Genomic DNA, 114,521 nt, shown 5'->3' with positions numbered 1-114,521 from the left:
ATCAAACGAGCGGGGGAGCGGCTGATTTAGGCACTGCTGGGATAAATAAGTCTCTCCCCCAGAGGGGGCGCGTCCTTGGAGAGCCCCCAGCCCTTTATATTGCGGCGGGAAAGGAAATCGGAATAGAATAGCGAGCAAGGGAGGGGGAGCAGAGAGGACAAAGAGGTAGAGCTGCAGGGCGGGGAAGGGAGCGATGAGCGGGGAGAGAAAGGGGGCAGAGACCCCCAACAACAACTCAGTTCTTGGGCGCTATCTATAGAGGCCTCGATCCGGCTGCCGATCGGGGACCCTCCATTCTCAGGGTTCGCATTGCAAGCCACACCCCCCAAAAGAAATCAGCCTTCCTGCCTTTTACTATGTGTAATGCAGCGGGGTGGGGGTACAGGGGGGAGCCTTTCTGCAGAGGGAGCACCGGCAGAGTTTGCATTGCAAGATCTCCTTTGCTGCGCCCTTCCCGGCCTTTGAGGGAATAGAAATGGGAGGGCCACCAAGGGCTGGGACTTGAACCTAGGCCTCAATTCCGCGACCCTCTGCATGTTCTGGGTTCCCCCTGGCAGGAATCCCTGGGGCGCTCCTGGCTCCGCCCGGGAACTCAGGCAAGGCTTGGTGGGTCTCCTTTGTCTAGAGCAGGCATCCCCAAACTTCGGCCCTCCAGATGTTTTGGACTACAATTCCCATCTTCCCCGACCACTGGTTCTGTTAGCTAAGGATCATGGGAGTTGTAGGCCAAAACATCTGGAGGGCTGCAGTTTGGGGATGCCTGGTCTAGAGATGGGGTGCCCAAGCTTTTTTCGAAGAGGGTCAGATTTAATGACATGAACATGCATGAGGGCCAACCAAAGTTGTTGACCTTTTTTACGATTTTATCCCTGGTCTAGAGAGAGGGAGTCCATGGAAGGGTTATTGGAGACGAGAGAGGCCTGGATAGAGACCTCACCCTGTCTCCCTCCTCTCCCCCCTACCTGCCACAAGTCCACTGATTGGGAGAGATTTGGCGGGAGGGCAGAGGAAGTTGGGGGGCTGAGGGAGGAAGTGTGAAGCATCCCTGGGGGAGGAATCGAAGCCATCTTGGAGAAAGAGAGACTTGGGGTCTGCCTGCGTTGATTTCTCCTTCCTGCCCAGGAATCTGACATGACTTCAAGTCGGCCCTGATCCACCCACCCTCTCTTCCCTTGAAGCTCAGGCCTTGCCTTGCCATAAGTCCCAGATCAGCTGCTGCATGGGGTGCTGGGGGTGTTATAGCAAGTCTAACCATTGGGGGAAAGAGGAAAGGGAGGGTGCCCACTCTATTATTTCCGACCTTTGAGGCTTTTGTCTTGGCAATAACAGTCTCACCCACATGCCTGTGTTTCTGTGAAGAAACATCAAAAGGGTTCCTACCCAGAGATAACTGTTCCCCACTTCTCTCCATTCCACCAGGTTTCCCTTATTCCCACTATATCAGTTGTCACGTCTGTGGGATTTAAGCTATTGGGAAGATTGCTATGGAAATGAGTGGGGTTCCCCCAAGCCTGTGTAATCATTATTGCAATTGTTATTTTTTATTTATTTATTGAATTATTAGTCACTTTCCCTTGCCCAGGACAGCCCAAAGGGACTTACAACAGTTGTTGTTGTTGTTGTTGTTGTTGTTATGTTCCATGGTGACACTCCACTCTTCTTTGTCCTGTTTCCTATACTTCGGGGGGCACAGAGAAGGCTGTTCTCAGGGCCTGCTCCACTGTTAAGCAGGAGGCAGCAGATGCAGTGAAGGGCAAGGAGGGGACTGAGCTGAGTGTCATTTGGCTTGTCCTGATTTAACCCTCTATCCTCTCATCCAGTGGAAGGTGTGGTTCCATTACCAGTGTCCAAGACACAATACAGCAGCCTCGGGAAGTCAATGGTGCAGGGTGATTTGGGAATGTGTGCAGTTGGACTATATCAGGAAGATGTTGGAGATCATGGAGGAAGGAGGAAATGAAATACAGCTATTCAGCATTTTCAGAAGAGGGGGAAGAAGGGGAGGGTGTGTCCCACTAGATAAGACTCCCATCATCCCTGGCCATGGGCCACCCTTGCTTTGGCAGGTGGTGCTTTGTGTCCAACCACATCTGGAGGGTCAGAGATGCCTCACCTCAGCATAGAAGGTTCCTCTAGGGCAGCATTTCTCAACCTTGGATTCCCAGATGTTATTGCACTGCAACTTCCATAAACACTGACCACTGGCCCTGATGGCTAGGAATGATGGGAATTGTAATCCCACAACATATATGTGGTCGTCAACAGGTTTACCACACCTATCAGCCAATCACCCATTCCCACCACCCTTTTGAGTAATACCCTTGGCACCCTCCCACTATATATAAGGGTCTGGTGACTTAGATGGTCTCTTAAGGAGCTACTGGAAGGAATTTTTCTATTTTATTTTTTATCTAGACCCTAACACTATAAATCCAATGTGCCCACACTCAGCAGGGGTGGAGGATTATTGTGCGGAGGATGAAGAACTTCATGGTGAATTTAGGACCCTGATGAAAAATGGGCAGGTTCATGGACATAGAGCAGCTCCCTTTCATGTGAGAAACTACTTTTTATTAAAAGTAAACCCCACAGTTCAACCGTATTGTAAGATAATGCTGCTTCATTAACGTTGATTGAGGTTTAGGAAAGGCTGATGATGCATTGCAATTATTTGACATTATTTCATTTGCCTTTCCTAAAAAATTGTAACATATGGAGGACAGGAGATAATACAGTCATATCTCGGTTTAAGTACACTTCGGTTTGAATACTTTCAGTTTAAGTACTCAGCGGACCTGTCTGGAACGGATTAATCCACATTCCATTACTTTCCATGGGAAAGTTCGCTTCAGGTTAAGTGCGCTTCAGGTTAAGTGCACTTCAGGTTAAGTACAGACTTCTGGAACCAATTGTGTACTTAAACCGAGGTACCACTGTATACAATATGTTAAAATAAGAGAAGGTGCTAATTGATGTGTGTAATATTCCTTTGTTCTCTTCCTAGAAAACAAATAGGATTCCCCACCCGCCTGTCAAAAGAAGACAATGGAGAAGGCAGTCAAAATTCTGGCGGGCCAAATCCAATGGGAATAACGAAGAAACCATTTAAATACATGGAGTGTGGGAAGAGGAGAGGATAAACAATTTGAAAGTATGGAGTGTGGAAAGAACTTCAGTCAGAGTGGAGACCTTAGAAAACATCAACGAACTCACACAGGAGAGAAACCATTTAAATGTATTAAATGTGGAAAGCGCTTCAGTCACAGTGGAAACCTTAGAAGTCATCAACGGACTCACACGGGGGAGAAACCATTTAAATGCATGGAGTGTGGAAACAGCTTCAGTCACAGTGGAAACCTTAGAACACATCAACGGACTCACACAGGGGAGAAACCATTTAAATGCATGGATTGTGGAAAGAGCTTCAGTAAGAGTGGACTCCTTAGAAGTCATCAACGGACTCACACGGGGGAGAAACCATTTAAATGCATGGAGTGTGGAAACAGCTTCAGTCACAGTGGAGGCCTTAGAACACATCAACGGACTCACACAGGGGATAAACCATTTAAATGCATGGAGTGTGGAACGCACTTCAGTCACAGTGGAAGCCTTAGAAGACATCAACGGACTCACACGGGGGAGAAACCATTTAAATGCATGGATTGTGGAAAGAGCTTCACTGACAATGGAAGCCTTAGAATTCATCAACGGACTCACACGGGGGAGAAACCATTTAAATGCATGGAGTGTGGAACGTGCTTCAGTCAGAGTGGACTCCTTAGAAGTCATCAACGGACTCACACGGGGGAGAAACCATTTAAATGCATGGAGTGTGGAACGTGCTTCAGTCAGAGTAGACTCCTTAGAAGTCATCAACGGACTCACACGGGGGAGAAACCATTTAAATGCATGGATTGTGGAAAAAGCTTCAGTCACAGTGGAAGCCTTAGAAGACATCAACGGACTCACACAGGGGATAAACTATTTAAATGCATGGAGTGTGGAATGTGCTTCAGTCACAGTGGACTCCTTAGAAGTCATAAACGGACTCACACGGGGGAGAAACCATTTAAATGCATGGATTGTGGAAAGAGCTTCAGTCACAGTGGAGGCCTTAGAAGTCATCAACGGACTCACACAGGAGAGAAACCATTTAAATGCATGGAGTGTGGAACGTGCTTCAGTCAGAGTGGACTCCTTAGAAGTCATCAACAGACTCACACGGGGGAGAAACCATTTAAATGCATGGAATGTGGAAAGAGCTTCAGTCGCAGTGGAACCCTTAGAACACATCAACAGACTCACACAGGAGAGAAACTATTTACATGCATGGAATGTGGAACATGCTTCAGTCAGAGTGGAAGCCTTAGAATTCATCAACGGACACACACAGGAGAGAAACCATTTAAATGCTTGGAGTGTGGAAACAGCTTCAGTCACAGTGGAGGCCTTAGAATTCATCAACGGACTCACACAGGAGAGAAACCATTTAAATGCATGGAGTGTAGAAAGAGCTTCAGTCGGAATGGACAGCTTAGAATTCATCAACGGACTCACACAGGAGAGAAACCATTTAAATGTATGGAATGTGGAAAGAGCTTCAGTCACAGTGGAGGTCTTAGAATTCATCAACGGACACACACAGGAGAGAAACCATTTAAATGTATGGAATGTGGAAAGAGCTTCAGTCACAGTGGAGGCCTTAGAATTCATCAAAGGACTCACACAGGAGAGAAACCATTTAAATGCATGGAATGTGGAAAGAGCTTCAGTCACAGTGGAGGCCTTAGAATTCATCAACGGATTCACACAGGAGAGAAACCATTTAAATGCATGGAATGTGGAATGTGCTTCAGTTGGAGTGGACTTCTTACAAAACACCAACAAACTCATACAGGGGAGGAAACCATATAAGTACTATGGAAGTAGTTAGTATGGAATGCTTTTCAAAACATCTACCGAATTCCATGGGGTGGAACCATTTAGAGTGCAGAACATTTTTCTCTCTGATTTTACTCTTTCCTTCAAATCAGTAACAGGAAATCAATCTTAAATGCATGCAGCATCTATGAACTTTTGTAGTTTATATGTAACGTTGTTTAGACATGTATTTAAAGTAATGAAGGTAACATTTCACAATAGTAAGCATAATATAATATTTAATGTATTTTTAGATAGGGAGGGGGAGTGTGTAAGTCTGGAGTGTTGCTGCTGAATGAGGAGTGAGCTGGTTTTGGTGTTTGGTGGAGGGAGTTGGAAATGTTTGTATCCAGGAATGGAGAGTTGCACAAAGTGGAGCTGAGATTGGTGGTGTTGCTTTGGAAGCAGAGTTTGTTAGATTAATATGATAGGAACAGCAGCATAACTCTCCCACTGTTATAATTGCAATAATGGAGTCATGACTCAGAAAGACTGAAAGCACCTACCGGTACTATATGCCCAAGTTAATCTTGAAACCCTCACCTTTTCCTTTGATTTATAGATATACTAGCTGGCCCTGCCACACCTTGCAGTGGCTAATCGCTGTGACCGCCCCCACCCTGTCCCGATCCATGACCTATTCTGTCCCCCCCCCGCTCATCCCTGTGAATCACCCAACACTGTCCTGACGTACATCCAGTCCCCTCCTCCCCCCAACACCCACGCAGGCGAGTCAGTATCTCCATTTGGCCTAATCTGTAAAGGCTTTGGCCTAGGAGGAGGAAGAGGAAGAGGAGTGGGTGGGATTATGGCAATATTTGCCATCTGTTCCTTTGATGTCAACTTGAGGTGCAATATTTAGCCTTTTTTGACAGAGAAAATCACGTTTTTAGGTGTGTTAGGGGTGGGATTTTATGAATCTAAGGTTCTGCAAACACACTCGTATTGGCAAGGAACAGTGTGTCCAAATTTGTGTGAAATTGGGCAACCGGTTTCGAAGAACATTGGACTATAACAAACATGGACCTTCTACATTTATATATATACTAGCTGACCCGGCCACGCGTTGCTGTGTTTCTTTCCTGTGATCCCCACCCCACCCTGTCCCGATCCATGACGTATCCTGCCCCTCCTCCCTCCACTCCGGCTCATCCCTGTATTTCGGTAGGATACCCTTCCTTCTGTTGTCCCTGGGGAGTGTTGGCCCCTCCCCCATGTATCTCCATTCCTTGGCCCCCACCCTTCGATAAGGAACTGTTAGGTTCTGGGTTCTATTTCCCAGCATGCACTTTTGTCTGAGCCCTCTGTTGCCCCCTCCCCCCTGTATCTCCATACATTGGCCCCTGCGCACGCATCGTGAACATTTCTATATATTTAGATTAAGGAGCGGGGGTGATGATGCACCCTGGGACCCAGAGAACTACTTAAAGAATCCCAACCCGGGACAGGCCCAGACAGAAGGAGGGGGGTCATATGGGCCACTTGGCGTGGGCCTCCAAATCTAAAGGGGGCCTTGGTCAGCATATTCACAATCAGTAAAATGAAAAAACTAACAAAAGGGTTAAAAACAGGGCCACATTATCTATCTGGCCCGGGCCCTGTAAGGGCCTGGCAACAGAAGGCGCGTTCTGAAGTACCCGAGTTGTTCAGTTCCATAAAAAACCCAGTAAGTGGGAAGGGGAAGGGGAAGGTAGGGGATTGTAAATGGGGTGGGGGGTGGCCACTGCAAATATCTGAGGACTTAAAATGGGGAGAGAAAGTGCATGGTTGTTGTTGTTGTGTGTTTTTTTAAAGTTGCAGAGGCTTACAATCAGTTGTTTCTCCTAAAATAAGACATACCCATAAAATAAGCCATAGCAGGATTTTTAAGCATTTGCGCAATATAAGCCATACCCCAAAAATAAGACATAGTGATAGGCGCAGTTCTGGAGGGCCCCAAGGAAGAGGTAAGGCTGGGCGCGTAATAAAAAATAAGACATCCCCTGAAAATGAGCCAATTATTTTCAGCCGGGGTTTGTGGGTGTGGCGCATTGTTGTGGCTAATCCCTGTGACTGCCCCCACGTGTCCCGATCCATGATCTATTCTGTTCCCCCCCCCTCCATGACCGGCGTATCTCATGATGTTTTGAAGGATAGTATTTACTTTTGTCTTGTGGATTTTGGGGGGGGGGGGTAGTGGTGCTAAATTGTAAAGTAAAAACCCCTTGCCATGCCCCCAAGTGCATTGCTGTGGGTTATCTACCCCCCCCACCCTACGTCAGCCCATGACCTATTTGGGCTCCTTCTCCCCCCACCTCCCACCCAGGGCTCCATTCGGGATAGTATTTAAAGGGCTGTAGAGCTGAGGCCTAGTCTGTAAAATGGAGCCTTGGCCTCCTGTTTTACAGGATCTCGTGGCAGAGGCGGGGTTTATGGGTGTGGTGCGTTGTGGCTAATCCTTGTGACTGCCCCCACGTGTCCCGATCCATGATCTATTCAGTTTGTCGCCGTCCCCCTCCATGCCCGGTGTATCTCATGACGTTTTGAAGGATGGTATTTATTTGTGTCTTGTGGATTTTTGGGGGGGGGGATAGTGTTGCTAAATGGTAAAGTAAAAACCCCTTGCCGGCCAGGGGCCTACATAAATCAAAGGCCGTGCTGCGGTCTGTGCCACTCCCCCCCCCCAGGCAGGCCCCGACCTCCACTTGGCAATGTTGGTTTTTTGGTGGTTTTTTTTGGGAGGGGTAGTGGTGCTAAATGGTAAAGTAAAAACCCCTTGCCGTGCCCCCAGGTGCGTTGCTGTGCCCCCCCGGGCTGTCAGGGGCCTACATAAAACAGAGGCCGTGCTGCGGCCTGTGATAATGGCCGCCTTGGTGGTTTCAGTTGCTTGGTTGATGATGATGTCATTTGGTTTGTGGGTTTGGCTTAGATTTCACAGGAAGGGAGGGGGTGTACTGTGGGAGGAATTCCACTTGAGGGCGCTGTTTGACTTGGTGGAAATCCAGCTCTGTACCTGCCCAGGTGTGTGATTTGAGGGATTTTTGTCCCCAACAACACGCGGGGAGTGGCCTGGATCATTGTGTCAAAATTTCAAGACGATCGGTCAAGCGGTTACGGAGAAAAGTGGAACCTGGATTTTCACGATATTTACATTTATATATATATAATTGTGTATACAGTAGATATATTTGATGGCAGGAGAAGTAAAAGGGGTGTTTAGTGGCATAACCAGGAAAGGCTCTGTTCCTAGGTGCACGTCTTGCATGAGGAGGGAAGGGGCACAGGGAAGAAGGGGCCGTATCAGAGCATCTCAAAGCAATGTGCTGGTGGGGGCATGGTGACCCAAGTGTGTGTAGAATGCTATCCCCAAAAAGGCACAGGGGAGAAACAATATGGATGAGTATAATGTGGAAGGAGGTTCAGGCAGGTCCCAAACCGAGAGCGCTGAGGGTCAACTTCCTCCAAATCCACCAGCTGCCCCAAGACAGGAGCCACCTCTGGGCTCTGAGGGTGGAAAGCCTCCCCTCCACCTTTGCAAAAGGACATGATCCAAGGGAGTCCTTCTGACAGCAGACCACAATGCGCCATCATGTACTGGCTGGATGCAGAAGAGGGGGGAGACCACTCTTCACACTCCTAAATTTTCCACGATTCCTGCTTCATTGGATTCCATGGGTTCTAGTTTTATGAGGGGGTGGAGCTTTTCTTTATCCTCTTTCTCCCTGCTCTCTGATCAGTCGCTCCTTCCTCGTCTTCTCTCCAAACTAAAAGGTCCCAAATGCTGAACTGTGCACAGTACTCCAAATGTGTTCACGCCATAGATATGCACGACTCCCTTAGGATAGTAGCAGGTGTGTGTTTTGCTAAATGCAGAATGGTTCTTTTATTAGATTCAGAAGCAATACAAGTGCAAGTGGAGTGAGAAGTTGTACAGATTTTGTTCTGAACAGCAAGAAATATATGCATTACCATCTCAAGCTACCTGGACTGCTGCTGTTTATTTCTGTTTGGGGTGAGACAAATGTTTAGTTGGGGTGGGGAGTAGTTTAATTTTAGCATAATTGTTTCTTGTTTTATTTCTATTTTATTATTTTGTTAAGTTATTGTATAGTTTGTATTTTGCTTTTTAAGGGGAAAGGATCAGGGCTGCCTGGGAGGGGGCCTCAGTCAACAGGATGACTGGGGCAGGTTCCACAGGGAGGGATGTACTGGGACACCCGATCTCAGTGATCACGGGCCGGAGGACCTGGTGTTCACCTCTAGTGACATAGGTGATCTGACACTAAGTAAAAGTGAAACAAAATAAGTGCCATGGTCAGATCACTTCCTGGTGCAACTGGACTTCTCCGCGACCCTTCCCCTCTGCAGGGAGGTGGGACCAATTTGGATGGTCCCCCCGCACCACTTAATGGATCCAGATGGTTTCCAGAGAATGGTAGGGGATGCTTTATCCCATGTTGATGGCCTTTCAGCTGATTCCCTGGTGACCCGGTGGAATGTGGAGTTAACCAGGGCTATTGACTGTCTGGCTCCAAAGCGCCCTCTCCAATTGCATGGAGCCTGGAGAGCCCCCTGGTTCTCCCCGGAGCTGAGGGTGCTGAAACAATCGCTGAGACAGCTAGAGCGCCGGTGGCAGAAAACTCACTCTGAATCAGACCGGACACGGGCTAGAGCTCAGTGTCCAGGCTAAATGATGGGAGGGGGATAGGTGGCATCTAACACCCGAAAAGCTAGCAAAAATATATAAAAATGATGCCAATAAATGTTGGAAATGCAAAGAAATAAAAGGGGATTATTTCCACTGTTGGTGGGGTTGCAAAAAAGTAAATAGATTTTGGACAGAAGTTTATGAGAATGTAAAAAAAAATATTGAAATGGACATTTGAGAAAAACCCCGAGATTCTATTATTAAGCCTGATCCCGGAGGACATGCCTTCAGATAGAAAGAACATCCTGCTCTATGCCTGTGCCGCGGCCAGATTATTAATAGCACAAAACTGGAAAGGAGAGAAGCTACCGACTATACAGGATTGGCATATTAAATTAGTGGAATTTATGAATTTAGCTAAATTAACGGCGATAATCAGGAAAGTCCCCAGACAGAAATGGACAAAAGAATGGAAGTACGTAGAGGATTACCTTCGAGCTGAAGGTATTAGTGCTAGATGGGTAATTTGCTTTGATTAAATTCACACAAGGTCACTGGAATTGTAAGAATAGGTGAATAAAATGAGATAAATGTAAAATGATAAGTTCATAAGGGAAAGCATAGTAACGTTCAGTATAATAGGGAATCGATATGTAAATGTTGGGAAGTTTATTGTGATTTTATTTCTTGTATTTTCTTTCTCTTCTTTTCTTTTCCTTTCTCCCCCCCCTTTCCCCCCTCTCTTTTTACTTTTTCTAATAAGTTTTGGGTTTTTTCTTGTATAATTTTGACTTACGTTTGCATTTGTGTTATATCGATTTTCTTTTCATTTGTGTTGATTTATGTTATGTTATGTTATGTTGAATTATGCTGATTTTATTGTTAATATGTTTAATAAAGTATTTTAATCTTAAAAAAAAGATTGGCAACTCTGGGAAACGGAGGGGGGTGCGCCGTGGCCCTGGTTACAGCATTAACACAAAATTAAAAACCATTTAAAACAGCTTACAACCATAAAAATATGTGCCTGGTGCCAAGTGTCCTTGAGGTCTGGTGCCTGTTAAAGATACATATTTTTATCCAGACTCTCAGAGGAGGTGAGGTCATGCTGTTAGCTTCTATTTATGTGACTCACACAAGTGAGCGTTGCATGTTATGAATTGTTTTATTGTATTTATTTTATTGTATGTGTTTGGTAGTCTGCAGTGCCGTCCCTGGGCTCTGCATGGTGAGGGATGGTTTTATACCTTAAGTTAAAATAAATAAATGTGTTCTGTCCAAAAAAAAAAAAAATGATGGGAGGGGATATTTGTGTGATTGACAAGGGCATGTCCGGAACACAGATTTCTGCCCAACACCACTCCTCTTCTGTGACATACCTGTAATGTTTTGATGACATTGTGAGAAATGTGTGTTGTGGGAACTTTTAAAAACTCATGTAATTTTTGTCCTGGACGTTTTTCTTTTTTGCTCTCTTTGGAGATTGAGACGTTTATTGAAACAAATAAATGATCAGGCCTTCTGGCCGCTGATTTGCTTACTCATTGCTTGGCTATAGCCTTGCCCAGGGGTCAGCAACCTTTTTCAGCCGTAGGCCAGTACACCGTCCCTCAGACCATGCGGACTATATTTTTTTGGGGGGAAATGAACGGATTCCTATGCCCCACAAATAACCCAGAGATGTGTTTTAAATAAAAGGGCACATTCTACTCATGTAAAAAAACACTGATTCCCGGACTGTCCGTGGGCCAGATTGAGAAGGCGATTGGGCCGCATCCAGCCCACGGGCCTTAGGTTGCCTACCCCTGGTCTTGCCTTCTCTGATCAATCCAGCATCCGCAGGGCTAGACTCCAGCGAAGTTGGAAAGCGCTTTAGATACCATACCCCATTTTCTCTCCATAACACAGAAGTCACAGAGTTGCCCCAATCCATAAAACAGTGCTGGAGAGGCTGCGTCTAAGACTATGTCTTTCTTCTTTGGTGGGGAGAAGATAGTTGTCCCCAGGTGACTGCTCAGTGTCCCAGTAGAGTTGCTTTGGGGGAAGCACTCTTCTCTGGCTCCTCTCAGGCAGCAAATGTATTTGGCTCCCCCCACCCACAAGGCTGGCTCCATCTCTGCGCTGCAAAAAGGGAGGAGTCTCCCCCCCCATCAGCCCTTCTCCCACTCTTCTGATCCACAGAAGTAATGGGGCAGGGGGAGGAATCAGTGGCAAAAAGGGATTTTTCCTCTGCTCCCCACCCCACCCCCCGAAACATAATGTTCCTTCCCTCCAAACCAGCTCTATAATTCATTTTCTTTCCTGAAAAGGTTTCAGGTTCCCTCCCGGCAGTGGCACGGAAAAGACCCCCATCCCTGAAAAGACTCTTCTCCGGGGCATGAAGGTCGCACAGCTTGACCCTCCCCGCCCCTCTGGAGTAACCCCCCTCCTGCCCCCATTTCAAGCCTCTGCTATGGGGTGCAGACCCCCGCAGAACTCGCACCAGGACCCCGCAATGCAAGTCGTGCAAATCTCCTCTTCCAGCAACTCCCCCAGTCAATTGGCGGGGTGGAGGTGTCCCCGACGGAGCCCCAAAGAGCAAGAGGCAAAAGGCAGCTCCTTCACGTCCGCTTCGCACAGGCAGGGGGGCTGCTCTAAGCAGTGGCATAGCAAGGTCAGGTGGTAAGGAAAAGTAAAGGTAAAGGGGCCCCTGACCATCAGGTCCAGTCGTGTCCGACTCTGGGGCTGCAGCGCACATCTCGCTCTATAGGCCGAGAGAGCCGGCGTTTGTCCGCAGACAGCTTCCGGGTCATGTGGCCAGCATGACAGAGCTGCTTCTGGCGAACCAGAGCAGCGCACGGAAACACCGTTTACCTTCCCGCCGGAGTGGTCCCTATTTATCTACTTGCATCGACGTGCTTTCGAACTGCTAGGTGGGCAGGAGCTGGGACCGAGCAACCAGAGCTAACCCCGTTGCAGGGATTCGAACTGCCGACCTTCTGATCAGCAAGCCCTAGGCTCTGAAGTTTAACCCGCGGTGCCACCTGGGTCCCTTAAGGTCAGGTGGTACCCAGTGCCAATTTTTTTTTATCCACCCCCAAACACCAAACACACATTGAAATTATTAAAAGAAGGAAAAATAAGATTCTTACAGTTATAAGTGTTATTTTCCAGTTTATGATCTGTCAGCATAAGCACTTAAAATCTTTTTTTCGTAACTTTTTTCTCTGCAAATCTTGAAATCTCATCAGTTGGTGGAGCTAGAATAAAACCCAGCCCCCCCTCCAGCTGGAACCAGTGAATGTGTGTGCTGCCTTCTTCCATTTCAGGGGGATATGTGGGCTAGATGACCCTTGGGGTCCCTCCAGCCCTACAATTATAGGATTCTCTGTCGCCCCAGGCAGAAAAATGACTCTGGTCAAACAAAATGTGTGGGCCCCGATCCACATGGCTTCACAAGAAGGCGAGACACATTCATGGAGGGGATGGTTACCCATGGCTGCTCCTATGCTCAGATCCTTCTTGCAGGTTTCCCAAAAGGGGCATCTGGTTGGTCACTGTGAGAACAGGATGCTGGACTACCTAAGGATCTGTAGAAAACGGCCATAGAATTGTAGAATTGGAAGCTAAACCCAAGGGTCATCTAGTCTAACCCCCTGCAATGCAGGAATCTCAACTCAAACATCTAAGACAGATGGCCCTCCAAACTCTGCTTAAAAGCCTCCAAGGAAGGAGAGTCCACCCCCTCCTGAGGGAGACCGTTCCACTGTTTAATTGCTCTTAAATGCCAGAAAGTTCTTCCTGACATTAGTTGGAGTTGCCTTTATTGTAACTTGAATCCCATGGTTTGGGTCGATCCAAAGAGGCTTCCCCTCCTCTGCCACCTCATGCGTTCAACTGGAGGTGTCTGGTGTTGGAGCTGGGACCCTCCTTGCAAGACACAGGCTGCCCCAGAAGCCCTGCCATGCTAGCACTCACTAGGTGCTCCATCAGCAGAAACCTTGAGTTGAGGTTACTGCCTTGCATAAAGTTTATTTTATCCCCGCAGCAGCCTTGGTTCAACCTTAACAAAGGTCCTTCCTGCATCCAGCCCAAGTTCAAACACCAGCCCCTATTTTAAAAAGGCACCCGTAATGACGACACTGGACTACCCTTTAGGGTTGTTGTAAGTTACTGTTCCAAGCCCCACAAATCCAGTCTACTTTGCAGGGCTGTTTTACTGCAGACACCACGCCATGGCCCTGCCTCCCCCACGTCTTGAAATGGGTGTAAAAATGACCAGATCCCCTCCCCCGTGTTATAGGAAAATCCTTGAGCTCATTTTGATGACCAAACAAAGACACCAGCCAGGAATAGCGGAGCAAAACAGCAGCCACTAGGCCTGGTCTTTATTCAAAAGACTCTTGCAACAGGACTTCCACCTACCACATGGGAGAAGCTGGAAGAAGCCCAGAACAAAGGATGGCTCCCACTTTAATCAGTTTTACAAATTCAGGTAGGTGTTGGTCTGACGCTGTCGAAATATATATTAAAAAAATAAAAATAAATATTCAGTAGCACCTTAGAGACCCACTAAGTTTGTTCTTGGTATAAGCTTTTGTGTGCATGCACACTTCTGCAGATACACTGAAACAAAAGACCAACAAAAGACTTTTTTCAAAGAGACCCACAACACCCCTAAAATTACACTCCTACATACATCCCCGTCGGGAGGGTCTGGGTGCTGAGCATCAGGGCTTGCCCCCAACTTCCCTTGACCTCCACCACACATCAATTAAGTGTACAAAAGAGATATTTAGATCATGTCGTTAATCACCCCTTTTGTACTGATCTAGTTTTGCTATTGCTACCTGTCTGGCACTCAGGTGTCAGGATGCCAGAGATGCTCCCTCAGGCAGAGGGGCTGCTGAAAACCTGGGCTCACGCTTTAGGGGTCATGGCTGCCCTCGCTCATGTCCCAAGCTCCCCCCTTGGTAGCCACTTCCTTCCTGAACAGAACAACGTTATGTGGGGCTTTGAGTGAATGAAGGGGGGGCACACTGCGTGCTGGAGGGGCAGCCCCCCTCACCAATCATTTTAAAATTCCTGTAACAACAGCAGAGGATTAAAAGAGAGGAAGGGGGAATTGTAGGCTGTGCCACCTCCCTGCCCCGGAGAACTTTTTGGGAGGGGGAGTCTCCTTCCCTGTCGTTTCCGGGAATCGAACCTGGGACATTGTCAGGAACGAAACAATATATTCTGAGCTTGTTTGGAAGGAGGAGAATTTATGTGTCTGGGAGGGAGGCTCCACTTCCTAGAGCAGTGTTTCTCAACCTTTTTTGGGCCAAGGCACACTTGTTCCATGAAAAAAATCACGCGGCACACCACCATTAAAAGACGGGGCAAATCCTGGGGGTTGGGAATGGGTGGGGGACTGAGGAATAGGGAGGGTGGGGAGACAGGGGGGAAAGGAAGTAGGTCGACCCACTGGCACACACACACACACCCCAAAAAATGAGACTGAGAGAGGTCATTCCCACAACATTTACCTGCTTTGCCAGCCCTGGATGAGTTTGGTGTACTTGCTGAGAGAGCCCTCGAGCACCGCCTCCGTCGTCCTGCCTGCCGCCAGCCCCCCGCTCCCTCCTGGGCTGGCAGCGGCTGAGCTGGGGCTGCTGCTGCTGCCGCCACCGCCGCCTCCCTCCGGCCTCCCCGCTGGTGTAGCCGCCGCCGCTGCTCCTTGGCGGCCAGAGAGCCCTCCCCGGCTGGCGGAGGACGACGGCGAGGAGCCCGCCGAGGTAGGGCGGCTGCTGCGGCGGCGGTGGCTGCTGTTACTGCCGCCGCTGGACGGGGCTGCTGCTGCTCCGGAGTCCCTGCCGCCCTGCGCCGCTGGTGCCGCTGCCTTCTCCATGGAGCGCGCGGGGAGAGCGCGAGGAGGCGGCCTCGGCCGCCGATGGCGGGCTGGGAAATACCTGACTCATACGCAAGGAGGGAGAGAGGAAGGACCGGAGAGAGAGACCCGAGGGGCAGCCTCCGCCGCCACCGCCTCCTCCTCCTCCTCCCGGGATTGCGGAAAGCAGCGGCGTCGGTGGCGCTTTGTGTCCAGCGGCGGAGAGATCCGCCCCGTCCCTCGATGTTCCCGCTTCCAAGCCCGGCCCCTCAGCCCAGGCGCGCGGCCATGAAGTGCTGCCTCGCTCAGGGAGCGAGCGCGAGGAGATGATGGAGAAACACCCTTCGCGCCCCCGCGCCCTCCAGACTGACCCGGCCGGCTTCCTTTCCGGCGGGTCAGCGCTGCCTATTGGCGCCGCAAATCGCCCTTCTCGTCGCCTCACGTCGCGGCACACCAGCCAGCGTCTCGCGGCACAGTAGTGTGCCGCGGAACAGCGGTTGAGAAACGCTGTCCTAGAGAGGCAGGGAGACCGCTTTAAAGCCGCGGAACAGCTGATCGACGGGTCACATGTCAGCGCTCTGCTTTTCGACACGTTCCAACTTGTCAGTATCCTTCTTGAACTGTGGTGCCCAGAACTGGACACTGTACTCCAGGTGAGGTCTATCCAGAGCAGAATACTGTGGTACTATTACTTCCCTTGCTATACTCCTCTTGATGCAGCCCAGAATTGCATTGGCTTTTTTAGCTGCTGCATCACACTGCTGACTCATGTCAAGTTTGTGGTCTACCAAGACTCCTAGATCCTTTTCACATGTACTGCTCTCAAGCCAGGTGTCTCCCATCCTGTATTTGTGCCTTTCATTTTTTTTGCCCAAGTGTAGTACTTTACATTTCTCCTTGTTAAAATTCATCTTGTTTGCTTTGGCCCAGTTGTCTAATCTGTTAAGGTCATTTTGAAGTGTGATCCTGTCCTCTGAGGTATTAGCCACCCCTCCCAATTTGGTGTCATCTGCAAACTTGCTCAGGATGCCCTCAAGCCCACCATCCAAGTCATTGATAAAGATGTTGAATAAGACTGGGCCCAAGACAGAACCCTGTGGCACCCCACTAATCACTACTCTCCAGGATGAAGAGGAGCCATTGATGAGCACCCTTTGGGTTCGGTCAGTCAGCCAGTTACAAATCCACGGAATGGTAGCATTGTTGAGCCCGCATTTTACCAGCTTCTTTACAAGAATATCATGGGGCACCTTGTCAAAGGCCTTGCTGAAATCAAGATAGGCTATATCCACAGCATTCCCTTCATCTACCAGGCTTGTAATTCTATCAAAAAATGAGATCAGATTAGTCTGACATGACCTATTCTTCAGAAACCCATGCTGACTTTTAGTGATCACAGTGTTCCTTTCTAGGTGCTCACAGACCTTTGCTTAATGATCTGCTCTAGAATCTTTCCTGGTATTGATGTCAGGCTGACTGGGCGGTAATTGTTTGGGTCCTCTCTTTCCCCCTTTTTGAAAATAGGGACAACATTTGCCCTCCTCCAGTCTGCTGGGACTTGAAATCCCCCATTACTACTATCTCACTTCCTTTTGAATGCTTGGTCATCTGTTCCAGGAAGGCTACATCTGTGTCCTCAGCTTGGTTTGGGGATCTATAGTAAACTCCCACAATGAGATCACTGTTATTTCTCTCTCCCTTCATTTTGACCCAGATACTCTCAATATGGCTTTGAAGTTTTAAATCCTGGATCTCTTCACAGGTATACACATCCCTGACGTATAATGCCACTCCTCCTCCTTTCCTGTTTGGTCTATTTCTCTGAAATAGATTGTATCCCTCTATTTCTACATTCCAATCATGAGACTCATCCCACCAGGTTTTAGTGATGCCTATTATGTCGTATTTAGTTTGCTGTACCAAGAGCTCAAGTTCATCTTGTTTATTTCCCATGCTCTGTGCATTAGTGTACAGACATTGAAGACTATTGATCATTCCCCCATGTCTCTTATTTAAGGATTTTTTCCTCCCACCACTACGTCTGTGTGCTGTTTGCTCCATTTGGTCCTTGACATTTGGGTGATCATCTTCAGCACTTTGTAGACTACCTTCAGGACCACTGTCTCCCTCCCCCACATAAGCCAGTTTAAAACCCTCCTGATGAGGTTTTTGAAACTGTCGAACAGCTCTTACTGTCAGGAAGTTCTTCCTAATGTTTAGGTGGAATCTTCTTTCTTGTAGTTTGAATCCATTGCTCCGTGTCCGCTTCTCTGGAGCAGCAGAAAACAACCTTTCACTCCTCTATATGACATCCTTTTATATATTTGAACATGGCTATCATATCACCCCTTAACCTTCTCTTCTCCAGGCTAAACATACCCAGCTCCCTAAGCCGTTCCTCATAAGGCATCGTTTCCAGACCTTTGACCATTTTGGTTGCCCTCCTCTGGACACGTTCCAGCTTGTCAGTATCCTTCTTGAACTGTGGTGCCCAGAACTGGACACAGTACTCCAGGTGAGGTCTGACCAGAGCAGAATACAGTGGTACTATTACTTCCCTAGATCTAAGTGCTATACTCCTATTGATGTCACTCTGGATCCAGACACAGCCTATCCCTGGCTCATCCTGTCCAAGGATCGGAGAAGCGTGAGAAAGGGAGACAAAAAGCAAGTCCTGCCCAACAATCCTGAGAGATTCCACTACCGGTACTGGCCTTGTGTGTTGGGACGTGAGGGATTCACAGCAGGAAGACATTTATGGGAAGTCAATGTGGGAAGTGGGGAATGCTGGGATGTGGGGGTTGCCAGGAAGTCTGTGAGGTGAGGAGAAAGGGCCGCTTCTGCATAAGGCCAGAGGAGGGGATCTGGGCTGTGGAGAAGTCTGCAGGCAAGTACTGGGCCTTGACCTTCCCTGACTCTGATCTGTCCCTGAATGAGGCTCCTAGGAGGATCCGGGTGACTCTGGACTATGAAGAGGGACGTGTGTCTTTTTCTGATGCTGACTCAGGAGCTGAACTCTACACGTTCTCAGGAGCCTCGTTCTCTGGAGAGACCCTCCTCCCTTACTTTGATCTGAATGATATTAAAACCCACCCCAGCATCTCATGAGGAGACTAAATCTGCCTCTCAGGCCCAGCAGGAGTTTCTCTCCAGACCAGAGTGACTGATATAAAAAACATTTACCCGCCAAGAGCACATTGGGCAGTTTTTCAAGGGGACCTTTGAGAGGATTCATTCCAGTCAAAATCAGCAGAAACAACAAAACAAAAATGGGTCGCTGTTGCTTTGTACTGTATTTTTCTTTCTTTCCCCAGAATTCCCTCTGCAGCTTACTTCTTATTAAAGAGACACACTTTTAACAGTTGCAATAAATAATCTTTTCCTCACCTTCAATCTTGTTTTCCTTTTGAGATGTCTGATTTGGCAGAGCACGAGACTCTTAATCCCAGGGTTGTGGGTTTGAGCCCCACGTGCGGCAAAGGTTTTTTGTACTGCAGGGGATCGGACTAGAAGACCCTCGGGATCCCTCACTACTCTGCAATTCCACAAAACCTTTCTCTCCCCACAATACCTCATGCAGCTTTTAAAATGCATGCATCATTGGATTAATAGAGGACTAGAAAATGAACTCCCTCCACCCACATCAGTCAGAATAGCTCCTTGCTCTGGAGACCTTAGATGGGAAGAAAATGAAAAAGAATCTGAACAGGGCGTCAGCTTCAAATGCCCTCTGCAAATACAGCCTCGCCATCTCCACACGTTGTCAGAAATAAATCTTATTGCATTGTGTGGAGCTTCTGCCCAGTTCAATGTGTTTCAAGTGGATGCATTAATGTTCCTTATTTACAGGCTGGATTCTGTCTATCGGGGGCATCAAATGGGGTGTCCTCTGGATAATGCTAATTCCTATGTTAGGTCAAAAGCAATTAATAAGGAGTCCAACAAGTTTATATATTCACAGTCACACTCAGAACAAGACCTCATTTAGAGCCCCAGAGAGGAACATGCAGCTGAATGATACAGACAATGTTACAACCACAAAACCAAGATGGCATCATAAGAGTTGAACAGAAAATGGTATCTTCTTATTTTAAATGTGGCACTTTTCAAAAATATTAGCTGGACGTATTCCCTAAATGAATTATCTGATGTCTGATGAATGCCTTCTTCTGAATGAAGCTTTTCCCACACTCGGGGCATTCATAAGGCTTCTCCTCCTCTCCTTTCCGGCGGGTCAGCGCTGCCTATTGGCGCCGCAAATCGCCCTTCTCGTCGCCTCACGTCGCGGCACACCAGCCAGCGTCTCGCGGCACAGTAGTGTGCCGCGGAACAGCGGTTGAGAAACGCTGTCCTAGAGAGGCAGGGAGACCGCTTTAAAGCCGCGGAACAGCTGATCGACGGGTCACATGTCAGCGCTCTGCTTTTCGACACGTTCCAACTTGTCAGTATCCTTCTTGAACTGTGGTGCCCAGAACTGGACACTGTACTCCAGGTGAGGTCTATCCAGAGCAGAATACTGTGGTACTATTACTTCCCTTGCTATACTCCTCTTGATGCAGCCCAGAATTGCATTGGCTTTTTTAGCTGCTGCATCACACTGCTGACTCATGTCAAGTTTGTGGTCTACCAAGACTCCTAGATCCTTTTCACATGTACTGCTCTCAAGCCAGGTGTCTCCCATCCTGTATTTGTGCCTTTCATTTTTTTTGCCCAAGTGTAGTACTTTACATTTCTCCTTGTTAAAATTCATCTTGTTTGCTTTGGCCCAGTTGTCTAATCTGTTAAGGTCATTTTGAAGTGTGATCCTGTCCTCTGAGGTATTAGCCACCCCTCCCAATTTGGTGTCATCTGCAAACTTGCTCAGGATGCCCTCAAGCCCACCATCCAAGTCATTGATAAAGATGTTGAATAAGACTGGGCCCAAGACAGAACCCTGTGGCACCCCACTAATCACTACTCTCCAGGATGAAGAGGAGCCATTGATGAGCACCCTTTGGGTTCGGTCAGTCAGCCAGTTACAAATCCACGGAATGGTAGCATTGTTGAGCCCGCATTTTACCAGCTTCTTTACAAGAATATCATGGGGCACCTTGTCAAAGGCCTTGCTGAAATCAAGATAGGCTATATCCACAGCATTCCCTTCATCTACCAGGCTTGTAATTCTATCAAAAAATGTAGACTACCTTCAGGACCACTGTCTCCCTCCCCCACATAAGCCAGTTTAAAACCCTCCTGATGAGGTTTTTGAAACTGTCGAACAGCTCTTACTGTCAGGAAGTTCTTCCTAATGTTTAGGTGGAATCTTCTTTCTTGTAGTTTGAATCCATTGCTCCGTGTCCGCTTCTCTGGAGCAGCAGAAAACAACCTTTCACTCCTCTATATGACATCCTTTTATATATTTGAACATGGCTATCATATCACCCCTTAACCTTCTCTTCTCCAGGCTAAACATACCCAGCTCCCTAAGCCGTTCCTCATAAGGCATCGTTTCCAGACCTTTGACCATTTTGGTTGCCCTCCTCTGGACACGTTCCAGCTTGTCAGTATCCTTCTTGAACTGTGGTGCCCAGAACTGGACACAGTACTCCAGGTGAGGTCTGACCAGAGCAGAATACAGTGGTACTATTACTTCCCTAGATCTAAGTGCTATACTCCTATTGATGTCACTCTGGATCCAGACACAGCCTATCCCTGGCTCATCCTGTCCAAGGATCGGAGAAGCGTGAGAAAGGGAGACAAAAAGCAAGTCCTGCCCAACAATCCTGAGAGATTCCACTACCGGTACTGGCCTTGTGTGTTGGGACGTGAGGGATTCACAGCAGGAAGACATTTATGGGAAGTCAATGTGGGAAGTGGGGAATGCTGGGATGTGGGGGTTGCCAGGAAGTCTGTGAGGTGAGGAGAAAGGGCCGCTTCTGCATAAGGCCAGAGGAGGGGATCTGGGCTGTGGAGAAGTCTGCAGGCAAGTACTGGGCCTTGACCTTCCCTGACTCTGATCTGTCCCTGAATGAGGCTCCTAGGAGGATCCGGGTGACTCTGGACTATGAAGAGGGACGTGTGTCTTTTTCTGATGCTGACTCAGGAGCTGAACTCTACACGTTCTCAGGAGCCTCGTTCTCTGGAGAGACCCTCCTCCCTTACTTTGATCTGAATGATATTAAAACCCACCCCAGCATCTCATGAGGAGACTAAATCTGCCTCTCAGGCCCAGCAGGAGTTTCTCTCCAGACCAGAGTGACTGATATAAAAAACATTTACCCGCCAAGAGCACATTGGGCAGTTTTTCAAGGGGACCTTTGAGAGGATTCATTCCAGTCAAAATCAGCAGAAACAACAAAACAAAAATGGGTCGCTGTTGCTTTGTACTGTATTTTTCTTTCTTTCCCCAGAATTCCCTCTGCAGCTTACTTCTTATTAAAGAGACACACTTTTAACAGTTGCAATAAATAATCTTTTCCTCACCTTCAATCTTGTTTTCCTTTTGAGATGTCTGATTTGGCAGAGCACGAGACTCTTAATCCCAGGGTTGTGGGTTTGAGCCCCACGTGCGGCAAAGGTTTTTTGTACTGCAGGGGATCGGACTAGAAGACCCTCGGGATCCCTCACTACTCTGCAATTCCACAAAACCTTTCTCTCCCCACAATACCTCATGCAGCTTTTAAAATGCATGCATCATTGGATTAATAGAGGACTAGAAAATGAACTCCCTCCACCCACATCAGTCAGAATAGCTCCTTGCTCTGGAGACCTTAGATGGGAAGAAAATGAAAAAGAATCTGAACAGGGCGTCAGCTTCAAATGCCCTCTGCAAATACAGCCTCGCCATCTCCACACGTTGTCAGAAATAAATCTTATTGCATTGTGTGGAGCTTCTGCCCAGTTCAATGTGTTTCAAGTGGATGCATTAATGTTCCTTATTTACAGGCTGGATTCTGTCTATCGGGGGCATCAAATGGGGTGTCCTCTGGATAATGCTAATTCCTATGTTAGGTCAAAAGCAATTAATAAGGAGTCCAACAAGTTTATATATTCACAGTCACACTCAGAACAAGACCTCATTTAGAGCCCCAGAGAGGAACATGCAGCTGAATGATACAGACAATGTTACAACCACAAAACCAAGATGGCATCATAAGAGTTGAACAGAAAATGGTATCTTCTTATTTTAAATGTGGCACTTTTCAAAAATATTAGCTGGACGTATTCCCTAAATGAATTATCTGATGTCTGATGAATGCCTTCTTCTGAATGAAGCTTTTCCCACACTCGGGGCATTCATAAGGCTTCTCCTCCACGTGGGTCCTTTGGTGTTTGATCAGCGTATCTCGCCGAGAAAAGTTCTTCCCGCACTCAGGGCATTTGTGAGGCTTCTCTCCTGTGTGGATCTTCTGATGGTCCGTCAACCGACAAGGATGATGGAAACTTTTCCCACACTCGGGGCATTCATAAGGCTTCTCTCCCGTGTCAGTTCTCTGATGCTTGATCAGTGTATCCCGCCGGGAGAAGTTTTTTCCACACTCGGGACATTCGTGCGGTTTCTCCCCTGTGTGCATCTTCTGATGTTCAATTAAGTTGCATGGGTGGTTGAAGTTTCTCCCACAATCTGGGCACTCGTACGGCTTCTCCCCTGTGTGGGTCCTCCGGTGATTGAGTAACGTATCTCTCCGGGAAAAGCTTTTCCCGCAGTCCGGGCATTCGTGAGGCTTCTCTCCCGTGTGGATCTTCTGGTGCCTCTTCAAATGGAGTTGCCACCGGAAGCCTTTCCCGCACTGGGAGCATTGATATGGCCTCTCTCCGGTGTGGATTCGCAGGTGACTCACCAAGTTGGTCCTCTGGCTGAAGCTTTTCCCACAGTGGGAGCACTTGTGCGGTTTCTCTTCGGTGTGGATCCTTCGATGCCGCATCAGCGTTGCTCTGTAACTGAACCTCTTCCCGCACTCGGGACACTCGTATGGTTTCTCTTCCATGAGGCCGCTCTGATGGCTCACCCAGATCTCTCGCTGGGGAAAGGGCTTCTCGCCCTCAGACCATTCATATGCTTCCTCTTGCAAGTGCCTCCTCTGGTGTTCAGCCAGGGCAGATCCTCGCTGGAAGCTCTCCCCACGCACGGGGCATTCATAAGGACCTTCTTCTGCATTTAGCGTACCGAGACCCAAACTGTCCTGGTTGTTCCTCCCATGATTGGAGAAGGGCTTTTCCACTCCAAACTGTGTTGTGTTTTCACTAAAGGGAACTTCTGGGAGATTGCTGAATTCATTTGTTTCATGGTCTCCTTTGGACTCACCCTTTTGCTCTGCAATCTCAGCTAAAAAAGGAACGTTCCCCTGGGACATTCCCTCTGGCACAGCTTCCCCTTGGTGGGAATTCTCCATCTTGATCTCTCTCCTTTTACCTGCAAGTGGTGGTGAAACCAAAAACATTTTTTTGAAAAAATATTGAAACTAGATGCCCAGTGGAAACCCATAAGCAGGATCCGAGCAGAAGAACCCTCTCCCCTTCTAGAGTCTCCAGTATTCTGTTAAAGCCCCCCAGGTTTTCAGCCATTGGAGGGGGCCACACTTTATTGGGAATATAGGAAAGAGTTTGCAGAGTTTGTAGTAATGTTAATTAATAATAATGGTCAAGATAGTACCAAGCAATCATATCTTGGGAAGGAGATCCATAACTTGGGTGCCACCACACAAAAGCCTCTGTCTCCAGTGGCAAAGCACATGCATTGCATGCAAAAGGTCTCATCCCATATGAAAGTGGCCTTCTGCCAGGCCATACCATTAGTCCATCGAGGTCACTATTGCCTCCACTTATTGGCAGTGGCTCTGCAGGGTCTTCAGGCAAGGGCATTGCTAGCCATACCTGGAGATGCACTGGCCAGGGATGATGGGAGTTGTAGTCTTAAATGGACAGAGGGCACCAGGTGGGCAAGGCTGGAAGGGGCTGTTTCAATCTGAAGTTCTTTTGCCAGCAGGATAAACATGGATTAAGTTAAAATTAACATGCAGAATTTTAGGCGTTTTCTTCATGGAATCAAGTCAATGAGACTAAATCAGAACTCCTGTGGATTTAGAGCAGCAGATCTTTTTTTCCAATTCAAAAATATCACTGAAGCCTATGAATGAAAACGGTACCACAACGTACTAGGAGTTTGTGTGTGTAAAAAGCTACTTTACAACTTCTGCCAACTATGATCAGAACCAAACAAATGTCCCAGATGTTGGATCCATAGTCCCTGCTACCCTTTAACAAAAAATTAAGGGAGATCTGCCATTATCTGAATTACCTTAGCACCCGCCCCTTTCACAAAACAGGACTTCAAATCCTTCATGGCTTCTTCATTGCTGAGCGACATGTGACTGATCATTAAAGCTCTCCCTTTATCCAGACACCACAGCGACAGTCTCTGCTCTTGAAATCAGACATGGTTTTAACATGCCCCAAACTTTTCTTCTTTTTTTGCAGAGAGAGGCAATACTAAGGATGACTGTCCTCCGAGCCCTAAACCCCTCCTAGCCTAAGGACTCCCAATTAATCTTGCCTCTTCACAACCCCCTGATGGTTCGGCCAAGTGAGCAAACATGGGTGTCTGTTCCACAATTTTTTTTGGGGGGGGTGTGAACTTCTGCATTATCAGGAAACTTAAGTGATCCACACTGAACAATTACAGTTATCAGGAGATTCTGATTATCACTGTCTACACCTGCCACATATTCCTGAAGGGAGTCTCTCTAACTTTGGGTTATAAGTATGGAAAATGAGCTCTGCTGCAGCAGGCCAAAGGCCCACAGAGTCCAACTTCCTGTTATCCTGGGGGCCAACAAGACCCTCCCCACTTATGATTCTTAGCAATGGACATTCAGAGACATTTGCCCTCCCCCCCCACCATCCGAGAGCAAAGGTGCAAAACAGGGTCATCCTCCATTAACTTGTCCTAAGGCCAGCCAAATTTGTGGCCACAACTACCTTCTGTGGCAGCAGATCCCACTGTTTAACGATGCAGCGTGTGAAGAAGTCCTTTCTCATGTCAGTCCTGAATCTTTAAATGTATTTTTTAGCCTGGTGGTGGGAGGGGGATCAGTCAGGGCAGGCATCGGCTGTGGCCCTTGCCATAGCACAGTGTGGCCCCCGGCAGCTGCCGAAGAATGTCAGGTGCCAGCAGCACCCAGCAAATTCCACCAGCTTCCTTTACCTGGTTCTGGTTCTGGTTCCTGCGAGAACATATTTTCCCCTTTTTCTGACTGGAAGGAAAGATCCAGTTTGGGAATCAGAAGCCCCTCTGGGGGTGGGAGGGGAGAGAGAGAGAGAGAGAGAGAGAGAGAGAGAGAGAGAGAGAGAGAGAGAGAATGATTATTATTTGCAGAATCTGGATCCAAATAATATTCCTGGAATTTAGTCTTTCTGGTCAATGGACACATTCCTTTTTGATATTTTCATCCCCCTTCTTAAAAAAAAACCCACAAGGAAGAGATAAATATGAAAAGAACAACAGAAAATTAAAGTTATATACTGCTGTGCTATAACTCGTATTTATTTCTTAGTTAATTGATATGCAGAATGGAACTTACGACGTAGGGATATTTATTCTGGTTTGTGCTTTTCAATGGGTATAGACTTATGGGCCTGGCCAAAATTAATCAGCTTTTAAATCCCATTAATTTCAAATGGAAGAAACCTAAGCTGCACTCCCAAACTATGTTTATTGGGGGGTAAAACACCGAACAGACAGGACTTGCCTCTGAGTAAACATGCTTGAATCGTATCCAATGGGCCCTGGTAGAGTTGAGAATGAAAAGAAAGTTCTGCAGTCTCCCCAGTGGGGTTGACCCCTTGGAAACATGCTTAAATTGCAACCTGAACTGTTTGTGGGGTTTGCTGCAATGCTCACCGCACTTACCTGGGAGTAGGCCCCCCCCCCCGGGACTTACTTCTGAGTAGACCTAGTTAGGGCTGAAGCCCTAGGCCAGCTGTGGGTAACTTTTGACCCTCAGATGTTGCTGAACTACAAGTCCCATCATCCTTGGCCATCGGCCACACTTGCTGGGGCTGATGGGAGATGTGGCTCAGCCCTCCACCTAAGCACTATTCCTTACCCAGAGAGCCCACAATGCCGCAATTCTCCTCTTTGACTTGCCAGAACATCGTCCTCTGGCCTGGCTGTGTCAGGAATGCCTCCTCCTTCTCCTTGGTGCTCGCTGGGCCCTGAAACGGCCAAACATCCCCCACTCAAGTTCTGCTGTCCCAGAAAACACCATTGAAAGATGGACGCCCAATATTCCCCACACTCTCCCACTCCCAATTTCATAATGCCAAGCCATGTAAAATCACAGTCTCCTGTCCCACCCCTAAGCAGCTGCTGAGAGACAGTGTAGTGTAGTGGTTAGAGTGTGGGATGAAGGCCTGGGAGGCCTGGGTTCAAATCCCCACACGGCATAAAGGTGGGATATAAAGTACAGTGGAGCCTCGGTTTATGAACACCTCGGTTTACAAATTTTCGGTTTGCGAATGCCGCGGACCCATCTGGAACGGATTAATTCACTTTCCATTACTTTCAATGGGAAAGTTTGCTTCAGTTTATGAACGCTTCAGTTTATGAACAGACATATTGAGAGTATCTGGGTCAAAATTAAGGGAGAGAAAAATAACAGTGATCTCATTGTGGGAGTTTACTATAGATCCCCAAGCCAAGCTGAGGACACAGATGAAGCCTTCCTGAAACAGATGACCAAGCATTCAAAAGGAAGTGAGATAGTAGTAATGGGGGATTTCAACTATCCTGATATTTGTTGGATGTCAAACTCAGCCAAGAGCATAAGGCCGAACAGATTCCTCACTGGCCTTGCAGATAACTTCATTGTCCAGAAAGTGGGAGAAGCAACAAGAGGATCAGCCATTTTAGATCTGGTCCTAACCAATAGTGATGACGTGGTTAGTGGGGTAGAAGTGGCAGGATCATTAGGTGGGAGTGACCATGCACTTCTGGAGTTTATTATACAGCGGAAAGGAGCAACCAAGAATACTAAGACTCAAATCCTAGACTTTAAGAAAACCGACTTCAGAAAACTTAGGGAAACGCTGGGTGAAATCCCATGGACAGTAATACTAAAAGGGAAGGGAGTTCATGATGGTTGGGAGTTTGTTATAAGGGAGATATTAAAAGCACAACTTCAGGCAATACCAATGAGACGGAAACATGGAAGGTGCCTAAAGAAGCCAGGATGGCTATATAAAGAACTTTTAACTGAGTTAAGATTTAAAAGGGATATGTACCAAAAATGGAAAAAGGGGGAAATCACCAGAGAGGAATTCAAACAAATAGCCAGCACGTGTAGTGACAAAGTCAGAAAAGCTAAAGCACAGAATGAACTCAGGCTTGCTAGAGAGGTTAAAAGCAACAAAAAGGGCTTTTATGGATATGTCCGTAGCAAAAGGAAGAACAAGGAAACAGTGGGGTCACTTACAAGAGAAGGTGGTGAAATGCAAACAGGGGACAGAGAAAGGGCAGAACTCCTCAATGCCTTCTTTGTCTCAGTCTTCTCCAAAAAAGAAAACAATGCCCGACCTGAAGAATATGGAGCAAATGATTCAGCAGGGGAAACACAGCCCAGAATAAGTAAGGAGGTAATACAAGAATACTTGGCTAATTTTGATGTATTCAAGTCTCCAGGGCCAGATGAACTACATCCAATAGTATTAAAAGAACTGGCAGAGGTGATTTCAGAACCACTGGCAATAATCTTTGAGAATTCCTGGAGAACAGGCGAAGTCCCAGCAGACTGGAGGAGGGCAAATGTTGTTCCTATTTTCAAAAAGGGGAAAAGAGAGGACCCAAACAATTACCGCCCAGTCAGCCTGACATCAATACCAGGAAAGATTCTACAGCAGATCATTAAGTAAACGGTCTGTGAGCACCTAGAAAGGAACATTGTGATCACTAAAAGTCAGCATGGGTTTCTGAAAAGCAAGTCATGTCAGACTAATCTGATCTCATTTTTTGACAGAATTACAAGCCTGGTAGATGAAGGGTGGATGTAGCCTATCTTGATTTCAGCAAGGCCTTTGACAAGGTGCCCCATGATATTCTTGTAAAGAAGTTGGTAAAATGTGGGCTAGACAATGCTACCATTCAGTGGATTTGTAACTGGCTGACTGACCGACCCTAAAGGGTGCTCATCAATGGCTCCTCTTCATCCTGGAGAGTAGTGACTAGTGGGGTGCCACAGGGTTCTGTCTTGGGCCCAGTCTTATTCAACATCTTTATCAATGACTTGGATAGTGGGCTTGAGGGCATCCTGAGCAAGTTTGCAGATGACACCAAATTGGGAGGGGTGGCTAATACCCCAGAGGACAGAATCACACTTCAGAATGACCTTAACATATTAGACAACTGGGCCAAAGCAAACAAGATGAATTTTAACAAGGAGTAATGTAAAGTACTACACTTGGGCAAAAAAAAAAAAATGAAAGGCACAAATACAGGATGGGAGACACCTGGCTTGAGAGCAGTACATGTGAAAAGGATCTAGGAGTCCTAGTAGACCACAAACTTGACATGAGTCAACAGTGTGATGCAGCTGCTTAAAAAGCCAATGCAATTATGGGCTGCATCAATAGGAGTATAGCGTCTAGATCAAGGGAAGTAATAGTACCACTGTATTCTGCTCTGGTCAGACCTCACCTGGAGTACTGTGTCCAGTTCTGGGCACCACAGTTCAAGAAGGATACTGACAAGTTGGAACGTGTCCAGAGGAGGGCAACCAAAATGGTCAAAGGCCTGGAAACAATGCTTTATGAGGAACGGCTTAGGTAGCTGGGTATGTTTAGCCTGGAGTAGAGAAGGTTAAGGGGTGATATGATAGCCATGTTAAAATATATAAAAGGATGTCATATAGAAGAGGGTGAAATGTTGTTTTCTGCTGCTCCAGAGAAGCGGACACGGAGCAATGGATTCAAGCTACAAGAAAGAAGATTCCACCTAAACATTAGGAAGAACTTCCTGACAGTAAGAGCTGTTCGACAGTGGAATTTGCTGCCAAGAAGTGTGGTGGAGTCTCCTTCTTTGGAGGTCTTTAAGCAGAGGCTTGACAGCCATATGTCAAGAATGCTTTGATGGTATTTCCTGCTTGGCAGGGGGTTGGACTGGATGGCCCTTGTGGTCTCTTCCAACTCCGTCTGGAACGGATTAATCCACTTTCCATTATTTTCAATGGGAAAGTTCGCTTCAATTTATGAACACTTCAGTTTATGAACAGACTTCCGGAACCAATTGTGTTCATAAACCAAGGTACCACTGTACTCAATTGTGGCCCCAATTTTATGGAACTCCCTTCCAGGTTGCGGTCAGACAGGCCCCTCTCCCTGTTGAACTTACTGAAGACATTATCATCATCATCATCATCCTCCTCCTCCTCCTCCTCCTAGCAGGCTTATTTTATATTTTCCACTCTTTTTCATTTATGGAATACTTGTGCACTGTTTAGAGACAATGGCAATCAAGCTGTATAGAAATGGTTGAGACAAATTAAACAGGCCTGGGAAGTTGCTCAGTGATGCAGAAAATGCACTCTGCATGTGCTCAGATGCGCTCTGATCCTTAGCTCGGCGTTACATTCGCCCTGTTCAAGGGAACACCTCGGGCCTGCTGCTAAGCAAGGTGTCCACTTACCTCAGTCAGCCCAGCTTCGGCCATTTCCAGTCCCTCAGGAGGAAGCAAGGAACAGGGGTGAATTGGGGGCATCGTTCCATTGGCTGTGAGGGACAGAAGAGAGGAAGGCGATTGGCTCAGGGACAGGGCAAACACATTGCATGAAGATCCCACTCTCCATCCCTGTGACCTTCAGTTAAAAAGCAGCTAGGTAGGTAGCAGATGATGGCAAAAGTCCTCGGCCGCAAGACCCCCTGAGAGTTGCCACCAGTCAAGACTGGGTGTTAGCCATGTCCTTTGTGGAATTATTTCCTGGGTTCTGGGGTGCTTCAAGCAGGAGCAGGTACACATATTGGGTGGCATTCAATGAAACGTATGCCAACTCGAGGTTTAGGACTAGCACAATGTGACTTTGCCCCCTTCCCGCACAACCAGATCTGCTAGGGAAGGTCAGGGGGAAACCCCAGAACAGATTTGGGGAGAAGAGAGGGGGAGAACATTCCGCCACACAAGGGAGACTCTTCAGAGTCTCAGGAAAACAGGTTGCCCATCCCATTCAAGTACCAAGTTGACAGAAACAACGGACAGAGGGAGGTGTTCTGGGTGTCTGATCTGCAGTTAAGACATTCCCTCACCCTGGAGCATCCACCAAAATCTTGAACCTGCTTAAGGGTTCTCTGGAAGACCTCCTCCCTATGCTTGCTGGAGTTTTACCCGGTAAACATTAAAAAAATAAAGCCTTACCCAGAAAAACCATGTCCCCGTCGCATTTCAGTGCTGTGGTGTCCATGTAACTTTGTCTCTGGGAGTTGGCTGGCGAAGCCTCATCTGTCTCAAGGGGCCTGGTGGCTGTCCCCTGCGATGGCACCTGAAACACAGGGAGGAATTCAAAGCTGCCCTAAGCCAAAGTCCCTCAGCCGCATCCAAGTTCCCCTACCTAGCGGAATGGCTTGTGCAAAAGACGGTGCAGAAAGTCGACATGCTTGTGGGGGCAAACGGCCAAAAGCACTGATCAACCTGCTTGGCAGGTCCCAAATACCCCAAGACCAGGTGACTTGAGAGAGGGCTTATGCCTTATACACCCTGAGGTTCCTGCAGTCTGTGGGAGCGTCTCTTCTCCACATCCCCAAGATCTCAGAAGCCCTTTTGCACAGTGACTCTGAGCAAGGCCTTGAGAGTAGCTGCCCCTCTTCTCTGGAATATCGTTCCTGTCAATATGTGAAAGGCGCCCACTCTCTGCACTTTCTGGAGACATTTTTACTCCAACAGGCTGGATAAATACAGTGGTACCTCTACTTACGAATTTAATGCGTTCCGAAAGCACATTTGTAAGTAGAAAAAAATTGTAAGTCGAATCCCATAGGAATGCATTGGAAGAAAAAAATCGTAAGTCGAAGCAACCCTATCTAAAAATTCGTAAGTAGAAAAAATCCTATCTAAACCGCATCCAAGATGACGGACGGAGCTCCGTTCGTAAGTAGAAACATTCGTAAGTAGAGTTATTCGTAAGTAGAGGTACCACTGTAGCTTTTTACCACAAGGTACCATTTGGTATGGCTTTTAATGTATTTTCTGTTCTTGTGATTTAAAACTGTTTTCAATTGCATGTGAATTGCCAAGAAACGGTGGTTTAGTGAGGCAATTAATGAATCAATGTTAATAATGATGATGGTTCCCTTGGCAGATTCCTGCAGCCCACATATTTCCAGTGGCTCTCAAACTTTTGGGGGGCCATCGCCCCTTTTGGTTCTATAAATGCAACCCCTGCACACCCTACCCTACCCTACCCTACCCTACCCTACCCTACCCTACCCTACCCTATAAAAAGCATTATTCAGAACAGTGGTTTGCACAGCCCACTATGGAAGGTAACAGCATGATAAAATTGAAAACATTCAGATTAATTGCACATTTATTCAGCATCCAATTGAAACTATTTTAGTTTAATGAGTGCAACAAAACTGATGAACTTGTTCCAGTGATGCCAGCTTTTCCAAGTCTGGGAGTCATTTCCATTACCAGTTCCCCCTTGCCTCTTAGCGCCCGCCCCCATGCAATGCCCACTTTGGGAAGCACTGCTTTAAACACTGGCATGAACACCTCAAATTAAGCCCAGAAACAACCTGGCAGCCAATGCAGCTGTTTTAGGAGTTCTATGAGTACCAGGGGACGCGGGTGGCACTGTGGGTTAAACCACAGAGCCTAGGGACTGCTGATCAGAAGGTCGGCGGTTCGAAGGGGTGAGCTCCCATTGCTCGGTCCCAGCGGCTGCCAACCTAGCAGTTCGAAAGCACGTCAAAGTGCAAGTAGACAAATAGGTACTGCTCCAGCAGGAAGGTAAATGGCATTTCCGTGCACTGCTCTGGTCTGCCAGAAGTGGCGTAGTCATGCTGGCCACATGACCTGGAAGCTATATGCCGGCTCCCTCAGCCAATAAAGTGAGATGAGTGTCGCAACCCCAGAGTCGTCTGCGCCTGGACCCAGTGGCGTAGCGTGGGGGGTGCTGGGGGGGCCATTCGCACCGGGCGCAAGTTTGGGGTGGGCGCGCTCGCACTCGCAGCTCTCTGCCTCTGCCTGGCACACACACCCCCCACACTCACACTCACACAAAACACGACGCGTCCTGATCTCGGATTGTCTCGGAGGGACATTTCGGCATTTTGGAGACGGTGGAGGCAAACGAAGCGAGAGCCACCCCCACCCCCGATCTCTCTCTCTCTCTCTCTCTCACACACACACACACACAGGCGCGCGCGCGCTGGCGGCGGGGTGGAAGCTCTGTCTGCCTGGTCGTTGCTCCTCTCCTCTCCTGCGCTTCCCCCGCCTCGGTGCACACAAACAGGCACACGTGCGCCCCGCCAACCCCCGGGCAGTGAGGGGGGGGACACTCGGTGCTCCTCAGGAGGTCGGGCCACCCGGCCTCGCCTTGCGCCCTCGAGCGTCCCAGCGGCCCCCAGTGCCTCTCCGCGGCGTGAGGGCTTCGTCTGTCTCGACTGCTGCCGGATTCCCCTTCGGCAAAGGAACCGTTCGCTCTCCTCTGGCTGTGGCGCCCCCTCCCGGGAGACTCGCTCAGCAAAGGAAGGTGAAGGCGCCTGGCTAGAGGCGCTCCGTGGCGGCAGTGGCGAGCCCCCTTCCTTGGTCCGGCGCAGGGGGCAAATTAAGGCAAGTTAGGAGGCGCAAATTACTTGCCTTGCCCCAGGTGCTGACAACCCACGCTACGCCGCTGCCTGGACCTAATGGTCAGGGGTCCCTTTGCCTTTACCTTTATGAGTACCAGTGGCAACCCTACCCAGAGATCTGGCTGCTAGTCGTCTCCAAGAGCAGCCCCACGCACAAGCACATGGCAACAAACCAATCTGGAAGTCCCTGGGGAAATTGGATTAAGTGCTCTGACCTGCCACTTCCACGTCTCAGCTTTCCGACGGCTGGTCAGGAAATCCTCTGCCAGGGCCACGGCTTGGGCGCAGCTCTCTGGCCCCTCTTCCCTGACCCAGCTTTGCAGCTCAGGAGGAAGGATGGCCAGGTACTGCTCCAGGATCAGCAGGTCCACGATCTGCTCCTTGGTGCGTCTCTTCGGCTTCAGCCACCGGTGGCACAGCTCCCGCAGCTGCCTATAAACCCTCTGCGGGTCTCCGGCCTTCTGGTAGCAGAACTGCCTGAAGTCCCGGCGCTGCGCCTCCATCCTCACAGCATCCTCCCGCAAGACAGCGGCCTTCACTTTCCCATAATCCTCCCTGTCAGCGGCTTCCAGTCTACCCAAAGCCTGTTCAGCAGAGCTGCTCAGCGCAGGCCGGAGCCGGCCCACCCATTCTCCTCTGGGCCATTGGCAGGCTTCGGCGATTTGCTCAAAAGAGGAGAGGAAAGCTCGGACGTTGTCCCGTTGTGTGTCTTCCAGAGGAACTGGGTTCCCCCACGCCCTCAAGAACTCCTCAGGACGGTGCAACCCCTTCCACGCTTCTTCTCCTGACCACTCCGGATTCCCCTTCATGCCTTCGGGTGGGTCCCCTCCTGCTTCCGGTCTCCCTTCTAGTTCTGGACTTGCAGAGTTTGGTTGCTCCATTTTCTGCTCCAGACCAAGCAGAGGTGACCACCCAAGTGGGGGTGATCCCTGGTCTAAGCCGATTGACTTGACCCTCTGGTTTTGTAGACAGGATGGGCCGGGCTTGGGGATCACAGGCAGCTGTGTCCTGATCACAGCCCTGGGTGGTGCCCTGGTTTGCACGATAGGGAAACTCTTCCTACAAGAAAAAAGAAAAGTGACACATACACAACTGCACCTTCCTACACGGCAATCTTATTTATTTATATTATATGGCGAGGATTGCTTGGATTCGAGATGAGTTAAGGAAGTTCAAAGAACGACGTTTGTGTCCCCCTCATACCTCCAGCATTAGTGTTATCCAAGCTAATAATGACAACCTGCATCTTATACCCCTTTTAAATGTTTTTGAGGGAGGGGTGGGGAGAGGGGAGGCATTGGTTTGGGGGGGGGAGTTCTAGTTTTTATTGGTTATTTTGTGCTGTTATATTGTATTTTTATGTTGTGAGATCTGCAGCTGAAGGGCGCTATGCAGGTGAAACTCGGAAAATTAGAATATCGTCGAAAAGTGCATTTATTTCAGTAACGCAACTTAAAAGGTGAAACCAATATATGAGATAGATGCATGACATGCAAAGCAAGATATGTCAAGCCTTTATTTGTTGTGCAGTAATTGTAATTATTTGTCGTTAGGTGGGTCAATTATAAATGGAATGTAATTAATGACATGTAATAAGTTATGTTTATCTTTGTATTATTGTAACTATTTCTTTTATTACTGTGGAATTTCCAAAAGAAAGCATTTTTAAAAATTAAAAGAAAAATAAAAAAGAACAAGTTGCATTACTGAAATAAATGCACTTTTCAACGATATTCTAATTTTCTGAGTTTCACCTGTATATTTTTTAAAAAATAATAATAGCAACAGTAGTAAAAAATAAAGATAACAGCAGCAACAGCTTGGTTTCCTAGGCAGAGGCGGACGTTGGCCCTTCAAATTTCAACAGCACTCTTTGGGAGGCCAAAATTCAGCACACCCCCTGCGCCTCTGCGATCCTATGACTCTATATGAGGCAGATTTCCACGTTCCCATAAAACGTGTGGCTTGCTGAAATCTGCCTGGAAGCAACACTTCTCCGATCTTTCAGGATATTGTTCCTGTAAGGTCCCAGATTATCTGCCCTCCTTCCAAGGAAGGGGACCCCCATGCAGTCAGAGACCTGGACACCCCCCCCCCTCACTGATTTTTTTCTTGGGGGGGGTGTCGTGGTGGGATGCAGCTTTTTGCCGCTCACCCTCCTCTGATGTCTCCATTTCCTGGATCTCCATCTTTCTTTTGCACAAAGACCTTTTTTGGGGAGGGAATATATATATATATATAGATAAAAAAATTCCTTCAGTAGCACCTTAAAGACCAACTAAGTTTTTATTTTGGTATGAGCTTTCGTGTGCATGCACACTTCTTCAGATACTTCTTCATATCTGAAGAAGTGTGCATGCACACGAAAGCTCATACCAAAATAAAAACTTAGTTGGTCTTTAAGGTGCTACTGAAGGAATTTTTTTATTTTACTTCGATCCAGACCAACACGGCTACCTACCTGTAACCCGTATATATAGATAGATAGATATATTAAAAAAGACTTACCTCTCCCGCAGCCATTCAAAAGCAAAAATCCCTGCAAGGGAAGAAGAGGAAGTGGGGTTTCTTTTGGGAGGGGACGGGGGTCCCCACTGACACCCCCACCCGCTTTTCACGTTTCTGCATTGCTCCCTGGAAGATCCCGAGTTTAACCCTTTCGAGTGTTTCAGGAAAAACAAACCCCCCGGAAACAGCGGCCGCGCGAGGGGAGCAACGAAAGGTCCTATCAGACCCTGCATTTCTCCCTCTACTCTGCCACTCACTTCCCACAATTTTTCCGGACACGAAGAGAAAAAAAAAGGATGGAGGCATAGCTGTCAAGTTCTCCCCTTTTTTTAAGGGAAATTCCCTTATGCTGAATAGGCTTCCTCGCGAGAAAAGGGAGAACTTGACAGCTATGGGAAATATCCTCCTCCCCATCCCCCGGCTTCATTTATTTGTGTCAGTCTGCTGCAAAGAGCACAGGAGCAGAGGCAGGGGTGGAAGTTGGCAAACCATTTACAGGTAGGTAGCCGTGTTGGTCTGACATAGTCGAAACAAAATTTAAAAAATCCTTCCAATAGCACCTTAGAGACCAACTATGTTTGTCATTGGTATGAGATTTTGTGTGCATGCACACTTCTTCAGATACACTGAAACAGAAGTCACCAGACCCTTATATATAGTGGGAGGGTGGGGTGGGATTATTCTCAGGAGGGTGGTGGGAATGGGTGTTTTTTCTGATAGGTGTGGAAACTCGTTGATGACTGTTAACGGCTGCAATTTGTCTTACAGGAAAAAGCAAGGGGTGAGATGGCTAAAGATAGCTTTATCATGTACTGTACTGTATAATGAGATAGGAATCCAATGTCTTTGTTCAGGCCAGGTCTCTCCATGGTTCCAAGTTTGGTAATGAGTTGCAGTTCAGCAACTTCTCTTTCCAGTCTATTTCTGAAATTCTTTTGTAATAAGACAGCTACTTTGAGATCTTGTATAGAGATGAGCGGGGTATTAATAATAATAATAATAATAATAATAATAATAATAATTATTATATAATGTCCTGGGAGATTGAAGTGTTCTCCTACTGGTTTCTCTGTCTTGTGATTCCTGATGTCAGATTTATGTCCATTTATCCTTTGGCGTAGGGTTTGGCCTGTTTGTCCAATATAGAGAGCTGAAGGGCACTGTTGGCATTTGATGGCATACACAATGTTAGAAGACGAGCAATTAGATAGTCCTGAGATGGTATGTTTGATGTTGTTGGGGCCAGTAATGGTGTTGTCCGAGTGCATGTGGCAGCAAAGTTGGCATCTGGGTTTATTGCAGGCTCTGGTGTTGGAAGCCGCCCAGAGTGGCTGGGGAAGCCCAGCCAGATAGGCGGGGTATAAATAATAAATTGTTGTTGTTGTTGTTCACAGCATAAAGAAGCGATAAATAATAGTAGTAACTTCTGCCTGTCACATGGCTGCAAAAGGCAGAGGAGCCCCCCTCCAAAGAAAAACTTGGCAACTCTTTATTTGCTTTGCTCTTAATTCTTGTGCTCAACATGTTGTTGTTTAGTCGTTTAGTCGTGTCCGACTCTTCGTGACCCCATGGACCATAGCACGCCAGGCACTCCTGTCTTGCACTGCCTCCCGCAGTTTGGTCAAACTCATGTTCGTAGCTTCGAGAACACTGTCCAACCATCTTGTCCTCTGTCGTCCCCTTCTCCTTGTGCCCTCCATCTTTCCCAGCATCAAGGTCTTTTCCAAGGATTCTTCTCTTCTCATGAGGTGGCCAAAGTATTGGAGCCTCAGCTTCACGATCTACACCAGGAGAAAGTATTCCTTTTCTTCTAGGCCTTTGGCTGATTGACATCCAATGCCCTTAAATGGGTAATGGGATTGGGATTATTGGTTTGCTTTTGTTCTTACGTTTATTATGTATTTTGCGAGGGGTTTTTTTGTATTGTAATTTCATGTTGTGAACCCCCTGAGTTCCATGGATGAAGGGCGGTATACAAATTCGATGATGATGATGAGCCCTTCGTGGCCACAGGAGGACCCTGGCTAGTCCTAGCGGAGCGGAAGCAGAAGCCACGGATTCCTCTCCTTATTGCTCCGCTTCGCAAAAGCGGGCAGCCGCGCCGGGTTTTGTCCCCGGGCACTGCCCGTGTGAACGGTGAGCTCAGCCCGCGCCTCCGTCCGTCCTAGATCCCTGGACCCCGAGGGGCGCGGGAGACAGGCAGCGGGGAAAGAAGTCTCCTTTCCTTAAGCGACGCGAACCCGAGTGTACACGGCGCCCCTTTAACCCGGTTTCAAACCGGTTTCCTGAAAAGAAATCAAACTCCAGAAGCGGGGCAAGGAGAAGGGCAAGAAGTAAAGAAACTATAAATGAAAACAAAAGCCCCCTGCTTTGAAGGTTTATCCCCCACTGACTGACTCGTTATTCCCTGCAAGACTGGTCTCTGCTCCAGGCGCTTCTGCTCCGAACCTCTTGCAAAGCTCGCCGCGTCCATCGCCTCGCAAGGAACCCTGGGAGTTGTAGTCCCGGAGGCCGCGCGGTGAATGGCCGCTCCGGGTCTACCGCCCTACAACTCCCAGGGTTCCGCGGGAGGGGAAGCGAGTGGGTTGCTAACCGGTTTAAGTTAGCAATGCAGACGTTCCTCCCAAAGACTCGGGAATTAGAGAGGCTGGGCTCCGCTGGAGCTGTTCCGACAGATTTGCAGTATTAGTAGTATATTTATATTATTGATTTTCCTCCCGCTTTCCTTCACAAGAAAGGATCTTTTAACCTGCGGGCGGGGGAAGAAGAGAGGGGTGCACTTTGCACATGCTCAGAGGCATTCTCTTAAACGATTTCCGCCTTCCCCCGCCCCAAGTCCTAGGTGGGTGTGGGCGGGCTGGTGGGTGGGCGATCCTTGCAGGAAAGGGTAGCGGGGCGCGCTTTGCACATGCTCAGAAGGAGCCTGGCCTTCCCTGTTGCATCACCCTCCGCCTGCCGGACGGACTTCTCGGCGCCTTCAGACGAGCTTGGCTGCGCTTCGCCATCCGTTTCCGTAGGTTGGGGTACGGGGGCGGGCAAGGGAAGACTTTTTGCACATGCTCTAAAGCATTTTTTAATAATAATAATAAGAATAATAACAACAATAATAACAACTCGCCTCATATTTGGATGTTCTCTTCTCCTTGCGCCTCCGCCCGCAGCCACCTTTTCTTTTCCCTGTTTTTTTTTTGGGGGGGGGAGTTGAAGTTAGGTTGTGCCTGCTTCCCGGGGAGAGGTGGGTGGTGCTACGATCTGCACTCTGCACGTGCTCAGGGGCTCGGCGCAGCAGCACGTGGGGCCTACCGCTGACCGCTCTCGATCGAAGCGATTGCTCCTCCTGATTTTTTTCATGATGCGGAAGGAGATCGGGAAGCAAATGTTCTACGATGGAGCCTTGGTAGCGCTGCAAACTTGAACTCACGACTTTTCTACGCCCCCAGAGAGAGAAGGAACCGGGTTGCTTGCTTGCTTTTTCTCTCCCACCGCACCCGCTTTCCCTTTCAATCATTTTTTTTTAAAAAAATTAAAACTCCCTTTTCTTTTCCTCCCATCCCCTCCCCTCTCCCCCTCCCCCACTAGGAGCACAACATTTCCTCGATCACCCTAGCTTTACCATGGACGCTGGAGTTGAAAAGGGTGCAGAAGAGAAAATTCAGGTAGGAATTATCAGGGAGGAAAGAGGAGCAGGCAAAGGTCCACATTCAACAAAGATAATTTCCTTAAAAAAAAAAGCTGTATTAACTGGTCTGGATTAGAGTGTTGCTTTTGAATGGAGGAGTTTGCAGGTTCAAACCACAGCTGCGTGGGCGTAGCCAAGGGGGAGGCAGGGGAGCGCCTGCCCCCCCCCAAAAAATCAATTTTTTAAAAAATCAATACAAATCTGAGGTTCTGCCCCCACTTTTTCTGGGGAAGGAAGGAAAATTAGTGGCAGAGAATCTGCTTTTTATGCAGAAGGCCCCAGGTCCAAACACCAGTGGCAATTCCAGGTAGAATCATAGAGTTGGAAGGCATCCCGAGGGTCATCTAGCCCAACCCCCTGCAATGCAGGACTCTTTTGCCCAGCGTGGAACTCGAACTTACAACCCTGAGATAAGAGTCTCCTGCTGTACCGGCTGAGCTATCCCAGCTGGTAGGACTGGGGAAGGGGTGGTGGTCTCCTGCCTGGCACTCTGGAAGGCTGCTGCCAGTCTGTGTTGACATTACTGAGCTAGATGGACCAAGGGTCTGATTCAACAAAGGGAGCTGATATGGCAGCTCCCTTTGTTCCTAATTATCTGAGGACAGGCTGTAGCTCAATGGGAGAATGCTTGCTTTGTCCTGGGTTCAATCCCTGAAATCTCTAGGTTTTTTAAAAAATAAAATAAAAAGAGCATCTGATTGGCTGCCGTGAGAAAAGGGTGCTGAACTTTATCCAATAGCTGAGCCTTTCATATGTTCTAAAACAGTGGTTCTTCGAACTTTTTTCTCCAGGCCACACTTTCAGAATAAAAATGTGCTCAGACCACACCAGTTTTTTATTTGATAAGAAATACTTTGGAAAGCAAAAAGAAACAACACCTTGCAGCGCTTGATTTATAACGTAGAACAAAACTACTTTATAATATAATCGTGCGACACTTAGAAAGCGTAAAACAATGCATTCACATAGGAACATGAATTATAAACAAGCCTCGTACCTTAAGTATGTATACAAACTCAATGAGAGTCGTGAGCTTGCAGCATCACTCAATGTTCTTGCTCGCATTTTGAAAAAAAATCTGGGCATACTCTGCAAATAAAAAATAATAGTCATTTTGATGCTATACTACGCTGAAATGTTTAAATGTTTCTTGGTGGTTCACAAACTGCGGTTGGTGCAGAACCTCCCAGCCAGGTTGCAAGGTGGTCTGGGCACACAATGATCCTGGCCCACCCACACTGGCTACCAGTTAGTTTCAAAGTGCTGGTTTTGACCCATAAAGCCTTATGTGGATCAGGATCCCAATACCTCGACCAGGACATTTGCAGGGAAACCAAAATGATTGTTTACAAAGCTACAGTATTGTACTACCAACCTTATTGTACACTTGTGAAACATGGACCACTTATAAACGCCATCTCCAACATTCCATCAACGGCATTTCCAATTTTTTTTTTGCACATCACTTGAGAAGACAGGCGAACTAATACCAGTGTACTGGAAGAAGCCAAGATCACCAGTGTTGAAGCAATGATTCTTCAACATCAACTTCGTTGGACTGGTCATGTTGTGCGGATGCCTGATGATCGTCTTCCAAAGCAACTACTCTATTCTGAACTTAAAAATGGAAAGCGTAATGCTGGTGGTCAACAAAAGAGGTTTAAAGACTCTCTCAAGACGAGTCTTTAAAAATGTAGTATATACACTGACAACTGGGAAACACTGGCTACGAGCGCTCCAGTTGGAGAACAGCCTTTACCAAAGGTGTCATGGGCTTTGAAGAAGCTTGAACTCAGGACACAAGGGAGAAAAGTGCTAAGAGGAAGGCACGCTTAGCAAATCCTCACCATGATCAGCTCCCACCCGGAAACCTTTGATCCCACTGTGGAAGAAGAAGAAGAAGAGGAGGAGTTTGGATTTGATATCCTGCTTTATCACTATCCTAAGGAGTCTCAAAGCAGCTAACATTCTTCTTTCCCTTCCTCCCCCACAACAAACACTCTGTGAGGTGAGTGAAGCTGAGAGACTTCAGAGAAGTGTGACTAGTCGAAGGTCACCCAGCAGCTGCAAGTGGAGGAGCGGAGATGCGAACCTGGTTCCCCGAGATTACGAGTCTACCGCTCTTAACCACTACACCACACTGGCTCCCAGAATTGGCCGTATTAATTGGTGACAATCTTACTTGGCTACAAGTGATCTCCAAAGAAGAAGAAGAGGACCTTGAGGACCACCTCTCTCCATTTGAATCTTCCTGCAAACCCTGTGATCATCATCCATGTGGGAAACATGCAAAACGGCAACACGAGAAACAGGCCTTTTCAGTGGTGGCTCCCAGTTTGGGGAATCCTCTCCCCAGGGACTCTTGCCTGCAGCCCCCTTTGTCGAGTTTTAGGCTCCAGACTAAAAAACCTTCTCTTCAGCTGGGTTTTTGAGCCTAAGTCTGAAAGGATGTCATATAGAGGAGGGAGAAAGGTTGTTTTCTGCTGCTCCGGAGAAGCGGACACAAAGCAATGGATTCAAACTACAAGAAAGAAGATTCCACCTAAGCATTAGGAAGAACTTCCTGACAGTAAGAGCTGTTCGGCAGTGGAATTTGCTGCCAAGGAGTGTGGTGGAGTCTCCTTCTTTGGAGGTCTTTAAGTGGAGACTTGATGGCCATATGTCAGGAATGCTTTGATGGTGTTTCCTGCTTGGCAGGGGGTTGGACTGGATGGCCCTTGTGGTCTCTTCCAACTCTATGATTCTAGGTTTTTAAAGTATTTGTGGCTTTTCTAGGGCAGGGTCTGCTAGACCTTAGGTTGTTTCAGTTTTCTGTATACCACTTAAAAATATTTTATTAAGTGGTATAGAACTTAAATGATGATAATATTTTAAAATGCAGAAGTACAATTAAATTTATTAAAACAGGAATAAAATACATCTTTCTATTTTTGTAATGTCCTTTGGAGACCGGCCAGACCTGCGTACCACACCAGTACATCACTACTCCCTGTTCCTTATCTTGAAACAATGCGTTCAGCGTCTCCTGTTATAAAAATAAAATTTTGAATTGGTCCAACTTAATCAGTCCACCCTTCTAGATTAGTCAAACAAGTTGTGTTCACAGCAAATGCTGTTTTTAGCATTGATGCTTTTAGTATGCCCAGATGCGAGCCAAGCACATTCTTGGTTTCGGTAATATGTCTTACATAACTTCTATCCAGATACACTTTTTAAAAACAACAGTTGTTTGCTGTTTGATATAGTTTTATTAGATGTTGCTGAAATGGTTTTGCTTTAATGATAGTAAGCTATGTTGAATCAAAATTGTTGCAGAAGTTGTAATGCATGCGTTTTGGGCATACGATTTATCAAATCCTTTCATGTGGTTGGATATCTATGGAATGTAATCTTGCTTTTCTTTGATAACTGGGGGTGGGGGAGTCTCCTTCCAAGGAAAAAATGGCTACAAATATCCCTTCTTTTGAGCATCTCTCATCCCTTTTCCTTGTACAATTCTAGCTTTGCTGATTCTGATTTCATTTTTCAACTCTACTTCAATAATCAGTATTTTAGATTTGTAGTAATATTCATAACAATACTTTAATTTTGTACGGCTTTTATGCCATTAACCTCATTTATCTTCTTTTCTATAGTGCTTAAGTTCTCAACAGAAATAAACAGTAAATTGCAAGAACTCTGGCCAGGAGGAAGATGAATTTCAAGTAAATCTTCAAAAGTTTTTAGTTTGTTATGATGAATTCAAATATGAATCAATTCCAGTATGATAGGCAAATAAAAATAAATTCCAGTGAAAAAATCCCAGGATCAGCAATGTTTGGTACACTCTGACCATTAAAACATTGTCCTGGGATTTTTTTCCCACTGGAATTTATTTTTATTTGCCTATCATATCAAACATGAGTCTGACCAAACTGCGGGAGGCAGTGGAAGACAGGAGTGCCTGGCGTGCTATGGTCCATGGGGTCACGAAGAGTCGGACACGACTAAACAAAAAATCATACTGGAATTGATTCCTATTTGAATTCATCATTACATAAATAAAACCTTTTGAAGATTTACTTGAAATTCGTCTTCCTCCTGGCCCGAGTTCTTGCAATTTACTGTTTATTTCTGGACTTCACCAAGAACTCCCAATTTCTACAGTAAGTTCAGAACAGGTCAAAACAGCATGATGGTTGTGGGGAGAGAATGCGTGAGGGCAGAATGGTCCCTGAGCTTTTCAGAGGATGGAAGGGATAACTCTCATTGTCAGCTTCCTCCCACCCCAGTTAATTATTTTCTTTATAATTCTTTATATAGTATACCATAAAAACACGCCACTGCGGCTTACAACATTATTTAAAAAAAACACAACTGAGTAAAATAATTAAAATAAACATCAATAGACAGATGGCTACATTGCATGCAAAATAGTGTTTGATACTGAACAGGGACTCTGGGGGGTTGGTCTTGTTTTTATTATTATTATTAATTGAGTTTATATACCGCCCTGTACATACGCCCTGTATATACACCCTGCCTGGCGTGCTCTGGTCTATGGGGTCACGAAGAGTCGGACATGACTAAACGACTAAACAACAACAACAACCGCCCTGTACCCAGAGGTCTCAGGGCGGTTCACATAAAAGACATATATGAGCATACAGACAGTAAGTGTGGTGGTGGTAGGATGCCAGAGGTTAACTTATTTTTGGAAATAAATTCTTGAGATTATTAGAAACGCGCCACTTAGTCTATTACACTTATAGGAAAGAAGAGGTTAGTATTCCCCCTGATAAAGATGGAAGATCTCCTGGTGAAACATGCACATGATTTAAGGCCTTGCCACGTAATTTGTGGCCTTTAATTAGTTGGGACGAATTGGGCAAATATTTCAAAGGTAGAAATGTTCAGGTTCCGTCCCTGGCACCTTAAAGCAAATCAGCAAGCAGGTGATGTCTCTTTTTCTTCAGGTGGTGCCGAAGGAGCGCCTCACCCTCCTTAAACAAAAGAGAGGAGAAGCTAAGCCTGAGAAGCCAGTGGACAGAAAGGAGATGCTGATTGACGACGAGAAAGTTAAAGTTGAAGCATCAGCTGCCACTGAGGAGTTAAAGGTTAGGAACATCCTCTCCTGTTTTTTCTAGGGCTCCGTAAGCCCTTGGCGTGCTGCACAAAAAAATTAGGAGATTATCTCGGTGATGTTAGGGTGCCAAAAGTCAAGAAAGAGATCTGAAAGCCTTTATGAGGAGGGGTGTCGTTCAGTTGGCAGAACATCTCTTGTACATTCCTGGGTTCAATCCTCAACATATCCAAAAAGAACTGGGAATGTTCCTGGCCTGAGCCACTCTCATTAAGTGTAGACAGTCCTGAGGTGGCTGGACCAATGTCCTGATTTGGTATAAGGCAGCTTTCTGTATCTGTGGCAGATATTCCCACCTCTGCACCAGTGTTACAAAACTCAAATATATAAGCTAGGCATCAAACGGCTCCTTAAAAAACAGGGTTACAGTTGCCAAAACGGAACGCCTAGGCGCCATTTCTGGGCCAGGCGGTTCGACAGTTGTATTTTTCAATGCAATGTTTTGGTTCCTGAAATTCATTCCGATTGTGCAGAAACCGGATATAATTCTACAGGATGTGAAAATAGTCAAGATCCAGTGATCCCCAGGCATGTACCTCCAGATGGTGGAGACTTCAGGTGCCATCCTGGCACCCGGCAATCTTCACTCGGTTGCAATGGCCAATAGCCAGGTGCAAAATGCGCCTGGAGAATTTCGAACGCTGCTTTGCACCAATGCGGCTGGTTCCAGAGATAACTGGAAAAGGACCTGTAGCTAGTTTTCCTCGCCCCAGTTAGGCACAATTCAACTGCTTGGAATGGAAATGAAAGGTATCTTCCTATTTTTGACGTCCTTCAGAGGCAAGCCATACCAGACTGGTTCTCCACCACTTCCCTATCTTGAACCAAGGCAGTTACATCTCGCCTCCTGCTTTAAAAAGAAAGCCTTGAATAGGGCTTTATAGATTACTTAGTTGTCTTCACAGCAGATGCTACTTTTAGCGTTGATATTTTTGGCACGCTCAGATGAGAGCCAAGCACATTCTTGTGTAATTCAGGATTTGATAATGTGTCCATGTAACTTCTGTCCAGATACGCTTTTTTAAAATAGCAGTTGTTTGCATTTGATGTCATTTTATTAGCCGTTGCTATAATTATTTGGTCTGAGGATAACAAACTGTTTCATCAGAATTCTTGCAGAAGTTGCGTATGATTTGTCAACTCCTGCAGTGTAGAAGGAACTTTAGAAATCGGAACATAAGCCTTACAGCCAGTTAAACCAGTAAACAATGCCTATAGGGCCATCGGATGCTGATGGACTCTGACTCCCATCAGCCACCCAGCCAGCACTGCCATGGATGATGGGACTTGTAGTCCAGGAACTCCTGAAGGGCAACAGGTTCCACATCTGTGAAGTAGGAGATAAAACTTAGCCTAGCCACATCTGGAAGGTTCCCCAGCCCTTGTGTAAGCTGTTAAATGTAATACTGTAAAAAACAAAACAAAAAAACCCACCACAAAACTGGTCTGAGGTGTGAGTGGTTCTGCCTGGTGGTTTCTGGGCTTATCAGCCAGCTTGTGTCTGATTTCCAAGCTACTCAAAGTACATCTACGTCACTGCAAGATGTCGAGGTACATGTACTGTACATCGAGTTGAGGTGCCGGCCTGTGGATTGTTTAAACCATGGTTTCCTGTTACACCCATACCAGGAAACCGATTTAATCCCCAGTTATGAAACCAGGACTGATTTCTAACTAGTAATTCAGCCATGTGCCCAGTAAACCATGGTTTCTGTCAGAGAAGGTGGAGCCTGTGACCGACGCTTGCACAAATGGCAGACAGAATAATGTAAGCCGGATTCCCAAGGGAACCATGGTGACCCAACTGCTGCTGCTTGCTGAAACCTTTTTAAACCACAGACACTGCCGTGGTGATCAGGAATGTTATTCCAATTCCGATCCTAAGGGTTTCATTCTTCCCACCCCCCATTTTCAGCATGAGAAATTGCAGGAGAGTCTTGGCGATCTATTAGACATCGAGAAGGTTAAAGAAGAAAGCAGCAGTGACGAACTGATGATCGAGGATCCTACGAAAGAGGAATGTGGAAAAAGCAATGAGGTACTGATCAGCCGGAGGGGTGGTTTTTCTTTATTATTTTTTTTTTTAAACATAATTTTTATTGATTTTTACAAATTACAAAAGATGGTACATACATAAACACCTTTTCCACCTTCTTCCCACCCCCCTCCATGGGTCCTCCCCTGCCACAGAAGTATCCCACGCAGGTGATCAGTCAGAAGTGGTCCATTTTATGATTGGGTTTCTGTCCTCCTCCCCCTCCCCTGCCCCCCAAGCCCCCCCCTGCCACCAGGGAGCTCCAGTGAACCAGGGCAGTACGCAGGAGTTCATCCATCCAACCATCTATTGTCATACCAAAAAAAAAGAAAATGCAAAAAGAGAAAAAGAGAAAAAAGAGAAGAAGAAAAAAAAAAGACAAAAAGGAAAAAAGACAAAAAAAAATAAAAATTCATCATAATTGTTAAATTCATAATTGTTAAACCATATTTTGTGGGCTTCCCCACCCTCCCACCCTTCCCCGGTTTTCCTCCCTTATTTATCATCTTCAACAGTTTCATAGTTCATATTTTATAACATACACCTTTATATCTTGTACCACTTTTAAACTATTATCATTTTCGCCTATTGTCCAATCACTGAGAAATCAAACTCCCATTTTTTCTTCCCGTGCCTAATTTTTACCCCTCTATAGGCCTCCATATTTTCACCTTTTTCCAGAATCAATTCACTTTTTAAACCTATAACTATTCCCAAACTAACCTTACACCCCCCGAGTACCGGCTCCACCCCACCAATCCAGCAAGTTCCATAGTCAGCAGTCCAGTTATAGTCCTATTAACCCATCCTTACAATCACCACTTCACTTTCCCTTCACCCCACCCCCTGTTTGCAGTCTTTTGCCATCCAGGCCTCCATATCAGACCCCTGAGCTTCTTCTCTTCTCTGCTTAATTTTTCCTTCTTCCCTGTGGTCATTCTGGAGTTCCAGTAAGTCCAGTCGTGCCCCCCTCGAAGGGGAGGCACTCCATCCAACTTTTTGTAGAGTAAAATCATCATTTTTTTCGTGATGGGCTTCATCCTGTGTTAAATCATCACAGTCCTCATCATTGTCATTCCCACATTCATCCTCCTCAGTTTCAAAAGCTTCATCTTCTAGGAAATCATATTCTGTCATCACAATCTGGAATTGTTGCTGTAACACTAGCCGTTGTGTCTCCTCTTGACATAGTTCTATTCTTGCTTCCCACATTAAGGTCAAAACAGTCCGCTGAAACTCAGGCGGGTACCTTTTTGTTGACATAGTTCAGTCCTGTCAAGGTCAAAACTTGTCACATGGGGTGGAATATGATCGCAGTCTATTTTCTCGACTCCATTTTAACAAGCTGGCTGCATTCTTAAAAATAAAGTTCGAACTCACATTTCAAAAGCATATAAACCAAAAAAGAATTTCCAAAAAGTCCAGAGATAAAGATAGAAATAAAATTTAACTATAAATCCTGGTCAGCTCACTGGGTTTTCTGGGCTGCCGGCTCCCGAGAAAAAGAAAGGTCTTTCTTAGTCTTAACTTCATTCTGCAGGGCAATCACAACAGTCTCTCTCCCCTTTTACCCTGCATTTAGGGGAGATTCTCTTTGATGCCTTTGAGGAATCCTTTTAAGTTAAAATCTTCTGTTTACGGCTTCGGGTTTCTGTTTACTGTCTCTTATGTTACCGTGGGGGGGGGGTGGCTTCCTCTTTTCCCCTCTCTCCCAGGTCCAAATTGTTGCCTTAATTTACATTCCAAAGAATCCAAATTACTCACAGTCTATTCATTTGCTGAGTGTTCTTTGAAGAATTGGCCACCTCCACTTCCCAGACTCGCAGCTTCGCACTCTCAGAGCAGCAATGTCAGCCTGTCCGCCGCGGTTCACCTCCTCGCTCTCGGGGGCTTAAACAAAGCCGATCCGGGGAGGAGAGAGCCTGCTTTTGGCGCCGCCAGGCAAAATCTGTCCCCAAAAAGCTCGATTTGGGGCTTTTAAGGAGGTTTCGTTTCGCTGGAACGATTCCCTCCACCTCTGAAGCGCCGAGGTCCGCTCCGCTGTGCGGACCCCCGTCTGAGCAAGATGGCGTGGTCAACCGGAAGCCAGGGGTGGTTTTTCTTTAGAGTTGTAGCTAACTTTTCTTGGAAAAAAAGTCAGAGATATTTTCCTGGAAATAAAGGAGGAAAAATTCCGAGACCATCAGCAATTTTAAAGTAGTTTGTCTAGGGCAGGGGTTCCCAACAAAATTTTCTCGAAGACCCCTCATCGAGCCGCTATTGTGACAAGGACCCCCATTAATTCCTAATCCTAAAATTAAAAAGTGAGAGCCAAATTAAGAATCTTTTTATATTTTATATTTATACGTTTTTTACAGTTCTTCCTCTTCATCTGTAGGCCTTTGTCGTTTTAACGAACCACTTTTTAACCAACGGTCCATTTTTAACCACGAACTGTAGCTTCCGCGAAAAACGCTTTGTTTACAAACACTACTGTTTTGCAAAGAGGCAGCGCGTGCCAGGGAGGGGAATGGAGAAGACAGGGTACCTGCGCAGTAGCGTACAAATGAAGCCGACGCGCGCAAAGCATCTTGGGGAGGTGAGCGTTAGTAGAATGCGCGCGCTGCCTCTTTGCAAAACAGTAGTGTTTGTAAAGCGCCACCTAACGGCATACAGCAAAACTACTGCCTCTATCTAATTCTAGTTTTGCGCTAGACTCTGCTCATGCAGGAAGCGGCCAAAACAAAAAAATCTGTTATCATACGAAATATATTTAATATATTTTTTATTCTAATAGCATCTTGCGGACCCCTCTGGCATAGCTCGCGGACCCCTGGGGGTCCCCGGACCACCTGTTGGGAACCACTGGTCTAGGGAGATGAGGCAGGGAGTTTGGGAATTTTGTTTGTCCGTGTTGATGCCTTGAATTGGGCTTGGTAATTGGCAAGTGGTTGCAGGAATAAACCATGATACAATATATTCAACCCTTGTTGAGGCTTCTGCACGTATCATCGCTATGGGCCATGAGCTTGATGATTTTTAATATCCTGCTAAACCAGCATCCCAAGGCCATTTGCGCGGAAGAGAAGAATAAAACAACGAAAACGAGTGCTTTTAAAACAAGGACTAAAGCCCTAACAAATGACTGCTCATGGTGAAGACGCATTTAGCCAGCTGGGAAGGACCGTTGGAACCAAAATGAGATTTGATCGCTTCCAGGAAGTGGGTGCTTGTTGTGTCTCGACAAGAGTGCTATTCCACAGAACAGGGGTTGCCATGCTAAAAGCCCTGTCCCAGGTTACTTCTGAGGCCTTTGGGAATTTTAGGATAAACATTCAATCTCCCAACTAAAGTGGTCCTGAGCTGTTTGAGGGTTTTATATGTTAGCACCAACACGTATACAGTCATAACTTGGAAATCGAACAGAATCCGTTCCGGAAGTCCGTTTGACTTCCAAAACGTTCAGAACCCAAAGCGTGGCTTCTGATTGGCTGCATGAAGCTCCTGCAGCCAATTGGAAGCCCCGTCGGACATTTGGGTTCCAAAGAACATTCACAAACCAGAGCAATTGCTTCTGGGTTTGCGGCATTTGGGCGCCACAACGTCCGAGTACCATGGCATTCGGGATCCAAGGTACAACTGTATTTCATAGCTGAAGTGGTATCAGGGGGGCCTTAAGGCTGGAAATGTGGGTAGACTTTGTGGCTAGGTTGGGATGAAACTTGAAGAGAGACACTGGAGCTGCATATTTCTTTAAAAAGGAAATCCTCAAAAGGAGGAAGTGGTGGCCGTTGGTTTCTGTTGATCTTAGAAATTTTTATTCATTGGAAGGTGTTGCCGGATTCCGAAGTGATGGACCTGAAGAAAGAAAGGAAGGAAGAGGATGGAGAAGAAGGAAATAGCAGCGAGGGGATGGTGGTAAGGTTTTTTTGGGGTGGAGTTCAGTAGGGTATGCAGACTCAATAGTTGATCTGACACGGGTGGGCAGGTTCCTTATTGACCCAAAGCTACAGGGATTGCCAGCATACTGCCCAAGGATGCCAGCATGCCTGCCAGTACCTCCAGCAGTGGCACCTGCCTTCGTAAATATCCCCAGAAAAGTCCACAATGTACAGGAGACCCTTTGCTCTTCTTGCCGAATTCCTGTCTGCACTGCCTCAGCTTCTCCTAAATTAAAAACTCCCTCTTAACCATGCCCACATTTCATTGGATGAGAGGACTGGGCTCCTTCCTTCCCTTCTGCGCTGAACAGGGGAGAGGTGCAAAGAGCTTCTCCCTGTGACTGGCAGGGGTTGATGTGGGTGCCTCTTCCCCCATTGATTGGGGGGCATGCCCATATCATCTTGTGGTCCTGATTCTATTTTTTTGCTCATCAGTGTTACGCCACGCCACCATGGTTGCCATTTTGTGCCCTGGCACTTTCTCAACCTCTCTAATATCTATATATTTACAGTGGTGCCTCGACTTACGAATTTAATCCATTCCGAAGGCACCTTCGCAAGTCGAAAAATTCGTAAGTAGAAAAACGCCATTGGAAACGGGATTTCCCATAGGAAATCGGAAACTGAAAAATTCGTAAGTCGAAGCAACCCTATCTAAAAATTCGTAAGTCGAAAAATCCCTATCTAAAACCGCCACATTTTTTTTCCGGATGTCGAGACATTCGTAAGCGCGCGGCCATTACCCCCATTCGTAAGTCGAAAAATTCGGTTGTCGTTCGTAAGTCAAGGTACCACTGTATTATCTATATATTTAAAAAAGGAGAGAGAAAATGTGTTACCATTGCAGTAACTGTCCAGTTACTGTCTAGTGCAGGCATCCCCAAACTTCGGCCCTCCAGATGTTTTGGACTACAATTCCCATCTTCCCCGACCACTGGTCCTGTTAGCTAGGGATCATGGGAGTTGTAGGCCAAAACATCTGGAGGGCCGCAGTTTGGGGATGCCTGGTCTACTGTCAGTGAGTTCCACAGCTGCTGTCCATTTTTATTAGCTCCTTTTTCCAAATGGACATTAAAAACAAGTGCAAGAGAACAATCTAAAAATTTCACCCCGGACCTCTGTACAGGCTTGCGCCCCGGGAAGGTCACTTTGGTACTGCAGTTTGACTTCATCCCTGGAGGTGCGCTCCATTGCCCCTTGGGACAGATGCCAGCAACTTGCTGCCTGTTGCTCTTGCTGGGCTCTCATTTTTTGTAAGAAAGTGAACAATTTTTCCCTGTACAGCTCATGGTTTGTGCCTTTCTCTCTCATTCTCTCTCTCTCTCTCTCTCTCTCTCTCTCTCTCTCTCTCTCTCTCTCTCTCTCTCTCTCCCTCCACCAACACCCTTCCCTTGTAGGATTCGGGAAGCATTGAAATCAGGTAAGAATCTGCCTGCTTTAGGGCCTTTATCCCAGAGGTGGGGGTGGGAACCGTCATACTTGTGTAGATCTGACGCCCCATCCGTACCATACATTCAAAGGCAAGCATCCCCAAACTTCGGCGCTCCAGATATTTTGGACTACAATTCCCATCTTCCCCAACCACTGGTCCTGTTAGCTAGGGATCATGGGAGTTGTAGGCCAAAACATCTGGAGGGCCGCAGTTTGGGGATGCCTGGTTTAAAGGAGTATTGTGCCAATTTAAACAGCCATGGCTTCCCCCCAAAGAATCCTGGGAAGTGAAATTAATGACCCTACAATAGCCATGTCCATTAAGAGCCAGCATAGGGTGTTGGGGCTTGGGAAATCAGGGCCGAGTCGTAAGATAAGAATGACCTACAACCTTCCAGATGTTGCTGGAATCTCTGGCCATCATCTCTGGCCATTGCTGGCTAGGCAGCCTTACCCCTGTTGCCCATCCTTCCTGCAAGGAATGGTAAAAATAAAACACTTCACTGTGGTATTTTGTGCTGAAGGTCTTGACAGGGATACGAACCCAGGACCTTTTGTGCATTTAGGAGGCTTTCAGTTAATGTAGAGTCTTTTTTGCTGTTCAAACATAAAGCTATCTACATGGTTCATTTCCTGTTTACCTATTCCCCCACTCCTCTCTCCCACTGCCTCATAATCCTCAGGGAAGAAGAGGACACGCTGGTGCAGAGACTTGAGGAGCTGAAACAGAAATACGGTGATCTGTGTCAGAACAGCCCTGCCTTCCAGGAGATGATGCTGAGACTCAAAGGTCTGCATCTTCCACTCAGCGTTGGGCAGACAGACATTTGTTTGTTAAGGGTTTGGGGATTTTTTAGCTCTGAAGGGGAAACAACAGATCCCAGGGCGGGTGCCCTTTAAATGCATGCCCCTTACCTGCTTAGATCTCTCTTTGCAGTGAGCTGCCTAGTTTGCTTCTAACCCTCTTTTATTTGAAGCATTTTTGCCCCCCTCTTAGGTTGAAAATGCTCAAGAGTAACTTGAAAAGATGTCCAATCCGAAAGACACAATGCATGTGGAAAAAGTGAGGGGGGGGGAGGAAAAAAGCAACTGCACCCGTTCCTTGAAGTTGCAGTTCTTATAATGACTGACTCAGATGGATTATTATTATTATTATTATTATTATTATTATTATTATTATTATTATTATTACCCCACCCATCCAGCTGGGTTTCCCCAGCCATTCTGGGTGGATCCCAACAGAATATTAAAAACACGATAAAACATCAAACATTAAAAACTTGCCTAAACAGGGCTGCCTTCAGATGTCTTCTAAAAGTCAGATAGTTGTTTATCTCCTTGACATCCATGGGGTGGGTGCCACTACCGAAAACGCCCTCTGCTTAGTTCCCTGTAGCCTCACTTCTCACAGGGAGGGAACCGCCAGAAGGCCAGAGGGAACCGCCAGAAGGCCCTCGGAGCTGGACCTCAGTGTCCGGGCTGAGCGAGAGTTCAGGTAGCCTGATGGATTGGCTGCTAGTTGATGTCAGTTCAAGGATGGCCAAATGCAGTCAGGCTTCCTCAGCAGAGGCGATGGAGTAGCCTAATGGACTGGCTGCCACTAGGTAATTTAATGTAAGTTCTGGTTACAGGTAGGTAGCCGTGTTGGTCTGGGTCGAAGTAAAATAAAAAAAATTCCTTCAGTAGCACCTTAAAGACCAACTAAGTTTTTATTTTGGTATGAGCTTTCGTGTGCATGCACACTTCTTCAGATGCCAATGTATCTTAATGTAAGTTGCCGGCTTGATTTCAGTTCTATCTTTGCAGCTGGAGTAGATCTGCTGAAATGAGTGGACCTAATACTTAGCCGCTTTAGTTAATTTCAGTGGGTCTGAAATACAACCCATGAGGACTAGAACCTTGCTTCCAAATGGTGCCTGCATAATATCAACCTTTGCTTAGCCAAATCTTCTTCTGCTGCTCCTTTTGATGAATTCTCTTCCTGTCTTGACACTCTCGTTCTTGCAGCCGGCTGGTTAGGCCACAGCAAGGAAGGGGAGCCTTCTCTGGGGAGCTCGGAGCGGCTGCAGCTGAACCGGATGATGTGGGGGGGAGACGAGGTCAGCTTCCCCCGGGGGGAAGGCCAGGCCGGAGCATCCGAGGGCCACTCTCTGGACAGCCGGGGACCAATTTCCATCCCTTTCGGCAGGGGCTTCTTCGACTTCAGCGAGTTCGCCGTGCAGCAGAGCTTCCTGCAGAAGAAAGGCCCGGAGGTCTCGAAGGGCTTTGGGGTGGCGAGCCCGGGCGCCGAGAAGCCGCCCCCGGCCGAGAAGCCCTACAAGTGCAACGAGTGCGGGAAGAGCTTCGGCAAGCGCTCGACGCTGAACACGCACGGGCGGACGCACACGGGGGAGAAGCCCTTCAAGTGCTCCCACTGCGACAAGCGCTTCAGCCAGAGCTCCCACCTGCAGCTGCACGAGCGGACCCACACTGGGGAGAAGCCCTACAAGTGCCTCCTGTGCGAGAAGAGCTACAACCAGCGCTCCAGCCTCATCATCCACGAGCGCAGCCACACCGGGGAGAAGCCGTACACCTGCCTCGAGTGCGGGAAGAGCTTCAGCCAGAAGGCGACGCTGGTCCTGCACGAGAAGAGCCATCGGGGGGAGAAGCCCTACAAGTGCCTGGAGTGCGGCAAGGGCTTCAGCCTGAGCGCCGACCTCATCCGCCACCAGAGCATCCACACCGGAGAGAAGCCCTACACCTGCTCCGAGTGCGGGAAGAGCTTCAGCCAGAACTCGCACCTCATGGCCCACATCCGGACCCACACGGGCGAGAAGCCCCACAAGTGCCTGGAGTGCGGCAAGGGCTTCAACTGGACCTCGGAGCTCATCGCCCACGAGCGGACGCACACCGGCGAGAAGCCCTACCAGTGCCTCTACTGCGAGAAGAGCTTCAGCGTGCGCTCCAGCCTCAGCAAGCACGAGCGGACCCACACCGGGGAGAAGCCCTACATCTGCCTGCAGTGCGGCAAGGGCTTCATCCAGCGCTCCAGCCTGGTGGCGCACGAGCGCTCCCACACCGGCGAGAAGCCCTACATGTGCCTCGGCTGCGGGAAGTGTTTCCGTGAGAGCTCCCAGCTCATCGCCCACGAGCGGACGCACACCAGCGAGAAGCCCTACGTCTGCCCTGAGTGCGGGAGCTGCTTCAAGGCCAAGGCGGCCCTCATCAGACACCAGCGCTGCCACCTGGGCGTGAACTCTTTCATATGCGCTGACTGCGGGAAGATCTTCTCATCGGCCGCCGAGAGCCCGGAGAAATGCCCCGAGTGCGTCAACCTGGGCCTGATGGCCGACCTCACACAAGCCTCCGGAGAGGCCTACCTAGAGGTGGGAGAAGGAGAAGGAGAAGGAGAGGACGGAAGTGAGGCTAAGATGTGAGAAGCGTTTTTCCTTTCCTTTTGGCCGGTGACCTCTTGCACCCTTTTTCAGCTGAAAGGATGGCAGCAAAGATCTGTGCCACAGCTGAGGGTGAAGTCTTGTCTGGTCAGTGAAGGAAGAGCCGATGGGCCTTTTCCAAACATAGCTGTGAAAAGGATGGGGCGGCCCTCCCCTCCATTTTGGGCTAACTGCTTCCTTCTCTTTCCTCCTCTTTTTTCTGGCCCTACGGCTCACCCTTCTCCATGTTGGGCTTCCTGAGGAAGAGGAGCTATAGAGCTGTGAGGCTGCTGCCTAGCAACACCACACCATGTTCTCCATCAGTCTCCAAGGAAGCAGGAAAAGGCCTTTGCCTGGCAAGAACAGGCCCGTATGCCTAACGGTTCTCTCCTTGTGGCAAAACAATGGACATTTCCAGACCACTGAGCAAGGAAAGCATGGGGGGGGGGAGAAGATTGTGTATAAGAGGGATGGTGACGTGGTTTGAGGCCTACCCCATTTGTCTCCCCCCTCAATCCTTGCCTAATTTTATCTGGTGAGGAGGAAGAGGAGGGTTTGGCCTGGGAATTGGGCAGCCATTTTGACATTGATTCATGCTGTGGCTTGGCCCAGATAACCCCCTCGCTGTCAAGCCTTAAACGGACTGCAACGTTGCTTGGATTTGGCAAATGAATTTCGCCTGGGCTTTGATTTCCACAGAATAAGTTTATGAAGAACTGCCCATCAGGACAAGGGGGATCCAAGCTGGGGTGGCAGAATGGGAATAGCACTGACCGGCAATCTGAGCCGGCTGAGGTGCCGGTCCATGTGTTGGCACATGGCAAAGGATTCGAATCCATGCCGGCCATTTTATGCTGAGAAATGGGTTGGAACCGTGGCAGCATAATAGGAATGGACCAGGAATAGAAGCAGATCTGGCTTTCTTTTTTAGATGAATCACGTTTTGATTGTGGGAAATGAATTCAATTTTTTGTCTTGTTTAGCACCTGGCTTGGGTAGCAGTCTCAACTAGCAGTGTATGTGATATTATTTATTTTTATATATGTACATCTGTGAACTGTCTCCTCTTTGTCACGCTGAGGGTGGGCTTTTTGCTGGGGCATCTGATTTTGTTTTATCACATACTTTTTTCAAACATCTCCTAACTGCTGGAATGGACACAGGATTGGACTTTGGTTTAAAGATGGAGCAGGATGCGGTGATAGAATCCAGAAAAGGGTCTGGCACCACCCCGCCCCTTTTGAATCACACAGATATGTTTGGTTGAAAGGAGAAAGCTAGCAGATAAGGCGGAAAGAGTCTAGCCCAGACCACTCCTTGCAAGGGAGTTTGTTAAGTGAGTAATCATTTTTTAAAATGCGGCTCAGTAGAAGTTACAGCCCCATTTTACACTTCAGGACTCTGCCACCTCATTCCGTTCTTTGTGGAGACAAGGCCTTAGAGCAGAGATGGGGAACCTCTGGCCTCAAATATGGTGTTAGGCTCCATCTCCCATCAACACCAGCCCACACAGCATCTGGGCATGATGGCAGTTGTAGCCCAGCAACACCCGGGAGGACAACCGTTTTTTGCCGTTTCTGCCTCTGGAGACTGTCAACACCTCGTACCAGGTTCAGGGAACCTTTGGGTGTTGCTGAACTACAATTCCCTGACTACTGGCCATGCTTACTGGAGCAGTGGGAGTTGTAGTTCCTCACACCGGTTTTAGACAATTGGGCACGAGCCCAAAGAATCATGGGAGTTTCTGTGAAAGGGACAAAAAAAGTTTCTCCAGCAAATAATTCTCCTCAGTAACCTTCCCCAACCTGATTCCCTCCAAATCTTGTTGGACTCCGGTCATCCCTGACCATTGCTGTGCTTCCTGAGGCAACCTTTGGCCCTCCAGATGTTGATGAACTGCATCTCCCATCAGCCCCCTCAAAGGTGACCCAGGAATTGTAGTCCAGCAGCATGTGGCAGGCTACCATTTCCTCATCTTGGCCTTAGAAGGCCCTAAAGGCCTCACAAGGTCATTCCCACCCCCTTCACCCCACTCCTGAGCTTCTCAACTAGGGATGGGGATCTTGAGCGATACTTTCCTCTCTACCACCGGTTCAACAAATCTTGACTTAGATTGACTTGGTTCAGAAGTAGTCCCTTTTTCAGATGTGGGTACCATTATCTCATGGCCCAGATGCCTCGTTTGAAAGTAGAAAACACTGTCGGATTCTCCCTTTACGTGACGAGCTTTCAAGCCAGGGAGAAGAGTGGATTTAGAAGTCTGGCACCCACGGGCTTCAGATCCTGGAAAAAGATTATAAAGAGGGAGAAAAGCACAGCTGCACTTTCAAATCTCTGCGTGTGAGGTTTCTGTCACTTATTTCAGATAAACGCATAACTCTGGAGAATCTATGCCGGTATTCAGGAAAGGCCTCTTCGGAGTGTGGCATCTGATGGGGACCCTTTACCGCTGTGCTAGATCCCAAATACAGGAATCTGCTGTCTAAAAGTTGTGTGGTTACTTAAAAAAAAATAACCGCAGAAGGAAGAATCACACATTTCATTCCTGCCAGCAATATAGGAGGTGAAGCTGTGACCCTCTGGAGGATGTTCGGCTCCAACTCCCATCAACCCTGCAGCCACCATGGGTTGGAGGTTGATGGGATTTGTAGTCCCACAACCTCTGGAGTGCCACAGGATCCCCAGCCCTGATCTATATCTACACCACCAGAATCTTCACTGGTGTACACAAGACACAGGAGCTTATAGCCTTCAGTATGTTTTTGAACTCTCAGTTCCCATCCCCAGCCTGCATGGAAAATGGTCAGGAATAATGGGAGTTGTAGTCCATGTTTGGAGGGCCACAGGTTACTGTGTTGCAGTCTAGGGTTTATTTAAGGCCATGAATTTCCCCCGAAAAATTGGCACGCTACTAGCAAGAAAGGGGAGGTGTTACTGAACAGTCCTAACAAACAAACCGACTGCCTGTGTGTAGCTCTTTTTAATCCCTTTTTGCTGATTTTTGTTTTATTTTATAAAATGGTATTGTTCGCTTTCTCTCTCTCTTCATCTCTAGCTTTGCTTTGAATACAAATATGCTTTGTTTTGAGTATCGTTTCTGCCTTATTTCTTAAGCTGAATAAAATGATCTTTGCAAAAGCAGGATGTTTCCACGCTGGTTGTCTTGCCACACCCTTGGACTACAACTCTCAGCATCCCTAACCTTTCTGGCTGTGTCTGATGGGTGTCGGAGCTCCATCTGGAGGGGGCTTCCCTGTCCTAATGGTTAAAAAATATATATTACTGGTACTTAGGTTAAGTCAATACTCTTGGTCTATGTAGATAAGATGTACACACACACACAAACACCCCAACTTGGAATAAATCTGTTTATAGACTTCTTTTCCCAAAGAATTTAAAGCAGAGCTTTCAAAACTTTTCATGTTGGTGACACACTTTTTAGACATGCATTATTTTTTGACACAGCAATTCAGTTTTACTGGCAAACCAGAGGTTCCAGGGGTCAGCAAACTTTTTCAACAGGGGGCCGGTCCACTGTCCCTCCGACCTTGTGGGGGGCCGGACTATATTGGAAAAAATAATAATGAACTAATTCATATGCCCCACAAATAACCCAGAGATGCATTTTAAATAAAAGGACACATTCTACTCATGTAAAAACACCAGGCAGGCCCACAAATAACCGAGAGATGCATTTTAAATAATAGGACTCAATTCTACTCGTGTAAAAACATGTTGATTCCCGGACCATCCACGGGCTGGATTGAGAAGGCAATTGGACCGCATCCGGCCCCCGGGTCTTAGCTTGGGAACCCCCTGGGTTAAACTAACCCTTTTCTAGCCCCCGGGAGCATTCCCGTGACAGACCTTCACATTTCAGACGACACACCGTTTGGAAAGCTCTGATTTAAAGGCTCCGTTTCCCCCACCATTTTATCCTTCCAACAATCCTTTGAGGTAGATGAGGCTGACTTTTACCTCAAAAAACGCCACCAAGTGAGCTTCATAGCTGAGGGAGGGGTGGGGATTTGAACCTGGGTCTCTTAAAAAGCACGCCGCCAAACCCAGCCACAATTTGGGAAACCACCATTGGGTGGGATGTGTTGAGTGCCTCGTTTTTAGTCAAGATCCCATCTGTGGATGAAACCGATTTAACACTTGCTGTAAATTAATGGATAACAGTCCTTTAGCCCATGATGTTCTCATCAGTAGCTGTGGGGACTAGCCCACGGCCTTCCAGTTGTTGCTGAACTACAACTCCCAGTGGGGGATTATGGGAGTCGCAACCCCACATCTAGAGGCTGTGTCGGCACCTGGGGAAATCATGCTATGCCAGTTGGAGCTGGTGAGGTTTGGAAGGGCAACAACTTGGGTGAGGCTGATGGCAGCAGTTCCCAGGGGACGGGGTGCAGGATCCTACAGTGATGGGGGGACTATCTGCGAAGGTCTAGGAACCAAGTCCCTCTCTATGCTGCTTTTGGTCTTTGCCTCTGAACAGTCTTGGCTCAGAGCCATAACACCAAGAAAATCCAAATTCAAGCATCCACGCGCCTGTACCAAACACCCCATTCCAAATTTCCTCTCCACATAAAACCTGTCAGTAATAAATTTCCATTTTGTGTGGCTAGGAGTGGTTCCAGAGCAGGCATCCCCAAACTTCGGCCCTCCAGATGTTTTGGACTACAATTCCCATCTTCCCTGACCACTGGTCCTGTTAGCTTGGGATCATGGGAGTTGTAGGCCAAAACATCTGGAGGGCCACAGTTTGGGGGTGCCTGTTCCAGAGGAACTCTTGGGGAGATAGAAGCTTTGTAGTAATCTGCCTTATACGGAGTGAGACCACTGGTCCATCTAGCTCAATACGGTCTACACTGACTGGCAGCAGTGCTCCAGGTTTTCAAGCAGAAATCCTTCCCAGACCTAAACTGGAGATGCCTGTGTTTGAACTTGGGATTTTCTGCGTCCAGAGCAGGCCTTCCTTGAGCTACATCCCTTCCCTTCAGAGCTGCCATGCAGGGTGGGTGGGTGTGTTGCATAGCTGGAGGGCAAGTTAATCTTGAAATTATTCTCCGGCACAGATTTTAAATCTCAGCCAGAGAAGAATTTGGCATTCTGATGCTCATCTCTTATTTGAGGTGGGCATTACGAGCCTCCTTTCGCTCAGCTCTCATTTCAGATACGTCAAGCTGTACCAAATCTCTTGTTCCGATTCTCCACAGTCAAGGAAGTTTATATTGAAACCTGGCAGGTAGTATTAATATCCCTAGCTAACTCTTAACAGGGGCACCACAGTATGCAGAAATTAAAAGGGCAAGCTTACACCCATTGCTGCACCTGTTGAATTCCTGCCTGTGTTACATTTCTGTAATCCACTTGCTACATTCACTTGCTAATCCACTGTGTTACATTTCTGTAATCCATTTGCCTTGCTGCAGAGATCACTTTTGTTTTTGATTGTTTTAAAACATTTTAATAATATGTAGTCTGTTTTATTTAATGTTTGTGTGTGTTTCAGTTAGGGCTGCAACATTAAGTTCATCCAATGGTTAGACCAGTTGACTGGAAATGTTTTGATTGAATAATAATAATAATAATTCTCCCAGATTAAATGAGCAGATTTTAAGTCTGTTCCAGTAAGGGAGGGTTCGTTGTTTCATGAGTGACAGTCAATGCTGTGCAACAGCCCAACTCTGAAAATTCAGGACTGACACAAGGACTGGCCAATTCAGGACTGGCCAATCAGTGCTGTGCAAATATGAGTTCAACTAAAAAATATACCAGCAGATTCTCCTTGGTCCTGATCCTAAGAAGAAAGTTGTCTGTGTGTCAGATACACTCCAAGCACACGTCCATGACATTTAGCATAAAACCTGCATGTTCTTTGTATCCCAGCCCTGTTAACAGGGGGCAGAGTGAGAAAGAGAAGAACTAGAGATAAACCAACTAGCTTTATCAAGCAATGTAAGAGATGGGCTCAAGAGAAGTAAAGACTGCATTGGACACAAGGAAACAGAAGAACATCACCAACAAAAGAATAACAACAGTGAGGCGTATACATCACATTCTTACGTTGAGGACTAGCGCCTTTGCCTCATAGGACCAAATCTTGGGAACTAGATGTGAATCTCCGTCTGCTGTAACAGCAATGATGGCTCCTCTTCTGGGCTTGAAGATTCACACAGAGTTTCCTTTGAGGGGCTCTGACGAATTTCCCCCATGCTACCCCAGCTCAGCCATCCCATACTTCTCTGCCCCCAACTCTGGTTCATTCTCCCTCGCCATACAAAGCGCATACCGCTGATATTATCTCAGTGCGGCCCCACCTGCAAGATACACTTAAAGCAGCATGGTACCACTTTAAACAGCCATGGCTTCTCCCAAAGAACCCCAGGAACTGTAAGAGTGTTGGGAGATCCCCTCTATTCTCCCTCAGAATGCTACATTTACAACTCCCTGGGAAGAAGGAATGAAAATCGGTCTGGGAATTGTGAGCGCCGTGAGCGGAATAGGCGGCTGGGGTGGGTGGGTGTGTCCCCTAATGTCTCTCATCACCCTTAACAAACTACAGTTCCCAGAATTCTTTACACGGGTGTTTAGAAGGGGAAGTCGAGGCTCTTAAAACTGGGCGCTTGGCCAAGGCCAACTAGCGAACTCGCGGCTGAGGTATGATTTGTTCAGAGGGCTTTTGGGTCGCGCTCTGCTATGCCAGCCCAAAGCTTCAAACGTTGAGATGGTTACCCCTCTGTATGCAGTGGTGGGTGGTGACTGTTTAGCCTGGTGGGGCGGGACACAGGAAGCCTGACGGTAGGTGGCGCCAGAGAGCCAATGTCAGGCAGAGCCGATTAATTCTAGTTCTGTCCTGCCATCTTCCCTGCTGAATTCTTCCAGGGAAACACTGAGACTAAAGAGGAGGAAGCTGACAGGCAGTGGCTGCCACTCCCTGGACTAGACAGCAGTACGAAATCGGGTAGTTGGGAGTCTGGCTGGCAAGGTTGGCATGGCAACCCCCTATCTCAGCCACTGCTCCTTGCAGGGATTCTTCATTCTACACTAAGCCACCACCTTCATTTAAAATGTCCTCCCCGATTAAAGCATCACTGTCTGTCTCCCGCCCGTGGGTTCTTAGGTGGGTGGCAAGGTGGGTGGTTCGAATGAAGCTCTTCCCACAATCGGGACACTTGTGGGGTTTCTCTCCCGTGTGGATCCTTCGGTGCCGAGTGAAGGCCGACTTCCAGCTGAAGCTTTTCCCGCAGTCCGCGCACTTGTAGGGCTTCTCCTCGGCGTGCGTCACCTCGTGGGAAACGAGCTGGGCCCTCTCGCAGAAGCTCTTCCCGCAGTCCAGGCAGTTGTATGGCTTCTCCCCGGTGTGCAGTAGGAGGTGCCTGATGAGGACCGAGCTTCGGCTGAAGCTTTTCCCACAGTAGGAGCACTTGTAGGGTCTCTCCCCGGTGTGGGTCCTCTCGTGCAAGAGGAGCTGCGCCCTCTGGACGAAGCCCCTCCGGCAGTGGGCGCACTTGTAGGGCCGTTCGCCCGTGTGGATTCTCTGGTGTCTGATAAGGTCCGAGTGCCAGCCAAAACGCTTCTCGCAGCCTAGGCACTTGTAGGGCTTCCCTCCCGTGTGGGTCCTCAAGTGCTCGATGAACTCCGAATTCCAGTTAAAGCTCTGCCCGCATTCGGAGCACTTGTACCGCTTCTCCCGGGCGTGGATTCTCTCGTGGATAGCATGGTAGGCCCTGCGTATGAACCGCTTGTTGCAGAAGGAGCATTTGTATGGCCTCTCGCCCGTGTGGATTCTCTGATGTGTCAGGAAGACCGACTTCCTGTTGAAGTCTTTCCCGCACACCACACAGTGGAAGGGTGTCTCGCCTGTGTGTGTTCTCTCGTGCGCAATCAGCTGCTCCTGCTGCCGGAAGGTGTTCCCGCAAACTAAGCACTGATGCGGTTTCTGTCCGGTATGGATTTGGTGGTGCCTGAGCATGTTTGCCTTGGAGCAAAAACGCTTCTCGCAATCCAGGCACTTGTACGGCTTTTCTGCTTTGTGGACTTTCTTATGCACAGCCAGTTCTGAGCTCCCCGCAAAGACCTGCTTGCAGGCAGTGCATTGATGCGCTTTCTCCCTCTTACGCATTTTCCTGGTCACTGGGAGCTGCGTGCTCTGACTCATCAGCTCCCCGCAGCTTGAGCATGTCACTCTTGCCTGGGTTTTCTCTCCCAATAGGTTCACTCTCCAGCCAAAGTGCTTCCCGCAGTGCGTGCAACTGCGGGTTTTCTCTGCTTTGTAGATTCTTTGACGTCTAAGGCGATGGGAGACAGGCTCTGCACTTTCCCCGATGCGCAGCTTGCGTCTGCCAGCCTTCCCAAGTGCCTGCACATTTTCCGATTCACCGACATCTGCCGAGAGTCCCTCTTGGGATACACTCCTCCTCTGATCCATGGGGTTACCTGCGAGATCTACAGATGCTTCTTCCTGCACATGAGATGTGGAAATGCTCTCTTTGGTTCTGTCAGGTAAGGCTCCGGGTCCGGAGAGCTCGAGGTGTAAAGAAATCTCCTCACTCTCAGTCATGGAAGCACAACCTACGACAAGATTTTTTTTAAAAAAATGAGTACAAGAGCATTCTCCCCACTTGTGGTTTCTGGTATTCAGAAGCATTTCTACCTGTGAAATAGGTATAGCAGAGCTAGTTGTTATCAAAAGCTATATATTTCGTGAATTTGTCTAATCCTCTCAAAGCTATCCAGTTTGGTGGCCATTCCTGTGGCAGAGAGTTCCATAGGTTAACTGAGATCTACAGGTATAGGGCAGTATCCAAATTTTATTACTGTATTATTATTATTATTATTATTAGTAGTAGTAGTAGTAGTAATAGCACCCTTTATTGTTCATTTAGCTGAAAATTTAAATTGCCAATCTCTTCATCCCGATGAAACTAATCTGTGAAATCCAAATGCTTGCATCCTTTTACCAGCAAGAGAAATTGATCAAATCAAAGGAATTGCCTTACAGAAGTGTTTTTAAAATTTTTTTGGGAACAACAAATTTTTTGTAGACAAAAAATATATTTATTGCATTAGGTCCTGGGACATTTTTTATTTGTTTTATATACAAAAACAACAACTTGGTTGGACTGGTCATGCTGTTTGGATTATCGTCTTCCAAAGCAGCTACTCTATTCCAAACTTAAAAATGGAAAGCGTAATGCTGGTGGTCAACAAAAGCAGTTTAAAGACTCTCCCAAGGCAAATCTAAAAATATGTAGAGTAGTATAAACACTGACAACTGGGAAACACTGTCCTGCGAGTGCTCCAATTGGAGAAGAGCCTTTACCAAAGGTGTCGTGGGCTTTGAAGATGCTCAAACTCAGGAAGAAAGGCAGAAACATGCTAAGAGGAAGGCAAGAATAAGGTGTGGATCCAGAATTGGCCTCTACAGTCACTTTTGGACACACCGTTAAGACTGTGTTCATTAAAGACAATCTTGCTCGGCTAAGAGCGATTGCCAAAGAAGAAAAAGACAACTATTATTAAGTTGCATTCCAAAGCTTGAATTGTTTCCCATTCCAGTAGGAATGAGAAGGAATCTGTGGCTCTCCACAAACTGCTAGACTACAACTCCCACTGGCTCAGGCCAACATAGCCAGCGGAGAGGAATAATCAGAGTTGTAGTCCAACCAAAATATCTGAAGGAAAATGCAGGCTTCGCATCCTTGTTTCAGTCAATGGTAAATTATTAGATTCAGGTAGGTAGCCGTGTTGGTCTGACGCAATATATATATAAATAAATAAATAAATAAATAAATAAATAAATAAATAAATAAATAAATAAATGTCCAGTAGCTCAGAGACCAACTAAGGTGAATTATTAGTTCACTTGGTGCCATTCAGATAAATTCTTCGGCTCGAATGCAGGGTATTATATGCTTCACCCACCACTGGGATGTAGCCGCTGCAAGGGAATGTGGCCCTTGAGGTGATAAAGATCCCCCATCCTTGTCACAGCCAGAGTCTTACCTGTTTTGGAGTCCAGCGCCATCTTGCAGTGTCTTTGGGCAAAGAGAAATATGCTGAGAATCTTGGCTCACAAACATTCCAGTGAAGCCGGCTTGTGTTGTCATTTGCCTCTGCGTAAAACAAGGCCAGTCCCTACACGAAAGAAGAGGACAAGGACACAACAACTCTGACATGAGAAATGGCAATATCTAGAAATCCAGGAGAACACGCCAACTGACCAGGGCAGCCTGTTAGTGACCTTACGGTGGCCGCCCCTGTATAAAGAAACGTCAAAGGGAGACCCCAGAATGCAACTTTAGCCCCTGCCTGCTCCAAAGACTGAAAAGACAAGGAGCTTTGGGTTCGAGAGAAGCTACAAGTTCTTTTATGTACAATGGGACTTCACAGAACACACAATTTAAGTCACTCTGAAAGAAGGTGGCGGACTCTCCTTCCTCAGAGGTTTTTTTTTTAAAGCAGAGGTTGGAGGGCCATCTGCCACAGATGCTTGAGATCCCTGCTTTGCAGGGGGTTAGTCTAGATGACCACGTGGGAGTCCATTCCAACTCTACAATGATTCTATATGGGAGCGTTCCCAACCATCTGCCCAAGTATGTGCACAGGTAAAATAGCAGATCTAGCCAAAAGGCAAAACACAGAGAGAGCGGCTTCAACTGTTACAGTGCATTTATTATTATTATTATTATTATTATTATTATTATTATCATTATTAAAATTTGTATTATTTTTTTTAATAATAATAAATTCTTCGCCGAAGAATTGATGCTTTTGAATTATGGTGCTGGAGGAGACTCTTGAGAGTCCCATGGACTGCAAGAAGATCAAACCTATCCATTCTTAAGGAAATCAGCCCTGAGTGCTCCCTGGAAGGACAGATCGTGAAGCTGAGGCTCCAATACTTTGGCCACCTCATGAGAAGAGAATAATCCTTGGAAAAGACCCTGATGTTGGGAAAGATGGAGGGCACAAGGAGAAGGGGATGACAGAGGACGAGATGGTTGGACAGTGTTCTCGAAGCTACGAACATGAGTTTGACCAAACTGCGGGAGGCAGTGCAAGACAGGAGTGCCTGGCGTGCTCTCGTCCATGGGGTCACGAAGAGTCGGACACGACTAAACGACTAAACAACAACAACAAATGTATGTGAAAGATGAAGAAAGTGATATTTAGGATGGGCTTCTTTTCTGAAGTCTTGGGAAATCATGGGCTACAGAAAGCTCAGATATTTTTGCTCTCCAGAGTTTGTATACTGCCCGATACCCATAGATCTCAGGGTGGTTCATATAATTAAACAATTACTGTATATGAAGGTCGTATCATTTTAGGAGGAGAGTGGCTGTAAGGGGGAGTAGCTACGGCACTCATGAAGGGACCCTGCACTTTGGAATCTGCCACCATATTAGACTACAACTCCCACCATCCCTCACCGTTGGCTACAGTGGCTGATGGGATTTGGAGTCCAGCAACTTCTGGAGGGTCACAGGTTCCCTGTCCCTGATTTAAGGGGAGATGCCAGAGATTGGCAGATTAAGTTGGTGGATTATGCCAAATTGGCAAAAATGACCGGAAGAATCAGAAATCAGGAAGATCAGAATTTTAATAAGAGATGGGGGGGGGGGGAATTATAATTTATCTTAAAAACCATTGTAAACCGTTAGAACTGTTAGTAGGACTGGAATAACACTTGTAGTTTAATGTTGAATTTTGGACATAATGGAGATGTAAAAGATTTGGACTATCATAAAAGATGCAGGAGGAAATGGCTAACAATAGGACCCACAAAGAGGAGGAGGGAAGTCTGGGAGATTCTTTGGAATCTTGTTTTTATGCTGTAAATTGGATATGTGACTGTAAAACTTTGATCTGAAAGCAAAATAAACAAATGAAAATTATTATTATTATTATTATTATTATTATTATTATTATTATTATTATTATTATTATTGGAAGCAGTTGCTCTGCCCCTGAACTCCATGTAGGAACAGAAAGACACAAACCAGCCAGGACTCAGGAGTCAGGCTACAAGGCTGGCATTCCTACTACAGGCCTCTATGCTGTGAACTGCCCTGATATCTCTGGATGGAGGGCAGTATACAAATTGCATTATTTATTAATTAATAATAATAATATGCAACTGGTTTTGCTGATTAAGACTCAGCAGTCTCCTTCCCATTCATGAAGTTGGAAGCCCTGGGCCCTCTTGAACCCAAAGCGGAAGTGTTGCTCCTAGACCATGGATGCATAGCTGCCAAATTTTCCCTTTTCTCGCGAGGAAGCCTATTCAGCATAATGGAAAATCCCTGAAAAAAAGGGATAACTTGGCAGCTATGTGGATGAGGGAGTCTGTGTGGCCCTCCAGGTGGTGCTGGACTCCAACTCCCATCAACCCCTGCTGCTGGCCATACTGGCTGCAGGGGCTGGTGGGAGTTGAAGTCCAACACCAGGCAGAGTTTAGCCAGGCCTGTTTTAATCCACAACATACACTGGGCTTTAACATACTGTGATCAAAAACTGAGGAGAGGAAATGGGGTAACTTACTAGGCATGTAACTGAAACTAATCATAACCATATCAACAACAGAAACAACACTTTGGGCGCCTGCTTGACAACTCCAGTCCTGAAAAACTGACAAGGGGGCTAGGGGCTGATGGGAGTTGGGAGCCCCACAACCTCTGGGGGGGGGCAGGGGTCACCCCCATCTCTGTAAGAAAGAAATGTGCCTGGAAGACATATCTATTTATATTTATTTAGAACGGTCTGAATCAAAAAACTCTCTCAGAGTGGATCTCTCCCCCAGGTGCAGAAGACATCAGAGGCAATATATGACAAATGTTTTCTCATGGGATCTCTCTGACAGCCTTTTCATGCCTTTGTGTTTCCTGATAGCCTTTGTTCCCAAATGCAGCAGACCCCAGACAGTTCCATGCAGCCTGGTTTCTTGATTTCTTTTTCACCCTATTGAACATCTGCCTCTGGCAATAAAAAATACAATAAATCTGAAGTAAATTGGCTACCTATCTAATCTATCTATCTATCTATCTATCTATCTATCTATCTATATAATCCCGAGTGGATTGGCATTTATTAAAAAGAAAAGGGCTCCTATTCCTTAGGAACGTAGCCCTGAGTAGATAAAAATTAAAATTAATATCAATGCACCCGCAGATCAGTTTGCTTGTGAGTTCCTTCCCTCCACAGACCCATGGAGATTAAAAATGGCAACAAGGACATAGAGCTTCTTGTATCCAATTTCAGGGCCTCAGATCTTACCTCTACTGTGCTCTACTGGACACAGAAATAAACAGGCCACATTGCTGGCATCCTCCCCTTTTTTGCAAGCCGGATCCCAGATACACCCACCTACCCACACCCCAAAATGCACACCCTTTAGTTGCATTTTGTGAAACTTACCCGGGCTGCAGCAAGGCTCCCCCACGGAGACAGCCGCTCCCCCCAAGCCGTGCAAAATAAAATGCATGGGAAGCCCAGGCAGCCCCTTGCAGAGTCGATCATTTAAGGCAGGACGGGATCCCCTTTCCTGTCTTTCCCAGCGCAACCTCCGGGGCCCCCTGGTGGCCGCATGAGGTATTAAAGAATCCTAAAGTTGGAAGGGATCCCTAGGGTCATCTAGCCCAACCCCCTGCACTGCAGGAATCTCAGCTAAAGCATCCATGACAGAGGGCCTCTGCTTAAAAGCTTCCAAGGAAGGAGAGGCCACAACCTTCCGAGGGAGACTGTAGTGACCCCGGAAAGTTTCACAAGCCAGGGTGGAGGATACAGGTGTGTAATGTTTTCCACCTCCAGTTAGAGGGACTCTTTGCTTTTTACACTCCGAGTGAAGAAATTCAAAAGCTGCCTTACAGAATTGTAGAATCGTAGACTTGGAAGGGATGCCCAGAGGTCATCTAGTTGAACCCCTACCAAAAATAAAAAAATAGTGCAGGAATCACAACTAATGCATCCCTAACAGATGGCCCTCTGTTTAAAAAATTTAAGTCCGCCACCTTCTGAGGGAATCCGTTCCACAGTCAGAAAGTTTTATCCTGCTTCGCAGGGTGAGAGCCGAACCAACAGCTTCAGGTTACAAGAAAGGAGATTCGGACTAAACACCAGGAAGAGCTTTCTGATTGTGAGAGCTGCTTGATAGTGGAATGGACTCCCTTGGGAGGTTGTGGACTCTCCTTCCTTGGAGGTGATTAAGCAGAGGTTGGATGGCCATCTGTCATGGGTGCTTTAGCTGAGATTCCTGCATTGCAGGGGGTTGGACTAGATGACCCTTGGGGTATCTTCCAAGACTACTATTCTATGGTCCCCAGAAAAGGCATCTGGTTTGGCCTTGATAATGATGATGATGATAATAATAATAATGATGATAATAACGACGACGATGATGATAATGATAATGATACAGCAGCAGCAGCAAAGGAGAACTTTCTTCATTTCCGTGCAGGTTGAGCTTTATCGTGAAACCAACAAGCTCTCTTCCTCCTGCTGCACAACACAGCACACAAACACACAACACACCTTCTCAGGCACAAGCACACTAACACACAGAGGGGAGGCAGAAGGCAGCTCCGCCCTGCTTCGGAGCGGCTCTCTCAGGGTTAAGCGCAGCGAGTTCGGAGTGCTAGAGCGGACAGTCCTCCCGCTCCCGGGACCTCCACATGCGGGGGAGAAGGAGGCGGCGGAGGCGGGACTTCCTGGCCCGCCCATCGTGGGGAGGCGGACTTTGGCGGACACCGGGAGCCTCTTCCCGGCGGGTTCAGAGGAGCGGAGAAGGGCGGAGGAGGGAGGCGGCTCCGGGCTGGTCTTCTGCAAACAGGTGCTGCTGAGTTCAGTCCTTGGCCGCGACCCCCTTCCGTGGAGAAGGGAAGGGTCTCAAAGCCCCCCGCGCCCCTTAGGATACTAGGGTGCCCAGGTGCAGGAAGAGGGCAGGAGTCCTGCACTTGGAATGGTTGCTGCAGGGGGAATTTTAATGGTTGTTCAGCAGGTGCAGCTCGCAAGGCTCCTTGTGCAGAAGGAGGGAGTTCAACAGGTGCAGCTGCCAGGGCTCCTGCACTCTGAATCATAGTACAGGAGGAGGAGGTGCAGCAGCAGCAGCAGCAGGTGCACCTTCAACATATTTTATCTTTCTTTAATGGGATTTGTAAACTCCTTAAATCTTTTAAAAAATATATATAATCCCAAGCAACTCACTTAAAATAAAACGTACATTTAAAAAGTACTGGTAAAAGTCAGTTTGTTGTTGTTGTTTTTTTAAAAAAAGGTTGATCTTTTAAAATGCAATATATATATATATAAATCAACACAGTAAAATACAATTATATGCTAAGATACAAGTCGGCTTTGCAAAATACCATCACTGTTCTGATAAAACTGATCATAGCTCTGCATACTTGCATAGAAGACAGCTGTTAATTAATGGGATTTGTAAACTGCTTACATCTTAAAAACTGCCAGGCACCTTTACTTTAGATAAAATAGATATTAAAAAGTATCAATAAAAGTCAGATTTAAAAACAAGTTGATCTAACAAACTATCAATAAATTAGCAGTTTATTGATTGATGCATTGTAAAATAAAGTGATGTGTTAAAATGCAAGTCAACTTTACAGCAGTATTCTGGAGCAGAATACCTTCACTATGCTGATAACACCCAATCATAGCTGTGTATAGTTGCTTAGAAGTTCAGCAAGTGTAGCTTTCAGGGCTCCTGCACCTTTAATGGTTGTGTAGAAGGAAGAAGTTCAGCTGGGGCTCCAGCACTTTTCACAGCTGTGTAGAAAAAGTAATGCCAGGCAGTGTAGCTGGCCCTGCAAGTTCTGGCTTCTCCAGCTTTTAAAAGGGATCTTGAATTGACTTTTAGCAATGAGAAAAGAGAAAACCTTCCTTCCTTATAAGGTGTAGTGATGGCCGCTGACATACAGATACCTTTAAAAAAAGATCAGGTAAATTAATAGAGGATAAGACCATTGATGTCTCCTAGCCACAATGGCAATGTTCTCCCTCCATTGTCAAGCATTCTTTGGGAAGAGGGATTGATCAGTAAGACATTCTGGGAATTGTAGATCCATGAAGGGGATAGGGTTTCTCATAACAATGCTTAGCTCCATTAACAAACCACTTCCCAGGATTCTTCCTATACTGCCTTAAGTGTTTGGTTCAGATGGGGCCCGAGGTTGCAGGTTTTGTCTAATGTGTCTTAATTGCCTTTCCCTTCCATTAGGGAGAAGCCTCTTTTCCTTAACCCAGATTCCTAAATTCTGCCTGTATAAGTCACCTTCTCTGCCCGTGGACTTCTCTGAAAACAACTGGCCACTGCAGGTCAGGCGGCAGTGGAAAATGGCAGTAGAGTGGGGCGATGTATCGACACTGGGTGTAAAGTTAAAGTCTGCCCCCTGGACTACAATTAAGGTTGAGGAGCCGGACCCAGAAACGGAGCAGAGTCTGGTTCTTGAGATCCAGGAAGGGGGCACTAGAGGATTCTGGGAAAGAAACGTTCCGCCACAGGCAAACCGGGAAGGCAATGAAGAGGTGCAGCGGAGCTGGGAAGCTCGACTTCAGGGCTTTGTGAAGGCGCTCGAGTCGCCTCATTTGGACGGGGGCTGCTCTCAACCGCCACGGCCCGCCCCGCAGGACAATTGCGTTAGGGGCGCAGCTAGAGGACAAAGGGCCACCAAACTCCCGCCAGGCCTCTACTTGGAGGAGTCGCACAAAGCCCTGCTGCCCCAAGATGGGGCAGGCGACGGGAAAGTGAAGGAAGAGGCCCCAGAGGGGGAGACGGTCACCGAGGATACTCTGCGGCTGCGCTTCAGACATTTCTCCTGCCGCGAAGCGGAGGGGCCGCAGGATGTGTGCCGGAGGCTCCGCGAACTTTGCCACCAGTGGCTGAAGCCTGAAAGGCGTACCAAAGAGGAGATTGTAGAGCTGGTGGTCTTGGAGCAGTTCCTGGCCCTCCTCCCGAAAGAAATCCAGAGCAGGATTAGGGCCTGGGACCCAGAGACTTGCTCCCAGGCGGTGGCCTTGGTGGAAGATATCCTGATGCGGCAGCAGCAGGATGAGGAGGAAGAAAAGAAGGAGGTAGCTGTGTTTGATAACTGAGTGGTTTTTGTTCAGCCTTGCTTTATTTTGTTTATTCCGGGGATGGGAAACCAGATATTTGCCAGACTTCAACTCCCATCAGCCGCAGCCAGTGTGACCAATAGGCATTGGATGATGGGAGTTGTAGTCCAGGGATTATTTAACTGTAAGCCACTTTTGGGGCACAAGAACACTGAGTAAAGGCTCTGTCCTTCTCTGTGCAGGATTAGCAAAACCTCAGGTCACTCATCAAGATGGAAGGGCCAGAGCTCAGTGGCAGAGTTTCCTGCCCTCTCCTAATGCCAAAACTAATGGGCTGAATGTTGGAAGTTTCCTAACAGACACTGAGATCCAGGGCCGAGGGCCTTCTGGCAGTTCCCTCATTGCGAGAAATGAGGTTACAGGGAACCAGGCAGAGGGCCTTCTTGGTAGCAGCACCCGCCCTGTGGAACGCCCTCCCAGCAGATGTCAAGGCAATAAGCAGCTATCCTAATTTTAAAAGACATCTGAAGGCAGCCCTGTTTAGGGAAGCTTTTAATATTTAATGCTGTATGGGTTTTTTTTTTTTTTACAATATAATGTATTTATTTATTTTTAAACACACTGCTGGTTAAAGCTGCCAGCCAGTAGATTTCTGAACATTTCCCCTCAAACCAGACATCCTGGGAGAAAGAAAAGAAAAGTAAACCCAAGAAAATTTTGTTTGTTAAAAAAAACCCAACCAGCTAAATGTATCGGGTGAAAATGGGGAGAAGAGAAATAAAGCAAGAATAATTCACTCATACCTGTTCCACTTCCCCAGGAATTTTTTTTGGGGGGTCGTCCTTTTGCAAACCCAGTCACACACACACACACCTGTGCTTTTTACCCTTTGTCCAAAGTTATTTAAAAATGCTGTATTGTTTCAATATTTGATTGGGAGCCGCCCAGAGTGGCTGGGGAGACTCAGCCAGATGGGCGGGGTATAAATAATAAATTATTATTATTATTATTATTATTATTATTATTATTATTATTAAAGAAAGCCCTTCATGCATAGTTAAACTGTGGAACTCGCTGCCACAAGAAGCAGCAATAGCCACCAACCTAGATGGCTTTAAAAGAGGACTAGACACATTCATTGAGGGGAGGGCTTATGATGGCTGTGCTCGACCGCCAGAGCGGAAGGCAGTAATGCTTCAGAACACCAGTTGCTAGAAACAGAAGGGGGGAAAGGGCTCTTGTGCTCAGATCCTGCTTGTGGGTTCCCCCCAGGCAGCTGGTTGGCCCCTATGAGAACAGGATGCTGGGCTAGATGGGTCACTGGCCTGTTCCATCAAGCTCTTCTCATGTATATATATTATTTGCAGAATATGCATAGGTATCTGTTCAAAATGAGAGCCAGAGCATCAGGTGATACTGAGGACAATCCTAGCAATGTTTTCCAATGTACCGGTATTTCTTATCAACAAAAAATGTGGTGCGGGGTGTGAGCAAATTTTTATTCTGAAAGTGTGGCCCAAAGAAAAAAGTTTGAAAACCACTGATCTAGGAGGAAGCCCACGAGTTCTAGTGGTACAAGACACAGGGAGAAAAACATTTCTCTTGCCTGCCTTCTCCGCTCCTCTGTTACGTTCCCCTGCCTAACTTGCCTTTTCCCTTAACTAAATATATATGCACCTGTGAATGAAATGCTGTTTCTCAATGCTGTTTCAGGTAATGAGGTCACCCAGGGATAAGCCAGATTGTCTTCCTACAGCAGAAGCGGAACCCCTCGACTTGTGCCAGACGCCAGCCCTGAAGGAGATCAAACAAGAGGAGGACTTGGATGTTACCATGGAGGGTAAGGACCCTTTCTGTTATTGGATTCAGAGTTAGGGGCTTTATCAAAAGACATTTGATGAGTCTGGCCCACGGTTCTGGTAGGAGGTGTTCCCTCCAACCCAATCTTGCTGCTTGCCGAATTCTGCACACGCTGTAGGGCTGGGCGCTTTATCGAATATCGCTTGAAACTGGTTTGAATTTGATATTGTCTTATCCATTTCATAGTTTTTGACTTGGCAATGTATTGCGAATCATGATACGTGTGTGTGTGTCCGCGCGCGCGCTATGCAAAAATTGCAGTGTGGGGAAAACCGTGACCATCCTCATTTCAGACATTGTGATATATCAGTACAGTCATACCTTGGAAGTCGAACAGAATCCGTTCCAGAAGTCCGTTTGATTTCCAAAGCGCAGCTTCTGATTGGCTGCAGGAAGCTCCTGCAGCCAATCTGCAAATATATCTTTGTTTCAGAGTGTGGGTGTCTTGTTCTTTGTATTTGATTTGGATTTCAATAAAATTATACGTGGGGATCCAAGGATATCTTCTTTATTCACGTCTCCTGTTGTTTTATTAAAATGTGATTTGACAAAATAATAAGAAATTATTATCTAAAACATATAACCTATTATTAGATTGGGATTTGATGGAGGAAGGAACAAAAGAGGTGATGTTAAAGTGGTCTAAAGATCTCAACCGTACAATTTACACGGAGCAATGGGATAAATTATGGGGAGAAGATATAAAATTTACAGCCTCTAATAATATAAAGGAAAATTTTCTAAAAATATTTTATAGATGGTACCTAACACCCATGAAATTGGCAAAGATATATAAATTAAAAACCAACCTCTACTGGAGGTGTAATAAAGAACCAGGAACATTTCTACACATGTGGTGGACATGTGAAGAAATTTCAAAATTTTGGATAGTTGTTCATGAGGAAATCAAGAAAATGATGAAAAAATCAATAATAAAAAATGCAGAGATGTATTTGTTAGGCTTGATTAATGAAGAAATACTGAAAGGAAATAAAAAAAGTCTTTTTATACGCCAGCATAGCAGCAAGGATGGTAATTGCAATTAATTGGAAATCATCAAAGGTACCAACAATGGAGGATTGGATTTCTATATTTAGTGAATATTTGGTAATGGCAAAGTTAACAGCAGCGGTAAGAAATCAGTCAAAACTAAAATTGAAAAACAAATGGAAATGTATGAGGATTATATGAAGAAACATTACTCAAAGGATGATATGCTAACATGCTTAGAATAGGAGATATGAAGGAAAATAATATAGAAACAGAATTAGAAATAAATTGAATATAGAATTGTACAGAATACAGAATGCACAAATGGTAACAAAGATACAACAGAAGTTGGAAAAGCGATGGGGGGAAGTCGAGGGGGGGAGGGGAGGGGAAGGAAAGTGGAAAGGGTGACAGGAAATTGAGAGGGGGAAAAGATGTAATGAATTGTAATGTACTTTTCCTTTTCTGTTATCTTCATTATTTTTCTTTTTGATGTTGGTGAAATTGTAGAAATGGAACTGTATTGAATGTATTGATGGTATAAATAAATCTTTTTTAAAAAAATGTGATTTGAGGATCCCTTTCCCACTGTTGTTCAGGGAATCATTTAGTTTCTGCATTCTCCCCCTTGGTATTCTAGAAAGTAATTTGAGGAAGGAGAAGACCCATACAGAAGTTTCTGGAGACGTGCAGCCATTTTGGATGTTGTCAGGGAGCTGCGACCAGCACATTCCCCCCCATCCTGATTTTTGGGAAGCCTCCGAGAGTCGCATGGGAAGTGGACCCGAGAATGAAAGCTCAGTTCATTGTCCTCAAGGCTGTTGCAAACAATTCAATGGAGCAACTAACCACCAGAGAATCTTCAAAGGTGAGGGACGGATCTCTTGCACTGAGTGTGGGCAGCTTTGCAGAAGTGACCATGGTGAAGATTGGAGAATGCACTTGGAAGAGAAGCCTTACGAATGCTCGGATTGTGGGAAGAGGTTCAGCCGGAAAGCCGACCTTGTCAGTCATCAGAGAATACACACGGGGGAGAAACCGTACAAATGCCCGGACTGCGGGACCAGCTTCAGCGACTGCTCAAGCCTCAGCAGGCACCGCAGGACCCACAGCGACGAGAGGCCCTACATCTGCTCAGAGTGTGGGAAGAGTTTCGCCCAAAGAGCCAACCTTATTAAGCACCACCGGACCCACACAGGGGAGAGGCCTTATACCTGCTTAGAGTGCGGGAAGAGCTTCAGCCAGCAGTCGAACCTGATTTTGCACAGGAGAACCCACACAGGAGAGAGGCCCCATAAATGCCCCGAGTGCGGGAAAGGCTTCAGCCGGAGGTCGCACCTCCGCGTCCACGAGAGAGCCCACACTGGAGAGAAGCCGTTCCTGTGCTCGGTTTGCGGGAAAGGCTTCAGCCGGAGGCCTAAGCTGGTGACGCACCAGAGAATCCACACAGGAGAGAAACCATACGAATGCTCTGACTGTGGCAAAGGTTTCACGGGAGCCTCTAGCCTGAATAGGCATAAGCGGATTCATTCCGAGCAGATCCCACAGCCCCCCCCCCCCACGCCAACTGATTTTTAACAGAAGTCACGTTTTGAACTGAGCAACTGTTTTGAGGGAGGGCAGCATAGTGTTCAGTAGGCCCCAAAGACCTACAGGCCCCAACGACTCACTTCTATGCACAATGCACTCTGGTGTCGTGGTTTGAGCGTCCGGCTAAGACTGTGAATATCCGAGGTTGTAGTCAATTCACTCCCAGTTTGAGCGGACCCATTGAAATGAAAGAACCTGTATCTGAAGAAGTGTGCATGCACACAAAAACTCATACCTATGACAAACTTAGTTGGTCTCTAAGGTGCTACTGGAAGGATTTTTTAAATTTTGTTTTGACTATGTCATACCAACAGGGCTACCTACCTGTAACTAGTACATCAGTCATGTCCCTTAATGTCAGTGTGTCTACTCTGAGTAGGACTAGCATTGAATACGACCCGCGGGATCAAATCTCCACTCAGCCATAAGGCTTCCTTAGGGAACCTTGGGCTAGTGTAGTGGTTCCCAAACTTTTTCACCCCCAGTGCCCCCTACCCTATGAAAAGCATTATTCAGAATAGCGCTTTCCACGACCTGCTAAGGAAGATAACAACACAATAAAATTCAAAACAGGAACAATTAATTGCACATATATTCTAAATCCAGTTAGAACTATTCCGTAGAGTTGGAAGGGACCCTGAGGGTCATCCAGTCCAACCCCCTGCAATAATTTAGTTTAATTCAACAAAATTGATTAACTTGATCCCCTGTTACCAGCTTTTCAAAGTCTGCTGGCCATTTACACTTCCTGTGTGCATTGTTGTTCTTTACTTTTTAAGCAATGTGCTCCTTGGATTCTCCCCCCCCCCAGCATCCCTTAGCGTCTGCTTGAATTTATTTTGCCAAAGTTTGTGTTCCATTTTGTTCCCTACATTTGGACAAGACTTGCGTTTTCTGGAAGATGCCTCCTTGCCTCAAATCTCTTCCTTGACTCTGCTCATTAACCATGCTGGCATCCTCTTGGCTCTGGTGGCACCTTTCCAATTTCGGATATGCATTCTAGCTGAGCTTCTGTTATTGAGGTTTTGGTGCCGCCCCACTTTGGGACAGAGATTTGACCCCTTTGACTTCCCTTTTCAAAATTCTTTATAAGTTATACTAATTCCTTAGTTTTTTTGTAAGTTTCCTCAATTTGAAGTCAAACATGACTGAGTTGGACTTCCTTGGCCTTTGTTCAGTCATAAATATATTGAATTTGATAGCGCTTGGGTCGGCATTTCCAGTTGGTTCAACACACCACTTAAGTATCCTTCCCCAAAGTCCTAAGCAGCACTTAAGATCTCAGCCTAGCCTGCCTCACAAGGTTGTTGCTAAGGGGAAATCCTTGCAAGGTGGGGCATAAAAATAAAATAAAACACATTAAATAAGTAAAAAAAACCAACATACGGGCAGTGATGTGTGATCCCCTCCCCTGGAAAAGTGGGTTTTGTGTGATCCCTTGGCATATTCACTTAATGAGGGGTGAACAATGCATGTGTGAACTTGCCGCAAGAAGGTGATTTCAGGTGCAGCTGGGGAGCTTATAGATGGCGCTTGAAGCATGGATGGGGAGCTGGTGCCCCTCAATATGTTGCTGGACTCCAATTCCCATCATCCCTGACCGTTGGTCATGCTGGCAGGGCCTGATGGGAGCTGGAATCCAACAACGTCCAGAAGGCCACAGGCTCCCCATTCCTGGATTTAAAAAATCCACTGTATATTTTGGAATCTTGTTTGTCTGTTTAATGTGCATTTTTGGACACCTCATAAGATAATTGTGACCTAATTTCCAATTACTGTCCCTGCGTTCAACACACAGGCTTTCTTCTGTGTTTGGATACAGCTGGATGCCATTTTGAATCAAGATGGCTGACTGGACCCTTCAGAACAGCACTGATTTCAACCACTGATTTAAAAACTGCAGTGATTTTGTTGTGGTCGTTGTTACTTAGGGTTGTATCCAGTGCTGGTCCTACTCAGAGAGTAGACCGATTGAAGTGAATGGGCATGACTAACTTGGGTCCATTCATTTCAGTGGGTCTTCTCTGAGTAGGACTTCGCTGGATACAGCCCTTAGGATTGCCTGTGTATGAGGCTGCTAGTCAGTAAATAAAGTCCTACTTATCCAGAAAGTTCCTTTCCAGTTGTCTTTCTGTTCTCTGGCTTCCATAATAAATGCCCATAACCAGCTGTTCCCTGGGTTCATTCCCTTCCCCTTCTCCTCCCTTTGGGGGGTCCAAATCCTTTGCAGTGGACTTAGGCTCAATCTGTATTATACATTTCAAGCAGTACCATACCTCTTCAAGCAGTCATGGCTTCCTGCAAAGAATCCTGGGAAGCGTAGTTTTTTTTTTTTAAGGTGGGCTGAGAATAATGCTCATTCTACACTTTTGGTGTGACAGCTTTTACACTTCGGAATTCCCTGCTCATTGACATTAGGCAGGTGCCTTTTCAGCACCTGCTAAAATCTTTTCTGTTTAGGGAATCCTACCTGGACATGTGAAATTGATGTGTGTTTTAATCTGGAATACTAGTTTAGAACGTATACTTTTTAAACTCCTGGTTCTTCACCTTTTTATATAAACTTGTTACTTACATTGGTTTCTACAGACATTTTTCATCTGCTTTGTAAACTGCTGAGGTTTCATTTGCAGTCAAGTGATACACAACATTTGTTGAATGAATAAAATGCAGCTAAATACAGTCAAACCTCGGTTCTCGAACAGCTCCATTTCCAAACGTTTCAGCTCCTGAACGCCGAAAACCCGGAAGCAAATGCTCCCTGTTTTCGAACGTTTTTCCGAAGCCGAACATCCAATGCAGCTTCCGCTTGAGCGCAGGAAGCTCCTGCAACCAATCAGAAGCCGCGCCTCAGTTGTCAAACGTTTCGGAAGCTGAATGGGCTTCCAGAACAGAGTATGTTTGATAACTGAGGTTTGACTGTAGTACAGCCTGAGGAGAGCTGTAGGCCAGGTGTTTTTAATGTATTTTTAATGTGTTTGGCTCCTGCCAACCTAGCAGTTCGAAAGCATGTCAAAGTGCAAGTAGATAAATAGGTAAGGTAAAGCGGGAAGGTAAACGGCGTTTCCGTGTGCTGCTCTGGAAGCTGTACGCTGGCTCCCTCGGCTAATAACACGAGATGAGCACTGCAACCCCAGAGTCGGTCACAACTGGACCTAATGGTCAGGGGTCCCTTTACCTTTTTTATTTTATGGAACAGCGCAGAGACCAGCGGAATTGAGTCATCTGCTTGGACACCTTGAGAACAGGAAACTGAACTTGATGGACCATTGACCTCCCGCAGGCTTTTCTCACTTTCTGACTTACTGTTAAATGTTGTATTTGTATTTTGTTGTATCAGTTGGTGTGTGTGGCTGTACTGTGAATTGAACTTTACCCTTTGTGGCTTGCCCAAGTTACCTAGGATTGATCAGAAGGCTGATGGGGCAATGAACTCGTCCTTCTGTGAATGTGTGTGTGCCAGCCACCTTGACAGACGCACCTGTGTGGCATAATAATAATAATAATAATAATAATAATAATAATAATAATAATAATTTCATTATTGATACCCCACCCATCTGTCTGGGTTTCTCCAGCCACTCTGGGCAGCTTCCATCAAAATATAAAAACGTAATAAAATCTCAAACATTAAAAACTTCCCTAAACAGGGCTGCCTTCAGATGTCTTCTTAAAGTCAGATATGTAGTTGTTTATTTGACATCTGATGGGAGGGCGTTCCACAGGGAGGGTGCCACAGCTGAGAAGGCTCTCCCTGTAACTTCACTTCTCTCCTGAATAAATGTTCCCTGGGACTAGAAGTGTATGATAACGACCATCCTGTTGCAAATACAGGAAGCCGGTTGCACAAGGCAAGGGCCATTTCCCCCATCCTATCCCATGGTAACAGTTCTCTTCCCCCCACTCCAAGCTTTCCAGAGTAGCTTTCAGTCATGCATTTTACTACCCAAGACAGGCTCGTTTCTTTATTAATATCACCAACGATGTACAAATGGATAAAAACAAATAGCAGGATTTGCTTCCTCGTTCTTTTAAAAATTCATTCGAAGAATATACAAGACAAGACCTGCCTTCCAGGGTCTTGAACAGGCATAGGCAAACTCGGCCCTCCAGATGTTTTGGGACTACAACTCCCATAATCCCTAGCCAAGAGGACCAGTGGTCAGGGATGATGGGAATTGTAGTCTCAAAATATCTGGAGGGCCGAGTTTGCCTATGCCTGGTCTTGAACGACTGTGATCGTGTTATTCGTAACAACAACCCCGGGAGGTAGGCTGCCAATATTTGCCTCCCTTTCTTGGCTAAGTGGGGATCTGAGCCCAGGTCTCTCAGGTCTTAGTCTGAAACTAATAAAACTGGAATGATTTGACAAAGAAAGGATGAAATAAGGCAATTTTATACATTTTACATACTTCCACCAGCCCATCTACTTGAAAGAAGTACCCTAGCTGCTTATCGACAAACCCCTTTGGTTTTGGTTTTTTGTTTAAATAGAAGCTACCATCTGGGGCAGAGAGGAAAGGATCCCTCAAACTCCAGGTGACTTTTTGCAGAGAAAGAGACAGCAAAATAGTCTGAATTATTTGGAGGGCACTAGGCTGAAAAAGGCTAATAAAGAACGTGGCTGGGAATGTGCTATGTGAGCAATACAATTTTCATTTTACAGGATTTTCCACCTACGGTATGTTGAGTTCTTTAATCGAGATCAGTGGTTCCCAAAATGGGTAGTACCACCCCCTGGGGTGAGTGGGATTTCCCAGCTGGGGGCTAAGAGGCAACAGGAGAATTGGAAGGTACCCCCAGGGGTCATCTAGCCCAACCCCCTGCAGTGCAGGAATCACAGCTAAAGCAACCACGACAGAAAACCACTCAACCTGTTTAAAAACCTACAACAAAACAGATCAAGTTCACCGGTTTGTTAAATAAACTAAGTCATTTAAATTGGATTTTAAATCAACGTGCACTTTAATTGTTGCTGTTTGGAATTTTGTTGTGTTAATGTCTTAAGTGAGTTGTGCAAACTGCTATCCTGAATAATGCTTTTGAAAGGGTTTCAAGTTTACTGAAACGCTGACCCGAAAAAAGTTTGGGAACCACTGATCTGCAGTAAGGATAGGATACCTGTGAACCCTCAGAAGTTATTCGGAAGTTATTAACCCTCAGAGCTGTTTGGCAGTGGAATTTGCTACCAAGGAGTGTGGTGGAGTCTCCTTCTTTGGAGGTCTTTAAGCAAAGGCTTGACAGGCATATGTCAAGAATGCTTTGATGGTGTTTCCTGCTTGGGAGGGGGTTGGACTGGATGGCCATTGTGGTCTCTTCCAACTCTATGATTCTATGATTCTATTGGGCTACAACACTCGTAATTCCCGACCATCAGCCATACTGACTGGGGCTTAAGGGGACTTGATCCAGAGGACAGCTATGGGATTCTCCAACTCTAGTGTAAAGAGCGTATGAATGACATTTGAAGCACATTCCATTTGATCCAGGATACCCAAGGATCGTGCTGCTATACAATGTAATCACATGTCAACCCTCTCTCTGGAGCCGCATCGTAACTGGAACGGCAGTGCGTCACAACCGGCTAGAATTTCCAAGGAGGAAGTGGACCCCAGGAAATGCTCAGGCGGAGCCTTCCTCTGTTCCCACGGGAGTTTCTCTGCCTTTGTGGGTTATCTGATGCTTAGTCAGGATTGCACTTCGGCTAAAGCTCTTCCCACACTGTGAGCACTGGTACGGCTTCTCCCCTGTGTGCACTCTCAGATGCGAAGTCAGGTGGTCGCTTCGATGGAAGCTCTTTCCGCACTCTGAGCATTTGTACATCTTCTCCTCCGTGTGGATTCTCTGGTGCAAAGTAAGGTGCGGCCTCTGGCTGAAGGACTTCCCACACTCCAAACACTGGTAAGGTTTCTCCCCGGTGTGGATCCTCCGGTGCAAAGTGAGGTGCGTGCTCTGATTGAAGCATTTCCCGCACTCCTGGCATTTGTACGGCTTCTCCCCGGTGTGGATTCTCTGGTGAGATGTAAGGTGCGTGCTCTGGCTGAAGCTCTGCCCGCACTCCTTGCACTTGTACGGCCTTTCCCCTGTGTGGATCGTGCGATGTATGGTGAGCCGCCTGCTGTGACTGAAGCTCTTGCCGCACTCCAGGCACGTGAACGGCTTCTCTCCCGTGTGGGTTATTTTGTGCAGGATAAAGTAGGTGCTCTGGCTGAAGCTCTTCCCACACTCCAAGCACTTGTACCGTTTTTCTCCCGTGTGCATCCTCTGATGTTGAGAGAGATGCCCGCTCTGCCTAAAACTCTTCCCGCACTCAAAGCACTGATAGGGCCTCTTCTCGGTGTGGATTCTCTGATGTACTTTAAGGCGTGATTTAGAACAAAACATTTTCCCGCACACAGGGCACTTGTTCCTTCTCTTTTCCTCCTGCACATCTAGATGGGCTGGGGTTTTGTGGGCCTCCCCATCTTTGCTGTCATTGGAGGGATTCCCGCGCTTATCTCTGGTGGGCATTTTTCTGCCTTGGTGCCTCGTTGCTTCATCTTGAGTACTGGTGCTAACATCCACGTCTAGGTCTTCTATTTTTGTAGACGCTCCTCCTGGTTCACCTTCATTTCCCCTTTCCCAGCATCCTCCTATTGGAGCAGAGAAAGAAATGAGAGCCAAGGGGAACATACATCAGTTAACTGGACCACTATTTCATCAGTCCCCAAAAGAAGGAGCAAGCATTCCCTATTGACAGATAATTTGGGCCTCGGCCCAGTATACCTGAACAAGTGTCTCCACCCCCATCATTCAGCCCGGACACTAAGGTCCAGCTCTGAGGGCCTTCTGGCGGTTCCCTCCCTGCGAGAAGTGAGGTTACAGGGAACCAGGCAGAGGGCCTTCTCGGTAGTGGTGCCCACCCTGTGGAATGCCCTCCCATCAGATGTCAAGGAAATAAACAACTACCCGTATATTCGGGCGTATAAGACGACTCTGCATATAAGACGACCCCCAACTTTTCCAGTTAAAATATAGAGTTTGGGATATACTCGCCGTATAAGAAATACGACCCGGCGTTTAAGACGACCCCCGACTTTTGAGAAGATTTTCCTGGGTTAAAAAGTAGTTTTATACGCAGGAATATACAGTATCTTAGTTTTAGGCCCATTATCAGCGAAGAATGCAACCTGACCACAAGACTGGTAAGAACCAATTAAAGAGGAACCTAACAGCGGAATGTTAGAGTGAAAAACAACATATAAGGTACAAGGAGGGTTCTGATATGTGCAGTAAAACATGGGTTGAGTAAGTTGTATTTTCATGGACTGTGGATGGATGAGCTATGGTGAGGCACTGGGACTGCAGAAGCTGGTTGCTTAAAGAATGAACAACGGTGGGTGGGACTGCCAAAGTCTTTTCCCCCAGACGCCTGCTCCCTCTTAAATTTTTAAACCCCCCCCAAGTGTATGAAGCTAAATATGCACAAGTTAAGTCCACACAAGTTTGAGTTACTTGTATTTATTTTATATAGTGTGTGTCTTAATGGAAACATTCTTGCAGACCCTTTGGTTTTTAATTCCCAGCAAGCCTTAACAAACTGCAGTGCCCAGAATTATTTGAGGGGAAGACTGCATTTTGAATGTGCTAGATGTGTAGAAAGAAAATACAGTGATGCCTCGCAAGACGAATGCCTCACGCAACAAAAAACTTGCAAGACGAAAGCATTTTGCGATTTTTTTTGGTGACTCACAAGACTAATTTTTCTATGGCCGTGCTTTGCAAGATGATTTTTTGTTTGTTTGTTTTGAATCACACAACCGTTAATACCCAGGATGCATTGTGCCTGGAGGTTTAAAAAGCCTCCCCAATGCAGCCTGGGCTCACTTCTCCACGTACAGTTCCAGGGTTGACTTCGAGGAGCAACTGTGGCCTGTGCTGTGGGAAAACCCTGTTTTTGGTCGTGTTCTGAACAGTTCACCAACTCCTAGCAATCCTTTTGGGAAGCTTTTTGGAAGGTTTTCAGAACTTTTTTGCCACCATTTGGTGAACTGTTCTGAGCATCTTCCCCACATTTTCCAAACTTTTTTGAGGGTTTGGGGTTGGGGGGGTTCAGGTTTTCTTTATTCTTTTGCAGAGGTTTGGGGAACCTACTACCAGCAGCTAAGGGAAGTTTCTTTGAACTTTTCATAACTTTTGGGAAGTGGTGGCCAGCGTTTGAGGTACATTTTGGGGGGGCCAGCTGGCCAGTTTTGGCCTGCTGTTTTGGGGAGGTTAGGGGAGTTTTTTCAGCAGTTTGGGGAATCTGTGGAACTCATTTGCAACTGTTTTTTCCAGACCAGGATTTAAGGAGCTTCTTCACAGGGACATCTCAAGCAGTGGAAAGGTAGGGAGATTAGCTTCACCTTTGTTGGGGGGGGGGCTGTTATGCCACTTGTTTGTCCCGGGCAGGTTTGGCCAGGGGTGGGAAGGTGTGTGTGAAGCGGATGTGAAGCACTGCCTTTTGTTTTTGCGAACATAGCAAGCGTGCTGACGTGGGTCCCAAGAAGGCTGCTCCTGCAGAGGCCGGGAAGAGGACAAAGGAGAAGATTACGCTAGAAATGAAGAAGGAGATCATCTGGAAGCACGACGGAGGCCTGCGAGTGACAGACCTCGCCAGGGAGTATGGGAGGAATCCATCCACCATCGGGACCATCCTGAAGATGAGGGAGAAGATCCTTGCGACAGATGTAGCCAAGGGAGTCACCAGGATCGTGAAGAACCGGCCAGCTGTTCTGGAGGTGGTGGAGAAGTTGCTGCTCATCTGGCTGGAAGAGAAGCAGCGTGCAGGGGCCACAGTGACTGAGGCTGTCATTTGTGAGAAGGCCAAGGCCTTGCACGCAGACCTCGTACAGCAAGAGCCAGGAACCTCAGCCGAGCCAGAAGTCTTCAAGGCAAGCAGAGGCTGGTTTGAAAGGTTCAAAACCAGATCTGGAATCCACAGCGTGGTCAGGCATGGAGAGGCTGCCAGTCCCGATGTCCCTGCGGCTGAGGACTTTGCCACGGAGTTCCTGGAGGTCGTGAAGACACAGGGCTACCTTCCACAGCAGGTCTTCAACTGCGATGAGACCGGGCTGTTTTGGAAGAGGATGCCCAAAAGGACCTTCCTCACTCAAGAGGAGGCCAAGCTGCCTGGCCACAAGCCCATGAAGGACCGTCTGACTCTCCTCTTCTGCGCCAACGCCAGCGGTGACCTGAAGATAAAGCCCATGCTGGTGTACCAGTCCGAGAACCCACGGGCCTTCAAGAAGCACAAGGTCAACAAAGACCAGCTGAGCGTGTTGTGGCGATCCAACGCTAAGGCTTGGGTCACACGCGTCCTGTTTGTGGACTGGGTCAATCTGGCTTTTGGCCCTGCAGTCAAGCAGTACCTGCTGGACAACGACCTGCCGCTGAAGGCCGTGCTTCTGATGGACAATGCTCCTGCTCATCCTCCAGGCCTTGAGGGAGACTTGTTAGAGGACTTCCGCTTCATAAAGGTCATGTTCCTGCCGCCTAACACCACCCCACTACTGCAGCCAATGGATCAGCAGGTCATCGCCAATTTCAAAAAGCTCTACACCAAGGAGCTTTTCCGGCGCTGCTTCGAGGTGACCGATTGCACCAACCTCACCCTGCGTGAATTCTGGAGAGACCACTTCGACATCGTCAGCTGCGTGAAGATGATCACCACGGCCTGGGACGGGATCAGCCAGAGAATTCTGAATTCCGCTTGGCGCAACCTGTGGCCAGACTGTGTGGCAATAAGTGACTCTGACGCTTCCGCGCCTGCACCAGAGTCCACAGTGCTGGAGGACATTGTTTCCTTGGGGAGGACCATGGGCCTTGAGGTCACAGAGGAGGACGTCTGCGAGCTGGTGGAGGACCACGACCAGGAGCTGTCCACCCAGGAGCTGGTCGAACTGCAGGCAGAGGCTACACAGGAGCAGGCCTCTTTGGAAGAGGAAGAAGCGACAGGTGAGGAACAGCTGTCCTCCACGGAACTGAAGGACATCTGCCAACAGTGGAAAAATGTGCAGACTTATGCACAGCGGCACCACCCAGACAAGGCTCTGGCACGTGACCTTGCGAACACGTTTGATACAAGGATCATGTCCTCTTTCAGAAGGGTGCTGAAAAGGCGGCTGAAGCGGCAGACCATGGAGAGGTTCATCATGAAGAAGCAAAGAGTGAAAGAGGAACCTGCTGCTTCTACCAGTGGTGCCCAGTTGCCTTCTTCCTCCTCCTCGTCCTTCTAGAAGCCAAGCCTTGAAGCCTTCTCCAAGTTGTCCAGCATTGTCCAAGCTGTCTGGTAACTTAGAGAAGTGATGCTGAGACCCTCTGCAGCTCTGGGAGCATACAGTAAGAGACTGCTGCTGTGATGTGGAGACCGTTCTGTCTGCCTCCAGTTTCCTGACTTAAAAGACTGGTCCTGTAGGTTGAGACACTTCAGCCTCACTTGGTCACCTTAAAATGTTTGTGTAAAAGTGTTCCCTAGAGCCTTAGAGAGTCCTTTGCTGATTTTAAAAAGTTTCTGTGTTGGTTTCTGTATGATGCCCCTGTTTACATGCCTTAAAAATGTACTTTCTGAAGAGTTTGCACAGTCCAAGGACTGTTCGTGACTGTTTCTGCTCAGTTTCAGTGTTGAGCCTCAGGTCACATGGTCCTGCCTCATGATTGCTGATTTTTAAAAGTTTTTCTGTCATGTTTAAAAAGTTGAAGTTTTGCGCTTGAAATTTTTGAAATCCTCTGTACAGTATGTATGCCTTTAAAGACCACTTAATAAACACTTTGTAAACCAAATTTGCCTTTGTTCTGACTTTTTTTTGCCCATAGGAACGCATTAATTAAATTTCAATGCGTTCCTGTGGGAAACCGCGCTTCGCAAGACGAAATTTTCGCAATACGAAACGACTCGCGGAACGAATTAATTTCGTCTTGCGAGGCATCACTGTAATTTGTTACACTCGTATTATTTTCCCCCAAGCAAGACCTGCAGATGGTTAGGTTTCAAGAATCATTCACATCTATTTTTTCTTCTTTCTTGATTGATTGATTTATAAAATTTCACAAGGCAGCCTAGCAAACAAAAACTCAATGTTACAACTTCAAATGTTGAACCTGTCAGTAAGAGCTGGTGGGTAAAGAATCTTAGGCCTCTCTGAATAATACAGTTTTTGATAATGCAGAACCTCTATTGGCAAGGAGTTCCACAGGGCAGGGCCTGCCACGCTAAAGGCTCGATCCCTGCTAAAAGCCAGCCAAATCTCAGGGGTGTGTGGGGCTACCAAAAGTGCCCCATGAGAAGACTCGGTGACCAAAGGGCAAGAATTAGGAACCAGGCATTCCTTAAGGTACTTTGCCCAAGTTGATTAGGCAAAGGGACCCCTGACTATTAGGTCCAGTCGTGACCGACTCTGGGGTTGTGGCGCTCATCTCGCATTATTGGCTGAGGGAGCCAGCGTACAGCTTCCAGGTCATGTGGTTGCCCAAGTTGATTAGGGCTTTGTAAATTAACACAAGAACTTGAACCTGGCCCAGCAGCAAATTGGTAACGTATGCAGAAATTTCAGGTTTTTCAAGTTCCTGTCGAAGGGAGTACGTTTCCGAGCACAGCACAGTGTTGGTGCTGACCTTTAAAGCCCTAAATGGCCTCGGTCCAGTATACCTAAAGGAGCGTCTCCACCTCCATCGTTCTGCCCGGACGCTGAGGTCCAGCTCCGAGGGCCTTCTTGCGGTTCCCTCATTGCAAGAAGCCAAGTTGCAGGGAACCAGGCAGAGGGCCTTCTCGGTGGTGGCGCCTGCCCTGTGGAACGCCCTCCCATCAGATGTCAAAAAGAAAAACAGCTACCAGATTTTTAGAAGACATCTGAAGGCAGCCCTGTTTAGGGAGGCTTTTAATGTTTAAGAAATTAGTGTATTTTAATGTTTCTGTTGTAAGCCGCCCAGAGTGGCTAGGGAAACTCAGCCAGATGGGCGGGGTATAAATATATTATTATTATTATTATTATTATTATTATTATTATTATTAATACTGCAAAAGACTTCACAGGTTTCTTGTACCAGAGTTAGGAAGCTGCCTTATAGGGAGCCAGACCATTGGTCCACCTAGCTCAGTAATGTCTACCCTGACTGGCAGCCACTATCTAGGGTTTCAGGCAGGGGGTCTCTCCCACCCATCCTTACCCAGAGATTAGGGCTGTCATATGTTTGGATTCTCCTGGGCATTACTGGGATTTCAAAGGCGGGGAATTTCTGAAAGGTGGCGCTTTTTTATTGATCTTAGGGGGGGGGGAGCTCAACAATTTGGGGGGCTTCCCTTTAAAGAAAGGTGTTCTGGTTTTTACTTTTTATACTCGGGCAACCCTACCAGAGATGCCCTCCTTGCTTAAATACAAACTAATATTCTAGGCCTCTTGGTTCTAATGAACAGCTGTTTAAATAGGAACATAGGAAGCTGCCTTATGCTAAGTCAGACACGTTAGGCTGCTCTATGACCATAATAAAGATTTTATTGATAAGTCTGACACATTGGTACAACCTAACAGAGTGTTATCTACTCTGGTTGTTTCAGACCGGGGAATCTCTCCCAGTCTGGTTTGGAGATGCTGGGAACTGAATTTGGTTGATCTGATTTACATCCTATGCCCTTTTAAAATGTTTTTTTTGGGGGGTATTGGGTTGCTGCCTTTATTTTTATTAGAGATTTTGTGGTTTTATATCTTAATTTTATTCTGTGAACCGCTCTGAAACCCCTGGGTATAGGGAGGTATATAAATTCTAATAATAATAATAATAATAATAATAATAATAATAATAATAATAATACTTTGGGGCCTAGATGCTCCACCACTAAGCTTCTCCTCCCCAAAGGTTCTGCTCCTCTTTTTTTCTTTGCTCAAGTACACATTGGAGGTTTTTAAGCGCAGGCTGGGTGGCCATCTGTCTTGCATGCTTTAGCTGAGATTCCTGCATTGTAGAGGGTTGGACTAGATGAGCCCCGGGGTCCCTTCCAGCTCTACAATTCTACGTTCATCTTACCCAGCAAATCTTGGCCATCCTCTTGCTTGACTCCCTGGGACACGAGCCTCTGTGCACTGTCTGAAGGAGCATCCTCTGCCTCGGGGAAGGTAGCGGCCCAGTCCATCAACGGCAACGACACCTGAAACGGTTAAGGATCCCAAGAGAGGTAAGAGGTGGGGCAATGGGTCAGTGCGCCTGCCTGGCTGTTAACCAGAAGGCTGTTGGTTCAAGCCCACCCAGGGATGGCTGTGGGCAGGATTCCTGCATTGCAGGGGGTTGGGCTAGATGACCCCTTGGGTCCCTTCCAACTCTACAATTCTATGATTCTATGAGAAACAGGCCATCTTGACCATGAGGTGCCCTCAGCATTGCCAAATTCAATGAGGCAGTTTGGAACAGGTTTAAATCCACCACCATATGCAAAAAGCACCATCTTGGCGCATGGTCCTTAAAAATGGTGCGTTTTCGGGTTCTTCCTTTCTTAGGTTGGGAAGGGAAGCGTGTGTCGTCAGCAGCAGGAGAATGATAGGCAGCACCATGGATTAAGTGTCCCCGCTGCTCTTGAGCTTCACATCGCCCATTTATTGCCCACCCTTCACCGGCAGGTCTCAAGGCAGCTTACCAAAAAAGTAAATTTTTAAATTAAAAATAGCGAAAACATTTGTTACTAATAAATATTATTATTAGGATTATTGCGGTGGTGGCTGCTTATTGCCATCCCTTCAGTAGCAGGACAGGTTACAACTGTTTAAAATCCAGATTTAAAAATAGTTTAAACCAATTTCGGACGCCGAAAACTGGGTGGGTTCCAAAAACACACGTGTGAGGTGTCAATAAATAAGTGCACCTTTCGCAAGTTTGCAACTCCCGACCTGCTCCCCTCAGATATTTGGGGTGTCTGGGAATAACAACAACAACAACAACAACAACAACAACAACACAATATAGCTCTATCAGCAACACAAAACCTTCGAGGATCTTGAAAAACAGGATAAAACCTTTTTATAATTTGAACAGAAGAACATTTTATTAAAAAAAGACAAGCAGGATAAATCACTGATTGCACAGCTTGCTTGCTTGCAAAATCCTGCTTTTCAGGATCCACAAACTAGGCTGTCTTCCTAGTCATCATCCTTTGCATATTATTCCATGAAAACCCCCCACTTTTGCCTTCCTGCTTCCCCGTCTCGGGTCTTCTCGCCTAAATCCTCTTTGAGCAGACAGGCTCCGCAGGCGCTGATCTCCGCCACGAAACAATTCAATGAACAGCAACACCCCTAAAAAAAACACACAACCATCTCCCTAAAAGAGGAGGGGCAGGAAATGACTTCAGCCCCTTTGCAGATCTTCCCTTTCTTCCCTTTCGCTTTTCTAGGGGTGCAAACTCGCACACTTTAACCCTTAAGCCGAATTGCAACTAGGCACGCCCAGACGCACGTCATAGAGCATATATTGGAAACTGTAGTTTGCCCTGCACCCTTGCACTACAGTTCTTATGTTTCTGGTTTTTTTTCGGGGGGGAAGGAGAATGTGCTTTTAATGTATGATGTCTACACACGAGAGCCAATGTGATGTAGTATTTAAGGGTGCTAGACTAGGACCGGGGGAGACCTGAGTTCAAATCCCTACTGGGCCAGGAAGCTGGACAGGCAACTGCCTCTCAGCCTAGCCTACCTTGCAAGGTTGTAGTAGGGATCAAATGAAGAGGGGGAGAACCATGAATACCACTTCTTGAAGAAATAAAGGTGAAAAATAATAAATACCATAATTAGCACATCAAATCCTTGCAATGGGAGGAGCTCAGGGCGAAGACCTCAGTTCAAATCTCGCCTCTGTGCCCAAACTCCACAGAGTAAGGGGTCCCAGCTGCTGGAAGCCACAGGAGAGGAGGGGGGCTCTTGAGGCCAGATCCGGCTTGCTGGTTTCCCACAGGCTTCTAGTTGGCCACTGTGGGAAAAGGATGCTGGACTCGATGGGCCATTGTCCTGACTCTCCCAACTCTCTTTTTTGTATGCGCACAGCTAGCAAGATGTTTGCCCCCGAAGCTGTTCCGTACCAGAGGTTAGCCTATTTGTTCACCAAGGCCAGTATTGCCTGCTCTGGCTGGCAGCGGCTCTCTCGGGTCTCAAGCACAGAAAGGTCCTTCCCTTCGCCTTTTAAATGGCCGATACCAAGGGCTGGGCCACAGGGGATCTTCTGCATGTCAAGCATATGCTCTCTGCCACCGAACTACAGCCCCTCCTTGGATAAAATGCATGCACACGTAGGTTTTTATTTGCACTGCCAGACCTAATCTGATGCTTCCAATTTGGCACAGGCGAGGGATATTTTAAAAATACAAAGGAAAGCCCCCTCTGTGCTCTGGTTGTCATAAAGGGTTAAGCTGAGAGAGTCGTGATTTCTAGAGCGCCACTTCGGACGGAAATTGTTACGACTATTGAAGGCCCTCCTCTTCCTTTTCTCCCCCTTAGCGACTCTATGGTGCTTTTCTTTGCTGCAAAGTAGAGGCTGGAGAAAGATTTTTCAGCTCCTGGGAGGGAATCCGGTAAGTGAGAAGAGCCTTGAGGGAGGAGCAGAGAGCTCACCTGGAATAGGAAGGTTTGCTTTAGGGGTCTAAGAGGACTCCCTGCTGGATCAGACAAACCCCCCAGACCAGCCTCCCGCTCCCAACAGTGGGCAGCCAGACCTCTCTGGGATGCTCAGAGGCAGCGAGGCAGCGGCAAATCTCTTGCTGTCTTTGCCTCCAGCATCTTGTGATCACAGGTAAACTGCTCCTGAACATGCAGGTTCCACGGAGCTGTGGTGAGTTTTAGAACATCCTCTGTGGATTTCTCTATCCCACCCCCACGCCTTTTAAACGTAAAGTCTATCAAGGATTATTCTTCATGGCTATATCTTGCCTATATCTGTCTTCAGGGGTGGTCAGAAGTCAGATGGGGTGATTTGCAGTAGATCACTAAGGCTTCTTGATTGCCAGTTGATTAGAAATAGTGGCAGCAACTTCTTCTCCCACCCTGCAAAAATGAAATGAACAGCTTCTGAATATGAGAAAGCGCAGTGGGAAACTAGAACACTGGACTCTCGTGTGAAAGGGCTGTAATCAGGGTGCCATCTGCACTATGCATTTAGCACAATGTAATTCCACTTTAAACTGTCATGGCTTCCCCCAAAGAATCCTGGGAACTGTAGTTTGTTAAGGGTGCTGAGATTGTTGGGAGACCCCCCATTTCCCCTCACAGAGCTACAGTTCCCAGAGGACTGAGCATGCTCAGTATGCACGGAATACTGGCTGATGATTGGTGGGATGGAAAACATGGGGGCAGAGAACGGAATGGAGCATCCTGAGCAGGAGTGTTCCACGCTGCAACTTTTTGCTGCAGCTCCCACTGATTCTCTTTCCTTGCAGAGGCACAAGGCCTTGTAAAAAATCCTGGACCTGGCAGTTGACATCACCGAGAAACATGGGATAGCAGTGTGTGAGTGACCCCTGCCAAGCCCCGGAGTTAAGAGAGGTGATGGCGTCCGAACGCAGGAACGCAGCTGTGTGGGCTGTCCCCCGAGATGCCCTGATGGAGGACACAGTGAAGACGGAGGCCCAGGAGGAGGCATCGGAGTCTGAACCGGAGGAGGCTGAAGGAACAGGCTCCTTGGCCGTCCGCTCAGAGAGCCTCAAGGAATTGTGGGAAGGGCCCATAACAGAGCACATTAAGCAGGAACCCGAGGAAGGGCCTCGGGAGGAGTGCTGGGAAGCTCAGTGTCAGGGGCTCCTGAAGGCTGTGCGGTCTCCGCAGCCTGAACCAGGAAGCCTGCAGCTGGACAGCAATGGCCCAAGGGACACTCAGGCTTCCTTTGGGGGGCGATCAGACATCGGGCTGCAGTCTGGGCGAGGCAGGGTGATCCGCCATCTGCCTGGCCCTGGAGGAGACGTCCCCCAGCCCACCCACAGCGTTTTGGCCATGGAGCGTGGGGAAGTGAAGAAGGAGGCTCCCAGCCAGGAGGTGGAGCGCCTGTGCTTCAGGCAGTTTCTCTACCAGGAGGCCGAGGGGCCGCGAGATCTCTGTGGGATGCTGTGGAGGCTCTGTCATCGGTGGCTGCAGCCAGAGAGGCGCACCAAGGAGCAGATCCTGGAGCTGGTGATCCTGGAGCAGTTCCTGGCTGTCCTGCCCCCGGAGATGCAGAACTGGGTCAGAGAAGGCGGGCCGGAGACTTGCGGTCAGGCAGTCGGCCTGGCGGAGGATTTCCTGGAGAGGCAGCAAGAGAACGAGCACGAAATACAACAGGTGAGAGAGCAGGAGATCAGTCCTGGGAAGAACAAAAGGAATGATGGCAAGGACTGAGGGCGAGCCATTAGGGGCAGTTTTTGCCGACTGTAAATATGCATTGGACTGACTGCTCCCTTGGATGGTTCGAAAATGGGATCTGGCAGAATCAGCAGGGGTTGGCTGTATTGGCAAAGTAGAACCTCCAGGTTCCGAGGCAGTGTACCTTAGAACGTCACTTGCTGGGGGAAGACAGGGGATGGTGGGCAAGGCACTCTCTGCCCTAACGGACCAGCTTCCACTGCTGTGAACAGGCAGTCTGTGTTGGTCTCTGGCCCTTCAGGGCTCTGTATCCACCATCTTGAGAGAAGAGGGAGGCTATATGGACACAGAAGTGATGGATTCCTGTGCTCCAGTCCCTGTCTTGAGATGGGCTGCCACATCCTGCACCAGCTGGAGTGTTTAATGCATCCCCCTTCAAAGACAGCGCAGAGGACAGCCTTTGCCTGAAGAAGGTCTCCTTGAGATTCTGGAGAGCTGCTGCCAGTCAGTGTAGGCAATACTGTGAAAGTTAGGCCAATGACCTGACTCAGTCGAAGCCAGGAAGCCTGTGGCCCTCCAGATCTTGCTGGACTCCCGTTCCCCTGACCCCTGGGAATTGGAGTCCCGTAGCATCTGGAGAAGCTCCAGAGGTTCCCCACCCCTGAATCTCAGGCCATTCGCACCCATTTCTTTGACTCATTCTTTCTGCTGTTTCAGGTCCTCTGGCCCTTCAAGGAGAAAGCGGATGATTCCCCTGAGGCTGACGGGGCTCTGTCAGACTCCGGTGAGTGGCCGCTCACCAGAGTGGAGGATTCGGCTGCTGATGCCCCTTGGCTGGGTAAGGAGTCTTTGGCTGGAGGGAGTTCTCTTGCGGAGCAAGTTGTGCAAATGAGGGGCCACCACAATAAAGGCTCTGCCCACAGATCTAGTGCCCACCAATTATTATTATTTTGATTATGATTTATTTCATTTCTATACTGCCTTGTGTTTTTAAGAAAAATTTCAAAGCAGTTTACAGAATATTAAAACATCAATAAAACAATTTGAAGAAAGTCAAATATAGAGTACACAGTCAAAGCAACATAATTAACAGAAAACTAAAATATGATCTTAAAGATAATAAAATAAAACATTACAAAGGAGACCAAATACAGAATACATATTTAACACACAAACAAAGTTAACAAAATAAAAACTTAAACATTTCAAAAAAAACATTGCTAAGTAAAGTAAAATATAAAATGCACATTTAAAACAGCATAATTAACAAGAGAATAAAATATTATCATAAGCATGACACGGCTGCTTGGCAGGCACAAAAAGATGGGGCAAAAGAATCCAACTGTTTGTTGTCAGGCATAGCGATGTCCCTCTGGTGTCACCAGGAACCTCTTTAGTAGAGCTGGTGAGGGTGGGCCCCGCCCCCTAGGCCTGGTGGAAAGGGCTTGGCAGGGAGCAGCCTTCAAGACTCACAGCTGGGTAATCTAACTGACCTTATAGATCCACTAGCAAGCAGGATCTCTGAGGCCACTCTTAGGGCTTGCGTGGGTTCCTGTAGGTGGTCATTCAAATCAATGGGCCCCAAACCCCTTCTTTGCTGTGTAATTTCTTCCTGGTAAAGGGAAACCTCCCTTTGTAAGGATCCTTTGTTTTTTCCAACAGACAATGAGAGGGCATCTTGGAAGAAGAATCTGCCGATCAATTCTGAAGGAGCTGAACTACGTTGGATGCTGCCAGGGAGAGCAGAACGGACTGTATCCCGTTATCCTTACTGGGGAGAAGCATCCGAAAACCAGCAGGAAACTCACCCCCATAATGAAGAAGGCAAATCCGTTCATTTCCAGCTCCCTGCCATGCCAGTCCAGCAAAGATTCCTCAAGGGTGAGACATGCGCTGAGTGCGGAAAGTCCTTTCGCTGCAAGGCGGACCTCACCGAACACCAGAGAATGCACTCAGGAGAGAAACCCTACATCTGCTCCGACTGTGGGAAGAGCTTCTGCAGTAGGAATGTCCTCGTTGCCCATCAGAGAATCCACACCGGGGAGAACCGCTTCAATTGCTCGGAATGTGGGAAGAACTTCAGCCAGCAATCGGATCTTACGGCACATGAAAGAACCCACCGGCAAGAGAAGCCCTTTGTTTGCCCAGATTGCGGTCAGAGCTTTAGAGGGCACAGCGGGCTTGCGGCTCATGTGAGGATCCACACGGGAGAGAGGCCCTACCATTGCCCAGACTGCGGGAAAAGCTTCAGGCAGAGATTTGACCTTAACCGACACCAGAGAATCCACACGGGCGAGAAACCGCACCAGTGTCCTGACTGTCCCAAAAGCTTCAGGAACAGGTCCGCTTTTGTCGTGCACAGGAGAATCCACACCGAGGAGAAACCGTACCCGTGCTCAGGGTGTGGCAAGCGTTTCCGGCATCGCACCAACCTCCTCACTCACGAGAGGCTCCACACGGGAGAGAAGCCCTACAAGTGTACGGTGTGCGATAAGAGCTTTGTCGAAAGCTCATCCCTCATGAAACACAAGCGAGCCCACACGGGCGAGAAGCCGTACAAGTGTGCAGAGTGTGGGAAATGTTTCTCTCAGAACGCCGGCCTGGTTCAGCACGAGAAGATCCACACGGGAGAAAAACCCTTCCAGTGCCCAGACTGCCCCAAAAGCTTCCGGGACAAGTCGGCCTTCGTCGTTCACCACAGGACGCACACGAGGGAGAAACCGTTTCAGTGCTCGGTCTGCGAGAAGAGCTTCAGCCATCGCTCCAACCTTCTCAAGCACGAAAGAACCCACACTGGGGTGAAGCCATACAAGTGCCTGGAGTGCGGAAAGGGCTTCACTCAGAAGTCAAGCCTCCTCTCGCACGCAAGAAGCCATCGGCCCTGTGTACCTGAAGGAGCGTCTCCACTCGCATCGTTCAGCCTGGGCATGGAGGTCCAGCTCCATGGAGGGGCTTCAGGCAGTTCCGTCACTGTGAGAAGTGAAGCTATAGGGAACCAAGCAATGGGCCTTCTCAGTAGTAGCGCCCACCCTGTGGAATGCCCTCCCGTCAGAGGTCAAAAAGATAAACAACTACACGACTTTCCGGAAAAATCTGAAGGCAGCTCTGTATTGGGAAGTTTTTAATATCTGAAGTTTCATTGTATTTTTATATTCTGTTGGAAGCCGCCCAGAGTGGCTGGGGCAACCCAGTCACATGGGTGGAATACAAATAATAAATAATAATAATAATGTATACATTGGCTTAGAGGGTGGGGAGTACTGTCTCACTGGGCATCCATGGAGGAGCAAATGGCTGAACAATAAAGTAAGGTCACCTGTCTGCTTTTAGAGATCTCCAGTTTCTTGGCATTTACTGCCGTTATCCGTTGGCATGTGCTTTTTAACTGGTGCGAAAGGAAGGGGAGGGCATCGGGCCACAGTCATGTCTCATTGCTGATGGCGAGACCTTATTGCGCACGTCCTTTCCGTATCATTCAGTAATTATATTCTGCAGAGATGAAAGAAGAACCTAAGAACATCAGGAAACCCAAAGGGCTGTTGAGTCCCAACAGCAGGTTTACCACAGCTTAGTTTAATTTCTTCGAATGCCACTTTTCCGCAAGAACCTCTGTCCCAGAGCAGCTCACAACGAACATTATAGCTTTGTAGAACTGAATAATTATCAAGATGCCTGACATTTAAAAGCACGCCCACCCCAATTTGCCACACCACATACCAGTAAATTTCAAATGTGACCAAATCAACAGTTCAGTAAAATGCGGGATAAATTCAGGATCACAATGGAGTAATCTAGGTTTTTAATACAAAAGCAGGGAGGTAACTGAAGTGAATATGTAAAAAACCTGATTTTTCTCTGCAGCTAACTCTAGACTTGCTGCCCTTTAAGGAGCCACAGCAGTTCATACTATAAATGACTCCCCTATCCACGTGTGTTATGTGAAATAACATTTATTCTACCCAAAGGCAAGGCCCTGTAAAAGGCCCATATTCACTTGATTCTATGCTGCTGCCTATTCGCCCACCCCCCACCCAGGGAGGCCCCTAAATCCACTCAGCCTAGTCTGCAAAGCCGAGGCAAGATACTGTGGAGAGGGCAGGTTTCATCCCTGTGTCTCCCCCCACCCTGTTCTGACCCATTACCTATCCCTGCCCCCTATTCGCCCCCCCCCCCATGCAGGCCCCTACCTGCACTTGGAAGTGTTGGGCCTTGTTGCTGTAAAAGGCCTGTTTTCAGTTGGTTGCTGTGGAATTTTGTGATGTCATCTGGTGGCGCGGCTTTGCAGGCAGCAGTGGTCGATCTGCCTTTCTGTTGGATGCTGCTGGAGTCTTCAGAGCTTCTGCTGGTGACTTCCAATTTGGGTGCCACTTTTTGAAGCCGCTTCAAGTCATCTTGCTGCCTTCTTGGAATTTATAAAAATAAATCCCTTTGCCTTTTACTTCTGCCTCTCTTATGAAAGGAGGCAAGGGCCCTCTCCCTGCTGCTCATCACCAGGTAGGTAGACTGCTTCTGGGCATGTAGGTTCCATAGGCACTCCATTGGCTGAGGCTGTTGAGAGTTGTAGTCCAAAACAAGTGGAGGGCACCAGGTTGGGGAAGGAGGCACTAATTTAATTAGCTCAGTGGTTCTATGGGCTGCTGTTGCCTTCATGCTTTGCTCGGAGGCTTCCCAAGAGGAATCTGCTTGGCCGCTCTTAGAAACAGGGTGCTGAACTTTACCATCTTAAAATTTTTAAAATCTATGTTGCAGCCCTACTTTTGAAATATCTTATAGCAGAGGGGGTGAGGGTTGGAATTGTACAAAGCAACTTTGTACATGTTGCTTTCCTTTTCTTTGCACCACATCTGTGAGGTTGAGACAGGAGACCTTGGCCTCTGGGCAGCTCAGGACCTCCAGACTTGTGCCCCATGGAGGTCACTATCGCAGCAGTTTGACTTCACCCCCAGAGGCACACTCCATTGTCTCTCGAGACAGGCGGATGCACATCTGTTATGGCTGAAGACAGGATGAATGGGTTAGGGAGAGGTGGATTCTGATCCTTCCCCCCCCCCCCTGTTGTGGACGGGATGAGAGGTGGGAGAGGGCAAAATACTTAATCTGCTCTGCAAGGTTTACTTACATGTCAGTATAAAAAGAGCTGTGCTGGTTCAAGTTTAAGATCGGTAAGAGCCCAGCATCCTGTTTTCACAGTTGCCAACTGGCTACATCTGGAAAGCAGGACGTGAGCACAACAGGACTCCCCACATGTGATTCCCAGGAACTGGTATTTGGGAGTATATACTGTATGGCCTCTGACAGTGGAGGGAGAACACAGGCATTGATAGGTACAGACTTATCCTCCCTAAATTTATCTAATCTTTTAAAGCCATCCACGTTTGCCGGCCATCCCTACATCTTACAATCATAGAATCAGAATCTTATTTTCATTATTATTATTTATTTATACCCCACCCATCTGGCTGGGTTTCCCCAGCCACTCTGGGTGGCTTCCAACAAATACCAAAATCGTACAGTCAGAAGGGACCCTGAGGGTCATCCAGTCCAGCCCCCTGCAATGCAATATTGTGGGAGCAAATGTGTGAAGAAGTTATTTCCTTCCTCTGAAGGCAGCCCTGTTTAGGGAAGTTTTTAATGTTTGATCTTTTATTATGTTTTTAATATCCTGTTAGAAGCCACCCAGAGTAGCTGGGGAGGCCCAGCCAAATCGGTGGGGTATAAGTACTGTATATTCCTGCGTATAAGACTACTTTTTAACCCAGGAAAATCTTAACGCCGGGTCGTATTTATTATACAGCGAGTATATCCCAAACTCTATATTTTAGCTGGAAAAGTTGGGGGTCGTCTTATACGCCCAGTCGTCTTATACGTCTTATATACGGGTATTATTATTATTACTATTATTATTATTATTAATCTCTCCGGACTCTTCCGACATTCGGCTTCAATGAATAAACCCACTGGGCTCTAGTATTAAGAGAAGGAAAGAAATAAGTTCTCTCTGCCTTTTCTGCCATGGAATGGTGATATATAGAAACGATCAGAAGCCTTCTGGTACATTCTAGTGTTTAAAAGTTCTCTGGTCTTTTAGAAGACATAGACAGCACAGATGTTTTGTGCACTGACTTGTGTTATCTCTGTCCAAGGCCGTTCACTCCCGGGATAAGCTGTATCAATTGTCCGCCGGGAGCATTTTCTCTCTCATTCTTTCACTCTACTGTTCTGTTTGTTTTACATTTTTGCATTTGTGTGGTGTGTTTTTTATGCAGAAACTGGATTTTGCTCTGCACAAGCCAAGATTTGCCGTGCCAGGGATCTGGTACTGAACGGTAAAAATAAACAGTAAACTTGTACTAATGTTTTTTCCTGCCTGCTGTGTCTTTTTGGAATCCCACGTTCCGCTACTCTGCTCCTTTACTGAACAAACAACAGCCAGGGGTATCCAGGGGCCTGGTACACTGTTTCCTGACATTCTCTCCAAGCCATGCACACATTTATGTATAATCATGCCTCTCTCTATCGGCCCTCCGCTCCTTATTTCTGCACTAAAAACCCCAGCCACAACAACCTTTCTTGTAGCGAAGTTCTGCCATCTTTGCTGCCCCTTTCTGCCTTTTTGTCCCAGATGCATTGATGTGGGCAGATCACAAGGCAGCCCTGGCTCCTCCTGTTTGCCACTGGTGCTGCTGCCTCTTCACTTTGGCTCTAATCTGCCCAATCACCCTGGAGGAGAGCAATAAGGCAGGTGTGGGGAACCGGTGGCTCTTCAGATGTTAGTGAACGACAACGCCCATCAGTCCCACGAGCACGAGCTATGGCCAGGGGTGATGAGAGCTGAGGTCCAGCAACATCTCCTAAATTTTGTATATTAGAATCGTAGAGTTGGAAGAGACCACAAGGGCCATCCAGTCCAACCCCCAGCTGAGCAGGAAACACCATCAAAGCATTCTTGACATATGCCTGTCAAGCCTCTGCTTAAAGACCTCCAAAGGAGACGACTCCACCACACTCCTTGGCAGCAAATTCCACTGCCGAACAGCTCTTACTGTCAGGAAGTTCTTCCTAATGTTTAGGTGGAATCTTCTTTCTTGTAGTTTGAATCCATTGCTCCGTGTCCGCTTCTCTGGAGCAGCAGAAAACAACCTTTCTCCCTCCTCTATATGACATCCTTTTATATATTTGAACATGGCTATCATATCACCCCTTAACCTTCTCTTCTCCAGGCTAAACATACCCAGCTGCCTAAGCCGTTCCTCATAAGGCATCGTTTCCAGGCTGCCCGGCATGTTTGAAGATGACATCTGAAGATGACCAGGTCACGAAGAGGTTCTCAGCAGGGAGGGAGCTGAGGGATAGCAGTGGGACTTATTGCAAGGATGTGGGCTTTGTGTCCAATAATGCCAATCCTGGGCACCAAACCTGGATCAGGAGCATGTGGTAGATGTATTGATAAATTTTTTTGACTGCAACCTATTCACCTAGAGCAGGTGTCCCCAAACTAAGGCCCGGGGGCTGGATGCGGCCCAATCGCCTTCTAAATCCGGCCTACAGACGATCCGGGAATCAGCATGTTTTTACATGAGCAGAATGTGTCCTTTTATTGAAAATGCATCTCTGGGTTAATTGTGGGGCATAGGAATTATTTCATATTTTTTTAAAAATACAGTCCGGCCCCCCCACAAGGTCTGAGGGACAGTAGACCGGCCCCCTGCTGAAAAAGTCTGCGGACCCCTGACCTAGAGGTATGTTCCTCCACCCCACCAAACCTTCATGGTTCTATATTCAGCACGGCATCCTTAAAAGAAGGTGGCAATGAGCAATATGCCTGAACCCATTACAAACATTTCCACAATAAAGTGCTTTCCTCTACTCAGTCAAAAAAAAAAGCCAACAACCACTCCCAACTTTATTTTGTGTGACAGGTGTTTCTGACCAGCTCTTTAGAGTCCCTGAGTTCGGATAGAAGACTGGAAAAAATCAATAGGGGAGAAAAACCCTGTAAATGGAAAAACAGGCAAGAAGGACTCAGGAGCAGGCCAGCCTCTTCTGCGCTGGGATTTCCAACATCAGGAGGCTGTTCTCTTCAGGGTGCAAGTTTGCTGGGTACCACTTTCTGTAAAATATTTTGTACATGGCACCCGCAGCTTAAGATGCAGCTGGCGAGCTGAAAGCTGCTGTGTGAAATTCAGTGTTCAGACATCACGTTTGGCCTCACTCACATTTTGGCTCTCCATCCCTCAACACCCCCCCCCACCCCCGAAACAACAACAACAAACTCTCAAAAACTACTTTTCTAGCATCCAATGTTTTCTTGGTTTTCCCTACCCAGTTATGCCAGCCTTACTCTTCCCTTCCCTTCGCTCTTATCAAAGTACAATTAGTGAGTTTCCCCAATTGATCAGAAACCATTCCATGACATCACAGCAGCTTTGACCTATCAGCCATTTCTAAGGTCGCATTCACACCATTTAAAGCTCTCTTACACTGCTTTTAAGTCATGGCTTCCTCCAAGGAATCCTGGGAAGTGTGGCTTGTTATGGGATGCTGCTGAGAGTGGTCAGGAAACAGCTAACAACTCCTGGCACCGAGCTTCAATTCCCTGCACCCTTAACAAACTACAGTTCCCAGGAATCTTTGAGGGAAGCCGCAGCTGTTCAAGCAATGTAAGATCACTTAACTTGATGGTGTGGCTGTGTGTAGCAAAAAAAGCTACTTTATGCCCAGAAAGGAGAGCCAACGCAGAGGTTTCCCCAAAAGTCCAGACGCGCTACAAATTCTCTCTCATGTGGACCTTCTTATGTTTTGTAAGAGCTGGCCTCTCCCTGAAGCTCCTCTCGCAGATCAAGCATTTGTAGGGTTTTTCTCCTGTGTGGATTCTGAGGTGCGCCATAAGCAACGCTGTGCGGGTGAAGCTTTTCCCGCAAACAGAGCAGGTGTACGGCTTCTCCCCAGTGTGGACTCGCCGGTGCACAATGAGGTTGGAGTGCTGGCTGAAGCCTTTCCCACAGTCGGAGCAGGTGTACGGCTTCTCCCCGGTGTGGGACCTCACGTGGTCAGTGAGAGCAGAGCTCCGGTGGAAGCTCTTCCCGCACTCCAGGCACTTGTAAGGTTTCTCGCCCAGGTGGATCTTCTCATGCTGGTGGAGCCCCGAGCTCCAAATGAAGCTTTTGTCGCAGTACGAGCACGAGTACGCTTTCTCGCCCGTGTGGATCCTCTGGTGCCCCAGCAGGCAGGAGCCCTGCGTGAAGCTTTTCCCACAGTCCAGGCACTTGTACGGTTTCTCGCCGGTGTGGATTCTCAGGTGTCTGTTAAGGTGGGAAATCTGATGGAATCGTTTCCCGCACTCGGAGCATTTGTGAGGCTTCAAGCCAGGGGGCGCGTCTTCGCGCTCAGCCACGTCTGGACTGGCACCAAAGTCCCTCCCGCAGTCTCGCAATGGATCCTCTTTCCTCGGGATTTCCTGGGGCAAAACTGCTGAGGCTTCCCTCTCTGGGAAATTATCTGCTGGAACATCTGCATCAATAAAAAGAAAAGAAAACAGAGCTGTTACAGTCAAATGGAAACGTGGGCAGGGTTCGAATCATGAGCAGCAGATTGAAAACAACAATACTGTAAGTGGAATACGATGAATGGCTGATGAAGATGATGGACTATGCCGAAATGGCAAAATTGACTGGGAAAATCAGAAACCAGGAAGAGAAGAATTTTAAGAAGGGATGGGAAAAAATTATAATGTACTTAAAAGAACACTGTAAAGAACTAAATACTTTGGCAGGATTTGAGCAATGCTTGTAATGTACAAAAAACCATGGAAAAAGTGATTACTGTTTTTTTAAAACAAATAATATAAGCAGTTGGGGGGGGGGAGATTGATAATGGCAACCATGGAAGGACGGAGGGAAGTCAAAAGATTCAGGGAATCCTAAATGAAGAGGTGAATGATTTGTTAGAATTTAAATTTGTTATGTAAAACTTAATAAAAATATATTTAAAAAAGAAAACAGCAATAAGTGGAAGAGAAGATAAATGTATTAGATTAAAGTATGTCATACAAAGCAGTAGGTATAAGACAGGGATATAACCATCATGGGAGTGAAGGTGGGAAGTCAAAATTTTACACTGTACACTGAAATAGAAATAAATTTGGAAATCAATAAAAAATTATGTCTTTAAAAAATAGAAGAAAAAGTTGTGTTTTAGCCAGATAGAGCATCAGGGGCAGGCCACACCCCGTTTCACGCCAACACCGTCGTGGCAATAAGAGTTTGTGCTGGCTCAGGTGGGCAGTGGGAGCTGCTGCTCTCTCTCTCTCTCTCTCTCTCCTTCCTCACATCACTTACATTTTATTCTTTTTTGCCATCATAGCAGCCGCAGGAACAGCAGCAGCTAGCGCTTCTCATCCCCTGCCTCCTGGCCTGGCTCTGAGAAAGGGTCAAGGTACGTGGGTCTTCCTTCAGAGCAAGGCATTCTGGGAAAGGTGGCAGCAGCGAAAGCCACTCAGGCGCCACAAACGCTTACCCTGCAAAGAAGCATCTCTGCTGATCTCCTGCTTGTCCGTTTTGAAGGTGCCTCTCGCTTTGGAAGAATACAGGCCCACCTCCGCCAGAAGCCCAGACACCTGGAACAACACAAAGGGCATAGCCAGGGGCAGAATATGGCAGTACCTCATTTTACGCTCAGATGACTTGTGTGAAACCAACAGTATATGTGTGTGAAAACTACAACTAATCCAGAATGCGGCAGCTAGACTGGTGACTGGGAGCGGCCGCCGAGACCACATAACACCGGTCCTGAAAGACCTACATTGGCTCCCAGTACGTTTCCGAGCACAATTCAAAGTGTTGGTGCTGACCTTTAAAGCCCTAAACGGCCTCGGTCCGGTATACCTGAAGGAGCGTCTCCACCCCCATCGTTCTGCCCGGACACTGAGGTCCAGCGCCGAGGGCCTTCTGGCGGTTCCCTCCCTGCGAGAAGTGCGGTTACAGGGAACCAGGCAGAGGGCCTTCTCGGTAGTGGCACCCACCCTGTGGAATGCCCTCCCACTAGAGGTCAAAGAGAACAACAATTACCAGACCTTTAGAAGGCATCTCAAGGCAGCCCTGTTTAGGGAAGCGTTTAATGTTTGATGGATTTCTGTATTTTAATGTTTGATGGATTTCTGTATTTTAGAATTTCTGTTTTGTTGGAAGCCGCCCAGAGTGGCTGGGGGAACCCGGCCAGATGGGCGGGGTATAAATAATAAATTATTATTATTATTATTATTAAACCTTCAGCCAAAGGCTGAAACTGTGCAACTCGAGGGAACTGGGTGCGAAAAGAGATTTTAAGCTTGGTTCTCAGGTAAGGCCTGCTAGGCACATTGGCTCTGGGATTGCTGGGGATGCTCCCGCAAGATCTTGCGGGAAGTCGAGTTGTCCCAGAGCTGGTATGCTGAGAGGGCCCTGCCTCGTAAGGAAGGCTGAGAGTTTAAAACAGGGGTCAGCAAACTTTTTCAGCAGGGGGCCGGTCCACTGTCCCTCAGACCTTGTGGGGGGCCGGACTATATTTTGGAAAAAAAATATGAACGAATTCCTATGCCCCACAAATAACCCAGAGATGCATTTTAAATAAAAGGACACATTCTACTCATGTAAAAACATGCTGATTCCCAGACCGTCCACGGGCCAGATTTAGAAGGCGATTGGGCCGTATCCGGCCCCCAGGCCTTAGTTTGGAGCCGTTGGTTTACAAGCTCTTTTCGCAACAGTAACCACAAATGGACCTGGTGCAAAAAAGAGCTTTTCAGCTCTCAGTCTTGCTTGCTGGGCAACTCCCTCCCGGCTTGACCTGTTAGGAGCGCAGAGGCTCTGGGAGCGTTGAGGGTGCTCTCTGTTTCCCTCACTACACCAGCTGCGTATGGAAATATTTTGTATATTTTCATGTACACACATAGATAGCTCTTGGAACTGAACCCCTGAGAAAGATGAGGTATTGCCGTAATCACAAATGGATAACAGCAACGCATTACACTTGGGATCTACCTTCAGTTGTTCTGAAATAGGCCATCGAGATTGGTAACTGGGGGTTGGCAAATACAATCCCCCCTTGGTATGCTACGGTAGTTTCAGCTGTTTGTGGACCAGGATAGCTTGGCCTCAGGAATCCTCTCTCTCTTGCACTTCATTCTTTATAAACAATACATCCAAACTGCTTGCAACACCAAAAACACAAAAGTATTACAAACAGCCCACCACCAATTCCAAACAAGACAAAATATCTTGAAAAGAAAACAATAAGAGTAAATTTCTTCTCCGCCTGATGACTTCCGACCTCCTCTGCGTGGTTCTTTTAGTTCCTTGTTAACTGCACCTGTTTTTCAATAAACTTAAACAATATTACATGTTGTTTATATTCTTTTTAACTTGAGTTATTACAGGAGTTAATCAAAGCATATTAAAGATTTGATGTGGGGACGATGTTCTTTTAGTTATCGTTTTGGGATGTTCCATTCTTTTTTAAACTTTTGGGTCGATTGGTCCCTGACCTTTTCTGTCATAATCACGAATTCTATGTACTCAAATAGTTTAACCTGCCACTCCTTTTTAGTTGGCAAATACACCCCCCCCCCGGTTTGCTAGTTTCATTTGTTTGTGGACTAGGATAGCTTGGCCTCAGGAATCCGCACGCTCTCAACACTCACATGGCTGGATTGGTTAAAACTGTGCCACGTGCGCCCACAAGAGGTAATACTAGCCACCAACCTGGAGCCACAACACTTCCCAGAGCTAATACCTGAGCTGAGCTACGGAACTCCTTGCCACAAGGGCTGTGTAGGTTTAGAGCACACTTGAAGCACACTTCCTCCTCAAAGGAGCCTGGGAACTGTCGCTTGAAGCTCTGCGAGTGGTAAATATCGTAATTTTTTTCAGTCTATAAGACGCCCCCATGTATATTTTTGGAGACTCAAATTTAAGAAAATTGGTGTTGGGGGAGGGAGGGAGAGATATATCTGTGTATAAGACTCCCCCCCATTTTTTTGACATTTTAAAGGGGAAAAACCTAGTCTTATACAAGGAAAAATGTGGTAATTCCCACCACAAACTACAGTTCCCATGATTCTTCATAAAGGGGGCAGGGGGATGTGCTGTGAATGTGTGTACACGGCAAAGGAAGATAGCTCTTCCTTCCAAATTGCAAAGAGGAATTAATAATATCATCATAATAATTTATTATTTATACCCCACCCATCTGGCTGGGTTTCCCCAGCCACTCTGGGCGGCTTCCAACAGAAATATTAAAATACACTAATTTCTTAAAGATTAAAAGCTTCCCTAAACAGGGCTGCCTTCAGATGTCCTCTAAAAGTCTGGTAGTTGTATTTCTTTTTGACATCTGGTGGGAGGGCGTTCCACAGGGCGGGTGCCACTAGAATTGGCAAGCAGGGATTAGTAAGAGAAAATGATCCGATTCCTTCCCCGCTGATTATACCCAACTCTGCCTCCATCCGCCATCATTTATTTCTGAGCTCTATCTCAGAAATCTCCAGGCCCATCAACTGGGGCCTGGGAGTAGAACATTTGAAAAATCCTAGTCTAGGTAACAGACAATTTAGATTTGGAGCAGAAGGGAAGTCCGGGCAGGGGAAAATGAGAAGAGGGGAAGTCGCAGGGATGCAGAGGCAGAGGAAAGGCTGACCCATACCACTTTCTCCATATGTTGCAAAGGCAACAGCGCCGCGAAACCCTTCTCTCCTGCTCCGAGAGGCTGGGAGACTTCACCGCCTGCCCCCAGGGGCTCCTCTTCCTGCCTCAGCATGAAGTCCTCTGCCAGGGCCACCGCCTGGGCGCAGCTCCCCGGGTCGCGATCCTTCACCCAGCTCTGCACTTCCGGGGGCAGGACGGCCAGGAACTGCTCCAGGATCAGCAGCTCCAGGATCTGCTCCTTGGTGCGCCTCTCTGGCTTCAGCCACTGGTAGCACAGGAACCAGAGGCGGCTGCAGACCTCACGGGGGCCCTCGGCCTCCCGGTAGCCAAAGTGCCGGAACCGCCGGCGGCACTTCTCCGTGTCGACGGCCTCTTCATCCGGGGACGCCTTCTCCTCGACTTTCCCGCAGGCTGCCTCACCTTCGGCTAGCGGCCCACCACCCGCCCCTTGAACGTCTCTGCCGGGGCCAGGCCACGGCTGGGCCACCCGCTCTCCTCCGGGTCGGCCACCAGCATGGAAAGGAGAGGGCGAAGCCTCAGCATGGCCCCAGGGGGAGGGCGCGCCCCCCCAGATTGTGTGAAAGGGACGCGGCTCCCTTGGGAAATCCTGCCACCGAGGCTCCCACTGCTGTGCCAAACCTTCGTCGGCTTCCTCTTTGATGTGCGGGGACGTCATTATTTTGGAAAGTTCGCCGGCGCCACCGGTTGGGATGCTGGGAGACGTTTCACTCCTTCCCTCCAATTCTTCCTCCGGTTTGGGGCTCAGGAGTCCACACTGCAACATCTCCTCCCCTGGCCGTAGCCCAGCTTGGAACCCGGGAACCAGATCTCCCAGAATCCCTTGCTCGGCGGCCATTTTTCTAGGGAGCAGCCTTCTCCTTAGGCCAAGGTTTTACTCCAATTCGCCTCTCTCTCTCACACACAAACAAACAAGAAGCTCTTGGGGGTGTATCTTCTTTCTGAATTGACTTGGGTTCTTGTCCCAGGCTAGCCCCAGCAGCAGAATCCACAAGGGTCTCTGAAATATATAATTGAGGGGTTTAGGTATTTATTTCTCAGCTGGTAACAATAGAGGTTGGTTCAACAGGCGTCCTCTTAAGGAATACAAATATACACAGGAATGACGGAGAGCACATAAAACTCAGAACCTTTGGGGGTAATTTTATTTTGATTCTAGACATCCCAGTTCCTGCCAGACCATGCCTCACTTTCAAGCCTATTTCTTCAGGGTCATAAGGGACCGGAATTTGGTTCCCCACTCCACCGCAAGAAATGAAAGCTGAAAATCCTAAGTTCTGCCACCGACAGCAAGTTCCGGGCTCATGCAGAATACCATATGGAACGTCAACACAGCAAACATTTACATTCTCCCCCTCATTACTTTTTTAAATAAAAAAATGAATTTATTTTATGTTTGCTAAATTCCCAAATATTTCATAATTCAGGCACAGAACGAGGAAGAAATCAGGAGTTTGATTACTTTTCGAGGAAAGCTATAGATATTCTAATGCTCTGTTTCTGAACCGTACCATTAGCACCCTGGGCAGGACTTAAATACATTTGTTACATATCATAATATCAAAAAAATCCAGGCTGTCTTTTATTTTATTTTATATTTTATATTATTTTATTTAAAACAAATTACAGTACCTGAACAAAGAAAGCTATCATGTTAACAGGAAGAGTGCTAGCCATGTGCAGCTTAAAAAAAAATATTTAGATGGAGGTGCATTTAATTGTCTGAAGCACCACTGCAATTGGAGGTAGTACAGTATTGTTCAGACTAGTGACCGGAGCCCCTGCACCTTTAAGACTTGTATAGCAGAATGAATTTCATCCAAAACCTACATCTGTGGGCATGCCCTCTGTTATAAGAGACAAAAGGAAAAGAGGTTGGGGAACAGTAGCAGAACAGAACAAGGGGGTTTGTTTTCATGGGTGTTGCAGACGCCTAGATGAGAATCCTATCCTTTCTCTAGGGACGGATGTCCCAAAGTGGATGATTAAACTGTTTGTGTATGGAGCAACAGCAGCCAGAATCCTATATGCGCAGAAATGGAAGGAAGGGGGAGTTCGGACCAAGGAAGAGTGGATCTTAAAACTAATGGATTGTGTGGAAATGGCAAAAATTGACAGCAAGAGTTAAGAGGTCAAAACGAGGAAGTACTACAGCCAAATGAAATCGAGAGCAGGCTCCGAAATCCAAGCAGAGGGAGGGAAATGAAAACAGTGATGCCTTTTAATGTTGTTTTAAGGCCCGGACAGCTCAGTTTGGTTAGAGCCTGGTGCTGATAACGCCAATGTTGCAGGTTTGATCCCCATATGGGCAGCAGCATATTCCTGCATTGCAAGAGGGTTGGGCTTAGGTGATCTGCCCTCCAGCTCTACAACCAGGCAGAGGGCCTTCTCGGTAGTGGCGCCCGCCCTGTGGCACGCCCTCCGATCAGATGTCAAGGAAATAAACAACTGACTTTTAGAAGACACCTGAAGGCAGCCCTGTTTAGGGAAGTTTTTAATGTTTGATGTTTTATGGTTGGGGAAACCCAGTCGGAGGGGCAGGGCATAAATAAATAAATAATATTCTATGATTTCTCGTGAATTTATCATGGTATAATGTGTTTCTGTTTTTCAACATGCCACTTGGAGATCTTGGTAAGAAGCAACTAATAAATCACAGAATCCCCACAGAATCATAGAGATAGAAGGGACCTCTTGGATCATCTAGTCCAACCCCCTGCAAGGCAGGAATATGCAGCAGTCCCATACGGGGATTGAACCTGCAACCTTGGCATTATCAGCATCACACTCTAAGGAACTGAGCTATTCTAGGCCCTCCTGGAAATAACAACAACAATGTCACAAGCAAAGCACTAGAGCAGGCATGTCCAACAGGTAGATCGTGATCTACCGGTAGATCACTGGTAGATTATTGGCTCCCCCCAAAGAAGTTGAACAACTGTGGCTCCCCTAAAAAAAGCTCAACATTTTACCTCCACCCTGAAAAAAACTCAACAACTTTGACCAACCTGAACCCCCCCAAATGGGCCTTTCTCCTTCCGAAAAAAGCTCAACAACTTTGACCTGAACCCCCCCAAAGGGGGTAGATCACTGCCAGTTTTTAACTCTGTGAGTAGATCGCAGTCTCTTGGGAGTTGGCCACCCCTGCACTAGAGTATATCAAACTGTACAAGGATATGGGAGACACACACACACAAAAAAAAAAGATCTAAAAGAACTATGGTAGCTATATCCCAGAAACATCGTGACGAACAGAGTCAACACTACTGGTCTAACTAGCTCAGTGCTGACTACCCTGATTTGCAGCTGCTCTCCAGGGTTTCAAAATGGGAACCTAGAAATGTCACCAGAGGTAGAGCCAGGAATTTTCTGCCGTGGCTCATGGCCTTTCCTGATCCCAGGGCATGAATTGTAAGAGAGTAAAAAAGCAGAGCAGATTCCAAAACGACACGTACGACTCAGATGCAGCCAACTTCACTAGAAAAATTTACTAAGGCAAATTCACATAACAAGATCCAGATCCCTGGATAGGAAAAAAAAACTCTTTAAAATCCAGTTGCAGTAAGACTTAACAGTAAAAACGGAAACCTTAAACTTAACGTACTTCTGTACAATGCACTCAATGAGTGAAACAAACTGAAGAGAAGAGATATAGGTGGAACGAAGGGAAGTGAGAAACCAGTCATTCCCAGCCTGTATATTAATAATAGACAGTTGAAAACATCTTGGCCTTGAGAAACGTGATAAGGTTCACAGCCAAAATAGCATCTGTGTGCTTCTTAGCAGAATGGAAATTTGCAAGCCAGCTAGAAACTTCCAGCTTGTGCCACATGCAGAGAACATACCAGGAACTTTTGCTTGAATCGATAGAGAAATGGTTTCTATACTTTATACAAATGGCTTCTATTTGAATCAATAAACTACTGTATAAATGTTTCTGTACCTTAGAAATGCTATACCTGACATCTTCTGCATGCATAGCCAATGCTCTGCCACTGAGCTAGGGTTCCCTCCCTTCAAGATAAAGTAAGTTTCTAGTCCTCATGGGCAGCTGTTTAAACAGGACTCCTTGTGGGGAGTCAGACCAGGGTGGTCTACAGTGACAGGCAGAGGCTCTCTTCAAAAGGCATCAAGAAACATGTGTGTGTTCCAGATCCAATTTAGCACCCCAAAAATGTTTGCCTTTTTTCCCTTCTAAAGGGGCAGGGGGCCTCTCCCACGTCACCTGCCCTCCTTTGGCACAGATTTAACACCCGTTGGTCCCAACAGAGAACACGAACATCACAATCCTATCCAGGCTTTCTCAGGAGCAAGCCGTGCCATTTCCAACAGAGCTTGCTCACAGGTGTGTATAGGATTCTTGCAGTCTAAGATTCTCATTCCCAAATGGCATGTGTCATTTGCTGCTATTAATAAAATTATTTCTAAATCAACATATCAGGTGGCCGGCAACAAAGCATGAAAACACAGCCAGCTCAATGGGAATGGCATAAAATGATATATATTGTAATGTAGAATGAGTCCTAAAGAACAGAGAATCCTGGCTATAAAACAAAAGGGGTGTGTGGAAACAATAGCGATCAAACGGAGGGGATTTTAATCCCACCTTCCCCATCAGCTGTTACGGCATGGCTTAAAAGCACAGGAAAATATTTGCAAACTTGAAAGCAACTAGGTAAATTCCCATGAGGTTGCAGTGAGAGCTTTGAGAGAACCTAATTCATTTTGTAACGCTTGGATTGCAAACAGCAGAGCAATTTAATTATTATAATTATTATAATAATCATTTTAATTATTATTTTAAAAGGTGACACAATCCTACGAATGGGCCAGTGCAAATTATCCCCTTTGGAATTTATTTGTTCCAACTGAAAGGTCCTATTCCAGCCTTTCAAACTCACCCCCACCTCAGGACTGCAGCAAGGAAAACACAACAATAGCTCCACAGCACAAGCTTAGCTAGGAGCTGGAGGGGGAAGGGACTTTGCAGTATTTACAGTCCGCCCCCTCCTCCTTTTCAAATTTCTTGGCTTCTCTGGGAATCAGTGCTCTGTGGTTTTAACCCTTTTAAAAGGCCACCATTGGAAGCAAAAAAGAGAGAAATGGTTATGAGCACTGCTGGGAGCCCGACAGGCAGCAGGTGGCGCCGGAGAGCCGATGACCAGCGGAGCCAACCAATTCTTCCCTGCCCAGTTTTTGCAAAGGCAACGCTGGGGAAGAGGAGGAGATCGCTGGCATGGGGCTGGCGGAGGGCAGCCTGAGGTTGATGATGGGTTGCCCTAGTGGGCCAACCTCCATTGTTGGGGCATCTGATCTGAGCAGAACTGCAGATTCACTGTTTCAGAGTCAGCGAGGAGTTCATAGAATCATTGTTCATTGTACGGTTGGAAGGGGATCCGAGGGTCATCTAGTCCAACCCCCCGCAATGCAGGAATCTCAACTAAAGCATCCATGGGTCAATCATCAGCACATCGCCATCTTGGGGCTGGGAATGCCCCCCAACTCTCACCCTGGAGAGGAGCTGCCAGTCAGTGCATGTAGACAAAGCTGAAGACAAGCAGGTGGGCCAGCAATTGTGCGGCTCAAGGTAACAGCAGCTTCCTATTCCAAGGGAAACGTGTCTGTGCAGCTTGGGAGGTGCAGGTAGGGTTAAAGCGAGAGAGAGCTGGTTTCCAGAGAGCCCTGTGGGAATTTGACAAAGGTGGGGAGGGGGGTGGGTCCTTTTCCTGCTCCTCCCGCACCTTAGGGTGCATCTCTTGCCTTTTGACTTTCCTAGGCTGGTGCATTTTGGAGAGTGACTTGGGATTTCTGCTGCAAGGATGAGTTTAAAAGGGGGGCTTTTGCTGCGTGTTGCATGCAGATTGCATGGCACATCTATTGCATCCTTCCCAACTTCTATCAAGGTCAGAGGAAGAGGGCAGAGTGGCTGATCTTAGCACAGCAGCTCCTTCCCCAGAGCATTGCAGACCAGAGGCAGTGTGGTGTAGTGGTTGCAGCAGGAAAGGGAAACATCTGAGGTGGCCTCCCTGGTGCTTCTGTGTTTCAACACTGTTGGGAGACAGAGAGGCAGGAATTGTTGTTGTTGTTTAGTCGTGTCCGACTCTTCGTGACCCCATGGACCATAGCATGCCAGGCACTCCTGTCTTGCACTGCCTCCTGCAGTTTGGTCAAACTCATGTTCGTAGCTTCAAGAACACTGTCCAACCATCTCGTCCTCTGTCGTCCCCTTCTCCTAGTGCCCTCAATCTTTCCCAACATCAGGGTCTTTTTTAGGGAGTCTTCTCTTCTCATGATGTGGCCAAAGTATTGGAGCCTCAGCTTCAGGATCTGTCCTTCCAGTGAGCACTCAGGGCTGATTTCCTTCAGAATGGATAGGTTTGATTTTCTAGCAGTCCATGGGACTCTCAAGAGTCTCCTCCAGCACCATAATTCAAAAGCATCAATTCTTCGGCGATCAGCCTTCTTTATGGTCCAGCTCTCACTTCCATACATCACTACTGGGAAAACTATACGGACCTTTGTACGCAAGGTGATGAAAATCCTACCTTTGTGTGGTCGGGTTGCTTCTACACCCAGCATCCAGACAGCTAACCCTCTGAGTTCCTGGAGCCAAGTCATAGTCTTCCATTTTTCCTTCCACAGGGGAAGGGGAGAATATGGAACATTCCATGTT

General features: G+C 47.2%; 7 protein-coding genes and 1 non-coding gene across 11 annotated transcripts; 4 read left to right on the top strand and 4 right to left on the bottom strand.

Annotated features, from left to right (window-relative positions):
- Window positions 1-287: 287 nt before the first annotated feature.
- LOC132591567 (oocyte zinc finger protein XlCOF6-like) lies at window positions 288-8,880 on the top strand. Its single transcript, XM_060270713.1, has one exon. It carries the CDS (start codon window positions 3,154-3,156, stop codon window positions 4,912-4,914), a length of 1,761 nt encoding a protein of 586 aa, XP_060126696.1. The 5' UTR covers window positions 288-3,153; the 3' UTR covers window positions 4,915-8,880.
- An 11,850-nt stretch (window positions 8,881-20,730) lies between these two features.
- On the bottom strand, window positions 20,731-37,115 carry LOC118081141 (zinc finger protein 157). The gene is made up of 7 exons (XM_035107369.2): window positions 35,718-37,115; window positions 33,425-34,268; window positions 30,775-30,898; window positions 30,052-30,134; window positions 26,480-26,588; window positions 25,579-25,665; window positions 20,731-23,787 (listed from the first exon to the last, which is right to left on the bottom strand). Exons 1-7 carry the CDS (start codon window positions 35,948-35,950, stop codon window positions 22,586-22,588), a joined length of 2,682 nt encoding a protein of 893 aa, XP_034963260.2. The 5' UTR covers window positions 35,951-37,115; the 3' UTR covers window positions 20,731-22,585.
- A 1,199-nt stretch (window positions 37,116-38,314) lies between these two features.
- Window positions 38,315-57,594, top strand: LOC118081358 (endothelial zinc finger protein induced by tumor necrosis factor alpha-like). The gene is made up of 8 exons (XM_035107846.2): window positions 38,315-38,730; window positions 39,297-39,373; window positions 44,352-44,492; window positions 46,434-46,556; window positions 50,364-50,450; window positions 51,871-51,893; window positions 52,588-52,694; window positions 53,912-57,594. Exons 1-8 carry the CDS (start codon window positions 38,505-38,507, stop codon window positions 55,318-55,320), a joined length of 2,193 nt encoding a protein of 730 aa, XP_034963737.2. The 5' UTR covers window positions 38,315-38,504; the 3' UTR covers window positions 55,321-57,594.
- Window positions 44,139-44,251, top strand: LOC118081651 (U6atac minor spliceosomal RNA). Its single transcript, XR_004692118.1, has one exon. It is a non-coding gene; the product is annotated as a U6atac minor spliceosomal RNA (small nuclear RNA).
- Window positions 57,595-58,480: 886 nt separating the features above from the next.
- On the bottom strand, window positions 58,481-68,871 carry LOC118081266 (zinc finger protein OZF). Its single transcript, XM_035107674.2, has 3 exons — window positions 68,740-68,871; window positions 65,329-65,460; window positions 58,481-63,894 (listed from the first exon to the last, which is right to left on the bottom strand). The coding sequence occupies exons 2-3, from the start codon at window positions 65,348-65,350 to the stop codon at window positions 62,363-62,365; spliced, it is 1,554 nt and encodes a 517-aa protein (XP_034963565.1). The 5' UTR covers window positions 65,351-65,460; window positions 68,740-68,871; the 3' UTR covers window positions 58,481-62,362.
- A 1,597-nt stretch (window positions 68,872-70,468) lies between these two features.
- On the top strand, window positions 70,469-98,327 carry LOC118080147 (uncharacterized). The gene is made up of 8 exons (XM_060270927.1): window positions 70,469-72,408; window positions 74,104-74,230; window positions 75,881-76,814; window positions 82,594-82,731; window positions 85,331-87,017; window positions 93,321-94,130; window positions 94,869-94,989; window positions 95,814-98,327. Exons 1-8 carry the CDS (start codon window positions 71,524-71,526, stop codon window positions 97,274-97,276), a joined length of 6,165 nt encoding a protein of 2,054 aa, XP_060126910.1. The 5' UTR covers window positions 70,469-71,523; the 3' UTR covers window positions 97,277-98,327.
- On the bottom strand, window positions 79,118-92,129 carry LOC118081330 (zinc finger protein 239-like). 3 transcript variants are annotated; one of them, XM_035107801.2, is made up of 3 exons: window positions 91,614-92,129; window positions 89,869-89,989; window positions 79,118-83,462 (listed from the first exon to the last, which is right to left on the bottom strand). In XM_035107801.2, the coding sequence occupies exons 1-3, from the start codon at window positions 91,614-91,616 to the stop codon at window positions 82,453-82,455; spliced, it is 1,134 nt and encodes a 377-aa protein (XP_034963692.1). In that variant the 5' UTR covers window positions 91,617-92,129; the 3' UTR covers window positions 79,118-82,452. The 3 variants fall into 3 exon arrangements, with proteins under 3 accessions (XP_034963692.1, XP_034963695.1, XP_034963693.1); XM_035107804.2 differs by lacking the exon at window positions 91,614-92,129 and adding an exon at window positions 91,015-91,156; XM_035107802.2 differs by lacking the exon at window positions 91,614-92,129 and having other exon boundaries at window positions 89,869-91,156.
- Window positions 98,328-101,860: 3,533 nt separating the features above from the next.
- Window positions 101,861-112,827, bottom strand: LOC118081244 (zinc finger and SCAN domain-containing protein 23-like). 2 transcript variants are annotated; one of them, XM_035107625.2, is made up of 4 exons: window positions 112,750-112,827; window positions 107,829-108,848; window positions 104,667-104,766; window positions 101,861-103,661 (listed from the first exon to the last, which is right to left on the bottom strand). In XM_035107625.2, exons 2-4 carry the CDS (start codon window positions 108,684-108,686, stop codon window positions 102,916-102,918), a joined length of 1,704 nt encoding a protein of 567 aa, XP_034963516.1. In that variant the 5' UTR covers window positions 108,687-108,848; window positions 112,750-112,827; the 3' UTR covers window positions 101,861-102,915. The 2 variants fall into 2 exon arrangements, with proteins under 2 accessions (XP_034963516.1, XP_034963517.1); XM_035107626.2 differs by having other exon boundaries at window positions 112,756-112,819.
- Window positions 112,828-114,521: the final 1,694 nt, after the last annotated feature.

Source organism: Zootoca vivipara, chromosome 2 (genome assembly GCF_963506605.1).
Source record: "Zootoca vivipara chromosome 2, rZooViv1.1, whole genome shotgun sequence".
Classification (NCBI taxonomy): Eukaryota; Metazoa; Chordata; class Lepidosauria; order Squamata; family Lacertidae; genus Zootoca; species Zootoca vivipara.
The sequence above is the reverse complement of the archived record's forward strand: the minus strand, read 5'-3'. Positions and strand labels throughout refer to the sequence as shown.

Coding starts and splice junctions, on each gene's coding strand:
- LOC132591567 (XM_060270713.1), top strand. CDS start 3,154: ATGGAGTGTGGAAAGAACTTCAGTCAGAGTGGAGACCTTAGAAAACAT.
- LOC118081141 (XM_035107369.2), bottom strand. CDS start 35,950: ATGCAGGGTCTGATAGGACCTTTCGTTGCTCCCCTCGCGCGGCCGCTG. Junction 34,269..35,717: donor TTTGAATGGCTGCGGGAGAG/GTAAGTCTTTTT, acceptor TTTTTCTTGTAG/GAAGAGTTTCCCTATCGTGC. Junction 30,899..33,424: donor CTGAGACGTGGAAGTGGCAG/GTCAGAGCACTT, acceptor CCTGTGTTTCAG/GTGCCATCGCAGGGGACAGC.
- LOC118081358 (XM_035107846.2), top strand. CDS start 38,505: ATGCTCAGAGGCATTCTCTTAAACGATTTCCGCCTTCCCCCGCCCCAA. Junction 44,493..46,433: donor CTGCCACTGAGGAGTTAAAG/GTTAGGAACATC, acceptor CCCCATTTTCAG/CATGAGAAATTGCAGGAGAG. Junction 50,451..51,870: donor ATAGCAGCGAGGGGATGGTG/GTAAGGTTTTTT, acceptor CTTCCCTTGTAG/GATTCGGGAAGCATTGAAAT.
- LOC118081266 (XM_035107674.2), bottom strand. CDS start 65,350: ATGGCGCTGGACTCCAAAACAG. Junction 63,895..65,328: donor GGCGCTGGACTCCAAAACAG/GTAAGACTCTGG, acceptor ATCTTGTCGTAG/GTTGTGCTTCCATGACTGAG.
- LOC118080147 (XM_060270927.1), top strand. CDS start 71,524: ATGTGTCTTAATTGCCTTTCCCTTCCATTAGGGAGAAGCCTCTTTTCC. Junction 72,409..74,103: donor AGGAGGAAGAAAAGAAGGAG/GTAGCTGTGTTT, acceptor ATGCTGTTTCAG/GTAATGAGGTCACCCAGGGA. Junction 74,231..75,880: donor CTTGGATGTTACCATGGAGG/GTAAGGACCCTT, acceptor TTGGTATTCTAG/AAAGTAATTTGAGGAAGGAG.
- LOC118081330 (XM_035107801.2), bottom strand. Junction 83,463..89,868: donor GGATGGCCAAGATTTGCTGG/GTAAGATGAACG, acceptor CTGCTCCAATAG/GAGGATGCTGGGAAAGGGGA.
- LOC118081244 (XM_035107625.2), bottom strand. CDS start 108,686: ATGGCCGCCGAGCAAGGGATTCTGGGAGATCTGGTTCCCGGGTTCCAA. Junction 104,767..107,828: donor TGCAACATATGGAGAAAGTG/GTATGGGTCAGC, acceptor GTGTTGTTCCAG/GTGTCTGGGCTTCTGGCGGA. Junction 103,662..104,666: donor CAGAGATGCTTCTTTGCAGG/GTAAGCGTTTGT, acceptor TTATTGATGCAG/ATGTTCCAGCAGATAATTTC.